General features: G+C 51.4%; 4 protein-coding genes, 1 non-coding gene and 2 pseudogenes across 13 annotated transcripts; all 7 read right to left on the bottom strand.

Annotated features, from left to right (window-relative positions):
- Window positions 1–13,908: 13,908 nt before the first annotated feature.
- On the bottom strand, window positions 13,909–21,672 carry MEX3D (mex-3 RNA binding family member D). Its single transcript, XM_036240601.1, has 2 exons — window positions 21,072–21,672; window positions 13,909–15,372 (listed from the first exon to the last, which is right to left on the bottom strand). Exons 1-2 carry the CDS (start codon window positions 21,670–21,672, stop codon window positions 13,979–13,981), a joined length of 1,995 nt encoding a protein of 664 aa, XP_036096494.1. The 3' UTR covers window positions 13,909–13,978.
- Window positions 21,673–26,123: 4,451 nt separating this feature from the next.
- MBD3 (methyl-CpG binding domain protein 3) lies at window positions 26,124–40,016 on the bottom strand. 3 transcript variants are annotated; one of them, XM_036240294.1, is made up of 6 exons: window positions 39,926–40,016; window positions 33,702–33,861; window positions 32,965–33,102; window positions 30,751–30,841; window positions 30,231–30,408; window positions 26,124–27,055 (listed from the first exon to the last, which is right to left on the bottom strand). In XM_036240294.1, the coding sequence occupies exons 1-6, from the start codon at window positions 39,937–39,939 to the stop codon at window positions 26,860–26,862; spliced, it is 777 nt and encodes a 258-aa protein (XP_036096187.1). In that variant the 5' UTR covers window positions 39,940–40,016; the 3' UTR covers window positions 26,124–26,859. The 3 variants fall into 3 exon arrangements, with proteins under 3 accessions (XP_036096187.1, XP_036096186.1, XP_036096188.1); XM_036240293.1 differs by having other exon boundaries at window positions 39,830–40,013; XM_036240295.1 differs by lacking the exon at window positions 39,926–40,016 and adding an exon at window positions 35,461–35,503.
- Window positions 40,017–43,457: 3,441 nt separating this feature from the next.
- Window positions 43,458–43,596, bottom strand: LOC118616676. Its single transcript, XR_004956658.1, has one exon. It is a non-coding gene; the product is annotated as a small nucleolar RNA SNORA8 (small nucleolar RNA).
- An 8,131-nt stretch (window positions 43,597–51,727) lies between these two features.
- Window positions 51,728–54,558, bottom strand: LOC118643913 (annotated as a pseudogene).
- Window positions 54,559–57,482: 2,924 nt separating this feature from the next.
- On the bottom strand, window positions 57,483–60,173 carry LOC118615755 (cytochrome b-c1 complex subunit 10). Its single transcript, XM_036240955.1, has 3 exons — window positions 60,013–60,173; window positions 58,580–58,728; window positions 57,483–57,644 (listed from the first exon to the last, which is right to left on the bottom strand). The coding sequence occupies exons 1-2, from the start codon at window positions 60,060–60,062 to the stop codon at window positions 58,608–58,610; spliced, it is 171 nt and encodes a 56-aa protein (XP_036096848.1). The 5' UTR covers window positions 60,063–60,173; the 3' UTR covers window positions 57,483–57,644; window positions 58,580–58,607.
- A 3,537-nt stretch (window positions 60,174–63,710) lies between these two features.
- LOC118643733 lies at window positions 63,711–64,309 on the bottom strand (annotated as a pseudogene).
- Window positions 64,310–67,367: 3,058 nt separating this feature from the next.
- On the bottom strand, window positions 67,368–106,314 carry TCF3 (transcription factor 3). 7 transcript variants are annotated; one of them, XM_036282140.1, is made up of 19 exons: window positions 106,266–106,314; window positions 103,996–104,128; window positions 100,472–100,544; window positions 85,689–85,762; window positions 85,366–85,444; window positions 82,629–82,696; window positions 81,368–81,500; window positions 79,234–79,283; window positions 77,933–78,035; window positions 77,679–77,848; window positions 77,449–77,578; window positions 76,683–76,741; window positions 76,479–76,557; window positions 75,575–75,648; window positions 75,030–75,191; window positions 74,825–74,948; window positions 71,110–71,245; window positions 68,425–68,651; window positions 67,368–68,084 (listed from the first exon to the last, which is right to left on the bottom strand). In XM_036282140.1, the coding sequence occupies exons 2-19, from the start codon at window positions 104,065–104,067 to the stop codon at window positions 67,942–67,944; spliced, it is 1,956 nt and encodes a 651-aa protein (XP_036138033.1). In that variant the 5' UTR covers window positions 104,068–104,128; window positions 106,266–106,314; the 3' UTR covers window positions 67,368–67,941. The 7 variants fall into 7 exon arrangements, with proteins under 7 accessions (XP_036138033.1, XP_036138034.1, XP_036138032.1 ...); XM_036282141.1 differs by having other exon boundaries at window positions 68,425–68,648; XM_036282139.1 differs by lacking the exon at window positions 68,425–68,651 and adding an exon at window positions 70,711–70,946 and having other exon boundaries at window positions 75,030–75,188.
- Window positions 106,315–140,387: the final 34,073 nt, after the last annotated feature.

Below are 140,387 nucleotides of genomic sequence, written 5' to 3'. Positions count from 1 at the left end.
ACCAAAAATCTAAAATATAGGACATTCGCTTAATGGATGTTGAGAAAATGGATGTTGGGAACTGGAAAGATGGTGACCCATATAATTCAGCGGCAAATGCTTGGCACAGCTGTTACCTGCAATAACTTGGGGTTGGGGGGAATGTGCTTCCTGGAGAGGTTCCTGTTTTTTTCTATACAATGACATACACTCATGTTCCTGTAGGAAATAATTAAACCAGCAGCACATTCTGACTTTTCCCCTCAACCATGTGCCTGGATGTATTTCTGCATTTGTGTGTAAAGAGCCACCTTACTGCCCTGGTCGGTTTGGCTCAGCGGTTAGCGTGTCGGCCTGTGGACCAGAGAGTCCCGGGTTCGGTTCCCACTAAGGGCACGTACCTCGGTTGCAGTTTGTCCCTCAGCCCCGGTTGGGGTCGTGTGGATGTCAGCCAGTTGATGTCTCTCTCACATCGATGTCTCTCTCTCTGTCTCTTCCTCTCTCTCTCCCTCCCACTCTATCTGAAGATAAATGCAAAAATGTCCTCGGGTGAGGATAAAAAAAAAAGAGCCACTTTCCTTTTTTTATCCTCACCCGAGGATATTTTTTTATTTTTATTTTTTCAGATAGAGTGGGAGGGAGAGAGAGGAAGAGAGAGAGAAACATCGATGTGAAAGGGACACATTGAGTGGTCGCCACCTGCACAACCCAACCAGGACCAGGGACAAACTGCAACTGAGGTACATGCCCTTAGCGGGAACCGAACCCGAGTCTCTCTGGACCGCAGGCTGACGTTCTAATCGCTGAGCCAAACCGGCCAGGGCCACCTTACTTCTTTTAATGGAAGGAGGGGATGAAGAAAATCTGGCATTTAGGGACTGGGGAGGAAATGGAGTGAGCTGGTGGGATCTATCAGAAGAGGTCAAATGCCTTTGTGTAGCCAGATGTGGGAGGAGAAATTGTTCTGCTTAAAAGAGGGGGTAGAAACTTGAAGATTCTCTGGAGAACCTGAGATGCACTGGCGTGGGTGGTAGAGGAGCTGGCAGGAGGGAGAGGCAACTCTAGGTGGGGCATCATGGGGAATCATGGTCTTTTTCTTTTTTATATTACTGTTAATGTGAAAATCACATAACATGCAGTTAATCATTTTATTTTATTGTTAATCCTCACCAGAGGATATTTTTTTCATTGATTTTTTTTTTTTTAGAAAGTGTGTGTGGGGGAGGGGGGAGAGAGAGAGAGAGAGAGAAACATTGATGTGAGAGAGACACATGGATTGATTGCCTACTGCACAATCCTGCAGGGCCAGGGATCAAACCTGCAACCCAGGTACATGGCCTTGACTGGGAATCGAACCCATGGCCCTTCGGTCCTTGGGCTGACATTCTAACCACTGAGCCAAACTGGCCAGGGCTGCAGTTAATTATTTTAAGGCATACAACTTGTCCTGGCTGGTTTGGCTTAGTGGTTAGAGCGTCGGCCCACGAACCAGAGAGTCCCGGGTTTGGTTCCCACTAAGGGCACATACCTTGCTTGCAGTTTGTCCCCGGCCCCAGCTGGGATCTTGTGGGTGGCAACCACTCGATGTGTCTCTCTCACATTGATGTTTCGCTCTCTCTCTTCCTCCCCCTCTCCCTCCAGCTCTATTTGAAGATGAATGCGAAAAAAAAAAAAAAGTATACAACTTGGTGACAATGTGTGCATTCACAATGTTGTGCAACCACCGTCTCTATCTAATTACAAAATACTTTTATCACCCCAGAATACCCATTCCCCTCCCCCAGCCCATGACTACCACTGATCTACTTCCTGTCTCTGGATTTGTCTGCTCTGGATGTTTCACATAAATGGAATCACACACTCTGTGGCCTTTTGTGTCTGGCTTCTCTCACTGAGCATCATGTGTTCAAGGCCCATCCACATTGTAGAGAGTGTCGGTGCTTCACTTCTTTTTATGGCCAAGTAATATTCCAGTGTCTGTTTTATTTCTTTGCTCATCTGATGATAGCATCATGTTACAAATGACAGAAGCCACCCTCATAATTGTTATGAACAATGTAATGGATTGACTTCTGTTGCTGAAATGTTCAGAAAAAGTGTTGGTTACAAGCAAGGCTGGATCATGGACTCAGATGAATCAAGACTTCCCCTTGCCTCTCTCTTCCTTTCCCTCACTCTTTCTCCATCTCTCACTCTACCATCCTTTGTTTTGGCTCTCGCAGCATAGTGACAAAGATGACCCCTGGCACAGGCTGACATGCTCCCCAGCAAACCCAGGGGAAAAGCAGCAGCCACATGTTTCCTGTTAGTACTAGTAAGAGTCCCAGGTTGAGGGTTATTGGCCAGGCCTTGGTCACATGACCTCCTCCAAGTCTCCTGGACCCACAATGAGTGCGGCAGGTCCAGAAGCAGGCAGAGTGGATGCTGACATCGCATTGTCATCTTGCTTTGCTGTGGTGTGTTCCTGATCACCAGGTAATCTTTTGTGTGAAAACACCATGGTGGGCAGCCTCCAAGGTGGTCCCGTCTCCTGGTATTCACCCCCTTGTGTAGCCCCCTCCACACTGAATAGGGCTGGCCTGTGGAACCAATAGGATATCAACAGTGACTGACTTCTGAGACTAGGGCATACAAGATGTCAGGCTCCCACCCCACTCTCAGGGACCACTTGCTCTCTTGGGAGCCAGCTGCCATGCTGTGAGGACTCTCAAGGAACTCTGTGGGAGGGCCCACATGGAGAGGAGCTGAGCCTGACACCACAGCAACACCAGAGAGCCATCTTGGAAGTGGCTCCTCCAGCCCCAGTCATGCCATCAGCTGAGGCAGCCCTGCCTGACATCTTGACTGCAGCTTCGTGAGAGACCCTCATCCAGAACCACTGAGCCAAATTACTTCTGAATTCCTGACCCACAGAAGCTATGAAATAATGTCTTGCTGTTTCAAGCCACTCTGTTTTGGGGCGACTTGTTACCCAGCAATAGTGGACTAATCCACTGGCCCAAACACGCAGAGGACCCAGCCCCATTTCTGCACAGCACATTGGTTTGAGGGGAGAAAATGACAAAACGTGTTCAGCAGTGTAACTGCCTATCTTGCAAAATGACCTACCTAGAGTGTTTGTTCCCATCTGTTCATGGGCGTGGGAACAGCAACAATCTGTGAGAATCGCCCACAATGGTGGTTTATAAACCAACTACAGAATACATTAATTTTGAAACCTCCCAGGCCGATTCTTATTTCTAGGTATAACAACGTCAAGAGATGGCAAAGTGCCCACGCCGCCCTCACACTGAACATTTCTGGAATTCTCTTTAGAGAGGGGAACAGTGCACCTCCAAATAAAGTTATTAGTTTTGGAGTGCTTACAAAGGTTGGAGCTTCAAGAAATGGCAATGAATCTACTCCAGGTCTGGCCAGAACCTCTCTCTCGCTCTCTCTCTTTTTTTTTTTTTGTAAGGAAACTACCGAGGGCATTTTTAACTCAAGAATGAGGAAAAACTTGCCTTAATTTAATTCTACCTTTTACCCCCGCCCTCCCTCTGAAGCTTCGGGGGAACCCTGCCTCTGGACCAGGCATTGGTCCATGGGAGCACGTGACACAGGTGCCTCCTTCAATCACTAGCAAGTAAGGCGGGGCCAAGGCGGCCACATCCCCGACCGCTGTTCTGCTGCTGCTATAGCAACCGGGTGTGAAGCCACAAAACCTTGCAGGGTCCAGGTCCTCCTGCCGACATCTGCTTCCCTAGCTAATCTAGTCTATGGAACTCGCCTGCGAGCTAGGGGCTTTCCTCTCCCACTTTAACAGATGAGGGACCTGACACACGTGCGTTGCCTCAATCTATAAACTGTTGGGAGAAAAGGTAAGTGGATGTAGGTGTCAACCTGGCCACCCCGGCTCCCGGAGGAATTTTTAAAATCCTGATGACTTCAGGAAATTATGCCAAGCGAAAGAAGTCCAAAGGTCACATAATGTAAGATTCCGTTTATGCAACGTTTTTGAAATGATAATAGATGAGTGGTTTAGAGATGGGAGGGGCTGAGGTTGTAACAGGGCAGCCGGAGGAGTCCTTGTGGTGAATGCATGAACCTACTCAGTTGATACAATTGTAGACAACACACAAACACTCACAGGCGCGCGCGCGCGCGTTCGCGCGCGAGCAAGTAAAACTGGGAAATCTGAAACCTGGATAAGATAGGCGATGGGATCCATGTGTCGACATCCAGGTTGAGATATTTATTTCATTTTGCAAAATGCAACTTTACTGGGGGACACTGAGCGAAGTGTACTACAGAATCTCTATTTCTTACAAACTGCAGAAGAATCCAGAATGATTTTAATAAAAATTTCAATAAAATTTTGTTTTCATCCAGCTGGTATGGCTCAGTGGTTAGGTGTTGACCCATGCACCAAGAGGTTGCCCAGGACACATGCCCAGGTTGTGGGCTCAATCCCCAGTGGGGGACATGCAGGAGGCAGCCAAATGATGTTCTCGCTCATCGATGTTTCTCTCTCTCCCTCTCATTTCCTCTCTAAAATCAATAAAGGGAAAAAAAATTTCTTTAATTTGTTTTCTGGTTCCTCAATAAAGCTAAACATAAATTATCATGTGACCCAGCAATTCCACTCCTAGGTATGTATCCAAGATAATTTAAAATGGTGTTTAAAAACATTTGTGTGCACTAATGTTCAGAGTAGCCCTGTTCAAATAGCCCAACGTGGAAACAACCCAAATGTGCAACAATGGGTGAGCAGATAAGCAAAATGTGCTTCATCCATGCAGTGGATTATTTATTCAGCCAAGAAAAGGAGTGAAGCACTGATATTCTCTACAACTTGGATTGTCCTTGAAAAACATGGTACTTGCCTTAGTTGTGTTGCTCAGTGGTTAGAGCATCGCCCTGCAGACTGAAGGGTCATGAGTTTGAAGGTCATGGGTTTGACTCCCAGTCAAGGGCATGTATCTGGGTTGCAGGTTTGATCCCTGGCCCCGTGTGGGAAGCTCACATCACGTGTCTCTCTCACATCAATGTTTCTCTCTCCCCTCCCTTCCTCCTTCCCTCCCCCCTGTCTAAAAGTGAATGGAAAAATGTCCTCGGGTGAGGATTAACAAAAAAAGAAAGAAAAGAAAAGAAAAGAAAAGAAAAGAGAAGAGAAGAGAAGAGAAGAGAAGAGAAGAAAAGAAAAGAAAAGAAAAGAAAAGAGGAGGAAGGAAGGAAGGAAGGAAGGAAGGAAGGAAGGAAGGAAGGAAGGAAGGAAATGTGACATTCAGTGAGAGAAGCCAGACACAAAAGGCCACATAGTGTGTGAGTCCATATATGTGAAATGGAGGAGGGGGTGGCTGCTAATGGGGACAGGGCTTCATTTTGAGGCGATGGGATGTTCTGGAATGAGATAAAAGTGATGGTTGCCTAACATTGTGAAAATACTTAATGCCACTGAATTACACTTTAAGATGATTAAAATAATAAATTTTACCACTTTTTTTTTTTTTTTGGTACGTGTCCCTATCAGGAACTGAACTCTGGACTCTCTGGTCTGCAGGCTAATGCACCAACCACTGAGCCAAACTGGCCGGGGTGAATTTTACCACAATTTTAAAAAAATCCCGCTTCCCGCCCTGGCCAGTTTGGCTCAGCGGTTAGAGCGTCAGCCTGCGGTCCGGAGAGACTCGGGTTCGGTTCCCGCTAAGGGCATGTACTTCGGTTGCAGTTTGTCCCCGGCCCTGGTTGGTCGTGCGGGCAGCAGCCACTCGATGTGTCCCTTCACGTCGATGTTTCTGTCTCTCTCTCCCTTCCTCTCTCTCCCTCCCATTCTATCTGTACAAAAAATGGAAAAATATCCTCGGATGAGGATTAAAAAAAAAAAATCCTGCTTCCCATGTCTCATCCCAGACCAATTATGGCAGAATCAGGGGCTCTGGCTTCAAGTGTTTCTAAAGTTCATTCACTCTGAGGAGCAGTCAAGATTGGGAACCACTGGGTTAGATCATACAAACGAGGATACGGGAACCAAATGATAAGGGGGCATGTGTTTAGATGGATTGTGAAACAAACCAGCTGTAAATAATAACACACTACAACCAAGGTCATCTGAATGCCAACCATATTCTTGCTATTAAGAAATTAATATTGCCCTGGCCAGTGTGATTCAGTTGGTTGGAGCATCCTCCCATACACCGAAAGGTGGTGGGTTCCATTCCCATTCAGGGCACATACCCAGGCTGTGGGTTGGATCCCTAGTTGGGGTGCATCCAGGAAGCAACCCATTGATGTTTCTCTTTCACATCTCTCTTCCTCTCCCTCTCTCTCTTCCTCTCTTTTTAAAATCTAAAATCAATAAAAACATATTCTCAGGTGAGAATTTAAGAAAAGAAATTAAGCCCTGGCCTGTTTGGCTCAGCAGTTAGAGCGTCGGCCCGCAGACCAGAGAGTCTCAGGTTCGGTTCCTGCTAAGGGCACATACCTCAGTTGCAGTTTGTCCCCAGCCCTGGTTGGGTGGCAACCACTCAATGTGTCTCTCTCACATCGATGTTTCTCTCTCTCTCTCCCTCCCTCTCTATCTGAAGATAAATGAAAAAATAAAAATGTCCTCGCGTGAGGATGAAAAGAAAGAAAAAAATAATGTTGTAAGTCAAATAATTATGCTGTACATCTTCAACTTATAAAGTGCTGAATGTCGATTGTATCTCAATAAAACAAGGAAAAAGAAATCAGAGTTTCAAGTCTGGTCTGACACTGTCGCTATGTGATTTACTAAGCGTCGTTGTAGAGAAATGCAGTTGCGGCGAAGCAATGGGGGGTTGGGGAAAACAGATGGAGGTGAACAGCTGAGACTTGTTGACACAAATGATGCCTAATGCCCGAGCTGTTCCGGCTCCAAGGCTGTGAGCAGGTTGTCATGTGCAGATCTTGCCACATGGTGGCGACAGAGTACGGGCTATTTTGGTAGTCCGTCTGGCCGTCGGTGGGGCTCACCTGGAATAGTGTCGGGGAGGGGTGCATAGTGGCAAATCTGCTGGGAGCTTTTGGTTTCTTTCTGGGCTGCTGCCCCATATTAAACCCACTTCTGCCTGTAGTAAAGATCCAGGTGCTCAATCCGTATCATTCAATATTTATGGAATTATTTCTGGTCCATGTTACCAACCCTCTTTCCCCCCAATTTTATTAGCTTTGTCCCCCTTTACCTGCCAGAGTGGAATTCAGGAACCACAGAGGGGAGCTCAGGCTTATAGTTCTCCTTAAAAATGAGTGGATTACTCTCTCCCCTTCCTCCAGTCCTCATAGTTATCAGACACCCTGTTCAATCTGAATTTTAAATAAATGACACATTGCTGTTGGGTACAAGGATGTCCCATGCAATATTTGAGATAAACTTGTACTAAAAAAAAAAAAAAGACTCATTTATCTAAAATTCAACCTAGCTGGGCGTCTTGTGTCTTCTAGGATAAATTGCTCCTTAGTTTGTGGCTCTTGTGCCCTTGGACATGTCCCCATCCTTGGAGCGGGGAGAGGGTTCAAGCATGTTTGTTCTGGGCAGGCCATAGTATCAGCCCTTTCTCCAAGAAGTTGGGGCAACTTTTTTGTTGTTGTTAATCCTCACCTGAGGATTTTTTCTTCCATTGATTTTTAGAGAGAGTTAAAGGGAGGGCGGGAGGGGAAGAGAGAGAGAGAGAAACCTCAATGTGAGAGAGACACATTGATTGCTTTGCCTCCCACTCCCCAACCAGGGCTGGGGATTGAACCTGCAACCCAGGTATGTGCCCTTAACTGGAAATCAAACTTGAGACCCTTTGATTCTCAGGCCAACATTCTAACCACTGCCCCACACTGGCCAGGGCTAAGAAGTTGGGGCAACTTTTAATACAGCTGTGTGTGTTTCACATGGTTACTGTAATAAATGACCACAAACTTAAGAGGTTTAAAACAATGCAAATTTATTCTGTGATAGTTCTGGAGGTCAGAAATACTAAATTCCAGGTGTGGGCAGGGCTGATCCTTCTGGAGGCTCAGGGAGAATTGTTTCTGGACTTTTCTAGCGTCTAGTGGCACCTCATCCCTGGCTCATGGCCCAGCCTCCATCCTCACAGCCAGTAGCACAGCCTCTTCCATCTCTGACTCTGACCCTCCCGCCTCCCTCTTATGATGACCCTGTGATGACACTGCCCTCCCCCTCAGGGAATCCAGGATCATCCCCATCTCAGGGTCCTTGACTTCATCACATCTATAAAGTCCCGTTACCACATGAGTCAATATGTCCACAGGTCCTAGGATCAGGATTGAGGAAGTTTTGGGGGCTGTTATGATGACCATAACAGCCCATAAATTTTTCCTCCTTTGTGGCCTTTGTTGCTTTGGGGTCACTGTGCTCAGGGCCTCTATGCACATACACTCTTTTGTTGTTATTGTTAATCTTCACCTGAGGATATTTTTTCATTGAGGGAGGGAGGGAAAGAGAGAGAAAGAGAGAAACATTGATGTGAGAGAGACACATCAATTGATTGCCTCCCGCAAGACGCTGACCCAGGGATCGAACCTGCAGCCCAGGTATGTGACCTTGACTGGGAATTGAACCTGAGACCCTTCAGTCTGAGGGCTGACTCTCTAAGACTCTCTAACTGCTGAGTCAAACCTGCCAGGGCCACGCACACTTTTCACAGTTTCAGGGCATGGTGGCTGTCCTGCTTTCCCGGCTCTAAAATATTTCAAGGTTGCTCTGGCTGGTTTGGCTCAACGGTCAGAGCGTCAGCCTGCAGACCAAAGAGTCTTGGGTTCAATTTTGGTCAAGGGCATGTACCTCAGTTTTGGTTCGGTCCGCGGCCCTGGTCGGGGTCATGTTGGATGTGTCTCTCTCTCCTTACCCCCTCTCTCATCCCTCCTCCCTCCCTCCCACTCTATCTGAAGATAAATGGAAGAATATCCTCAGATGAGGATTTTAAAAAAATGTGTATATGTGTGTGTGTATCAAGTTCTGTAGAGCAAGTTTCTTCACTAGATGTTTCCCTTTTGTGTTTGGGGCTATGTATATTTTTTTGTTTTGTTTTGTTTGTTTTTTATCCTCACCCTAGGACATTTTTCTATTTTTTTGTTCAGATAGAGTGGGAGGGAGAGAGAGAAAGAGAGAGAGAGAAATATCGATGTGAAAGGGACACATCGAGTGGTTGCCACCCGCACAACCGACCAGGGCTGGGGACAAACTGCAACCGAGGTACGCGCCCTTAGCGGGAACCGAACCCGGGTCTCTCAGGACCGCAGGCCGATGCTCTAACCGCTGAGCCAAACCGGCCAGGGCTGGGGCTATGTAAATTTACATTAAACTTCACCCTGGCCGGTTTGGCTCAGCAGTTAGAGTGTTGGCCTGTGGACCAAAGAGTCCCTGGTTCGATTCCAGCCAAGGGCAGGTACCTCAGTTATGGTTCATCCCTGACCACGACTGGGGTCATGTGGGTGGCAACCAATCGATGTGTCTCTCTCACATCGATGTTTCATTCTCTCTCCCTCCAACTCTGTCTGAAGATAAATGTAAAAATATCCTCGGGTGAGGATTAAATAAATAAATAAATAAATAAATAAATAAATAAATAAAATTTACAATAAACTTCAATTAAATAAAAAATTCAATATCTCAGTTGCACAAGCCACCTCTCATGCTCAGTCACCCATGTGGCTGGTGACTCCTGTGTTGGACAGTGTAGATCTAGAACCTTCTCATCATTGTACCAAGTTCTAGAGCAGCGGTTCTCAACCTGTGGGTTGGGACCCCTTTGGGGGTCGAACAACCCTTTCACAGGGGTCAACTAAGACCATCGGAAAACACATATTTCCAATGGTCTTAGGAACCAAGACACCGCTCCTCTATCCGTCTCCAGGTGGGTCCGCCCACATGCAGATGCGCCCCCTACAGCATGAGGAACTGTATTAAAGGGTCACGACATTAGGAAGGTTGAGAACCACTGTTCTAGAGAAATACTGTTCAGTACAGGAGCGACCAGCCACATGTGCTATTTAGATTTAAATTCTGTTGGCAGATAAAGTCCTGTGTGAGCCCGTGTGGCTTTCTTTTCCAGGAGTGAGGTAGGCTGTGCTGAGTTCATGAAACAACAGAAACAAGTGACAAGGGAGCGAGAGCTTGTATCCAGGGCACTAGCCGGGCCTTAGCTTCCAGCATCCCTACATCTGCCGAAGTGTGGAGAAGCTATATTCATAAGATACTTGTTTTTGCTGCAAAAAAACTCTTCCCAGCTCCCCGGCCAGGAATGTGGTCCCTGTAGGTGGTTATGAGTTTGAGTTACTCCGACTCTCAGTGGCTTAAACAAAGAAGGAGGGATTATTGGTGCTCAGAACTAAGAGGGTGAGATGGTCTGCCTTCAGACAGGGCTGAATCCAGAGCCTCAAACAGCAAGCTCCAGAATCTACCTCTGCCCACCTCTCGGCTCTCCCTGAGGGCCTCAACAGCTCTGGACTTCCTCTTATCAGCTTCACAAGCTCCAGGTAGAGAGTAAGCATAATCCTCAGATGTTTCTGGAAAGTCCTGGGACAGCACATCCTCAGAACACCAGGAATGAAAGCCCCACCCTCTGGTTTGTGGCTGCACTCCCATTTACTGTTGCCTCTTTCAAAAACCTCTCAAGAGCCTGGCCGGTGTGGCTCAGTGGTGAAGCATCGACCCTATGCACTAAGGAGTTGCTGGTTTGGTTCCAGGTCAGGGCACATGCCCAGGTTGTGGGCCAAATCCCCAGTGTGGGGCATGCAGGAGGCGGCCAATAGATGTTCTCTGTCATCGATGTTTCTCTCTCTCTCTCCCTTCCTCTCTCTCTAAAATCAATAAAGAAAAAAAATTTTAATTTTTAAATGTTAAAAACAAAAGAAAAACCTCTTGAGAGAGCTCTGGCCAGACTGGATTTGGGCCTAAGCCCTGGGCTTGCCCCTCCCATGGCCAGGTATTCAGCCACCTCATCATTCTCCATCCCCTGCTGAGCTCCTGGGCATCCTGAGCAGTTTTGAGGTGCTTCTCTCCTCAAATTATAGCAGCAAATTGACAAACTGACTCACCCATGGCTGTCAAGAGGCAAAGCTACCCAGCCGGCGTGGCTCAGTGGTTGAGTGTCGACCCATGCACCAAGAGGTTGCCAGTTTGCTTCTTGGTCAGGGCACATGCCTAGGTTTTGGGCCACGTCCCACTGGGGGGCATGTAGGAGGCAGCCATGATGTTCTCTGTCATCGATGTTTCTATCTCTCCCTCCCTCTCCCTTCCTCTCTCTGTAAAATCAATAATGAAAAATTTTTTTTTTAAAGAATTAAAAAATAGAGGCAAAGCTGACCTAAGACTCTCTTCAACTCCTTGCAGACCCCAGGCTCTCCCCCACCTCGCCATTGTGCCCACTCTTTTTGAGACCCTGACTTGGGATCCAGCCCCCACCTTCTTCCCAAGAACTCATTCAACTCCCCCAGCCCCTCATACCCTCAGGGCTGTCCTTTCTCTTTGTGGTCTCCATATCTCACCTCCCTGCCACCTCCACTGCCTCCTGCAGTCTGGCTCTGGACTGACCTCCCCCCAGGTCACCTGGGGCCACTGCAGCTGTGTCCAACTTTACTACTAAACTGTGGGTCAGGCCAGGTTAAGCATTGCCCACTACCTGTATTGGTTTCCCGTGACTCCTGGAGCAAATTACCACAAAGTGGGCAGCTTAAAACAATTGGCATTTTTTTCTCTCATGGTTCTGGAGGCCAAAAGCCCCAAATCAAGATGTGGCAGGGCTGTGCTCTCTCCCCAGGCTCCAGGGGAGGGTCCTTCCTGCCTCTTCTGGGGGCTGGAGGCTTCCCTTGGCTTGTGGTCTCATCACTCTAGTCTCTGTCTCATCATTGTCACACGGCCTTTTGCATGTCTGAGTTGGATATCTCCCTCTGCATGTCTGTCTCTTCTCTTCTGTCCCTTATAAGGACACTCATCATTGGATTTAGGACCACCCCAATCTAGGATGAGCTCATCTCAAGAGCCTTAATTATATATCTGCAAAGACCCTTTTCCAAATACGGTCCCAATCATAGGTTCTGGGGGAATATATCTTTTGGGGCCATGATTCAACCCACTTGACCCCCTTGAGCCTCACCAGAGTTGGGAGTGTGGAGCACCTTGTTTTACAGACAGGGAAATCCCAAACAGGGCTGGACTGAAAGCCCACGTGAGTGGCTCTTCTGGAGGCCCACCCCATGCCCTGAAGCCCTGGAAAAGATTCAGCTCTCCAGATGCTTCCACTCATCAACCAGAGGGTCTGATGTGGCTGACACTCACTGGGTTCACTGTCCTTGGGGTTCCCTGTCTGTCTGTGGCTTTCTGTCTGTCTCTTCCTGTTGTGCCTCCTGACCTGTTGTCCCAAGACTCTTGCCTCCTCTTGGAAGCCCTCCAGGCTGCTCCAGCATGCCTTCCCAGCTTTCCTAGTGGGCTGTGCCCTAGACCTTTCTCCTTAGGCCAGCAGCCAGTGGAGACCCTTGTCCCCGAGGCCCTTGTCACCACATTCCACATCCCACCCTCCCTTCACTCCAGAGCTTTTCCTTCCTTTGGAACTTTAGTGGTACCTGACTACTGATGGTCACCTCCATATCAACCCAGCCCTGAACTGTGTCTGATGGTCCAATGGGCCAGATCTCAACTAGACCTAAGGTGAGTGGGGGATGCTTGTGGCTCATCACTGACATCTTTTTGGGATGGGAGTGCTAGGACCCAGGAGGCAGATTCTCAGACCTCAGAATCCCCATCTGCAGTGATGGATGCTGGGGGAACCAGGGTTCCCCCCACACACCACAGAGCTGGGAGGGTGCCCCAAGAGACAGTCTGGTACTGCCACCTCCGCAGAAGCTATAACTGGCCCCATGGTTGGCCCACCCCAGGGGTGTGGAGAACCTGAGCCTCAGGAAAACGGGGGCCTGGCTGGACGCACCTCCCCAAGAGACCTGATGCCCTCATCTGGAACAGGGCACAGCACCTAGCTTGCAGTAGAGCCTGCAATGGGGTATCCTGAGCCAAATTCTTTTATCTGGAAGATGGAGGGTGAGGAGCTGGGTCTGAGGGTCCCTCCCCCAACCCAACATCTCCATGCCCACCGGCCCCACACCACGCCAAGGGCTCGCATGTCATAAAAAGACTTTATTAAGAAGGCTTTGGAGTCAAAAAATAAAACTCTTGATACAATTTTCTGAACCCTTAAGTCAGCTCAGCAAATATATAATCAGTAATTTAGCTGCGTAAGATTAAAGGTCCGTTACTTTAAAATAAAATATATTTTAGTTCTTAAAATTTATTCCATAAAGTACATACATATTTCCCTATAAATTTGCTACATATACACAAGAGGTAAAAAGTAAAAGTTTAAAAAAAACAATTAAAAAAATTTAAAAATGGACAACATAAACCACAGCAGAAAGGGATTAATAATTAAAAATAAAAAAGTTAGAAATTTCTGATTGGGATGCCCCTTAAGCCCCTCCCCCCACCTCCTCAGGCCTTCCTGGAGCTGATCTACAAAAGGATGACTAGTTAGCCCCAAAAAAGGAGTGAAAAGGGAGTAAAAATGTCACCATCCTCCTGGTGGAATTTTCTGCAGAGGCTAAGACTGCGCAAAAACAACACTGTCAAATCAGAAATCCACTTCATAGAAAAGAAGGACAACCAATTGTAAAAATTTTTCTTAAAAAGATCACCCTGGGTGTGTGTGTGTGAAATAAAAAGTGCAACAGACCTTTTCTCTCTGGTTTATTTTAACCTGTCAACTCAATACTGTTATTTGTTAAGAACTGAGGTGCCACTGGGCTGCCGGGTCACTGTCTCCATGCCTGGGACCAGGAGTTAAAGCTTGTCTGTAAACACTGGCCACAATGCCCCCTGCCCCACCCTCCCCCGGCCTGCCCCTCCACCCCCTGCCCTTTTGTCATCCCTCTTTTCCCCCACCCCAGCCCAGAGCACATCCCCACTCCAGGGCCGACAAATGGCCCTGGGTGCAGCTCCTTAGGAAAAGATATGAATGGCCTGGGTGGCGGGTGTGCGACAGGCGGGGCACTCAGGCTCGCTCTTGCCACAGATGCGCACAGCGCAGTCCATGCAAAAGAGGTTGTGGCCACAGGGCACTAGCGCAGCCATTACCTCTCCCTCGGCACACACCACGCACTCCCGCACCAGGACCGGGCCAGGGGTAGCAGAGGCTACAGGGGCCGCGGACCCGGAGGACACTGAGGCCGAGGGTTTGCGGCTGCTTTCGGAGGCGCTGGAGTCCAAGGGGGAACATGAAGAGGCTGAGGAGCTGCTGGGCAGCGAGGTGGCCGTGGAGAAACTGCTGCTACTTGAGAAAGATGACAGGGTGCCCTGTGGGGGCCGCCAGGGCAGGGCACCCACTGGGTCAGGGGGGCCGCGGCGAGCGAGTGGGAGCTCCAGGGCCAGGCCACCAGGTTCAGGTAGCGTGGGGGAGTGTCGCGGGGTACCAGCCCCGCTGCTGCGACGGACACCTGGGGCAGGTGGCGCAGGGGCCCCGTTGACAGCAGAACAGCTGCTAAAGGCTGGCACCGGTGCAGCGCGCTCAAAAGGGGCCCAGATGGTGGCTGCTGCAGGCACTGTCAAGTCCAGCGCCAGGAAGTCGAAGCCGAAGTCGCAGTCCTCAGGGGCAGGTGGCCCCGTGGGGGCACCAGGGCCATCACCTCCGAAGGTGAAGCCCCCGTTGCCTGAACCGCCATAGGGGCTGGCAGGGCCCGCGTCTGGCACTGGTGGTCCTCCGCGGCTGCTAGGGTAGAAAGCCTCAGGGCCTCCTGGGGCGCCCAGGGCACTGTCCCCACGGAGGCTGGCGGTAGGCAAGGGGGGCCGCCGCCCAGGGTTGGGGGCCTTGGCCCAGAGGCCTGCAGCTGCCCCGAGCAGGTCCAGGCATACATCGGTGCCGTTGGCGTGGAAGTCACTGTCAGGGCCGGCGTCAGTGAAGGCGCCAGTGCGCAGCGTGATGTGCGCCTCGATCTCCTCGCGGGCCCGGTCCACGTTCTCAGGCATTCCTGTCACTGCGAACACTGGCTCCTTGTCGCGCCCAGGCGTCACGATGTATGTATGCGTCCGCTGCTGGATGCGCTTTATGGTGGCACCCTTGGGCCCCACTACCAGACCCACCACGCGGTAGGGCACGCGCACCTGAATAGTGGTCTGTCCTGGCAGGTTGGGCGGGCCCTGCGGGGTGCCAGGCAGCCCACCTGCCTTGCTGCGGGTAGCACGGATCACAGAGAAGTGCTCGGCAGCAGACAGGATCTCACGCTTGGCCATCTCCACGTCTTCCTGTCGGCCAGTCACGATGAAGACAGGCTCTTCTCCACGCACTGGCGTCTTGATGTACGTGTTCGTCTTGGCGCGCAGAGCCTTGATTTTGCACCCTGGGAGAGGAAGGGGGTACAATATGGTGAGGACTGGGACTCCTCCCCAGGACAGGCCTTCCCCAGCAGCTGCTGAATGGGCCAGACAGTTCAGAGCCTCCACCTATGGACTGTACCCCTATGGGATTTAATCTCTAACCCTGGGACCTCAGTTTCCCCTCTGGTACAGGGCGCCCCTGGGGTTGCCAAAAAAGCAAGAAGGTAAGGACTCTGTTGTGGGTTGAATAGTGCCCCGCAAAATTAATGTTCACCCAGAACATCAGAATGAGCTCTTAATTTAGAAATAGGACCTCTACAGATGTGATTAGTTAAGATGAGGTCACACTGGGGTAGGGTGGGCCCTGAATACAAGAGGAGGGACACATAGAGGAGATGGCCATGTGACAAGAGAGGCAGGAGTTGCAGTGATGTGGCTACAAGCCAAGGGACACCAAGCACTGCTGGCAGCCACCAGAAGCTGGGAGAGAGAGCATGGGACAGACTGTCCCCTAGAGCCTCTGGAGGGAGCACAACCCTGCCAACACCTTGATTTCAGATTTCCAGCTTCCGGAACTGAGAATGTGTATTGTTTCAAGCTATTCACAGTTGATTGTGTCAGCCCGAGGACTCGAATGCAGACCCTCTAACACCAACTCCCCATTTGACAGATGTGAAAACAAAGGCTCAGATTGTGCAAGCTGCCTATGATTTTCTTCTGACCAAGTGACCCTCCCAGTCCAAGGGAAGCTGAGGTCTCACTCAGCCCAATGTAGGCTCCTGGGCCTGAATTCAGAACATCTCAGGCCTGGTGATGCCAGCCTGTGAGGGATGCTCAGGGATACTTGCAGACATGGCACTATGGCTTCATCCTGTCTGGGCTGGGGTCCCACCCTGTGGAGGGGTGGGGTCAGTTGTTCAGGGTCTGTGATAGGGGTGCCTACTCAGGTCTCTGATACCCCTCCCCAGGGCCTTTTGAGACATCTTGAGTCCAGGCTCTGGGGAGGCTAGAGGGACACAGGGATATTGTGTCAACACAGAGGTGGTATTGAGAGAGGAGTAACTGTGTTGCTAATTTAACAATAGCAAAAGATACAAAATTGGCAAGTTCAACATCTACCCAGGAAGAAATCAATGAGAGGCTGCCTAGGCCAGGGGACTGCTCATCCTGGAGGTGGCAGGGGGCGTCCAGGGGCAGCCTTACCCTGATCCCAAGGAATATATAATAGTTCCCCAACCAGGACTTTGAGCAAAAGCAGGGCATGTGAATCAAGGTCAGAAATCTCCAGGGGAGGGGCTTCCTTCTTACCATCTCCAAACCCCACCTCCTGGGTCTTTAGCCACTCTGTCCCCTCAGCTGTGTCGCCTCAATGCCAACCTCTAAACCAACCCGGGGCCCCCAAATCTACCCCACACTGACCTGTGGCTGCCTCCATGCCTGCCTCGATGGTCCCCTCCCTACCTGGCAAACTCCCCCTGCCCTGGCCATGCTGTCTTCTCCACATGACCTTTCCCACTCAAAACACTGTCCTCACCACTATCACCCCCAGTCCTTGCCCTTCTCTGCATCATATTGCAGCCTAGCACTCCCTCCTCTGGGAAGCCCACCCTGACTGGGCCAGGCCCCAGCACACACTTCCAGAGTTTATCCTGACACCACATTTGACTGTCTGAACTCCTTTTGGCCAGGGGACTGTTCTAAGGGCTAGTAAACTGCAGATTGCCCTGGGCCCCTGAGGAAACTGTCTTGTGCTTTAATTTCATTACCCATAAAAGGAGGGCTGAAACACCCAGCCTCACAGCTTTGGGGCCAGACCCAAAGGGCCAAAGCCCCAGACAGACAACATGCCCTGAAATATTTGCTTCTAGCAGAACCACGCAAGGAGAGGGAAGCAAGCAAGGCCTGAAGAAAGGGCAGGGGACTTGTCAAAGGAGGTGCAAACAACTGATGACCCCCTCCCCCCACTGATCCTTTGTACAGATGAAGTGGGCCTTGATCCCAAGCCCAATGAGCCCCTCAGGTGCGCCAGGGCAGGGGAGGGACCATGCAACGTCCCCTTGGGTGGCCCTGGGTGGAGCCCTTAGTGGCCAGGAGCCCAATTTACTGACTTCACTTCAGCTGTGACACCTGTTGGCCCCCAAACCCAACCCATGTCAAGACCCTGAGAGGGGTCAGAGCTTGGGAGGGTGGGATTGCCCAGTCCAGGAAATCGAGGATCCAGTGACCTAGGCCATATTTCCTGCCCCAGTGGTGATGATAGAGTGCAGCAAGAATGTGTGGTGATAAGGGGCTGAGCCCCATGGCTGGGGAACTCTAGGGGTCACCATTCATAGGTGGGCAAAGGCTGAAATGCAGATTCCTGGGCATTTCCCCCAGGATGCCAACACAGAGAGCAGGGTGTGCTTGGGAATGTCCTGCCTCAGGCCCTAGAAATCCCGACTGCACTACAGCCAGACTCTCCCCTCAAACTGGGGAGGCTGAGGGTCTCCAGGATAGTCTAGTAGATGAGGGCAGCCTTTTGCCTTCACTCATATGTCTCATTATGGGGTCCTGGCCATACCCATGTGCTGGGCACTCAGAGAACCAGGCCCCATGGGCGATTACAGGTTACACTTAACAAAACCTCAAGGCTGTGAGGGAAAGGAGGATGCAGGCAGAGGAGCGCTTCAGCAGAGGGAACAGCGGGGGCAGAGCTCTGGAAGCAGGACAGGGCTAGGACAATTTCCCACAATCAAGCAGGGGTAAAGAAGGCTATAGTCCTGAGTGGGCCATGTCACAGTAGGGTGGTCTGGGGGTAAGCTAGTTGGTCATAGGAACATGGAAAGCTCCCCACAGGCAGGGTAGGTCTACAACTGCCAATACAAGGAGCCCCCAACCCAAGCATGGGCACCTCTTTTTTTCTATGCCCCACAGTGGACAGGAACACCAAGCCATGTACCCCAATACCCCCGCAGTGTCCCTGGCTGCCAGAAAGAACACCTGATGCCTGCAGGGTTGGGGCCAGGCCCGGGGGCAGGGGGACAGAGAACAGACAATGGGGGAGGGTCCCAGGCCACCATCCTCAGCCTGATCTGAGATGGGAAACCTGGGGGGGGCTGCCAGTCCAAGCCTTGCCTTCAGCATCATTCATTTACTTGTTCCTGATGGTGAAGCAGGCAATGTGCTGTGCATGGTGCTAAAGACCCAACATGACCAAGCCCAGCCCTGGTAAAGACATGGACACAGACTTGCTCTGGGTACAGGGCATGGATGGCAGGGGAGAAGGCATGAGCCCAAGGTCTCCCCCACAGCCAATGTGAACCAGCTCTCCCAGTTGGCTTGCACTGACAGGATGGAGGGAGAGGTTCATTCCTTGTTCTTTTGGAGGCCCCACTTTTCCTCTCTGTAGAATGGCACTGCCTCCCACCACCCCTCTCCCAACCCTGCTCCCTACAGGGCAGGCAGAGCCAATGAGACCAGGGTTCAAATCCCAAACCTGCCTCATCGTCTCTTGAAGTCTCTTTCCTGTGCCTTCTTGGGGGAGGGGCAGCCCTAGACCTGAGATTTGACAGAAAAAAATGAGTAACTGAGGGCAGGCTATGCCCCCTGAACTGGGGAGAGCCTGAGCAGTAAGAAGGGGCAGGCTTGGTATCCAGGGACCCACAGGATGGGGAGTGGGGTGGGTGATGGGAAAAGGGAAAGGAGTGGGGCTGAGGTAGTCTTGCAGGGTATGCTTGAGAACTGGGTGGGAGAGGATGGGAGCCACAGATGGTCCTGGAACGGGGGCAATGTGACCCATCCTGGTATCCATGCTCTCCCCCCTGTACCCTATACCCTACTTGTGGGGTGGCTACTGGGTACCAGCCTGCGGTTAGAACCAGTGTTTTAAGAATCCACACAAAAACTCTGAGGGAGGTGCTGCCCCATCCCATTATAGAAGGGGCTCTCATGTGCTCAGGGTCACAGGACTACCCCAGTCTGCAGGGCATACCATACTGCTTCAAGTCTGTTTTGCTGTCCACAACCACCAAGAATAGAGGCTGGCACCCAACAACCAGGTGACAAATGCAAACCCAGGAGGTCGGGTGGAGCCTGAGGCCCCGTGGAGCCTGAGGCCCCAGGCTCACTCCTTCACACCATTCAGCCTGAGGCTACAGGTTCTTATGCCCTCTGCCTAACTCCCATCACCATTTGTAAGACATAAGACAAGGCCTCTCTGGAAGGTCCCTCAGGTGCCAGGACTCGCATATTCACACAGAACACACCCTCAATGCTCCACTGCACAACAGATCAGCCTAGTGATTTCAGGCAAATGGCCCCCCCAGGCATAGGTATCCACACTTGCCCACCTGCAGGCTTCTAAACACTCAATACATGAGAACTACTTCTTAGGTGTCCAGTGCAGTTATGGGGGACAGGGGTGGGGAAATGGGAGGCTTATATAGGAAGGTGGCAACAGGGTGGTAAAGCAGAACTGTCTGGCATGGGTCTAGTTATGCCTGCCCCTGGAGACAGCCAGCAGGGCTCAGAGAGCAACCTGTCCTCCTTCCTCACTCTCACTTCTGATGGTGGGTCCCAGGCATGATGCTGGGCCCTCCTTGTGTCCACATGGAGAAAGGACAAATGAATGACCAGAGGGCTTGCTGGCCAAGTCACCCCACCCACCCGGAACTAGCAGAGGACTGTGTCCAGAGCATCCCTATTGTCCTCTGCTTGTGGCAGTGGTAAGGATGACAGGTCACCTTATAATTCAGGCCACCCTACCCCCACCCCCACCCCAGGGCCCAGAGGCTGGGACCCCTCCCAGCCTGAGTGTTCTTTGGCTCTACCTGAAGCCCCACCCAGGCCCCACCCCAAGTTCTAGAATCTGGCTGACCACAGGAGGCCAGCAGGAGGGTGGGAGGGCAGGAGGGCAGGAGAAAGTTTAGACCAGTGGGCAGGCAGCTAACAGGGTGGGTGGGTATGTGGGCACTGCCCACCACCCTCTGCCCGCCCCACAGCTCCAGGGCCAATGAGCGGCGGCCAGCCTGATGTCACCCTGCAAATCTCAGCCTGGCTCTCTAACAAAGAGAACAATGGGGCGGCCACAGGGATGCTAGGCAATGCCACTAAAGAGACCCCTACGTCTCTGGCCTGTTGCCCACCTGCCTGCCAGGCTAGGGCCATGGGGTCGGACCCCAAGAGTCACTTTTAAAACTGGTCCTTCCACATGCCCCCAAATTACTGACCACACTGAGAATAGGGTGGGACCCTCTCTCAAGCTGTCCTATCCCTCCCCGGCCCCAGCAGGGTCCCCAGGCTGGCAAGTCATGATGTATCCTCTTTGTGTGGCCAAACTTCTCTCATCACCCTGCCTGAGTGCCCCCAACCCCCCAAACCGAGTTGGCCCGCCCCATGCCTGCTTTGAATGTGGGGTGCCCACCACCCGGCCGGGCCCCTGGTCCCCAGGATGGCACAGCCCAGAGCATGGTAGCGGCGCTGCACACAGGGGCCCTTCCGGGCTGGAGGCGCCTAGACAAAGGCAACGGCGGGGCCGAAGCGCGGTGGGGAGGAGCGCGGGCTGCGCCCAACTTTCTCTCGCGGCCGAAGGCAGGACAAAGGCACAGGCGGCCACTGAGGCCAAAGCCCACGCGGGGCGTGGCCTGGGACTGGCGTGCAGCCGCGGCCTGGGCTGGGGCGGCCCTGTCTCCGGAGCAGCGGCGCAGGGACCCCCGAGGCTGCGCCCCCGACGGCGGCCACTCACCCTGGCGACCCACGATCTCAGCGACGTGCTCCGAGCTGGGTACCGGCACGCACTCGGTCATGTTCACGCTCTTTTTGCGGCTGCCAATCACGCTCATCTGCTCGGCCAGCAGCGTCGGGGGGCCCAGGGCCGCGGGGTGGGGCGTGAAGCCCGCGAACACATCGGGCGGCGAAGGCCGGGGCGGCGGCGGCGGCGGGGGGCTCACGTCGGGATCCAGAAGCGGCAGAGGGCCCGGGGTCACGGCCACCACGGGCGCGCCCGCCTCGGGCCCGTCGGGGGGCGTAGGCTCCACTGCGGTCCCACCGTCCGCGCCCCGTGCAGTCGCCGCCACGCCATCCCCGCCGCCCGCGGCTGCTCCCTCGTCATCTTGGTTGCCCGCGCCCCCCAGCCCCAGCACCGAGAGCTGGTTCAGTGCCAGGCGCAGCGCGGTGGCCGCGTCGTCGGGCTCGGGCGGCGGCCGGGGCGCGGGAGCGGCCTCCTCGGCGGCCTCAGGCGCGGGCGGCGGCGGGGCACCCGGGCTGGGGTCCCCGCAGGCCGCCGCCCCGGGCCCGCTGCCGCCCGCGCCCCCGCTGCCGTCGGGCTGGCCGATGGAGCCGGACATGGCGCTAGCGCTCGGGCCCGCGCCCCTGTCTCTGGGCCGCCGGCCGCCCGCGCCGCCGCCGCCCGCGCCGCCGCCCTCCGCCTCTGAGAGCTCGGCCGCCGGCCGCCGGCATCCAGCGGCGGGGCGGGAGCGGCGGGGGCGCGGCGGCGCGGGGCTTCTCGGGGCCGCGGGAGGCGCGGCGGCGGCGCGACTCTGCTCGCTCTAGGCGGCGGCGGCGGCGGCTGGGCTCTCGGCGGCGGCGGCGGCGGCGGCGCGGACGCTCCTTCCCTCCCGCCGCCCTCCCTCCAGCCGCCCGCCCCGCCCCGGCCCCGCCCCCGTGACGCGTGCGCTGCCAACAATGGGGCGCGGGGTAAGGCGCACGCGCGGGGCGAGGCGGGGTGGGGCGGGGCGGGGCGCGATCACATGGACGCCGGACACCCTCGCCCGGGGCGCTCAGGCGGGTCCAGCGCTCTTGCAGGTGCTGGCGCTGCCCCAGGTAGGTGCCTGCGGCGCCCCGGGGCCGGAGAGTTCCCGCCTTCTCTTTGCCAGGGGCCCTTCTGTGCCCCAAGGCACTTTGCCCCTGTCCCCGCCCTAGGGCCGGGGTCACTACCCCTAAGACTTCTTGCGACCTGGCCGTTCTGGGACTCTAATCCCTGGTTCCTGTACGTACATAGTGCCCGTGGGCCCCTGAGGAGGTCAAGGGCACCAACATCGCCCAGCACAGAGCGTGCGAGAGCCCGACATTGCGCCACGTGGGCGGTGCTTCCGGGTTTGGGCTGGTTTCCACCCGCCAGAGCCCACGGAGGTGAAGATTCTCTCTTCTCTGGGGTGCCTCACCTTGCCCTGTGGGCACCCAGAGCAGCCCAGCGTACCCAGTTTCAAAGCCACCCTCTCCTCGCGGCCATTCCCCCAGCTTCCTTACACCTTTCGAATGAAGGAGCCCTCCGGTTTTCCAAGGGGGTTTCTCATAAGTGGGCAAGGAGCAGAATGGATACCATGGGGTCACCCGTCCAAGTCTTAAAAGGGACCTCTACTAGGTCCCTGGTTGGTTGTGGAACTTAAGGACAAATGCATGAGCTTTTCAGGTGAGAAAGGGGGTGACCTGACTCCTTTTGCCACGCACAGGCCCCTCCTCTCGTGTCCACCACTACCCTCACAGGTTTTAGGTCTTTCCCCAATCCCCACTATGTAGTTCCTCAGCCAAAGCGGTGCATGGCTGGACAGTTCACCTCCAGTCACTTCTCTGCACCTACTGTCTTCCCTGGCAGATATTCCTCTGCCAATTAATGCCATTACTCCTGTCCTGGCCAGTGTGGTTAGAGCTGTCCACTGCGCTAAAGGGTCAGGGGGTTCAATTCCAGTCAGGGCACATACCTAGGTTGTGGGTTCTATCCCAGGTCGGAGTATATACTGAGGCAACCCATTGACGTTTCTGTCTCTTGGTCTCCTTTCCTCTCTCTCTAAAATCAATAAAAACAGCCCAACCAGTGTGGCTCAGTGGTTGAGCATCAACCCATGCACCAAGAGGTTGCCAGTTCGATTCTGGGTCAGGACACATGCCCAGTTGTGGACCCGATCCCCAGTGGGGGGCATGCAGGAGGCAGCCAAACCGTGTTCTCATCGATGTTTCTGTCTCTCCCTCTCACCTCTCTAAAATCAATAAAAGAAAAAAATTTTAATAAATAAAGTAAAATCAGTAAAAACATATCCTCAGGTGAAGAGTTAAAAAAAAAAAAAGCTCTCACTCCCCTGCCTTGGTCCCTGTGCCTGACCCTTCCCCACCCTAAAATGTTTTTCCTGACTCCCAGGCCACATCTAGCCCACCCTCTTCTCTTGGGGCACCAGGTCTGAGCTGGCCCTGCTATAAATGCATGTTGAGTAAATGACCGAGGAAGTTGGAGATCCTTTACTCCCAGGGTTCAAACTGTTCCCTCAGACTCAGAGGCTATGATTGCTGTCCAGGTTCCAAGGTGGGACAGAGATGAAGGAGGTTGAATGGGGGGTGTATCTTCTGTGGTAGGCTGAAAAGTGGCCCCCCAAAGACAGTCATCCTCACTTGGTAAAGGGACTTTGCAGATGGGATTAAGTCAAGGCCCCTGAGATGGTGTGACCTTGGCTTTCTCCAGGGGGCCCAATGTCAGCACAGGGTCCTCAAAAGAGGGAGACAAGGAGGGTCAGAGTCAAAGATGGAAGGTGCTGTGCTTCTGGCTGTTTAGAGGAAGGGGCCATGGGCCAGGGATGTAGCACCTCTAGAAGCTGGAAAGGATGGGAAACATTTCTCCACTAGAGCCCCCAGATGGCCCAGCCCTGCCCACACTTGGGTTTAGCCCGGTGAAGCCCATGTCTGACTCCTGACCCCAGAATAAATGTGTGTGGTTCAAGCCACAAAATTTATGGTGATTTGTTCCAACAGCCACAAGAGGCTCACACAAGTAAGTAGGCATTTCAGGCAGGCTGACCAGTAGGGGTGCACGGTGGTTCAGAAAGCTCCTCTGCCTACCTTGGGCTGGAAGTAGCCAGGCACATAATAGAGACATAGGGGTGGCTTAGGTTCCATGGTACAGATCCCCTAAATTGTTGGCTTAGAAACCCTGACACCCATGCTTCTGGGGGTCTCACTTGGGAGAAAGGAATTCAGGAGGGACCCTTGAGCTTGGAAAGGTGGCTCAGTGACAGAGAGGGCTGTGGTGTGGGAGGCCCTATTGTGGGGCTGGGGCATTCCACTCTCATGCAGAACCACCGAGGCACTGGGACCCAGGCCCGTTCTACGTTCTGAAGTCTCGAGGTCAGTGGCTGCTTAGGGCTTCTCTCAGTGGCCAGAAACTGGGCATGGTCAACTACACGGTGCTGGAGACATGAAGACCCAAGTTTTTAGGCAGGCCCAACTCCTTTCTAAATGGTGCCCCTAGGCAAGTTGATAACCTGAGCCTGTTTTCCCTCTGAAGCTGGAGCCAGTTCTAGTGGTTGAGGAGGGCTGACTGCAGAGTAAGAGAAGGCATGTGGGGGGCTGCTGGGGTGAGAGATGAACAGAGACTCCATGTCTCTGTGTGGGGTTGGGGGGGGGGGCAGGACACCAAGCCCTGACTAGTGGGATGGGGAACAGAGCACCTGGGGGGCCGAACAGGTGAGGGATCAGGGTTCCCCCACCTCTCACATCAACCTTTAGGTTTGGAGAGAGGCTAGCAATGGCCACTTGACCTGTTAGTGCTAGTCTAGAGCTGCAGGATTCCCTTGGGAGCCTGCCAGGGGCAGAAGGACCAGTTCAGGTCCCTGTGTGCCCAACCCTGAAGAGCCCCCTCAATACACACCCACACTGGGAGCTTCAGGTGCTCCAAGCGAGTCTCAGGGATTCCACCCAGCAGGTACAGGAGCCCCAAATCTTTTGGAAGCCTCCACACCTGGTTTTATGCTAACATGCTGTGACCTGACTGTCACTGTCAGAAGGCCTGCACCTTGGGGTCCACAGGGAAATCTGCTATCCCCTGGAACAGGTCAGCCCATCCTGATTCTGTTATTACCTAGCCTAGGATGGATGATCCACAGGATGCAGGCCTGGGGGCCTAGGTGAGGCCCACATTGCTGACATTCTTCATATTGAACCCAGGCTCCAACCATGCTCACCCAAGATGGCTTTATTCAGCTGTTACTCACAGGGGCTAGTACTTGTCGACTCCCCCACCCCCACTTTAGGGAGGGCTTTCCCTCCCAGGAGGCTGTGGCCTTCCTGGCTCCTTCAGCCCTGGCACCAGGACTTATACAGAGCAAGGCCCATGGAACTCTCAGTCAGCCTTCATGGTTCTCAGGATTTGTGCTTCACCTTGACTTGGAAGGATGTGGTCAATTTTGTTGCACAAGCATCCTTGGAAGATGGAACTAGCAGCAACCCCACACAGCTCTGAGGGGCTCCCATGTCAGCCCTCACCCTTGACCTGCATGCCCACATGTAGCCTGGATTGCCCACGGTGTCTGGCTAAATGATTCAGCAATTAGGGTCCTTGCTGACCATCATAAGATGCTGGTTGGGGCAGAGTGGGCACAAGGTGGCACCCCTCTCCCTAGGCACTGGGGCTACAGAGGATGGGTGAAAATAACAGGATTCTGATGACCTCTGTCCTTAATGCTCCCTGGAGGCCACTGTCCTGGGGGTAGCACTTGGAAATGCTTGGCCATGAAATGCACCTCTGGATAGAACACATAGTACCTGGGCCTCAGTGGCAATTCCAGCCAGGCCACATGAAAACCCACAGACTAGAGTGCTGGCTATTAACTGTACCTGTTATGCAAGGGGAAACTGAGGCACATAGGTCATTGTACATAGGTGCTCCTGGCTGTGAGCAGTCCTCCTCAGTTGGTAGCTGACCCTTAGGCAGTGTCCACCAAGCAGCAGACAATAAGGTCTTCAGATTTGAAGTACAGATTTCACATCCACGTGCAGCAAACACAAAAGATAAAGCAATTATGGGACATCCAGCCTAGTTTGTACCACCAATTTATTGAAGAAAATGTCTAGGTTGTGCCGCTCTTTCAGACACGCTACGAGTGTCAAGGCTTTGCCCAGCTGGGTGGGCACTTAGGGAACCACCCTGCAACCCTTTCTGGGAGGGCTGACAGACTGGCCCAGAGGATTGTCCCTCACACTCAAGATCAGGAAGCAAGACTGTTTCAGGAACCTTTCTCTGACCCCATTAGAACCCCGCATGCTGCCCAGGAGCAGCTGTTCTGTCCAGAAGCTCAGGGCAGCAACAGTGAGTCCAGAGACAACTGCATCCAGAAGCCATGACCCAGAGAGACAGCCCCCTGCAGGTGGGGCCCAGGAACAACCAACACTTCCGGAAGCCTGGCCCTTCAAAGTACAAGTGTGGGGTTCACCAGGCAGGGGACCACTCTCCAGCCATGACCCCAGGTGTTCCAGTGGCCTAGGGAAGTAGACATGCCTGAGAAGGGATGGGGGAACCACCTTCCTCCCAAGCCTGGTCCCATCAAGGCAAGGGCTGAGTCTGTAGGTGCCCCACACAGGCAGGGCTTGGGCAGGGCCTCTGTAAAGACATGGAGAACCAGGCCACCCTGGGCTCCTCCAGGGAGATAGGTGCTCTCCCAGCACAGCTGACACCCAGTGTGGAACATGTCGCAAGGACCCTTGGATCGTCTCTCCACCCTGTGGTCACTTCCCAAGTGCAAGCTGTGGCCTGGGGTCCACCCACACCCGCGCTACACATGCTCCATTTCCTGGTCTTGGTCAGGCTCATCCTCCTCATCCTCTTCATCCTCCACCTCTTCTTCGGTGCCCGGCTTGTCCAGTGGTGCTTCACCATCTCGGGCCAGCTCTTCCACGTGGGCCAGCATGTCAGCCATCAGTGCCTCTTCCAGCCGCTTGCGGACCTGCTGTACCAGCTCCTCCTGCTTCCTGGGGACACACGGAGCGCTGGCAGGGCATGTCCCTGTCTCCAGGAAGACCAGGGTGCGAGGCCAGGGGGATGGATGCACAGACATATATGGGCTGGTGATTTGGGGGGCCCAAGGGTCCTCTAGCCCTGGCCTGTGGCTCACACTCCCTTCCTAAGTGGCTGTGACTCAGCTTTCCAGATGGAATACTCCACCTTCTGGGAGGCTGAGCCCTGGGGTTCCAAGTGCTCAGACAGACATTCGACTCCTGTTCCACTGGCCTCCTCACTCCCTCCTGTGACTACCTTCTCTCCCCACCACCTGGCAGACACTACTCCCACCATTTCTGGTCTGCCTAGTGGCTTTCCCCCTCCCAGGATGGGTGACCACCTGTCTGCTTGGCTCTTTCGGTCTAGTGCACATGTGTGAGCTCTTTTGCTATCACTTGAGTGGGGTTTGCAAAGGGGAAAAAAGACAAGAGCGTCCAGTCCACTGTCTAGCCAGCGTGTCACTTGTCTTGTGGATAACAAGGTTTGCCGAGAGAAAACTCTAAGTGGGGAATGGTGTTCTCTATCTTTTGGCTTCTGTTATCGTGGCAAAGTAGCAGCTGTACCCTGGTCTGCTTGCCCATCTGCCTCCCCTCACTGTGGCATTTAAGATACTCCTCTTGGCCCAGGCCAGTTTTCTCAGTGGTTTGAGCGTCAGCTCGCGGACCAAAGAGTATCACGATTGCGGTTCGTCCCCGGCCCCAGTTGGGGTCGTGCGGGTGGCAACCAATCGAAGCGTCTCTCTCACTGATGTTTCTCTCTCTCTCCCTCTCACTTTGTCTTCAGATAAATGTAAAAATATCCTTGGGTGAGGATTAAAAATAAATAAATAAATAAGATCTTCCCCTTGCCCGGCCGGTGTGGCTCAGTGTTTGAGCACTGACCCATGCTCCAAGAGGTCACCAGTTTGATTCCCAGTCAGGCATATGCCCAGTTTGTGAGCCAAATCCCCAGCAAGGGGGGGGGGGGGGAGCGTGCAGGAGGTGGCCAATTGATGCTCTCTCTCATTGATGTTTCTCCCCCCCTTCCTCTCTCTAAAATCAATAAAGAAGAAAAAGTTTAAGAAAAAAACAGTCCTGGCCGGTTTGGCTCAGGTTCGATTCTGGTCAAGGGCACATACCTCAGTTGCAGTTCAGTTCCCCACCCTGGTCAGGATCGTGTGGGAGGCAACTGATCAATGTCTCTCTCTCGAACTGATGTCTCTCTCTCTCTCTCTTACTCTGTCTGAAAATACATGGGAAAATATCCTCAGGGTGAGGATTAAAAAAAAAAAGAGTCCAGTCGGTGTGGCTGTGGTTCAACATCAACCCATGTACCAAGAGGTCGCCAGTTCGATTCGCGGTCAGGACACATGCCTAGCTTGTGGGCCTGATCCCCAGTGGGGGGCATGCAGGAGACAGCCAATCGATGTTCTCTCATCGATGTTTCTGTCTCTCCCTCTCACTTCCTCTCTCTCTAAAAATCAATAAAAGAAAAAAACAAACAACCCCTTGTCTCAAGTTCTGCATCTTATCTTCTCTGTAACATGAATTCAACATTAGTGTTTGTCAGCAGGTATGGTAAATGTTGGCCCTGTGTGTGTGGGGTCTTTTCTCCTTACACATCTTCTTCTCTGCACATCTCTTCTCCAGACAGGACCAAATCCACTGTCTAACCTGTGACTCAAGTTTTTCATTTTAGTGACTTCTAATTGTAGTTCTGCTTAGCTTTTTTTATCCTCACCCGACATTTTTTTTTTTTTTTTTTGGTTTGTTTAGATAGAGTGGGAGGGAGGGAGAGAGAGAGAGAGGGAGAGAGAGAAACATCGACGTGAAAGGGACACATCGAGTGGTTGCCACCTGCATGACTCAATCAGGGCTGGGAACAAACTGCAACCAAGGTACGTACCCTTAGTGGGAACCAAACCCAGGTCTCTGGCCCACAGGCCGACCGACGCTCTAACTGCTGAGCCAAACTGGCTAGGGCAAGTTCTGCTTAGTTTTAAAAATCCACCCTGGGGTTTTGCTCAATGGTTAGAGCCTTGGCCCTTGGACTGAATGATTGCAGGTTCAATTCTGGTCAAGGGCACGTGGCTGGGTTGCAGGTTTGATCCTTGGCCCCAGTCGGGGTCCTGCGGGAGGCAACCAACTGATGTCTCTCTCACATAGACACTTCTCTCCCTACTCCTCCACTCTATCTAAAAATTAATGGAAAATTATCTTCGGGTGAGGATTAACAACAACAAAAATAGTAATAAAATCCTTCTATTCTTTTTGGAGTTGTGTTCTTTTCTTATACTTCTAATTCCCTCTCTTGCCCTTTTCCTTGGACAGACTCTCTGGCGTGAGGGAGTTGGGGGTGGTAATGTAGTGTTTTAGTTCCGTGTCCTCACCTTACATGGAGCATAGGGGTTTCTCTCTCATACCCACGAAGTTTTGAAACCCCAATTCCTGAGACAGGAAGCCTACAAACCCACAATCCCACCTGATACACCACTCAGGCCATGCCTACTCTGGTTTCCAGTCCCTTCTTTGTCGGGGGCGGGGATCCTTAGAATTCTTAACTTCTTTTGACCTCAGCTGTGCACTGACATTTTAAAGGATGCATTTTATCCTTTCAGCACTTGTAGATGTTTTCTGCTCAATGCCAGTTCAAATCACCTCTTTACCAGGTCTTCCCAGAAGATTCCAGCAAATGGACACTTCTCAGAGTCCATGTGTACCTGAGCACTACCAACTCAGACCTCGCACTCAGGCCCCAGGACGTGTCTATCTTCACCTCTCACTCAGTACTTCCTGCCACACTGTAGAGCAGTGGTTCTCAACTTTTCCTAATGCCGTGACACTTCAATGCCTAATCCCTCATATTGTATGTGGGCGTATCTGCATGTGGGCCTATCTGCCTGGAGATGGATAGAAGAGCGGTGTCTCGGTTCTTAAGACCATTGGAAATACGTGTTTTCTGATGGTCTTAGGCGACCTGTGAAAAGGTCATTTGACCCCCAAAGGGGTCGCAAACCACAGGTTGAGAACTGTTGCTCTAGATCTTCCTTCTCTGTGCTACACACAGCCAGTACCCCACCCTTTAGTAGGTCCCTCAAAGGCCTCATACCCCTGACGGTTCGAAGACACACCAGCCACAAGCCAGAGGGCGGAATGGGAGGGTAGCTACCTGATGTCCTCGTCGGTTACCATGAAGGCCTTGCAGAGGGGCTGGGCTGTGTTGAGCCATACCCCAGGGTTCTTCTCCACGGCAGCTGAGAGCTGCCCAGTGATGGGCATGGTGCTGGTGTGCAGGGCGCTGGCGATGGCTGAGAGTAGGGTCTCGTCTGTGCAGCCGGGTCCCACTCCTGCAGGGGTGCAGGAGGGACAGTCACCACCAGGCACCAGCCTTTGTCCCTCAGCCTCAGATATTGTTCCCAAACCCCCTTATTCTACATGCTCAGGGATGGGTGGCTGTGTTTATAGTGTAGGAGCAAAATCACAACCCGAATACTTCCAGGACCCTCCAGGACAGATGCATCCTACTGGTACAGTGCCTTCCTCCAACCTGTGTTCTGCTCTGGGTAGCTGTCTTCAGGACCAGGAACCAGGTGACTGCCCCTCTGATCCAAGGCTGGAGGTTGAAGGGACCCGGCAGGCCTGGCCCCTCCTCCTAACTTCTCCCCACCTGTCCTGGGGCTTGGAGCTACCTTGCAGGCCCTTGGGGAGGTCCATGGTTTTCACAAGCTCCTCTGCAATATCAAAGGCGTTCAGGCCACTCAGCTTCTTCTCCCAGAAGAGCTACGACCAGAAAGACAGATGTGAGGCTGATAAGACAGCCAGGCACCCCCACATCCAGGTGAACCACAGCAATCTGGATGATGGCTGAAGCCTGTCCACATACAGTACAGTGGTCTCAGCATGACTCTAACCCCAACTCTGGCTGAGCTGCTGGTGTCCCAGCTTGAGAAATGAGGGTGCCATGGCCCGAGGGGCATGTTCCTGCCCTAGACCCAGTGGGATCCAAACCCAAGCTTGTCCTCCCAGAGCAGAGAAACACCAACTCCTATTTTTGGCAGGATGAAGACCCAGGATGTTAAATGTACCATCAATGTTGATGGGTTATTGGTCCCAAAGGACTATCCTGCACACCCCATTATGCATACAGTGTTTGGGAGTTTGTAAATTCGTATGAAAACACGGGTAATTCTCGGTTTTTGCAAAGCAGGTTATAAAGCCGTATATGTATGATCTTATTTAAAACAACCCCATACAAAACTTAACCACTTAGTCAAGAAAACATCGGCCAGAAAAAGCCCCAAGTGCCCCAGCAGCCCTCTGTGTGGTGGGCGGGGCCAGAGCGGGGCTTTGCTCCCCACAGAACTAAGTTCTGAGTTGACTGTTCCTGACTGGCACCTGGGCTAAGGAACCCATGAGTGTAGGCTCTGAAGAGTGGACTGAGGTTCTTCTCTGAGCAAAACTAAATGGCGGATGACGCCAGTGCCATGGGAGGGCCTGGGGGCCCTGGAATGGAAGGCCAAGGGGGCTTCTGTGAAGAATTTGGCAGTGGTATCTGTGGCCAAGGCCATGGAGCTCATGGAGACAAGGCCAAGGAAAAGGCATAGATCCCTGTCACCAAGCTGGGCTGCCAGGTCAAGAATATGAAAATCAAGTCCCTGGCCCTGGCCGGTTTGGCTCAGCGGTTAGAGCGTCCGCCTGCGGTCCGGAGAGACCCGGGTTCAGTTCCCGCTAAGGGCATGTACCTCGGTTGCAGTTTGTCCCCGGCCCTGGTTGGTTGTGCGGGTGGCAGCCACTCGATGTGTCCCTTTCACATCGATGTTTCCCTCTCTCTCTCTTCCTCTCTCTCCCTCCCACTCTGTACAAAAAATGGAAAAATGTCCTCGGATGAGGATAAAAAAAAAAAAAAAAAAGAAAATCAAGTCCCTGGAGGAGATCTATCTCTTCCCCCTGCCCATCAAGGAATCTGAGATCAATGACTTTTTCCTGGGGGCATCCCTCAAGGATGAGGTTTTGAAGATTATGCCCATGTAAAAGCAGACACATGCTGGCCAGAGGACCCAGTTCAAGGCATTTGTCACCACTGGGGACTATAATGGACATATCGATATGGGTATTAAGTGCTCAAAGAAAGTAGCTACTGCCATCCGTGGAGCCATCACCCTGGCCAAGTTCTATATTATCCCTGTGCAGCAAGGATACTGGGAGGAAAAGATCAGCAAGCCCCATACCATCCCTTGCAAGATGACTAGCTACTGTAAGATGACTAGCTACTGTAGCTCTGTGCTAGTGTGCCTCATCCCTGTCTCCAGGGTCACTGGCATAATCTCAGCCCCTGTACCAAAGAAGCTGTTGATGATGGCCAGTATCAATGACTACTATACCTTGGCAGGGGCTGCACTGCCACCTTAGGCAACTTTGCCAAGACTGTCTTTGATGCCACCTCTAAGACCTACAGCTATTTCACCCCTGGCCTCTGTAAAGAGACTGTGTTCACCAAGTCATATATCAGGAATTCACTGACCATCTTGTAAAAACCTACACCAGAGTTTCTGTGCAGAGGACCCAGGCTCCCAACTGTGACCACCACATAATTTTATGCAAGAAAAATAAATTGATGCCCTACGGGGTAGCTCAGTTGGTTAGAGCACTGTCCCGATAAGCCAAGGTTGTGGGTTCGATCCCTGGTCAGGACACATACAAGAATTAACCAATGAATGCATAAAATAAGTGGAACAACAAATTGATGTTTCTCTGTCTTTTTCTCTCTCTAGAAAGCCATCAAGAAAAAAAATTTAAAAATTAAGCATGTTTTAAATAACAAGAATGGACCCAGCTTGGAGGGAACTGAGAGTTTTGGGCTGGGCCTGACCTGTCCTGAGTGTGCATGTGGGATGTGTGCTCACCTGCCGGGGCTGCTCCACAGCCTTCTGGGGGTCACTCTTCACCTTGTTGCTGGGGTGGTTGGTGATCTTGGTCACTGGCTGCTTGAAGATGGATGCTGTCTGCCTGACAGGGAGGGCTGTGTTCAGGTCAGGTTTGCCCTGTGGAGACAGGCACACTGGCACCCAGACCCCCCAGGAGCCTGACTCCTGTGTCCCCCAGTTACTAGCACACCCCGTTGCACCTAGGAACCTGGAGGTGATGTTAAGCCCAAGCCCTGCCTACTTGCTGCCCTTAGTCGGGCTTTGGATGCACACTGACCCCATCTTTGCGTCCTGTGCCTCACTCTCTGTGAAGCATGAGCCTGGGGTCACCATGGCAAGCTGTCCTACAGTCAGGGCAGGGACAGGGGTTAAAGTCCCTCTGAACATGTGTCCATCAGAGACTGGAGGACACACAGTGTCATTGGGCACCCACGAGGACTGGCAGCTGTTGAAGATGCTGGGCAGGGAGGGAAAGTGCGACAGGTAACACAAGTAGCTGGGGACCTCTAAAGGGACAGAATGACAAGCAGTTTCTCCTTTCTCCTTTTCTGTGGCCTCCAAACTTCCCTCAGAGAATGTTTATGATTTCAACACCAAGAGAATTAAACTTGATTACAGAACCAGCTCTCGTTCCCCATCACAGTGGTTCTGAAATATTGTCCCCCCCCCACCACCAAATTCCAGTGTGACTGGGTGGAGCAGGCAGGGCAGCTCACCTTGACCTGGTTGGAGGAGTCATAGCGCACCCGCTGCCGGCTCTTGTTCATCTTGCTCATCAGCATCTTGCCTGTGCGGAAGTCGAAGGCCCCCAGGTCCATGGAGCCGCCCAAGTACCGTGCCAGCTGTGGCTTGCTGCGGAACTTCTTCCCACTTGGGCTGCGGACAGAGAGGAGTCAGGGGCCGAGGAACGCACTGGGAAGCCCTGCAACCCCAATGCCAGGCCCACAGCAGACAACAAGGCCAAAATTAGATGAACGTCATGACCTACAGAGGGATGGGGCATAGCCCTGGGAGCTTGGCTGCCATTTCCAAAACATTCCAGAAACAGAAGTAGGCTATATTCTTGAGAAAAGACCCAATGATAGCAGGTATTTGAGGGGCAAGCCCTAACAGCAGTCTCCTTCTAGTGGTTACAGCGATGGCCACTAGGGTCTCCTAGGGCACAGGGGTGTAAAATCTCATGTTAACGATCCGGGGCCATGCTTGGCTAGTGTGGCTCAGTGGTTGGGCATTGACCCACGCACCAAGAGGTAGCCGGTTCAATTCCTGGTCAGGGCACATGCGCAGGTTGTGGGCCAAATCCCCAGTGGGGGGCATGCAGGAGGGGCCAACTGATGTTCTCTCTCATCAATGTTTCTATCTCTCTAAAAATCAATAAAGAAAAAAAATTAAAATAAAAAAGATTCGGTACCAGGACCCCAAACAACTGCTTAGGCATGACCTGTTTGGAAAGCTAGAAAGCAGGAGTTGTGAGGACCTGGCTGTGAAATTCTGCATCCCGCTCAGCATCTAGGACACAACCAACCCCACCCACTGGGCTACTGTGCAGTGCAGTCAACACAACCTTGCTGGAAACGACCAGCGCAGGACCCAGCATGTAGTAACAGTACTGCCACGTAAACTTGTGCAGCCACTTTGGAAACAGTCTGGCAGCTCTTCAAAGGATCAAACAGCAATTCCACCCCCAGGTATTTCCCCCGAGAATGAAAACATACATCCATACAAAAACAACCCAAATATTCACAGCAGCAGGATTCACAATAGGCATAAGTGGAAACACCAGCTAATGAACAGATAAATACATGACCCCATCCACACAGTGGAATATTACTCAGCCACGAAAAGGAGAGAAGCACTGACACTCTCTACGATGTGGATGAACCTTGAAGACATGATGCTCAGTAGAAAAGCCAGATACAAAAGGCCAGTGTGTGATTTCATTTATGTGAAATGTCCAGAACAAGCAAATTCACAAGTAGAGGAAGTGGATTTGTGGGTCCAGGGGCTGGAGAAGGATGGAGGGGTAACTGCTGATGGGCATGAGGAAACCTCTGGGATAAGCCCCTAATTTGAGCAAATATATGCCAGCCCTCTCCAGTCCTGCTCCAGATGTCCTGGGATACAGCAGATGAAGGACAATACAGGGCAGGGAGGGACCTGTTATAGGCAGAAGGAAACCCACTTCTACAGTGACATGTGGTCAATGGCACATTCAGCTCAGGCAGCTCTACTAGGACCTCCTCCTGGGCAAGTTAATTACAAGAACCTGTGCTTCTTCCCTTGGCCCATCCACATCCACTTGTACAGGTACCTTAGCACACAGTCCCCGACTGCCTCACGTTCTAAAGGCTCTAAGGCCTCTTCTGGAAAGTCCACTTTTCTATTATAGTATGTGCTGGCTGATGTGAACACCCAGCCCACGTGCCCAGAGCAGCAGAAAGGCAAAGAGGAAAGGGACCCCAGAGAAATACTCACCAACATTTCTTTGCCTCCAGTCACCCCCACCCGTTGCTGTTGTCTTTAAAAATGAATGAGAATAGGGAGATAAAAACACAATGTACAGATTAGCAGTTGCTTAGGGCTGGGTGGGGCAGAGGGCAGTGATAGTTAAGAGTGTGGGTTTTTTTGGGGGGTGATCAGAATGTCCTAAAATTGACTGTGGCAATGGCTGTATCTAAATATGCCAAAAATTCAACTGTACACTTTATTGTTTGTTTTTTTATCCTCACCCGAGGACATTTTTCCATTTTCTGTTCAGACAGAGTGGGAGGGAGAGAGAAGAAGAGAGAGAGAGAGAAACATTGACATGAAAGGGACACATCGAGTGGCTGCCACCCGCACAACACACCCAGGGCCGGGGACAAACTGCAACTGAGGTATGTGCCCTTAGCTGGAACCGAACCCGGGTCTCTCCGGACCGCAGGCCAACACTCTAACCACTGAGCCATACTGGCCAGGGCCAACTGTACACTTTAAATGGGTGAATTGTGCCCTGATTGGTTTGGCTCAGCAGTTAAGAGGGTCCACTCATGGACCAAAGGGCATGGGTTCAATTCTGGTCAAGGACACATACCTAGGTTGCAGGTTCGATTCCCAGCCCCAGTTGGGGTAGTGTGAGAGGCAACCAATCAATGTGTCTCTCTCACATCTCACTTCAATGTTTCTCTCTTCCCCACTCTCTCTTAAAGAGAAAAAAAAAAAATCAAGCCCTGGCCCGTTTCGCTCAGTGGTCAGAGGGTCAGGCCGAAGACCAATGAGTCTGGGGTTTGATTCCCATTAAGGGCACGTACCTCGGTTGCAGTTCATCCTACCCCTGGTAGGGTCATGGGGGCGGCAGCCAGTAGATGTGTCTTTCGTATTGCCGTTTCTCTTTCTCTCTCTCTCTCCCTCTCCCTCCCTCTCTATCTGATGATAAATGGAAAAATGTCCTTGGGTGATGATTAAAAAGAGGAAAAAAAATCAATGGAAAAATATCCTCAAAGGAGGATTAACAACAACAAAAAAAGTGAGTTGTGTGGTATGTGTACCCTATCTCAATAAAGTGCCAGGGGCTTGAGGAGGGAATGGGGAGTGATGTTAATGGGTACAGAGCTTCATTCTGGGATGATGAGAATGTTCTGGAAGGAGAGTAGTGATGGTTGCACAATGTTGTGAAATGTACTAAAACTGCCAAATTGTAAACTTTTAAAAAGTGAATTGTATGAAATGTGAAATTGTATCTATTTTCAAAACAGGTTTTGCAGATCTGTACTGACACTGGAAGACATCCCTGATATTTAGTAAATAAGAAAACAAATGAGCACCACAGCCCTTCTATGGAGGTAGCCCCACCAGGAAGCATGGCTAGTTGTGGGGATGGGAGCCAGTGCCCAGCGTGGAGCCGGGGGCCCGAAGAGATGCAAAAGCACATACACTTGCCTCAGACCTGGTCTTTTCCTACACCTTTGCTTCTCACCAGAAGACAGGGTTGCTGTTCTGCTTTTCTTAAGTCTATTTCTACTTATAAAATGAGGTATTTTTGAAAAATTCTCTCTATGCTGCACATCCCAAAGAATTGTTAGGCTAGGGAACTAACTTTACCCAAGTCCTCAATTTCCTGCCTGAACAAAAAATGTCAACCAGGGAGACTGTTTTCACAAAGAAAACACATGGTTGTGGCAGATGCTCTACCTGCGCCCCCTGCCCAGTCTCAGTAGACTCTGGGACTGGAGCTCCAGCAAATCATAAAGATGGAAGGGTGAGTGGGTGAGTCCCCATGGGACAGTCTGTAGAGTTACTTCACCTCTCCTGCAATGCAATTCTTCAAAGAACACACTCGTTCACTCTCACTTTCTGGAGGAGAAAACCATGAACTCAAGGCCTGCATGTCCCTAGGGGCAGGGCTAGAACCCAGGGACAGGTTTATCTAACTCCTCAGTCTCACACTGCATTAAGAGAATCAGGAAAATCTATCCATGCTCCTGCCTAGTTGCCTGGTTTAGATAGGGGCTCCAGAGAGTGATGAGGCCAGGAACCCACATTCCAGGAAAATACCACAGTTCCACATCACATCCTTCTAGACCGCCCACCACTAGGAGAAAAGGGGGCACCTAGTAGGTATCTGATAAGTCACTCAGGCCAGAGACCTGGGAAAGAAGCTGGACCCCAAGCCCCCTCCTTTCGCATCTCAGGCCCTCACCTCTTCAGTGCAGCATCTGTCCATTGTCCTTTTGGAACTTTCCCCCACCTCCAGACCCTGATGTTTGGGGCTGGGGCCTCAGAATGGGGTCTCACTCAGCTAAGGCCCTGCCAGGCTGTCAGGCAGGAGACAAGAGGGTGCTCTAGCCATGAGGGCCTTGGTTCAGCTCCTGAGCTGCAGACTGCTCTCTGCTTTCCGGGCTCCTGCAGTTCCCAATGCCTGGACTGCTCTTCCAAGCTCCACTGTTAGGGCTCAGCTAGGTGTCACCTACTCAGAAAGCCCTCCCTGACCTGCCCCAGCCGTATTCAGGCACCCCACACCCCTATTACCCTCTCTCACAGATCCCTGCACTTCTCAGCATATGTCACCACCTGAAATCCAGGAGTAACGGTGAGGGATGGTGCCTCAACTGTCACCCAGGAAGGGCGGGCTAGTGTCTTACTCCCAGCTGAATGGCCAGGACCCAGTAGTGCCGGACACGAAGCAGATGTTGCGGAGATGTTTGTTAAATTAATAAAGAACTAGAAGCAGAGAAACCTGCCTCAGTCCTTGGATCTAAAACAAAGCAAGCACACAAACATACTTAGAATTAAATGTGGCATGCGGTTCCTAGTCTAAGGCCTCCCCACTGACCTAGGACAGAACTAAAAGGATTCACATTTTCTAAACAATCTGTGAGGGAGTGGATGGCAGCAAATAGGAATGCATGTGTCCCTAAGAAATACTGTTTGGCCCTGGCAGGTTTGGCTCAGCGGTTAGAGCATCGGCCTGTAACCAAAGAGTCTCGGATTCAATTCCAGTCAAGAATATGTACCTTGGTTGCAGTTCTATCCCAGGTCCTGGCTGGGATCAGGCAGGAGACAACCAATTGATGTGTCTCTCACATCCCTGTTCCTCTCTCTCTCTCTCCCTCCCTCCTCCCCTCCCACTCTATCTGAAAAAAATCAATGGAAAAATATCCTGGGTGAGAATTTAAAAAAAAAAGAAACACTGTTTGCAGTGCCACTATGTCAATGAGTAAGTTAAAGGGTCCAGCCAATTCCCATACACATTTAGAGGTTCACAGTTTCACTCCCATTGCTGCCCTGTACTTTTTGGAAACTGGAAACCAGAACCTGAGCTTGTCCTAGATCAGTCACTCTCTCTTCCCAGCTTACTTCCCCCTTCTCCCAAAACAGGGCTAGCACAGGCCTACCCCCCACCCCCATGGAGCATCGGTTCTGCTTTTCTTTGGCCTCAGCCGGTTTCTGGGCCCATAACCCCCTAGCACCTGCTGGCATTCAACACGAGGAAGGTGTCCTGCCGGCTTTCACAAGGGACCTGAAGCAAAGGGGAGGGAACCGTCAAAGCTGGGTCAGAAACAAAAGCACGTTCTACCAGTCATCGAAAGAAGGAGAGAAGGCGAACAGCAAGCGGTCCACTGTCTGGGCCTGGGTCTGGATTGCAAGTCTCCCACTAATTCTTTGTTCCACGGAGGGGGTTCGGGCAATTTTTCTGCCACTCTCCCAGGCCAAGGGCAGCCCCTCCTTCCAATTTGGGGGAGGGGAACTAGAAAAGCCTCAGGCCACCAATAACGTCAACACAGAGGCGGGGCACTGTGTGTGCGGGGTTCACAGCCTCAGGGCCCTTGTCTCTGCGGGCCCGGGGGGTTCACGACCAATGCGCGGGGTGGCGCTCTCGGAACATACCCAAAGATGGGAAAGAGCGGCCCTTCAAAAACACGCATCCCCGGGGCCCCGCCACCGAGGGAGGGGCCCAGGAACCTGCTTTCCTAGGTATGCCCTCCCGGGCCATCAGAGAAAACCTAGCCCAGCTCCCACCCCTGCCTCCCAGCGGCGTCTGGCCTGCACTGGCGTCCCTCGGCCCTCCGGCAGGTTTGCCATGGCCGCCGAAGAAAGGCAAGCGATCGACAGCCTGGTGTCGATCCAAGGGCCATGCGGTGGCGCTGGGGGCGCACGCGCACTGGACTGAGGATTAGTGTGAGCGAGGGGGAGTACCGCGCGCGGTGGCGCACGCGCACTGGGTCAGGCGCCCGCCGCGCGCCGGTACGCACGCAGGACGCACGCGCGGGGCCCAGGCCGCGGCCCGGGTCAGGGTGCCCAGGCCGCCGCAGAGGCCGCTGGGAGGCGCTCGTTGGGGCCCTGCCCTGCCAGCACGTTCATTCACCTATAGTAAAAGACATCCCTGTGGCCGGCCGACAGCCCCGACCTTCTGGGCACTTCTTCCCTCTCCCAGCCCTGCGGGAGCGCCGGGCACTCCCACCTCTTCCGCTCCATCGCGCCCGGCTCCTTGGCCCGCCGCCGCCGCCGCTGCCGCCGCCCGGACCCCCGGTCTCCGCCGCCTCAGCTGCCTCCGCCGCCGCCGCCACTTACCGTGGCTGTTCCGGCCCGCAGGCCCCCACCCTCCACCCCCAGCCGGGCGCGCGCCGGCTTTGCCGCCCTCTCAGCCCCCTCCCCGAGCTCGCCAGCCCCCGCTCGGGGGGCCGCTCCGCCCACCCGCCCGCGCGCGGGGCAGCGTGCTGCGCAGGCGCCACGCAAGCCCCGCCCCGCGGCGACAGCGCCAATCAGCACGCGGACAGGGAGCGGGGGGCCTGCGGCTGCACGAGGCTCGCGCGCTCCGCGCCTGCGTCCAATGTCTGTGCCACCGCCTGTCTCACAGGGGTCTCCCTCCTGCATCTGTAATCACATCCCCGTCTGGATTCCGGGTTGCCCGTCCAGTGCCAGGTCTCTGTGCTACTGCCCTCCGGTCTCATAGCGTCCAGCCTCTTCACCGGCGTCCACATCCTGAGCCATTGCCATTGACCAACACCTTGCATAACCCAGGTCCCACCCAACGCTTTTCTGAAGTCTCAGAAATCGGGAATACGTTTCCTCCCTGCCTCCATCTTAGCCCAGTCCACATCTGTCGCCTCGGGGGTCCAGGACCCTCCTATGGAACCTCTCGCTCTCCTTTTGTCTCTGTCCCTCTATAACCCCTTCCCCTCCCCAGCCACAGGGTCCAGGTGGCACTGCCCTCTCAGTACCTCCCCTGCCTTCATTGCTTCCCCAGAGTAGATCCTAACCGGCCCAGGGCAGGTGCTTGAGACTGCTGCATTAGTGAACAACTGTGGCCGGCGCCAGGATCAGGCTGGACCTCCTGACCGCCCGTCCTAGAGTCCGCTCTCTGGGTGAGTTGGGAGGATGTGGATGAGAAAGCCCCAGGCTCCACTCTGGGTGATTGAGGGGTGGTCCGCACACCTGGGTCTCCCCTGCAGGTGTCTTCTCTGCCCTGGGCCACGTGATTCATGCTCAGGTTGGAGGCAGGTCCTAGGCAGGGAAACCCAAGCCCACATCAGGTAGATGTTATTTATTAAAAGTCTTAAAGTGAATGCAACTTATCAAGATTTTTTATATCTCCTTCCCCTCCTGCACAGAATGCAGCAGCCTCAGGTGAGCAGGGCAAAGTGGTCAAGCGGGCGTCCTGAATGGGCAATCACCAGGTTACAAAGATGGTTTGAAGCCTTAGGTTCCAATGTAGAGTTCAGATCCAAACCCAGAACTCCCAAGACCCTGGTTTTAACCGGCTCTTAACTGCTAGGTGTGTTTTCCAGAATGTACAACTTTCTTTTTTTAAAAAAAAATCCTCACCTGAGAATATGTTTTTATGATTTTTAGAGAGAAGAAGGGGAAGGGAGAGAGAGATAGCAATGTGAGAGAAATATCTATCAGTTGTCTCCCTTACGTGCCCGACCAGGGATCTGGTTATGTGACCTGATTGGGAATCCAATCTGTAATCTCTGTGGTCTAAGGGTCAATGCTCCAATCAAATGAGCCACCTGGCCAGAGCACAACTTTATTTCTTAATATAAGAAATATAATTACAGCCCTGGCTGGATTGGCTCAGCGGTTAGAGCGTAGGCCTGCAGACCAGAGAAACCTGGGTTCAGTTCCCGCTAAGGGCATGTACCTCGGTTGCAGTTTGTCCCCATCCTGGTTGGGGTCATGTGGGTGACAACCAGTCGATGTTTCTCTCTCTCTTCCTTCCTATCTTCCTCCCCCGCAAAAAAAAAAAAAAAAAAAAGCAAAGAAATATAATTACAGAGACAGTCACGTTAATTGTATCAGTGAAGCCATGTGAACATGTATAAAGGAAAAGATATTAATACTCCCACCTCATGTCAGGGGTTCCCAGGATTACCCTCTCTGTCCTGATTTCAGTTTTGGGGGTATATAGAAATGGAATTCCAGAAGTGAAATTGATGAGTCAGATGGTAATTCCATGTCCATCATTCTATTTTCCAGAGCAGCTGCCCCATTTCACATTCCCACCAACAGTGCACGAGGGTTCCATTTTGTCCATATCCTCACCAGCACTAGTTTTCTGGGTTCTTTTTTTTTTAAATCCTCACCCAAGGATATTTTCCACTAATTTTCAGATAGAGTGGGAGGGAGGGAGAAAGAGAGAGAGAGAAACATCGATGTGAGAGAGACACATTGACTGGTTGCCTCCCCCACAATCCCAGCCAGGGGCGGGGATCAAATTTCAACCAAGGCACGTGCCCTTGACTGGGAATCGAACCCATGACTCTGGTCCGAGAGCTGAACCAAATTGGCGAAGGCTTATTTTTGTTTTTTTTAACAAAAGGATATTTTTCTATTTATCTTCAGATAGAGTTGAAGGGAGGGAGAGAGAGAAAAACATTGAAGTGAGACGGACACATAGACTGGCTGCCTTCTGCAGGACCCTGACCAGGGCCAGCGACAAACCACAACCCAGGTATGTGCCCTTGACCGGAATTGAACCTGCGACTCTTCAGTCTGTGAGCCAACACTAACTGCTGAGCCAAACCGGCCAGGGCTTTTTTTTTTTTTTTATAGTAACCATCCTGATGGGTGTGTGGTGTTGGGTCACAGGATTTTGACCTACTGTCAAAATATACAGCCTATGTGTCCAAGCTGAGCCCCTGGGATCATACCCCAAGCAATTGGTCCACAGGCCTTATGCAGACTCGATGGCCTGACTGGGAGGATGAACATGACCCTGGGAGGTAGGAATGGGGCTGTCTACTCCTCTCTCCTTCAGCTGGGCCTTACTTGCACTTTGCTTCTTTGCAGTAAACCTCCTTTTCCAGGCTGGCTGACTCAGTCCCCCCACACCCTCTCCTGCCCATCTCCACAAGGGAAAAAAGAGAAATTAAACCAGAAGGTTCCATATGAGGAACCTTTAAAAGACTTTATATGGCAGGGTCTCTCCCTTGGCACTGCTCACATCAGGGGCGCATTCTCTGTGTGTGTGTGTGGGTGCATCCTGGGCACTGTGGAGTATTGAGCAGTATCCCTGTTCCCCACCTACTTGAAGCCACAAGCATTCCCAGACGTGACAACCACAGATGTCCCCAGATACTGCCAAGGTCCCTGCAAGTTAATACGAGGCTAGGGAGACACTCTCCTGGGGCCCAAATTTAGTGGGGGGAGGGGTGACAAATACCTTGGTTGTCAAAATGAAAGGTATTAAAGGAATACTTTAACAATTCAAAATGAACACAAAAAATTCATTGTGAACAAAATGTCAAAAAAAGTTCTTATAGCCCTGGCCGGTTTGGCTCAGTGGTTAGAGCGTCGGCCTGCGGTCCTGAGAGACCCGGGTTCGGTTCCCGCTAAGGGCGCGTACCTCGGTTGCAGTTTGTCCCCGGCCCTGGTCGGTTGTGCGGGTGGCAGCCACTCGATGTGTCCCTTCACGTCGATGTTTCTCTCTCTCTCTCTGTTCCTCTCTCTCCCTCCCACTCTACCTGAACAACAACAACAAAAAGTTCTTATACTAATCAATAAAACTATCAGGTTTAATATGCATGAAACCAAGAAAACCAACGATATCAGATACTGAATTTATATTGCACTGTCCTTTAAACACCCAGAAAGCATAAACTGCTAAGAATATAGATTCCATACAGTGCATCAAAATGTCAAAATTTTAAGTAAATATAGGATTGAACAAACAGTGCTGTGTCAAGCCATTTTGGAGACCAAGAGAAAATGAGAAATGCCTTTTTTTAAAACATATTTTTATGTCTATTTATTTTTATTTTTTATCCTCACCAGAGGACATTTTTGCATTTATCTTCAGACAGCAGGAGAGAGACAGGGAGGAAGAGAGAGAAACATCGATGTGAGAGAGACACATTGAGTGATTGCCACCCACATGACCCCAACTGGGGCTGGGGGCAGACTGCAACCAAGGTATGTGCCCTTAGTGGGAACCGGACCCTGGACTCTGGTCCGCAGACCGACGCTTTAAATGCTGAGCCAAACCAGCTGGGACTATTTATTTTTATTTTATTTTTTTAATCTTCACCAGAGAATATTTATCTTCATATAGAGTGGGAGAGCAGGAGAGAGAAACATTGATGTGAGAAGGGCACATCAACTGGCTGCCTCCTACACGACCCCGACCAGGGCCAGGAATGAACTGCAACCGAGGTATGTGCCCTTGACCAGAATCGAACCCGTAAGTCATTGGTCCTCGGGCTGACGCTGAACTAAACTGGCCAGGGCTGTCCTTTTATTTTATTTATTTATTTATTTTTAAATGTTTTTTTATCCTCACCCGAGGACATTTTTCCATTTTTTGTTCAGATAGAGTGGGAGGGAAAGAGAGGGTGGGAGGGAGAGAGAGAGAGAAACATCGACGTGAAAGGGACACATCGAGTGGCTGCCACCCGCACAACCCAACCAGGGCTGGGGACAAACTGCAACCGAGGCATGTACCCTCAGCGGGAACCGAACCCGGGTCTCTCTGGACTACAGACCAACGCTCTAACCGCTGAGCCAAACCGACCAGGGCTGTCCTTTTATTTTTAATGATGAACGTTTCCCCTGGAACATTAAAGTTATTGAAAAAGTATTAAGATATTGAAAAGAGCCCAGCTGGTGTGGCACAGTGGTTGAGCATTGACCCATGCACCAAGAGGTTGCCGGTTCAATTCCTGGTCAGGGCACATGCCCAGGTTGTGGGCCAAACCCCCAGTGAGGGGCATGCAGGAGGCAGCCAGTTGATGTCTTCTCTCATCAATGTTTCTCTCTCTCCCTCTTCCTTCGTCTCTTTATTATTACTATTTTTTTTTTTTATCCTCACCCGAGGACATTTTTCCATTTTTTTTTGTTCAGATAGAGTGGGAGGGAGAGAGAGGAAGAGAGAGAGAGAAACATCGATGTGAAGGGACACATCGAGTGGCTGCCACCCTCACGACCAACCAGGGCCGGGGACAATCTGCAACCGAGGTACGTGCCCTTAGCGGGAACCGAACCCGGGTCTCTCTGGACCGCAGGCCGACGCTCTAACCGCTGAGCCAAACCGGCCACAGCCCTTCCTCTTTTTATAAAAATAAATAATAAAAAAAGAAAGAAAAAAGATATTGAAAACAAATTATATTAAAACTCACAATACTGACCTGTTTGGCTCAGTAGTTAGAACATCAGCCCAAGGACCAAAGGGTTGTGGGTTTGATTCTGGGTCAAGGGAAAGTACCTGGGTTGCAAGTTCGATGTCAGGAGGCAGCCAATCAATGTGTCATCTCATTGATGCCCCCCACCCCTTCCACTTTATCTTAAAATCAATGGAGCCTGGCTGGTGTGGCTCAGTGGTTCAGTATCGACCCATGCACCAAGAGGTCGCTGGTTCAATTCCTGGTCAGGGCACATGCCTGGGTTGCAGTCTTGCAGCTGATTGATGTTTCTGTCTCTCTCCCTCTCCTTTCCTCTCTCTCTCAAAATCAATAAAAATATAAATAAATACATAAATAAAATAAATCAATGGAAAAATATCCTCGGGTGAAGATTAACAACAACAACAAAAAAAAAACTCACAGTACTTTGAGCTTAAATATTCTATCTGTATCCAAACCTGGATTTACTAGAATTTCACTTTTCTGGCTTTCACAGAAGCAAACTCAGATATGTGTGTGTGTATTTTTATTTTATTAAAAAAAAAATTTTTTTGTTCTTTACTGAAGTTAGAGAGAGGGAGGGGCCCTGTCCAGTTTGGCTCTGCGGTTAGCGCATCAGCCTGGGGACCAATGACTCAGGTTTGATTCCAGTCAAGGGCATGTACCTCGGTTGTGGTTCGGTCCTGGCCCTGGTCAGGGTCCTGTAGGAGGCAACCAGTCAATGTGTCTCTCTCACATTGATGTTTCTTTCTCTTTCTCTCTTCTTCCCTCCCTCCCTTCCTTCCATTCTATCTGGAAATCAATGGAAAAATATCCTTGGGTGAGGATTAAAAAAACAAAAACAGAGAGAGGAAGGGAGAGGGAGAGAGAGACAGAGACATTGGTGAGAGAGAACATCGATTAACCACCTCCTGCATGCCGCCCGCCGGGGATTGGGCCCACAACCTGGGCCTATGCCCTGACCAGGAATCAAACCAATGACCTCTTGGTGCATGGGTCACTGCTCAACCACTGAGCCACACTGGTCGGACTGTGTGTGTATTTTTACATGTCTGTCTCCACCTCTAGATTTTTTTTCAATTAAATTTCTTGGGGTAACATTGATTAACAACAGTTTATGAATTTCAGGTGTACAACTTTATAATACAGCATATGTGTACTCCATTGTATGCTCACCACCTGAAGTATAGTCTCCTTCTATCACCTTGGATTTTACCCCTTTTACCTCTTTGAAGTCCCCTTACCTAATTCCCCTCTGGTAGTGACTAAACAGTTGTCTGTGTCTATGACCTTGTTTTGGTTTATATACCACATATGAGTGAAATCATACGGTTCTTGTCTTTTTCCATCTGACTTATTTCACTTAGCATGCCACTATCAAGATCCATATTGTTGTGAATAGCAATATTTCTCTCTTTTTTTTTTATGACTGAGTAGTACTACATTATACATATATAAACCACATCTTCTTCATCCAGTCATCCATAAAGGGACACTTAGGTTATTTATATATCGTGGCCACCATGAATAATTATGCAGTGAACATAGGGGTATCTTTATGAATATGTGTTTTCAAATTTTGGGGGTGATAGATACCCAGAAAAGGAATTCTGGGTCATATGGTAGCTTTATTCTTTTTTTTTTTTTTTTTAAGAGAGCAAGGAAGGGAGCGAGAGATAAACACCCATGTGAAAGAAACATCAATTGGCTGCTTCCTGCACACCCCCTACAGGGGATCCAGCCTGAAACCCAGGCATGTGCCTTGACCTGTAATCGAACTAGGACAACACTCAATTCACTGAGCCACACCAACTGAGCTCAACTTCATTAAAAAAAAGAATGGAGCTACTGCCTGGTCGGTGTGGCTCAGTGGACTGAGCATAGTTCCATGGACTGAGAGGTCTGGGTTCAATTTTGGGGTCACAGCTCAATCCCCAGTACAGGGCATGTGGGAGGCAGCTGATCCATGTTTCTCTCACTTTGGCCCTGGCCGGTTTGGCTCAGCGGTTAGAGCATTGGTCTGCGGTCTGGAGAGACCTGGGTTCGGTTCCCGCTAAGGGCACGTACCTTGGGTGCAGTTTGTTCCCAGCCCTGGTTGGGTCGTGTGGGTGGCAACCACTTGATGTGTCCCTTTCACATCAATGTTTCTCTCTCTCCCTCCCACTTTATCTGAACAAAATATCAAAAAATGTCCTTGGGTGAGGATTAAAAAAAAAAAAGAATTACATGTTTCTCTCACTTTGGTGTTTCTATCTCTTCCTCTCTAAAAAATCAATTAAAAAACACATTCAGGACCTCTGGTCAAGATGGCGGCGTAGGTAAACGCGGTATCGTGTCCTCCCACAACCACATCAAAGTTACAACTAAACTACAGAACAACCATCATTCAAAACCGCCTGAAATCAAGCTGAATGGAAGTCCTACAACTACGGAATTAAAGCAGCAGCCATATCCAGACTGGTAGGAAGGGCAGCGGCATGAGGGGTGGCGCCGCAGCGACAGGCTTGTCCCACACCCAAGTGTGGCGGATAAGAATCAGGAGGCTCCCGCGGTTGGGAAGGTCCTTCCTGAGGACTGAGGGGTCCCCATCCCACACCAGGTGCCCCGCTCAGGGTTCCAGTGCCAGGAAGAGAAGTCCCCATAACTTCTGGCTGGAAAAACCAGCAGGAACTGAGGCTCAGGGAGGCTGAGGCGGCTGGAGCCCCAGGCAGCTCCTTAAAGGGCCCACGCACGGACTTGTCGGACTCTCTCCCTCTAAGCTTGGAGGGGAGGCAGCTCGAGGGGCACCAGAGACACACAGGGAAGAACTGAGCTGTTTGGCACTGGAGCGAGGGCTGGAGAGGGGGCTTTCTCTGGGACAAACGTGCTGTCAGAGGCCTTTGTTCCTTTGGTGAGCCCTTCCCTGGGGCGGCAGACAGCTGCCATATCTGGGACTCCAGCAACCTGGCTCACACTGGTTGCCCCGCCCTGGTGACTCCCTGAGGCCCCGCCCCACCCCACCCAACTTTCAGGCCCACCCAAGCTGTTGCCACTTGCTTAACCATAGGATTGCCCTGTCTTGGATCCTGTTTCAGGTTTTTCCTAAATTCTTTCAAACGAGCAGCATCTGGTCTCAGCGAGCCCCATACCTCTCATTAAGTAATACACTGAAACAAACATAAGGAGGCAGCCAAAATGAGGAGACAAAGACACAGGTCCCAAATGAAAGAACAGAACAAAACCCCAAGAAAAGAACTAAGCAAAATGGAGATAAGCAACCTAATATGCTGAGTTCAAAATACTGCTTATAAGGATGCTCAATGAAGTTAGTGAGAACCTCAGTGAACTTAGTGAGGGCCTCAAGAGCATAAAAAAGGACCAGTCAGAAATCATAGATACACAGAATTGAAGGAGGCATTAACTGAAATAATAATTTACACAGCTTCAATAATAGAGTACGTAAATCCAAGGAACAAACCATAGATTTGGAATATAAGGAAGAAAAAAATGCCCAATCAGAACAGCAAAAAGAAAAAAGAATCCAAAAAAATGAGGATAGTGTATGGAACCTCTGGGACAACTTCAAGCGTGCCAACATTCGCATCTTGAGGGTGCCAGAGGGAGAAGAGCGAGAACAAGAAATTGAAAACCTGTTTGAAACAATAATGGAAGAAAACTTTCCTAACTTGGTGAAGGAAACAGACATACAAGTTCAGGAAGCACAGAGAGTCCCAAACAAGATGAACCCCAAGAGGCCCACACCAAGACACATCATCATCAAAATGCAAAAGGTTCAAGACAAGGAGAGAATCTTAAAAGCAGCAAGAGAAAGGCAGCTAGTTACCTACAAGGGAGTTCCCATTAGGCTGTCAGCTGATTTCTCAAAAGAAACTTTGCAGGCCAGAAGGGAGTGGCAAGAAATAATTCAGAGTGATGAAAAGCAAGAACCTACAACCAAGATTACTCTATCCTGCAAAGCTGTCATTTAGAATTGATGGCCATATAAAAACTTTCCCAGACAAGAAAGAGTTAAAGGAGTTCATCACCACCAAACAGTTATTATATGAAATGATGAAGGGTCTTTTTGAAGAAAAAGATAAAATATATGAACAAACAAAATGGCAATGAATACATATCTATCAACAATAGAATCTAGAAACAAAATGAACAGGTAGAACAGAAACATTCTCATAGATACAGAGAACATTTTGTTGGTTGCCAGTTGGGAGGGGGTTGGGGGAATGGATGAAAAAGGTCAAGAGATTAAGAAGTACAAATTCATTGCTAGACTGACAAACCTCAAAGGGAAAGGGGTTGGGGGGTGGAAAGAAATAAACCAAAGAACTTAAATGCATAATCAATGGACACAGACAATAGTGTGGAAAAGGTAGGAGGGTGGCGGGAGTGGGGAGGTGGGGGTCAATGGGGGAAAAATATGGAACATCTGTAATACATTTTACATCCAACAATAAAGATTTTAAAAAATAAATAAATAAAAATAAAAAATGAAAAAATAAATAAATAAAATGAAAAACAAACAAACCACATTCAGCCCTGGCCAGTTTGGCTCAGTGGTAAGAGCATTAGCCCGCAGACCAGAGAGTCCTGGGTTTGGTTCCTGCTAAGGGCACGTTCCTCAGTTGCAGTTCGTCCCCAGCCTCGATTGGGGTCTTGTGGGTGGCAACCAGTTGATGTGTCTCTCTCACATTGATGTTTCTCTCTCTCTTGTCCTCCCTTTCTCCCTCCTGATCTATCTGAACATAAATGCAAAAATGTCCTCAGGCGAGGATAAAAAAAAGCACATTTAAATGAAGAAGTTGAATGTTTTATTAAAATTTCTTGTTTTCCTGCAAGACAGCTGCTTCACGGTATAAAAATAGCACCAGCAAACTCAGTAGATTGAAAAATTAAGATAGTATTGTTGCCCTGGCCGGTTTGGCTCAGCGGTTAGAGCGTCGGCCTGCGGTCCTGAGAGACCTGGGTTCGGTCCCCGCTAAGGGCGCGTACCTCGGTTTCAGTTTGTCCCTGGCCCTGGTCGGTTGTGCGGGTGGCAGCCACTCGATGTGTTCCTTTCGCGTCGATGTTTCTCTCTCTCTCTCTCTTCCTCTCTCTCCCTCCCACTCTACCTGAACAAAAAATGGAAAAATGTCCTCGGGTGAGGATAAAAAAAAAAAAAAAAAAGATAGTATTGTTCATCATCTGACACTAACAACTAACAAAAACTTTCCTCCATTGCCAGTTATTTGCAATGGAAAGATCATTAAGTATTTTGACCCAAATGCTGAGACGGATGTAAGGAAGTTACAATATTATATAAGGCTTAAGATAACAATATTAGCCTTGAGTCAAATAATATATATATTTTTAAATATATATTTTTTTCTTTATTGATTTTAGAGAGAGAGGAAGGGAGAAGGAGAGAGAGATAGAAACATCGATGAGAGAGAACATCAATTGGCCGCCTCCTGCAGGCCCCCACTGGGGATCAGGCCCACAACCTGGGCATGTGCCCTGACTAGGAATTGAACCAGCAAGCTCTTGCTGCAGGGTCGACGTTCAACCACTGAACCACACCAGCCGGGCGTCAAATAATATTTTATTTATTTATTTATTTATTTATTTATTTATTTATTTATTTATTTATTTATTGTTATTATTGTTGTTGTTGTTAATCCTCACCAGAGAATAGTTTTTCCATTGATTTTCAGAGAGATTGAAAGGGAGAGAGATAAAGAATCAGAAACATCGATGTTAGAGACACATGAATTAGTTGCCTCCTGCATGCGCCAAGTAGAGTTGGAATCAAACCTGCAATCCAGGTATATGTCCTTGACCAGGAATCAAACCCTCAACTCTTTGATACGCAGGCTAACTCTCTAACCACTGAGCCACAAGGGGCAGGGCAAATGGCATACTTTTTTTTTTTTAATTCTCACCCAAGGATATTTTTACATTTATCTTCAGACGGGGGGGGCGTGGGGGAGAAAGAAACATTGATGTGAGAGAGACACATTGATTAGTTGCCACCTGCATGGCCCCAGAGGGGTGGGGGACGAACTGCAACCGAGGTACGTGTCCTTGGTCAGAATCGAACCTGGGACTCTGGTTGGCAGGCTGATGCTCTAACCGCTGAGCCAAACTGGCCAGGGCAAATGTATAATTTTTGTAACTAGATTTTGCCACAGATAATTTCAGGAATTCTGAATATTGTAACTGGAGCCTAGCCTGAAAATCATAGGATGTTGTGAAAAAGATGCATATTGTTTTTATCTGCAATCATTATAAAGTTAAGGGGTATTTTCTTCCAATAGCATTGTTGTAGTTTCTTTTTCCATTGATATTACTGAAAGTTGCTATTTAAAACAATTTTTTTAATTGAATCTAGAGAAGAAGGGAGAGGGAGAGAGAGATAGAAACATTGATGAGAGAAAACATTGATTGGCTGCCTCCTGCATGTCCCCCACTGGGGATTTGGCCCATAACCTGGGCATGTGCTCTGTCTGGGAATCTAACCGGCAACCTCTTGGTGCATGGGTCAATACTCAGCCACTGAGCCACACTGGCCAGATGAAAGTTGATATTTTAAATCTTCTATCCACCACTAATTTAAGACAACTATGCTAGATTAAGTTATTTCATTCTACTTTATTTAGGGGGTTCCATTTTCACTCAGTAGATATTATGTATTTCTCATATGCTTCTTCACTCATTGGTTTATCTACTTCAGAGTAGTTAGTGTCATCTTGATCAGCCAACCATCTTCATAGCACAGTTTGTTAACGAATCCTGGATTTTCTGCAAGAGCTTCATTAATTTCAGTTACTTCTCCTGACAGAGGAGAACAGAGTTCAGTAGCAGCTTTCACACTTTCCAAAACACCAAACCCATCTTGTATGTTCAGTTTTGTCCCAATTTCAGGCAGACTGCAGTAAACAAAATCTCCCAAAGCTTCCTGTGCAGAATTGCTTATTCCCACTATTCCAACAACCATTTCCTGTTGTTACCCATTCATGCTTCTCTTCTCAGAATTTATGTGTGGAGAGCAGATCGAGCTGGTGCACAGTGTCTGGAGAGCACTCACCCTTAGGCCTCAGAGTTGTGGCAGGCAGGGTGCAGTGGGTGAGGCAGCATGCATAATGCAGGCCACAGCCTGCACCCTCCACACTGCTCAGAGCACCATGTTTGCAGGAGTGCCCATTCATTTTTTGAGGAACCTCCATACTGTTTTCCACAGTGGCCGCACCAATCTGCATTCCTAACAGTGCATGAAGGTTCCCTTTTCTCCACATCCTTGCCAATACTTGTTTGCTAATTTATTGATGATAGCCATTCTAACAAGTGTGAGGTGATACTTAATTGTGGTTTTAATTTTCATTTCTCTGATTGGTGACATTGAGCATCTTTTCATGTTTATTGGCCATCTGTATGTCCTCTTTGGAGAAGTGTCTATTCAAGGCCCTCTGCCCATTTTTATTTATTTTTTTATAGATTTATTTTTTAATTTTTATTTTTAACACCCCCCTCCCCCGAGGATATTTTCCCATCAGATACAGTGGGAGGGAGGAAGGGAGGAAGAGAGAGAGAGAGAAACATTGATGTGAGAGACACATTGATTGGTTGCCTCCCACATGACCCCAACTGGGGCCAGGATAAACCACAACTGGGGTATGTGCCCTTGGTCAGAATTGAACCCAGGACTCTAGTCCTCAGGTCAATGCTCTAACCCCTGAGCCAAACTGGCCAGGGCACTCTGCTCTTTTTTTTTTTTTTTTCCATTTTTTGTTCAAATAGAGTTGCAGGGAGAGAGAGAGAAAAACATCGACCTGTAAGGGACACATAGAGTGGCTGCCTCCTGCACAACCCCAACCAGGGCCTGGGACAAACTGCAACCGAGATATGTGCCATTAGTGGGAACCAAACCCAGGTCTCTCTGGACCGTGGGCCAATGCTCTAACCGCTGAGCAAAACTGGCCAGTGCCCTCTGCCCATTTTTAAAGTGTGAGTATTTGTTTTCCTGTTGAGTTGTATGAGCTCTTTATGTATCGTGGCTATTAACCCCTTGTCGGAGGTATCATTTGTAAATGTCTTTTCCTATTCAGTTGGTTTTCTTTTTGTTTTTTGGTGGTTTCTTTGGCTGTGCAGCTTTATAGTTTGATGTAGTCCCATTTGCTTATTTTTTCTTTTCCTTCTCTTGCTTTTGAGATCAAATTCACAAAAAGCCTATGAGACCAAGGTCAATAAGTTTAGTGTCTAAGTTTTCTTCTATGTGTTTTGTTGTTTTAGGTCTTACATTTAAGACTTTAATCTGCTTTGAGTTCATTTTTGTGTATAGTGTCAGCAGTCTAGTGTCATTCTTTTGCATGTGGCTTTCCAGTCTTCCCAATGCCATTTATTGGAGACTTTCCTTTCTCCATTGTGTTTTTGGCTCTTTTGTCGAAAATGAGTTGCCCAGCCCTGGCGGGTTTGGCTCAGCAGTTGGAGTGTTGGCCCCGGACCAGAGAGCCCCATGTTCGGTTCCTGCTAAGGGCACATACCTCGGTTGCAGTTTGTCCCTGGCCCCAGTTGGGGTCATGTGGGTGGCAACCACTTGATGTGTCTCTCTCACACATCGATGTTTCTCTCTCTCTCTCCCCCCCCCCCTCTATCTGAAGATAAATGCAAAAAACAAAAACAAAAACAAAAAGTTGCCCAGAATTGAACCCGGGACTCTGGTCCTCGGGTCAATGCTCTAACTCCCGAGCCAAACTGGCCAGGGCACTCTGCCCTTTTTTTTCTTCTTCCATTTTTTGTTCAAATAGAGTTGCAGGGAGAGAGAGAGAGAGAGAGAGAGAAACATCGACGTGTAAGGGACACATGGAGTGGCTGCCTCCCGCACAACCCCAACCAGGGCCTGGGACAAACTGCAACCGAGGTATGTGCCCTTAGTGGGAATTTATTTCTGGACTCTCAATTCTGTCACATTGCTGTATGTCTGTTTTTCTGCCAATACTAGGCTGTTTATCGATTGTGACTTTGTAGTATAGTTTGGAGTTAGGAAATGTGATGCCCTTGGTTATTCATGGTACCTGATGGATTGTTTCTCCATGCATTTGGGCCAATGAATTCTTGTTTAGATACTCTTGCTCTTAGCAGTTCAGTAGATTGATAAGTAGAGGTCTTTTCTCATCCAATAGGAGGTGCTGTAGCACAAGTTTTTTTTCTCTTACTTCTTCTCAGTCTACTGGGTTCCACCTCTACGGGAATTGGATGCAGTGGGTGGGCGAGGGAAAATGCGTTCTCTAGTCTTCAGCTTTTCTGCCTTATTAGTAGTGGTGGACCTTAGTCCATAGCTGCCACACGACTGTGCCATGTCCCTGCCCGTCACTGGGTTTAGCTGCTCTAGGTGCTGGCTACTAAGGCCAGAATGTGGCTTCTGCCCTTCCTATCTGCCAGCTGCCATGTGGGGGCTACAGCCTGACTCTTCCACTGTAGGGTTGTGGTGGGCACTGGCCTTCATCTTGTGGCCCTATTTCTGCCCTTCCTTGTCCCGTCTCCCCTGCTTGTTTTGATATGCCACCTTCAGATATTCCCATATACAATCTCTCAGGCTATCTGTGTGCTGAGCAGGGTCCTTTGTGGAGTTATAGTCGTCTGACTTTAAGGGAGGGATAAAGGGGTCTTTTCACTCTGCCATGATGCTGATGTCACTCCTCAGATATATTTCTAGTAAAACCATTAACCATTACAAAAATACATAAAACATGGGAATTGGGGCATGTTTTCTTTTACTTCAGGCTGCAATATGGCTTGGAACAGCCGTGTCTACCCTGCATGTGTTAAATATTAGCAAAGATTTAAGAATACTCATTTATCTCACAATTCACCACATATTTAAGTGACAGACATGTTCATCTATGTCTGAAAAAACATCATGAATATTATAATGGCAAATGACAGGAAATGAATGTCCCTGGCTAACTGATTAGCTAACAAATGTTGGTACCAAGCAGCTGTTAAAAACTGAGCATGGCCCGGCCGGTGTGGCTCAGTGGTTGAGTGTCGACCCATGCACCAAGAGGTTGCTGGTTCAAGTCCCGGTCAGGGCACATGCCCAGGTTGTGGGCCTAATCCCTAGTGGGGGGCATGCAGGAGATGGCCAATTGATGTTCTCTCTCATCGATGTTTCTATCTCTCTCTCCTTCTCTAAAATCAATAAAGAAAAAAAATTAAACAAAAAAAATTGAGGATGCTGCACTGTCCCATGCACTGAAGGGTCTCATGTTCGATTCCTAGTCAGGACACATACCCAGGTTGTGGGTTGGATTCCTGGTTGAGGTATGTACAGGAGGCAACCAATCGATGTTTTGCACAATGATGTCTCTCTCCCTCCCTCCCTCTTTCTAAAAATCAATGAAAAACATGTCCTCCAGTGAGGATTTAAAAAAAACCAGGATGCCTAGCTGGTATGGCTCAGTGGTTGAATGTCAACCCATGCACCAAGAGGTTGCTGGTTTGATTCCAGGTCAGGGCACATGCCCAGGTTGTGGGCCTAATCCCCAGTGGGGGGCATGAAGGAGGCACCCAGTTGATGTTCTCTCTTTTTTTAATTCTCACCCGAGGATATTTTTGCATTTATCATCAGATAGAGTGGGAGGGAATGAGGGAGGGAGAGGAGAGAGAGAAACATCTATGTGATAGAGCTACATTGACTGGTTGCCTCCCACACAACCTGACCAGGGCTGGGGATGAACTGCAACCGAGGTATGTGCCCTTGACTGAAATCAAACCCACGACTCTTTGGTCCATGGGCGGACCCTCTAACTGCTGAGCCAAACTGACCAGGGCTCTCATCGATGTTTCAATCTCTCTCTCAAATCAATAAAGAAAAAAAAAAATGAGGATGCTGTGTTAAGTGGCCTGGGCTCCAGGAAATAAACCTTAGGTGTACAGAGTATATGCAGAAAGGTATGTAGCAAATGCCACTACAGGTGTTTAAAATATAAGGCTGTTACGGCCTTACTGGTGTGGCTCAGTGGATTAAGCGTAGTCCTATGGACTGAGAGGTCTCTTTGATTTCCACGTCAGGGCACATGCCTGGGTTGTGGGTTCAATCCCTGGGGTGGGGATTGGGAGGGTTGGGAGCCTGCAGGAGGGAGCCAATCCATGTTTCTCTCTCATATTGATGTTTCTATCTTTCTCTCAAAAAAATAAATTAAAAAATATTTTTAAAAAAAAGTAAAGTAAAATATAAGGCTGTTACGGACAGAATATGTGCCCCTGAACCTCAGTGTGGCTGTCTGGAGATGGATCCTCTAAGGATGTAATGAGGTTAAATGAGATCAGGAGGGTGGGTCCCTGGTCCCCTGGGTTTAGTATTGTTCTAAGAGACACCAGAGAGCCTACTTGCTCTCTCTTCCTCTGCTCAGGCATCAAGGTGAGGCTCTATGAGGACACAATGGCAAGACAGCTATCTGCCAGCCAGGAATTGGGTTCTTACAGAAACCAATCCTGTCAGAACCTTGATCTCAGACTTCCAGTCTCCACTACTGTGAGAAAATTTAAACTACTCTAGATATCTAAATTCTGTTGTTTAAGCCACCCAGTCTGTGGTGTTTTGTTGACAGCACAGATATTTCACAAATATGCTATATATCTGCATAGAATGTTTCTCGAATTTTTAAGAACTTGACAAGAGTTGGAGAGAACTGGGCAGGGGCACCAGGGAAGGAATGGATTATGCCATAATCCTTGTGTACCTGCTCGTTTTTGTATCCTTTATGTGATGTTTTAACACATCTGTAAGTTCTGATATTCCTCCTTTGAAAACAAGAGAGCCTAATTCTCCTCCCCTTGATTGTGGGCTGGACTCAGGGATGTGGTCCTAACGAATGGAATGCACAGTGAGAATAGAATAGAGGAAATGGAGTGAGACTTCTGAGGATAACTCATAAAAGACACGTGGCTTCTGCCTGTTCACTCTGGAACCACTTCCTGGGGAGAGTGGCAGGGGAGCTATCAGCCACATTGTGAGGATGCTCAAGCAGTGCTGTGGACAAGACACATGAAGAGGAGCTAAGGCTTGGTGACAAAAGCCACACTAGGGAGCCATCCTAGAAGTGGCTCCTCCAGCCTGTCTCGCCTTCAAATGAAGCAGCCCCTTGACTGCAGCCTCATGAGAGATTCCGAGCCAGGACAAACCAGCTAAATTACTCCCAAATTCTTGGCCCACAGAAACAGAAAATAATGTTTGTCATGGGGCAATTTCTTAAGGTAGCAGTAGATAAACACTTTGCAGGAATTAGTCATTAAATACCTTAAATAACCAATTTCTGCCAGCCACTGGGAAACTCCAGTATTTGCAAAATTTTGAAGCTGAGGGGACCCCTGGGTCACCAGAGCCACCAGATTACCAAGTCTCCAGCATCACCACATCCAGTCAGGGCAGGTTGCAGAGTAAGGTTTAATGCATTCATACATCAAAGTTACGTTCAGAAACATGGAAAGTCCAAAGTCACACTGTGGATCTCTTCAAGATCCATGCAGAGGGCTGGGGGTGTTCCAGACGCAGCAGGTACTGAGATGGAAGCTGTCGCCACCAATCACCTGGAGGGGGAGTAAGGAAGGGTGAGTAGAAGGCTCCTGGCTCCAGTTCTTTTTTTTTTTTTTTAATCCTTACCCGAGGGTATTTTACATTTATCTTCAGACAGAGTGGGAGGGAGAGACAGAGAAACATCGATGTGAGAGAAACATATCGATTGGTTGCCACCTGCATGACCCCAACCAGGGCCGGGGAAGAACTGCAACTGAGGTATGTGCCCTTGGCTGGAATCGAACTCTGTACTCTGGTCCTCAGGCCAACACTCTAACTGCTGAGCCAAACTGGCCAGGGCCTGGCTCCAGTTCTTACAGAAAAAGAGGCATTGAGCCACGAGGAGGAACACAGATGCTACAGTCAGGTTCCAAAACCAGATATAGCTGTGCCATCTAGGAGCTGCATGGCTAGGGCCTCAGGTACTCATCTGTGGTGTGGGGTAAAGCCATGCACACTCAGGACTGTCATGTGGGGCAGCAAGCTAACAACATGGGCAGCACAGTGATGGTCATGCTGGGGACTAATGGACAAATCTGAGGAGTCATTACTGCTCACAGCAGTCTATCCAGGGATGCCAGTGGCTGTGGGCTAACCTCCACTGTCCCCATCTGTAAAATGGCATCCCTTTGTCCTGCTCAGGGCTAGGCAGATTGAAATGGCAAGCAGGGTGCGTGATCAGTCTCCAAGATGGAGCACTGAGGAGCAGTGCCCATTCCTGTTCTACAAACTGGGGCTGCCAGCTGGCAGCTCTGTGCCAATGAGCAGGAGGTACCTGGAGAGCCTAACAAGAGCTCTGCCTACTGACAGGATTCTCTAGGGTGAACAGTCCAGGTGAGCCTCCCAGCCTCGGTGCCCCAGACCTGGAAGCGTGAGAACCCACTTTGTGGAAGCACACTCCGCCTTGCGGGAATCATGGGGTTTACCTGCCAGAAGCCGCTAAACTTACCAGAGGGCTCTGAGGAGGGTCAGTTTAATTAGTTGTCCTTCTTAAACTTGCCATTGATGTAGGGCACCCAGTCCAGAACCAGCCGCCAGTCAGTGGCCCACACTAGCCCGACGGTGCCCACAGTGCCCCACATGCCCACCGTGGGAATCCTGTGAGAGGACAATGGAGGTCAGGCCCTGTTGGGGTCTCGTCCTCCTGGTAGCACATGTGGGTCTCTCCCCCATCCCCAGCTACAGTAATATAAAGTATCCACCATGCACTGGCCCCTGCCCAGCGTGTGAACACATCCTGCTGATGATCCTGCAGGGTGGGCACAGGCAGAACACCCTGAATGGACTCCACTGCTATCTGCTTTCATATTGGGATCTGCCTAAGATTTTGAGGAATTTGCTACTAAACAAACAAACAAACAAACAAACACAAGCTTGTAACCCCAAAACAAACAAACCCAAGCCTGCAGGCACCATATTTACTGTTTACAGTTCTGCAATGGCCTAGAAGGAGGCAGGGTCTATGCTTTACAGATGAGAACAGGCACAGAGAGGGTGAGTCACTCCCTTGAGGACACACAATCTTATACTATAGATCTCGTTTACTTTCTCTTGTCCACTGACTAGAACACCAGCCACAAAGGTTTCCTTTATTGCTGTCTCTGGCACCCAACAGTGCTATGTGCTAGCACATAGTTGGGTGCTCAATAAGTGATTGCTAACTGAAAGTCTGGATGAGGTTGTCACTGCTCTGACCAAGCCCATGAGAATGGACCAGGTGAGCTGAGCTGGGGAAGTCGGACGGAGCCAACAGGTGGAGGGATTGCATGGGCGCTGATTGTTGTCACAGAATGCCCAGGGACAGCCTTCACCGTCCTGGGCTCAGGTCATCCCAGATGTCATCACCATCAGTGTCCACTTGAAGGTCCCTGCCAGAGGCACTGTCCAGAGGCAGCTCCCACTTCTCTCTCCCTGCCTGAGCTCAGGGACACGACTGCCAAATAAGTGTAGGCTCCTCTTAGCGTCTCACACTGTCACCCAATCCCAACCACCTCCCACAAGGGGGCAGGGGCGGGGGCGGCCGGGAGTCTCATACTCCCTGTTCAAGATCATTAAAAAAGTAAAAAGCAAAGCCGAGAATGTACAGGATCAGTTTTTAGGCCCGAAGAGCTGAACCGAGGGTGCTGGGTGGGGACAGGGTGAGCGCCTCCTGGGTGGGCACCGTGGCGACCTCCAGGTAGAGTTGGGGAAACAGGCTCAGAAGCGGTTCGGCTACGAGGCCGGGAACTCCGTCTGTGCCTCAGTTTCCTTATCTCTGTGGGCTAGCACGATTGGGGGTCTGGGGGTGACGGTGCGCGCAATGATGGGAGGCCGCACGGCGGTGGCTCGGGTCGGGGAGGGCGGCGCGGACCGGGGTGCGGAGGGTGGAGGCCACGACCTCACCAGTTCTTGGCCAGTTCGAGGTAGCGCGGGCCCAGGAACTTGCTCAGCATCGCGTCGCGGTCGGCAGCTCAGGGTGACCCGAGTTCTGCCCGGCCGGGACTTTTACGTAGGCGCGCAGAGACGCCCCGCCCCGGGTCAACAATTCACGCGATATCCGGAACCCTCGGCTACTGCGCGCGCAGACCCGGAATACAGTAACAGTAATTTCCGGGGCGGGGAGGGTGACGTTTAGACGCAGGTGAGAGTGGGCGGGCTTGCGGGCATGTGACCCAGGACCACCAGTTCAGTCTCAGTGCGGGCTGTTCCAGTGACTCTTAGCCCCGCGGCCTCCGGCAACGAATGGCGGCCTGTGGCATTTGGCCGGCGGCTTCGTGTTTTCACTACGTGCCAGACTTGATCTACAATTAACGAAACTGAGGCCAAGCGAGGAGGGGTTTTTCCCAGAGTCGCCAGGAGGGGCAGGGTGCGATATGAATCCACTTCTAGCGGAGTCGGGCTGTTACTGACCCGCTGTCCATAGGGCCTTGGCCAAAAGCCAGAGCTTACCCGAACCTGTTTGCTCCTCGCGATTGTCTGTTGGAAATTTTCTGCACGTTTCCGTTTGCAACTTTGGTACTTCCTTCACCTGGCGGCGGAGGGCAGCGAGATCCAGGTGCAGAGAACACCCGAGTCCCCGATAGATGCGCCGCCCGGCCAGGCCCTCCCCTTCTCGTCTGACCGCCGCCCAGGCTCGCTCGGGCCCAGCGTCGGAGGCAGGGGGCCTGGAGGTAAGCCCAGGACGCCGTGGGTGTGCTCCTAAACCCTGCCGTGGCCTCCTGGGATCTGCTCCCAGCGCCCTCAACCCTCCGCCCTCAGGGCCTGCAGGTTCCGACCTGATCCTGGCCCTGGCCTGGGAGCCGGCAATAATATGTAGTATATAGTACTATGGTCTGGTTTCTCATTCTTTTCAGTTGCTCCAGTTTTTGAGTTTAGTAGAGTGTAAGAGAGAACCTAAAAATGTCTCTGCCCTTGATGAAAACTTAAAAAGTGGGAAATAGAGGCCATTATAATTATTGTTGAGAGCGAGGAGGAGAAAGACAGATTACAGCTGCCTGAAAAGACACAAAGGCGCGGAGGACTGGGGCTACAGGTCCTGGATCCAGCAGTTCCTGAAGCCTCACCTCTAAGATTGCTCCTTTTCCATGACATATTACAATTCACAAGGCAGAATGCTTTTCCTTTTAAGTGATAACAACAACCAGTTTATGAGAAAAGTTTGATGGCATGTTGTAGAGCTTCAGGCATGGCTGGATTCAGGAGTCTAGCAATAACGTTATGAATCTCTTCTCAGCTCTTTCTTGTGTCACCCTCATTCTCTGGCAAATTCTTTCTGGGCAGCATGGCCTGCAAAGTCCGGGTTCATATTCCAGCAGCCCTTGCAAGAAGTTATCTCTTTCCCAATAACTGCAGAAAGTGTCCCAAAGTTGGTTCTTGTTAGCATGCTGTGGAAACAGGGCAGAGTCAGCTCTTCCCATATTGAGGACATGGCTGAAACAGGAAGAAGAGGATACCCAAAAGAGAATAACCAGGATTCTGTAACCAGAGGAGATAGTGGGTAGCAGGAACTGCCGACCTTCCTCCCACCCTGTTGATCCTTTGCTCAGGCCTCCTGGATTCCCTGTGGGTTCCTATTTGCCCCTTGGGGGAAGCCGAACTCCTTTCTTGTTTTTACTGATGAGAAATTCATGTAACATAATTAACCATTAAAATGTACAGTGCATTGGCATTTCGTGCATTCACAAGGTTGTGCAACTACCACCTCTCTTTAGTTCCAGAACATTTTCATCTCTCCTAAAAGAAGCCCTATTCCCATCAGCAGTCACTCCCCATCCCTTCCCAGCCCCTGACAATTATGAATCCACTTCCTGTCTCTGTGGGTTTGCCTGTTCTGGACATTTCACATAAATGGAATAACACTGTGTAGCTTAGTTTATCTGGCTTCTCACTGAGCATCACGTTTTCAAGTTTCATCCACGTTGTAGCATCAGTGCGTCACTCCTTTTATTTTCTTTATAGTTAACAGTCAATATTTTATATTAGTTTCAGGTGTACAGCATCGTCAAGACAATTTATGAAGTGATTCCCTCTCCCACAAAAGTCTAGTACCCACCTGGCACCATAAGTAGTTATTACAAGCACTTCACTTCTTTTCATGGCTAAGTAATATTCTAGTGTCTGGATGGACACATTGTGTTTGTCCATTCATCTGTGGATGCATTCTTTTTAAATATCTACTTTATTGACATATTTGACATACAAAAACACACATATTTAAAACATACAAGTTAGTATTTGGACATGTGCATATCTATGAAATCATCACCACCACTGCGACAATGAACACCTTCCCTGCTCCCCTTCCAGCCTCAGCCACTACTTATCTGCTCTCTGCTGCTATTAATTAGTCTGCATTTTCTAGACTTTCCTATTAAGGGAGTAATACAGTATGTTCTCTTTGGTGTCTGGCATAAGTATTCTGAGAGTCATCCAACTGTTGCATCTGTCAGCGGTTTCAGTTTGTTCCTTCTATTGCTGTGTCATATTCTGTGGTGTTCGTGGACCTACGTGTTCACTCACCTGGTGAAGGACATGTTGGTTTCCAGGTCTTTTCGGTTACAAATGAAGCTGCGACGCATGATTGTGTCCAGGTAGAACATGTGTCTCGGTTTCTTTTGGGTGGGTGTCTGGGAGTGGAGGGTCTGGCTCATAGGGAAGTATATATCTAACTGTCGAAGAAATTGCCAAACTCCTTAAAAAATTGTTGAATAGATGTATATAACATTATACTAGTTTCAGGTGTGCCATCACTGTTTTCTGAAGTAGCTGCAGCCATCCACCAGTCACCAGAGTCCTGTAGTGTTTGCATGTTTTACCATTTTATTTTATTTTATCCTCACCCATGGACTTTTTTTTTCCATTTATCTTCAGATAGAGTGGGAGGTAGAGAAGGGGGAAGAGAAAGAGAAACATCGATGCAATAGACACATAGAGTGGTTGCCACCCACACGACCCCACCTGGGCTGGGGACAAACTGCAACCGAGGCATGTGCCCTTAGTGGGAATGAACCTGGGACTCTCTGGTCTGAGGGCCGACGCTCTAACCACTGAGTGAAACTGGTCAGGGCTGTTTTACCATTTTGAAAAGGACCCTCACTATATTCGTTTCCCGTGGCTGCCATAACAACTGACCACTCACCAGCTGACTTGAAACAACAGGAATTTAACCTCCCCCAGTTCTGGGGCCAGAAGTCCAAGATCAAAGTGTCACAGGGCTGTGCTCCCTCAGGAGGCTCCAGGGGAGGGTCCTTCCTGCCTGTCCCCGCTTCTGGGGGTTCCAGTGTCCCTGAGCTTGTGGCCACATTACTGTAGTCTCTGCCTCGTTTGTTCCATGGCTTCTCTCTCCTGTTCTGTCTCTTATAGGGACATTGTAATTGATTTGAGGCCCACCATGATAATGTAAAGTGACTTCATCTCAGATGCTTCCTTTGATTACATCTGCAAAGCCTGTTTTCAAATGCAGGAAGTCACATTATTGTACTTAACAGATGTCATGGTTTTTGTTTGACCAGGGAACTCCTCAAATGATTAAATCATCTTCATTCTTTTTTTTAAATTTAATTTTGTTGACATTTATTTTGTTGAATTTACTCCTGGCCCCGTAAGTTTTTGTTTCTTCATTTCCTCTTGTAAGTCATCATTCTTCAGGAATTATTCATTCACAGAGCAGACCACTATTTCATATCTTAAATCCCAGGGCTCTCATGCATTCTTTGTGGGCCTTACTTAGGTGTCCACAGTGCTCTTTTCTCATGTTGCACACATCACATGCCTGCTTGGTCTCTGGGCATGAGAGCAGGGCTTCAGAGGCTTCTCCTGTGTCTCAGAAGGCACATGGGCCATCAGACCTGGCATTTTTTAGGTCCCAGTTGTCACATTTTTTACAAATTGAAGGCAAGGTCTCCCACAAGCAAAATGGTTACTGTTTATTTTGGTGGACTGGAACTGAACCCACCATATTTCTGAGGTCTGCCTGTAAGGCTTTGTTCATAGGTTCCAGGTGCCACCGTTGCCTGGGTCTTCCTGTCTTAGTCTGGCATGTCCCTTCCCTGGCCCTGTGTGTTTGCCTCCTGAGAGCCAGAAGGACTCCCCTGGGGCCTGGGCAAAGGCGTGCAACAGGCACCCGGTGAACCACACACTGACATAACCACTGTCAAGATGTGGATATACCCATCATTCCATTCTGTGCCCCATCCTCTGCCCATAGGATTTCTCTGAGCTGAGCCAAGCAGATTTTCCTTCCAGAAATTTCCATGGAGCCAGTTCTTGTTGGGAGAGGGGATACGTCACTCAGTGAGGATTTAGGCACCTTTAGATGTACTTTTAAACAGTTTTGTTGAGATATAAGTCACATACTATGGCGTTCACCCATTTAATGTGCACAATTTCATGGGTTTGGGTATACTGCATTATTAATTTTAAAAATTTAATACACAGCATCTCTGGAAGCAACTTTTCCACGAGCCAATCCCAGTCCCAAATTACCAGGAGCCCCTATTACAAGTGCAGGCTCTGGCCTCATGTGGAGCTTTGGTTCTAGGAGAAATCACAGTGGGCGTCTTTTCCTGGTCAGTGGCTTTGCTGGCCTCGCTCACCCAACCCTTCAGATCCCTGTTATGGCTGAATTGTGTGCCTCTTCCAAAATACATGTGAAGTCCTGACCCCAAGTACCAGTGAACAGGATCTTAAGTAGAAAGATGGTCCTTGCAAACGTCGTTAAGATGAGGTTGTATGCGCTGGCTGGTTTTACTCAGTGGTTAGAGCATCACCCCCGCGGACCAGAGAATCCCGGGTTCTGTTCCCACTAAGGGTATATAGCTCGGTTGCAGTTTGTCCTCAGCCCCGGTTGGGGTCGTGAGGGTGGCAACCACTCAATGTCTCTCTCACATAGATGTTTCTTTCTCTTCCTCCATCTCTCACTCCTGTCTATCTTAACATAACTCTCCCTCCAGCTCTATCTGAACATAAATGCAAAAATGTTCTCGGGTGAAGATAAAAAAAAACATGAGGTTGTACCAGAGCAGGGTGGCCCTGATGCAGTGACAGGTGTCTTTGTAAGAGGGACATTTGGACACAGACACACGGGAGAGAGAGAAGCCATGTGAAGATAGAGGCAGAGACTGGAGTGAGGGGGCAACAAACCCAGGAGTCTGAAGACTCTGGAGGGAGCGTAGCCCTGTGACACCACCACCACCACCACCACCACCACAGTGTGTGGCATTTTGTTAGGGCTGCCTTAGGACACTCACACCCCAGGAGCCTGGGCATCCTGAGGAGCCCCACAACCCCACTGCCATCTTTACAGGATGCAAACTCAGGCCATTCAATAAGCCGTTCCTTCACATTTGAGGCCAGGAGCCCTGAGTTCAGGGTGCTTTTTTTGTCTCTCCCTACCCTCTTCACTGCTAAGCACACAGCCGCTGAGAAATAGTGAGACAGCCGAGCATTGTCATATGTCACATTTATTGCTACAGTGCTGTTATGTACAGGACAGGTCTCCATACTGACTTTAAAGGGGCTCATTTAAAATTTCAAAAGAATCCACCCAGCTGTGTGGATACTTATATAAAATTACTTCTCTTAAAAAATTAAAAAACAAAACAAAAACCAGTTATCTTGAGGCACTCAGCACAATCCCCCTTAACTGCAGTTTTTTCCCCCTCCCCCAGTGCTACTTCTTCCTCTACTGGGTTAATCTCATTTTATATAATTTAAATTCTATATGTAAGACACAGTTCAAAAGTCTGCAAGCCTCCAGGGAACTAGGGTTCTCAGCCCCTGCCTGTCTGGACCAAAAGCAGAAGAGGGAAACAGGCAGGTTCCCCAAGAGAGACAGGACCCAAAAGACCAGGGGAGTCACCAAGCAGAGTCCCCATACAAGCTGATGACTCCTCACTGTCCTGATGGGCCTTGGAAGAAAGACCCCAGGGGAGGGGACTCAAGTGATGTCAGGGGTCAGGAGGTGGCCCTGGCCTCAAGCTTAGATGCCCTACTTGGTGCTGGTCACGGGGTTCTCTCAAGCTTCCGGCAGGGCACTTTGCTACCCAGCCTTGGGGAGTTACAGCCTTGAGGATCAGGTGGCCCTGAAATTTGGGGAGTGAGGATGGCGCCTTAGGGAGAGACATCAAGAAGTTGGTGGGGTGAATGCAGCCAGCCCGGGGGTCCTTAAGGCTTCTATGGGGTGGGGAAGAGGGAGTAAAGGTAAGGAAACCAAGACCTCAGCAGGCCTAAGCCTGGGTGACATGTAGGGTGACCAACCATCCTGATTTCCCTGGGAACTGCAGGGGATCCAGGGAAGCAGATGGTCAGTGTAAACAGGGGACAGTTGTGGGGAGCCCGAGATGAGTTGGTCCCCCTGGTGACATGTAAGACCAGAGGGGACTTGGGGAGGCCTGGGACATGAGGCCCACAGGCCCAAGAGTAACCCATCCTCCTGGTTTTGCAGCTGGGTCGTAATTTGGACAGGTGCATAGCCTTGGGGCTTTTCTGAGTACAGGGATACCCTGTACCTTCTTCCTGTTCTGTCCATGTCCAAGTTTGGCCCTTCCACACCAGGACAGCTATTTGGTGGGATGAGTGGGGGGTACAAGTTTTCTGGACTGGCCTTGAGCTACAGCCCCACTGCCAGAGTGCAGAGATGGGCTTAGGTCCCCAGGTCAAAGGAATGAAGGGGAAAGGGCATCTGGGGAGACCCCACAGCATCGTGCTCCAGAAGTGCGGTCCTTGTGCCCTGGAACGTGGGTTACAAGAAAACCCCCCACTTTGGAGGTCTGTGGGCTCCTGCAATCCATTGGGAGGTGCCTGGGGGACCAGGGTGACACTTGGAGGACCTTTGGCATTTTCACCTGGGAGGGTCGAGCCTCAGTTGCACCTCCACCCCGCCCGAGACCAGGGTGTCTCTCCTGGAGGGAGAGAGGATGGGTTGGGGTGGGGTGGAGAGGCTCCCATCAGGGAAAGGCCCACCCACCACTTTACCCCAAAACAATAAAACAAAACCCCAACATCTAAAAAAATGAGACCCTCCCATATCTGTTCTCCCAATGTCCCACGGCTGGGCTCCTGGGACAGGAGCAGGGGACCTCAGGTTTACAGTGGGGTCTTTTAAATACAACTTTTAATCTGGTTGCTCATGAAATGCAATGCTCAGTTCTAGAACCAGCAGCAGAAATAGCAAGAGACATAAAACTTTTACAAAAAACATTTGTTGCTTACAAAACATACGCAAAAAAAAAAAAAAAGCTAAAAAAAAAAAGACCAAAGGCAACCTCGCAACCTCCTAATTTTCTTCTACATAAAAAAAATTCTCATAACTAGCGTTTTTATTTTCCTTAAAAAAAATATCAGGCATAGGCACAAGTTGCTGGTGGCTTCTGAAGAACAAGCCAGTTTTTCACAGCGTCTCTCTCCAGCGAATGATATGTTTGTACTTTTCCATGTTTTATACTTAAGGCATTTTTTTTTTTGTGACAAAGTATATATTTCTTGTTTGCGTTCCAGTTTTTACCAAAAAACAAAAACCAAACAAACAAAAAAGAAAGCTCCTTCCAGCCAGGACTTGCGTAGCAAGGCCGAGATGCAGTTTCAGGATCCATCAGGTAAGTTCCAGGGCGTGGGGGCAGCTGAGGCCTGGGAGTAGGGACAGAAGGGTCCCTGGGAGGCTCCTAGACCCCATTGTCACCTCCAGGGCCCCCATCACTTGAAGCCTCCTTAGATTGGTGTTGGCTCAGTGACAACCACAGGCATGTTGTGAAGTGGACCCACCAGCACAACACCTTGTGTGACCATTCCAGGTTAGACTGAGGTCAGGTCACTTATCCCACGGTGGCGTACCTTTCACATATGCCCAGCAGGGTTGTGGGCCTCATTTAGGCCCGGGTGGGTGGCTGAAAGCACCATCTGGGGGTCTCCAACCACGCCTGACACCTTCTCTTCTTCTCGTCGCTTCAAGCAGGCTGCTTTGGGGTTCAGGTTACGTTCTGGTGGTAGAGGGAGAGCACTGTGGGAGATGGTCCCCAGAGAGGGAGAATGTGAGGTGGCAAGGGTGTGGGGAGCACGGCAGAGTGCCAAAGGGAAGAGGTAAAGGCTGCCACATATGTGGCTACCTCCATTTCTTGACTTGTCCTCCCGTTCCCTGAGAAGGCTGTGCAGGGCTGGGGGTTATGAATAGTAAAGAACAGGTTGGGTGTTCTGGGGGACATCAGAGTCTGAGACATGGACTCAGCCCAGGAGCTAGTGCACACCCGTCTCTAGTGAAGCACCATCGACATGCAGATGGGAAAGGGATGGGGGGTGGGGACTCCTGGCCTGGGTGCCTACCTCGCACCTGCTGCTCCAGGCCCAGGATGACCTGCACGGCCTGCTGCAGGATGAGCAGTTTGGTCTGTGCCTTGTCCGACTTGAGGTGCATCTGGCACATGCGCCCCAGCTCCCGGAAGGCCTCGTTAATGTCCCGCACACGCACCCGCTCCCGCGCGTTATTGGCCATACGCCTCTCCCGGTCCCTCAGGTCTTTCTCCTCCAGGGACAGCACCTCCTCCGTACTGCTGGGTCACAGCACCAGGGCCTCTGTTAGTTATGTGTTGGGGAAGGGGGACTGAACAGTGGGCAGGTGGGTGGACGGGGCCAGGGTCGTGGAGAGGGCGGCCATTGACTGTGTGTGGGTGCAGCAGTGCAGGGGCAGGTCTATGGCTTGTGTTTGTGGGTGGGCACCATAGCATGAGTACATGTGCCTAGTGTGTGCATACTCATGTCCATGAAAATGTATTTCTGGACCAGAAATCATGGGCATTGTGCCTATCTGTGAACAGTTCTAGGCAAGGTTATATGTTTGTGGTCATGTTCAAGCGACATGACCAAAGCCCAACTGTCCCCAGAACATTTCATTGGAATTGGGGTGGGCTATGATTTCCATCTATCCCTTTCCCATCCCACATGCCCCAGGACTGGCCAGGAAGGCAGGGGACTTGGTGCCCTTCCTGGAAGGACGACCTTCCCCATTCAGAGCAGTCACCTGCTGGGTTAGGGAGGGCTGGGCCTGCCTGGCTTGACCAGCTGGGTAGAGGGGCTGATAAGACTGCCTTAGCAGGCAAAGGCCTGGGGAGCCCTTTGGGGCCAGGGAATGGTCCAGGACACTCAGTCTTATAAGGAGCCAACTAGCTCACACCCTCCAAGACTCCCACACTGGACTCTGGCTGCCCTGACAGCTGGGCCTAGAATGCCCACTGTGTACCCTGTGCATAGGCCCCAACTCTTTGGTGGGAGCATTATTAGCTCCCATAGTGGTGGCTCTAATTTATGGAGCACCGTGTGTGTCAGACAGAGTGAGCCCATTGCCCACACAAGAATCTGGAATGGCAGCCTAGATACCTGCCCACCCGGTGTTCACATCCAGCCCAGGCCATAGTAGCTGCATGGCCATGTGGCTCTGGATAAGTGACCTCACTTTGTGCTCATTTCTTTCTGGGTAGGACAGGGCTAACTGAAATCAGGACACCTGCCACACTCAGTTGTGGCAGTAAAATGAAGACAAGTGAAGACCCAGCAAGTGGTGTATGCCTGAGACACAGGAACCTAGACCCCCGGTGCCCTGTCCTGCTCCTGTGCTGGGGGGGCTGTTGCCCTCACCCTGCCTGCTGGCCCCGGAGCCCAGGACAAGCGCGCAGACCAAACTGACAGCCAGGCCCAGAGGCTGGTGCTCCTCAGTCCCCTTTCATCCCTCAAGTCTCCATAGGGGGCTTTGGGGGAAGAAAGGACCTGAGGTCTCTGCCAGCCATCCGGTGCTCGGGCAGCAAGTGCGAGGTAAGGAGGGGCTGCCAGTGGAAGCAGAGACGGACAGGCCGGGTGGGGGAAGAGCGCAAGAGTCAGAGAGCAGAGAGGCGGACGCAGGGGACAGGGCATGACACAGCATGACGCCCACACCAAGTGCAGATGCAGAAACCTGAGAGCTGGGGGGACAGTGTGTGGTGGGCCAGAGCCCCAGCTCCAGTACAAGCGACAGTGCTGCAGGAGAAAAAGGGTTAATGGGTGCGCAGGAGGGGGAGGAGTTAAGGAAGCAGCTGGTGTTGGGGAAGGATTCTCCTGGGGCAGGGGGTGATTTCCAGATCCTCACCCAGCCCTGGGAAAGGGGGTTAAACCCCACCTGCAGATGAGGTTTGATGGGGTCCCGTGAGAGGTCTGCTCAGAGTGACAGTGACAGCCTCTGGGCCCCAGGGGACACTAGCCACTGCTGGCCAGGCTCTGGGCTTTTCTGAGATAGTAGGGCCACAGTGGCAGGGGTCCCTAGGGCCCAGGACACAGTTCTGAGCCAAAGGGCCCAGATCTGTAAGACTAAGGGTTCAAAGTCTCATCCTCCCTTTCCAGAGGGAACACTGGGGCCAGGCCAGGCAGAAGGCAGCTGGTTCGGGATGGGAGGATGGTCACTGTGTGGATTGGGGGTGGGTGAGGCATTGACTGGGAAGAGGATGGTCATTGCAGGGAGATGGTCACTATGAGAGGAGGCCAGTCACTGCAGGGGGGTGGTCACTGTAGGAGAGGCGGGCTCTAGGAGGGGGAAGGAGAGAGCGCGGGCAGAGGTGATGGGAGGGGAGCGGCGCCCCCACTGACCTCGCACCTGCTGCTCCAGGTTCAGGATGACCGACACGGCCTGGTGCAGGATGAGCAGTTTGGTCTGGGGCTTCTCACTGTTGAGGTGCAGCTGGCACATACGCCCCAGCTCCTTAAAGGCCTCATTGATGTCTCGGACCCGCAGCCGCTCCCGTGCGTTATTGGCCACCCGGCGCTCCTTCTCCCGCTCAGCCTTCTGCTCTGGGGGGAGAAGGTCGTCCTCGTCCTCCTCCGGGCTACGGGGGTAGGGGGGGCCCAGGGGCCAGAGGGAGACAGTGAGACGGAGAACGGGCGCAGGGCCCGCCGGATGCCTCGCGGTGTGAACGTCTCTGGTGTGAGCACTGTGTGCATATGCTTTCATCCTGATGGGTGGGGCAGGGGCCGAGGAGGGGCTGGCACCTGGTCCGGATCCGGGGGGTCTTCAGCTCCTTCTTCTCCTCCTCTGAGTTGTCGGCCACCGACACGTTCTCCTCATCCTCCTTCTCCTCCCGCTTGATCTCACTGGTACCTGAGGCAGTGCCCCTGTGACTGAGTCCTGCAAGAGGCTGGGGGTTAGGGTATGGCCACCTCCAGAGGCACTCAGCAAATTCCCCTTGATCCTCTTGTGAGGAGTGTGAGCTCTCCTGGCCTTCATTTGCAAAGAGGGGGACAAACCACCTACCTTACTCTACACACAGGCACCTATTACAAAGGTCCGAAATAGGAAAGGTGAAACTTTAGAAGGATCTGCATGGGAGTTTTAATGAGGCCTAGGGGCAGAGAACTAATTTGTGGAATACTAAAGAGCTGTTCTCAAAAGAAATCCATAAACTTGACTGTACCATAATTGAGAATTTCCGATCACTAGGATACCAAAGAAAACAACAAATGCCACAGGATATAAGATACTCATCAAGTATAAATCAACAAAGGCTGGGTCTCCACAATATGTAAAGGACTCCTACGAATCGTTAAAAGGACAGATGACTTAACAGGAAAACAGGCAAAACTCAGAGCAGGTGTTTCATAGACACGGAAATGGACGTGGCTATATGGAAATCTGAATTATCACATCAAGAAGTTAAGAAATTTCACCTGGTTGGTGTGGCTCAGTGGTTGAACATTGACCCATGCACCAAACGTTGCCGGTTTGATTACCGGTCAGAACACATGCCCAGGTTGTGGGCCTGATCCCCAGTGGGGGCATGCAGGAGGCAGCTGATCGATGTTCTCTCTCACTGATGTTTCTATCTCTCCCTCTCCCTTCCCCTCTCTCTAAAAACCAATAAAGAAAAAAAGCAATTCATTAAAAAAAAAAAAAAAAGTTAAATTTCGAGCGAGGCCCTGTTCAGGTTGCTCAGTTGGTTAGAACATTGTCCCAATATTCGAAGGCTGCAGGTTTGCAGGTTTGATCCCCGGTCAGGGCATATACAAGAATCAACCAATGAATGCATAAATAAGTGAAATAACAAATTGATGTTTCTCTTTCTCCCTTCTTCTCTCTCTCTAAAAATCATTAAAAATTTCAAATGAGGACTATGAGTTATATGTCATACCCACTAACTCAGCTGAATGGAGAGCTTGTGACACTGCACAAATGGTTGGTACAACCACTGTGGGAAACAACTGGATGTTATCCGAAATGGTGAACGAACACATGCATATTCTTGCACATGTGCACCAAGAGACATGTTTTGGAAATCATCTGATGCAAGTAGAGTGGGAAGTGACCAATTGTCTTAGGTAGGGTATGGGCCTGTCCTCAGCCACTTGCAGGGTGGCAAACCTCACACCGAACATGAGCAAGCAAAGAGATGCAGAGGAACATTTGCAAAGTATGTTGATTTCTGAAAGTCCAAAAACCATGTAAACAAAATACATGGTTTCAGGGGGAACAGTTACACTGAACACAACTACAACGAGGTGCAAATAGCAAAATGCTGACCATAGGAAATAGCCTAGGGTTCTTCAATGGATGACCCTTAGGGAATGGAAGGGAAGGAGGGTAGAATCTGCGGATAAAAGCTCTTAGGGTTCTCCCTCAGCACTGTGGACACCGGGGCTGGATCATTCTCTGTGAGGCAGTCCTGGGCACTGCAGGGGATGAGCAGTATCCTTGGCCTCCACCCACTCAATGCCAGAAGCACCCTCAGTTGTGAGAACCACAGATATTCCCAGACATTGCCCAGTGACCCGAGTAAAAATATGGGGATGGAATGACAAAATTAACATGAAAGTATTGGCTTTTGGGGATATAGTGGGGCAGGCTGGGGAGGGTTGCAGGCAGGCATGAGAGCCTGCTCTAATTTGGGTTGCATGGTAGATCCCAAGGTGCTTGGTACGTTAGGCAGCCTTGTCACATACCAGCATCACATTAGTGTCAACATCACGTGGTGTATTTTTCAGAAGTTGATACAAGGGTAGGGTAGGTAGAGGTCAGACTTGGCCACTGCCTGGTGGGGAGTCCCTGGACCCTTGCTGAGCCTTGATCTCTCCTGCTATAGCAGTATCAGTGTTAAATGATCCTGGGACTGCCCATTATGAAACACTGGCCGCTGATCCCTGGTAGGTGCTTGTGAGCCCTGCCACATTTCTCCCTCCTCCTGTGAAAACTTCCTACCAAGTGGACAGCTCTCCTGCTCACCAATGGCCTCCTCTAGCTGGCCCCAGCACCTCAAAGATGTCACCTCCTCAGTCTTGAAAGAAACCACCTAGACCTCATTCCCTTCCGCTTCTGTTCCCTGGACACTGACACCCTAGCACTCCACTGGTGCTGCCCCTGCTCAGGTCCTTCTGACCCTTATTCAGTGTATCCTGGGTTTTCACTTTGGCATCTGACATAGTCTACCCACCTTCAACTCCCCCAGCTGCCTATCCCCATCTGGCCTGATGCTCAGGCCTGGGCTCTGCTCTGTCCACATATTGCGAATCGACTGCCCCCTCTAGGCTTTTCCCTTTAAACTCCACCATGTGTGATGACACCCAGGCCTCACCCAACTCCAGACCCAAATCCCATCATTATCACCTCCACATCAGCAAGTCCTGAGGTCTCTGCCTTCAAAACATCCAAAATTTACCCACTGCACCCTGGCCAAACCCCCGCATCTGCCCCCTTCTATTCCTCCTTGACCAGAGCAGTACTTTCCAACCTGGTCCCTGGCTCCCACAGTTGTTCCTATACAACCTGTCCTCCCAGAAGCGGGCACCAGTGAACACCCCAGTGAGATCTTGCCTTAGCCTTTCCCCAGTCTGTCCTCTCCAAAGCCACCAGAGGGTACCCCAGTCTGGTCCTGTCCCTCCTCTGCCCATAGCCCTCCGGGGATTCAACCTCCTTCAGGGTAAAAGCTCAACACTGTGTGGCTTACAAAGTCCTCTGTCCCCTCCCTGCCCTCACCTTTCCCCTCACTCACTCTGCTCTAGACCTGATACTGTCACAGGACCTTTGCACCTCTCCCTTACCCCCATTTTTGCTCCTCCTTGGCTCCACTCACATGTCATAACCCTGCCACCCCCACTGTCTTTAAAACAATCCCCCTGCAACCCTAACCCTCCCCACTTTCTTGTACCTGTCTGTCGCTTTTCCCCTCAGGGTTAGCTTTCTCTGTTGGATTCCGTTTTTATTCCCCAGAGCCTAGAGAAACACCAGACACACACCTGGTACTGAACACATGCCTGTTGGGTGAACTCAGTTCACTACACTGTTGGATGAGTGAACAAAAAGGCAGGGGCCCTGATGGCGGCAGCAGCACCTGCGCCAATGCCAAGACCAGAGACTGCTGGGCTCCACCCTGCTTCTGGAAAGAAAGAACCACTGACTTTGCCCAGCCTTTCTAGGATTTCAGGTGCCTGTGACAGTAACTACTCCTGCCTGGCCTCCACTCATACTGATAGGATTTCCCCAGTTCCCACTGTGCCTGTTTCCTCAACTGGAAATGGAGGTGAGATAGTCCCAAGCCAAAGCCCAGCAGAGAGCACTCAGCCCAGCCTGGCTGTTCCAATCTGTCACAAGCTCTTTCTTGTCCCTGTTTTCTAGAACAGGAAGTGATGCTCAGTGACTGAGCTCCAGAGAAGGAGCCAGGGCACAGGTGACTCTCAGGTGCTGGCCACCCTGCCCAGGCATGATGCTGGGACTTACCACTGTAGGAGTCAGGCGGCCGAGAGAGGTCAGGGAGGGTGCTGGGCTGGCTGGGGAGAGCCACATGGTTGTGCATGAGGCTGCCACTGCCTGAGAGGCCATCATCTGAGTGGTTGCCTCCAACCTGTGGGCCAGGGGTGGATGAGTCAGGGCTGGCAAGCTCCCACAACCTGCCCACCTGGCCCCTCCCTTGCCCAGCACTCACCAAGCTGGTATGTCGCCCGCCCAGTGGCAAGACGGGGCCGACAAAGCCTGAGGCCAGTGTTCCGTGGCTGGGTAGTAGCCCATGCATGTCACCTGAGGTACCCACAGCATGGCTGCGCAGCACATGGATGGCCTCATCCAGGTGGTCTTCCAACTTGTTCTGCTGTGAGGATAGGGAGTGAGTGGCTTGGCTGCCAGTACCCCCACCCAGCCCTGTGTGGTCTGGCCTGAAATATGTGCCTGCACTGGCCATGGAGATAGTGCTAGACCTTATTCCCAACAAATTAACTACAAAGTTCATTCTTGTCAAAAGGGCATCAATGTCCTCATGCAGATTCTGCTGGTCACATGAGACCTATTGGCTCTCTTATGGGACTCAGTTTCAAAGTCACATGAAATGTGGCCACAGCAGATATGCTGACCTGCCCCCATGGACCCTGCTCCAGTAACAAGCATCTCCGTGCCTAATCACACACCCGTACTGCCCCCCCCTCCCCCAGGTGCTTTTACAAGGGTATATCCTCCCCAGCCACGCAGGAAGCTCACCAGGCTATGGAGACCCCCATCATAGTTGGGCGATAAGGCACCGGGGGCTCCTGCTCGGGGCCACTGTGATGTCCCTGGAAAAGGTAGAGACATGATTTGAGGGAATCTGAAGCACCAGGGTGTTGGTGCAGCCTGACCCACAGAGAGAGGGAGGAAGAAGGAATTTGGAAGGCAGGGGCGAGAAAACTGAGTGGCCTGTGGCATCCAGGCTGGCCACACAGGGGCACCCACATCCACAGAGCTGTTCTAGGCCCATGAATCCAGCCAGGTCCAGGCAGATTCACTTCTCCCAGCCTGTTCCTCCATATGCAGACACAACAACCCCTCCTTCCCCACAGGGAAGGTTGTTGGCTCAGAGGCATATAGTAGGTGCCCTTGAAGCTGTCTCCTCCCAGTCCTGCCCTACCATACTGGTCTTCCAGAAATCTGTTCTCACTCCTCCTTGCCCCCCACCCCGCTGCTCTTCAGGTATGTATGTCCTTGCAGGGAATGGGGAACAGGAAGACCTGACCTCTTTGGCAGACCAAACATGGGGTATACAGTTGGTTCCTAACTAATATCTGTTGGGTGGAAAACACCAATATGTGCACGTTTAGAGTCTAGGTGAGTCTTAGGTTGGCTGCTCTGGTTCTCAGCACCCCTGCCATGGACCTCGTTGACTCCTCTGTACCCCTCACACTCACAAGTGCAAACTGCTGGGTACTGCCCTCCTGGCCTTTGCCCTTGCTGTGACCTAAGAATCCTGGCTTAGAAGCCTCCTCCTAGAAGCCTTCCTGGATTCCCATAGGGACATAAACTCCAAGGCAGATGGTCCCTAACCCATGATGCAGCCTGATCCCTTCCCACCCACTCCAGACTAGAAGCAACAGACCCAGCCCCACCCCCACCAGCACCCTGTACAGACCTGCCAGGCCCTGTGGGGAACCCACGGGGGTTGAAGGGCTAGATGAGAAGTTATTGCTTGAGTGATCCGGAGAGTAGATCTACAGTGGGGATGAGGAGAGACAGGGCCACCAGGCAGCTGGTTAGGGGCTGGCCTCTTGCAGTCATGGCCCAGCCACCCTTGCTACCCCCACCCGTCCCACCCCACCCCTGCCCTGAGCCTCACCGAGGCCAGCGCCTTCCCAAGGGCGTCCCCAGAACTGCCAGCTGTGGTCCCTCGGGAGCCTGTGGGTGCACAGAGGTGAGACCCAACCTCAGGGATTTGGTGCCCCCAGTACCTGGGCTTGGCTTGCACGCCCCAGCTGACGAGAAGAGCCCTTCTATACTCAGCTGCTGGGCATGGATGCCCAAGCCCAGGACTGCACAGCCCCTGATTTTGGTCTGGTTTCTGCCTGATGTCTCGCCACCTGCTTCCATGGAGGCGCTGGGCCCTGGCAGACCACAGGCCCTGGAGTGAGAGATCCCTCAGTCTGAGCCAGTTCTCCCAAACATAAAGTAGGAGAATCAATTCCTCAAAGAGCCATTTTCTTTGTGTGTGTGTCTGTGTGTGTGTAGGGGGGTTTAAAATATATGTACCATTGCCCTGGCCAGTTTGGCTCAGCGGTTGAGCGTTGGCCTGCGGACCAGAGAGTCCTGGTTTCGGTTCCCGCTAGGGGCACGTACCCCCCCCCCCCACAATAAAAAATAAATAAATAAATAAATAAATAAACAAACAAACATACATACATACATATATATACACACACACCATTAAAAACATAGCAATAATAGCACAAGAGGCAGGAGGGGTTTAAATGGAAAGTGTTTCAAGGTAACGAGCCTTTTTAAAATATCGGAAATGGGGCCATGGGGCTGAGGAGCTTAAGCTGATCCCAGGAGGAGGAGGATGTTAATAACAAGGGCCACATCAGGGTGGGGTGAGGGGGCCATACCCATGAGGTTGTCGGCCCCACTGACGGGAGGCGTGTGGCTGGCAACACTGCCATAGGCGGCTGTGGGAGCTGAGAAAGTGGACACAGCAGGGAGCCCACCATTCACCTCCGCATTGTGCAGTTGGTAGCCCTGTGGTGGGATGGGGTTAAAGGGAGTGAGATGGGATCACAGAGGGATCAGAAAGGATGCTACCCAAATGCATGCCCCCACCCTATCCCGAGGGGCCTACCATGCGCTCGTGCTGGTGTAGGCCACCAAACCCACCGCCACTACCACTGCCCACAGAGCTGCTGCCACCAGGTGGGAGAGGCAGGGGGGACGAGCTCCCACTCAGCATGGGCCCGAAGCCTGCCTGGCCTGGGGGGCTCCAGAGCTCGGCTGAGGGGTGTAGGCTGCCATCTGCAGAGAGGACAAAGATAGTGAAATGGGCAGGCAAAGGGACCTGGGCCCTGTCCTAGCTGTCTTGGGTGAGCCCCCACATACCTGCCACGTAGAAGGGGGCCGGGTAGGTGCTGCTAGGAGTCTTAGCAGATGGGTAGGGGGTGGTGTCCCTCCCGTAGTCATCACCTGAGCTGGGTGGGTACACCTGTGGGCAGGTAGGTGGGCATGGTCAGACAGGAGGGGCAGGACTAACCTATCTCCCACCCCTTGGCTGGCCCCCTTCCCCAGTCCTGCCTTCCACCTAGACAGCAGTCTATTTCCCTGAGCTGGACCTCCTGCACAGAATTTCTTTTCCCTCCTTAATCCAGCCACCTGCTTTTGATCCATTAAAGCCTAACTTCCATGCCTCCAGCCCTTCCTTCCTTCCTTGTTCTGCCAGTGCTGGAATGTCCCTTGGCCTCAGCACTGAACATGCAAAACCCAAGGCCCTCAACTAACATTCCACCCAGGGTACCCAACAGCAGAAAGATAACAGAGGCCTCTTAGGATCAGTGCCAACTCTGGTGGGCACTGCCTGGAACTGAGGCAGGGCCCAGGAGAAAGTCCTGGGATGAACTAGTCTGCCCCAACACTGGAGTAGAACAAAGGGTACAGAGTGCTGGCAGGACAAGGGGGGCACAGGGGGCTCATATCTCCAGGAAATTGGGGTGGGGATTCAGGTGAGAAAAATGGGGAGTCGATGATATCATAAATGACACCAGGGTCAGGTCTTAAAACCATGTGAGCCTGACTGCACCTCCTAGCTATGGTATGTCGATCTCTGATACTAACCATGAGTCTATGGCCTGCACTGGGTTGGGTCAGCCTGTGGGGGTCTCTGCCTGACCCCTGGGACCAGGGGCTCCTGAAGGCGGGTGCAAAGACAAACTGAGGAAACAGGCAAATTGCCTTTTCTTCTCGTGATTAAATCATGAATGGCTCACTAATGGCCCAGCACCATCTGCTGGGCCGGGCACCCTGCCAACCTCCAGGCACTGGGGCAGGGATACAGGATGGCTTGAACCTGAGTGGACAGGGCAGGGTAGGGGTGGGTTTACAGGGGTAGGAAGAAACCTCCAAATTGGATGCCAGGGTGCCCCTGCCTGCTCCCACTCCCAGGACTACATCCACACCCTTTCTAAGGCATCACAGAATATGACCTCTTAAAGCAAGAAGGATCACGACTAGACCCCATGAAAAACTTCCCAAAATCCATAGGGGGTAGTATCTCTGGTCAGAGCTAAGGCCTTGAGGCAAAAGCTCAGCTTACTGGCCACTCTAGCTGGGGGCAGGGAAGGCCCCCAAGCCTGGAGGGTTGGAGAGGCATGTGATCTGTGGGGTCCCTGCTCCAACCCACAACTCACCGAGGATGGAAGACCTGGCGGCACCTTCCGGACTTTCTTGGGCTGTGTATCTGTTAGGAGTAAAATGAGTGAGCCACCCCCATCCAAGCTGGCTCCTGCTCCCCACAGCCAGAGTCCTTCAAGGCCCAGAAACATGCCTATCATTGGGGGGTGTCAGGAGACAGCCTACCCATGCACCTAGGAGAGGAGGCCCTTAAGCTTCCCTTTTATTTTTATTTTATCTCTGGTCCGCAGGCCGATGCTCCAACTGCTGAGCCAAACCGGCCAGGGCTCTTTATTGATTTTAGAGAGAAACATCAATAAAAGAGAACATCAATTGGCCGCCTCCTGTAAGCCCCTCACTGGGGATCAGGCCCACAACCTGGGCATGTGCTCTGACTGGGAATCAAACTGGCGACCTCTTGGTGCATGGGTCAACACTCCACCACTGAGCCATACTGGCTGGGCTTAAGCGTCCCCCTTTTTTCTTTTGGTACGTGCCCCTAGCGGGAACTGAACCTGGGACTCTCTGGTCCGCAGGCCGACACTCCAACTGCTGAGCCAAACCGGCCAAGGCAAGCTTCCCTTTTTTTTTTATCCTCGCCTGAGGACATTTTTCCATTTTTTGTTCAGATAGAGTGGGAGGGAGAGAGAGGAAGAGAGAGAGAAAAACACCGACGTGAAAGGGACACATCGAGTGGCTGCCACCCACGACCAACCAGGGCCGGGGACAAACTGCAACCAAGGTACGCGCCCTTTGCGAGAATCAAAGCCGGGTCTCTCTGGACCGCAGGCCGATGCTCTAACTGCTGAGCCAAACTGGTCAGGGCGCAAGCTTCCCTTTTAATAAAATTATTTATTTAAAAATTTATATGTTTGCCCTGGCCGGTTTAGCTTATCAGCTGGAGCATTGACCTGCAGATCAGAGTTGCAGATTCATTTCTGGTCAAGGGAACGTACCTTGGTTGCGGTTCGGTCCCCGGCCCTGGTCAGGGTTGTGCGGGAGGCAACCGGCCGATGTCTCTTTCACGTCTATGTTTCTCTCTATCTCTCCCTCCCACTCTGTCTGAAAATAAATGGAAAGGTATCCTCGGGTGAGGATTAAAAAAAGAAATAAATACAAATTTATGTTTTTTAATTGATTTGAGAGAGAGGGAGGGAGAAAGAAATATCAATGTTGACCAGTTGCCTCCCGTGTACAACCTGACGGGATCAAACCCATAACCTGGGTATGTGCCCTGACCAGGAATTGAACCTGCCGCCTTTAGTGTATGGGATGACGCTCCAACCAAGCCACACTGGCCAAAGCTAATTATTTAAATAAGGGTTTGGGTACATGTGGAGGGGACTGACAATGTGCAAGAATCATTTGGGGGGGGGGGTCGTCTCTACAGCAGGGAGTCTGGGAAGTGGGGAATCAAGAGGCACTTGAATCAGGGCCTTGCTCCAAAGCCCCCCATTCCACCCCTACCCCATATCCCATAGTCCATCCTCTTTATTCACAGATCCCACACTTGCAGATCTGCTGAAATCAGTTCCCCAAAATCATATGTGAAGGGTGTTAGGGTCACTCACAACTGTGTACAGAGTGGGGAAACCTGGGTGGTGCTCTGCCTCCCAGTTCCAGCTCAGACTACAAAAACCAGTGTCCTTTTCTCGATCTATTGAGAACCCTGATTTTCATGCTTTTTATGGGAGGTTTTGCTGCTTAAACACTCCCCATGCATGCATGGTGCCACGGTGCTGGCTAGTGTCTCTGAGTGCAAAAACTGGGACATGAAAAATGTGTGTTAGATCAGCTTTCTTCAGGTCTGAGTTATGGCACCACTGGCCAGTTCTACCAATGAACCAATGATTTATGTGAAATAAGGTGTCTTTAAATAGAAACATATGTGACACAAAGTTATATGTTGATTGGTTGACCAGAGGCTGGCAGGAACCTATCCTTGCATTTCCCCAGGAGAAGGAATCAGTATTCATGATGACTTGATAGCACAGAACCTCTACGAATAACAAGAATCCACCGTTTCTTTCTTGGCTCACTACCTATCTGATCTCCCAGTCTAGCCAGGGCCTGGGAGGTGCACAGTGGGGGCTAATCCCTCTCCCTGATCCCACTCCTGGGCCCAGCAGCCCTGCTGGCAGCCCCACTCACCTAGGCTGCTGTCCGCGGCTCTCCGCCGAGCATGGCCAGGGTAGGAAGAGTAATACTGGGATCCACTCTTGACTCCTGAGGGGGACAATGGCCCGGGGCTGCTGAGGGCCAGCTCACTGGGCAGGAAGCCAGCCTGGGAAAGGGGGTAGAGGTCATCACTAGGGGCTCAGCTGGTGTCCAGCACCCAGCCTGGCCATCTAAGGGGTCAGAGTGACCCCTGCTCGAGGCATTTCTCTCCTGACACCTGTCATGCATGGACGCAGCATTACTTTTAAGAAAAACACTTCCCAGCAAGCCTGAAAACGAACTGTGTTCTGGAATGCAGAACGTGCAAACATGTCTGGGCATTAGTAAAATCTGGCTGTTTTAGTTTGTGTACATCTTTTTTTTTTTAAAGGTAGATGGTTTAATTTTGCATAATTAGTTTAAAATGAACTTTCTTCCCCTGGGAGCATGAGTGACTGGTATTTGAGGCTCCATGTGATTGGCTGTTCTATGTCTCATCTTTCCCATCTGTAACATGGGCATGCCAGCTCAGGGGGGCATTGTGGGGACCAGTGGGGGCCTTATAAGCTCTGCCCTTGGCACAGGGCCTGGGACCCAGTAGGTGTCAATCTGGCTCCGACTTGGTGTGCACACAGGTGGTACCCCCTGGGACAAGGCCTGCCAATACTCTGAAATTAGGGAGGCACAATAGGGGACAAGACCCAGACAGGAGGTCACACGGGACCACTGAGGCTAGTCAGTGCTGTCAGCCTCACAGCTAGGGCAGGCATGAGTGAGTTCTGCCTAGGGTGGGGGACTGTGAGGAACAAGGTGCAGGGCCCCAAGGTTGCTGGGCTGATGTCTCTCTGAGGCCCTCCAGCTCTGTACGGTGGCCCCCAGGTTGAGGAGTCATGGGGCCATGGCCTCCCCTGCCTTCACTTTCCCTTATACACTCCTGGCCAGCTCAGCCTGCCCAGTCCTATTTTAGCTGCTGCTGGAAGAATGACCAGCACTTGGCTCAGCCAGGGATCGTTCTACAATCAATGGAAGAAACTGCTACCAATCTGTCTAAAATTTTAAAAGGTGTGTGGGACAGGGGCAGTGGAGCAGTGACTATAGGCTCCACTAGGTGCCCTCCACTCTCTGGCCAGTCCCCGCCCACCTGCGATACCTCTTCAGTCTAAAAATTGGGGTCCTATCCCTCATTCTCTGGGTTCTACTAATAGCTGGGTGCCAATGGGCTCTAGCAGCCCCCACCCTACAGATACAAGCTCACCTGAGTCAGGCCCCCAACACTGGCATCTCTCCCGAAGGCAGTATATGTGCTCCGCTCACCACCCTTGCCTGGAGGGGAGGAAACAGGGTCACTCAGAACCGACCCAGGGCGGCTGCAACCCAGACACCTGGCACATGCCTGCACACAGCAGGGCTCTACAAGTGCACAACACTGAGAGAACCAAGGCAGGATACTGATCTCTCCATTGGCCTGGCGAACAAGTGGAGGTCTGGTTGGATACTATGCCTTCCCTGATGCTTATGCAAGACCCCTGCACCCCTCCAGCCAGTCTCTGGGATGGGTGAGTGCCAAACTCAGAACCTCCTTGCCCTCTGAATCTTATCTCCTCCATTTAGTCATGAAATATTGACTCCCCAAGGTGCTAGGCTCCCAGGGAACAGGCTGGGTGGTGGTGGTGGTGGTGGTGTTTCAAGTCTGTAAAGTTTAGCACCCAGGCCCCTGCCAGGGGTTAGTTCACAACATCCCTGGGGACACTGACTGAAGTGACTCGGTGAGAAGGGGCCTTTCTCTTGTGCAGGCAGCTGACACCTTGGGCTGCAGGGACACTGCCTGCCTGACAGCCACCAGTGTGGATACCACGGCACAGTTACCTGGATCCAGCCTTACCTGAAGCAGGTCCTTGGATCAATCAATAGCTGAGACATTTAAGTCTGTTTCTGGCTTAAACTAGGCCCCAATCTCAACATGAATGAGGAATCAGAATGTTCAGCTAATTTAAATTATTCTCCAACTAGTAGGGGGGAATAAATCTTGTTTTTTAATTTTATTTTAAAAGTACAATTTGCCTAGACTCCTAGAGCAAAGGCTGCTGGGGCAAGAGAGGGGCCATACTCCCACCTACACACCAGTATTCCACCAAGACAGGTAACACTGGGTGCTTTTAGGGATGAGCAAACCGAGACCTGGAAGTTAGAGAAGGCCTGCTCTCAATACAGTGAGTGAATGGGGGGTGGGGGTGGGCGCGAGTACTTCCTTCCTCCCAGGGTGGGTGGCGGGTGTGGGAGCAAAGCTGGCAGGCCCAGCCAGGGCTTTGGGCTCTGGCTGAGGAAACAGCTTCACCTCCCAGACCCTTGGCTCTCCCTGCTAGATGGGGCTGCCATGGTTTAGGCCCTGCATACAGCAGGTGCCAAATATAGGTTTCCAAAGAAAAGGGGTGAGGAAGGCAAGGAGAAACTGAGGTTCTGGGAGAAGACCCTGCTGGGGCCATGAGCCCCATGGGCATACACTTGCATATCAGGGCATGAAGGTGGGAAGAGGACAGATAATAAAAACCACCAGGGTCTCATTGGGAGCCAGACGGGGCTGGGGAACCCATGAGAACAGACTGGACCCACTCCTTGGAGAGCAGGACCCTCACTCACCACTCACTACCCTGCCATGGCTGCCACCAGGCCTGTGAGCCCCACCAGCCCCATTCAGCCTGGCCCAGGGGTGAGAAACAGGCCCAGGGATGCCAAGGCTACATCCACCTCCCCGCTGGGCTTGGCCTAAGCTCTATGCTGCACTCAATGAGCCCCTTGACCACAGGACATGTGGCAGACCTGGGACACAGCTGGCTCTGGGCCCTACTGACTAGGTTTCAGCGTGGGAACTGCCTGCACCAGGAAGAGGCGGGAGGAAGGAACAACAGAGGGGAACAGCTGCAGGTGCAGAGGCTACCCTGGGCCACGTGGGTCAGGCCTTACTTCCTGGTCTGGGAAATGGGCACAAATTCTTGCTGTGGAAAGTATGTACGTGGATGCTGCCCCTGCCATGATTCCTCTCAGGCCATACGCAACCTGTTCAGCCTACTGTGCACCCAGTCCTGGCAGTCCTGGGCCCAGCAAGCAACATATGACCGGTGGGGTCTGGCAGGCACTGTCCCCTCAGGGTTCAGCACAAAGGCCTCTGGGCTCAGTTTCCCTACAGATTGGTCAGTCATGCCAAGGGTCCCACAGTCCACACATCCATTTCCCCAGCAGCCACCTTAGCTTTCGTGTGAAGGATGTTGTCTCAGGACCCCCAGGCAGTGAACTAAAAGCCCCACTTACTGCCCAGGCTCTGAGGTGGGAGCTGACCCAGAGCAACAGCACCGAATCCTCCCAGAGAAGCCAGCTTTACAGTCACCCCAAATCTCCCTCAGAACTGTAGAGAGGGGGCCAGGACTCAGCAGGGCACCTGCCATGGTCCCCTGGCAGGAGGGATGGCACACGAGACAACACTCAAAGCCAAAAGTCCCAGTGGACAGAGCCTTGGCCAGCCCATGACCAGCCACAGACCCCTGGAAAGGTCCCTTCAGTGGCCTTTGTTTGCTCATCTGCAAGATAAGGGGGTGGCAGGGGGCACTGTGGGACCTGGAGCGCTGGGCAAGGCCTCATTACCTGCTATGAGAAAGGTTCTATGAATATACCTATTCCACAAGTGAGGAAGCCAAGGATAGAGAGAGGACGGCCTCAACCAGGCCCAGTGAGTGAAACTTGAGCACAGACCTCCTGAATTCTGATTCCCATAGTCAGCAAGAGCAGGCTCAGATCGACTGAGTCATCAGATGCCCAAGTTCACTTCCTGGTGGGGACTTGGCCAGCCCCCACTGACAGGGATGAGGGGTCCAGGCCACCATATCCACCTACACCTTCTGTTCCAGGTAAACATCCCAAAAGGTATTTGAGTTCACTGACCAGGCCCCAGGGACTCCATGTAGGTATGGGGGAAGGGGCTGTGCTCCATGGACACTCACCTCCAAGCCCTGGTCCCAGGAATGTAGAGGAAGAGAGGCTGCCATGGGACTCACTGAAGTGGGTGCCTTCGCCATAGGTCTGTAGAGAGATGGGTAGAAATGAGGGGTGCTGGGGCACCCTGTTTTATAGATGGGTAAATTGGCTTGAGAGGCAGGCATGCTTGTAAGTACTCGAGTCACAACTTTAACCCATACATCTAAACTCAGTCATTTGCAGACTAGGTTGGCATATGATTTCCCCCTCTGAGCCTTAGTTTCCTGATATGCCCCTCTCCCCTGGAAAAGGGAAACCCAGGGTCTCAGGCTCGGCAGCAGCTCCTCACCCGGCTTGGGTCGAAGGAGGAGCTGTTCTGGTCGCCAGTGCCCCAGGAGCCTGAGCTGGGCCGGTCCTCCAGACCTGTAGGACAGAAAGAGAGAGAGGGTCAACCCTTACCCCTGCCCAGCTCTAAAGTCAGCTATAGCTTTTTTTCTCATCACCTCAGGAGAGAGCCCTCACTCGACTCAGCATGTCTTCTGGGCCCATCCCTATCCAGACTGGCCCTGGAGCCTATCGAGCCTCACCCAACTCTAGCTCTGCCAGTACTGACACCACTGTCAGTGGCAAGTACCCCAGACACCCTGGCACTTAGCATATTTCCATGTCTGCAGCTCAAACATTTCCACCAGCTATTGCTGTTGGCAAACTCCTACCCATTCACCAAAACCCTATCCACCAGGCCTACCCTGGGTAGAAATCACTTACACTGAGCATCCTTCCCCTAGTCCCAGGCCCCTCCCTCTGGCCCAGCTCTGACCACACCAGCTAGGGCTGTGTCAGGCTCAGTCTCTCTCGACCCTATGAGAAAGGCTCACAAAGGTATGAGCAAATGGATCATGAGTGATCAGCTTGGATCTTGCGAACGTACGAATCTTCCCTGCTCATCCCTGCCAATTCAGGAGGTGGGCCAAGCAGCAGCTGCCACTGACTACCCACTAGGCACAGGCTGGCAGCCTATCCTGGGAGGAACCCATCCCCGTTAGGGACAAACCAAGGCTCCTGTTGGGAGTCCAGAGGCCCAAGGTATAGTTGGGTTAACCAGCCTGGGGAAAGGACCTGGTCTCAAGGGGCAGGGCAGGGTGGGACCTTTCTCTCCCCAGACACTCTCCCAGGCACCAGGCACCAGTGCAGGGTTCAGAATCTTGCCTACAGGGTAGGAAGCCTAGGACTGCATCCTTCTGGGGCTGGAGCTCCTACCCCATCCATCAGGGACCACAAAGCACATGACCTAGACAAGTACAAAAGGAGCAGTCTCAGGTCCCTCCCTCTCTTTACCTCAGTTTCCTTCCTCTGTAATGGGGTTATGAATAGGCCCACTTGGCAGAACTGGGGAGGGGCTGACATGGGAAAAGAGGGCCACCTGTTCCAGCACAACCCCCCTCCCAATCCACCTCTGACCCCACATGCTGGAATTCCCATGCACCCCAATCCCAAATTCTGCATCCTACTTCCTGCCCTCCCCTGCTCGTCTGCACCAAAACTTCCTTCAAATTGTATATCCTTCTACATCAGTGGCATTATCTTAATCATTTTCCCCAGAGAACTGGTGTTTAATTGATATCTAATTTGCATGAGTATGCATATTAACCACAATCCTAATGAATATTCATGCAGCCAATTTAGATTTTGTTTTCTAATAAAAAATTTCTAAAGCATGATGGGGGGGGGGACTGAGGGGCTGTCTCAGCAGATGGGGGACCCAGCAAGGGGGCTCCTGTGGTCTCTAGGAATCCATTCTGTGGTTTGCCAGGTTTGAGGTATCTGTACCAAAAGGTCCTGGACACTCACTGGGGCTCTGGGAAGGAGAGCAGAGCAGCCAGTGAGGCAGGGGTGACCTTGGGAAAAGTGCCAACACCCTGGAGCCTCAGTTTCCTTCTACGTGAACTTGCCTGTTGTCCCCCTTACCTTCTGGAGCAGCCCCCACTCCCGGCAGTGGTGAAGGGCACTCCCGGGGCGCAGGAATTCCCCCACCACATGGGCCCCACAAGTACTTGGCAGAGGCAACCAGGTGCTGCTCTGCCCTTTCTTTCTGGAAAAAGTCCCTCTCCCAGCCCCCACATCCTCTTCTATAAATGACAAAAATAGAGACAGCCCCTCCCTCCCCCATTACTTCCATTAATAGTTATTAACCCCCCCACCGATTATGCATTTTAATAACCCATTCCTAATTTGTATTCTAATTAACATACCAATAAAATAAGACACTACTGTCAGAGTGTTATTTTTATTATTTCTCTTTCTTTAAAAAAAATGCTGGAGGTGACGTGCTGATGGCAGCACCAGGGAAAAAGGATCTATCCACTCATATCCAGCCCAGCTGCCTCAGGTAGAAGGAGACAGATGGAGCAGAGGGCATGTGGGACCCAAGGGTGCTGCCACACCTGGACCTTCAGTTCCAGTTCAAGTCAGCTGGGGATGATGAAGCTACCTACCCATCTAGGTTGCTTTGGGGATGACAAAGACTGCAATAGAACAAGTGGCACAGCTGGTGTCCTGGTGGAGTCACCACCCCACCATGTGAATGAGGGCTGGCCTTTGCCTGATAAACTGGGAGAGTAGCCTCTAAAAGACACTCAGTGAACACTGGCTGGGTCCAAGCGGCCCATGTCCTGTGCTAGATTCCTCAGAGGCTGGGTCAGCAAACCACAGCCCTAAAACTAAGTCTGGTCTCCAAATGCTTTTACAAAGTTTTATTGGCACATGGCCACATCCATTTGACCCCTACTGTCTATGGCGGCCTTTGCTACCAAGGCCAAGTAGATTTACAGCGACAGAGGCTTCCTAACTTCCACATATGCACTGCCTGGCCCTTTATGGAGAAGATCAACTGGCTCTGGTGAATGGGAAATTCTGGGAGCTGGAAGAACTCAGTACCAGGAGCAGGGTTACCGTGTGGGACAGACAAAACCCAGATGGTCATGGGGCCCTGAACACAGCCTCATCCACTGTCCCCACCCCAAACTCCTATGGGTACAACCAGGTGGTTGTCAGCATGGCCTGGGGGCTTCATCCTGCAGCCTAGCTCTGTAAGTATTCCCTCACCCAGGAGTTGTCCCCTCCTTCCCTCACTCTGGTCTCTGACCCAGTGGATGGGACCAGTTGCATCCCTGCAGCAGTGCCCTCCCAGGTTCCCCAACCACACTCCACCCCAGACAGTCCAACGGTGCTTTCAGAAGCAAAACTTGGTTTTCCTTCCTCCTTCTAACTCCTGTCACTGCTCCCCATTGTCCCCAGGGCAGAGACCAGGCTCCTCCCTAACAACCCTAATGCATGAACAGACAGCTCTGCCTTGATAGTCAGCATACCTGCTGGTTCTTCATCCCCTTCAGGGAAGTCACCTTTCAGGTCTTCTCCTAGCCCAGGGCCTTCTCTGTTGCCCTAGCATTCCCTATACAGGGCCGGTCCCCCAAACAGCCTCCACATTTTCCCCACATCTTCATTGCACCCACAAATAACTTAACCTGCCTCCAACAGGACTTTCCATCCAGACCACATCAGTCCCATCCAGTAGCCACATACAGCTGCTAAAGAATTCCAACTCTGTCCAGCTGGTGTGGCTCAGTGGTTGACCATTAACCCATGTACCAAGAGGTTGTCAGTTTGATTCCTAGTCAGGACACATGCCCAGGTGGGGGCCCGGTCCCCAGTGAGGGTGTGTGCTGGAGAGAGCCAGTCGATGTTCTCTCTCATCGATGTTTGTCTCTCCCTCTCCCTTTCTCTCCCTCTAAAATCAATAAAGGGGAAAAAAAAATTCCAACTCTGTGATTTTATTTATTTATTTTCAATCTTCACCTGAAGATATTTTTCTATTTATCTTCAGATAGAGTGGGAGGGAGAGAGAGGGAGAGAAAGAGAGAGAAACATCAATGTGAGAAAGATACATCCACTGATTGCCTCCTGCAACCAGGGCCAGGAACGAATGGCAAGTGAGGTATGTGCCCTTGGCCAGAATCGAACCCGCAAGTCATTGGTCCACAGGCTGATGCTCTATCGCTGAGCCAAACCGGCAGGGCCAACTCAGTGATTTTAATTGATGCAAATGTAGATGGCCCTATGTGACTAGTGGCTGCTACATGGGACACCATGGCCCCAAAAGATAGTCTAAAATAACCATACAATAAAAACCACCATGGACTGTGATCACATCTGAGAAAAATTAACAAGGCCTTAAGAGCAACTATTCGGCTGGCACTCAAGTAATTATTTTCTTCTTGGGTTTTATCAGGTGGTCAATGTGACCCTGAGCTCATTTGCTCTCCCTTTGGCTTTTCCCTAAAATTAAGATCCCAAGGAACCAAATGGTGGCCACTTGACCGCCCTACCTGGGTCTGGCACTATGATGCCTGGGGTCTCACAGGGATGGTGGTGGGCAGGAAGAGTGTAGTGGTGAGAGCAACATGTACTTGAATTTGGGGGCAGTCCTTCCTCTCAGGTGGGGCTGTGGGCTCTCACCACTAATGGGTGGAGTGTGGGGGGGTGTGGTGGCAGCTTATTATTTCATACTTGGAGGAAAGTTGCATAGAAAATGCCAGGATGTGCCCCAAATCCAAATTCACTCATTGTTTACATTTCACCCCTTTTATCATCTGCCCTGTTTAAGGCCTATGTGCCCCTTAAATGGGGGGGGGAGCAGGAAGCAAGAAGGTGGGGGCCCATGAAACCTAGACAAGCAGATCTGAGGCTGGAGAGATGAGTGGAAGTCACACTCCATCCTTTCTAAGAGAAGGGGCCCCCAACCCAAACTTTCCTGAACTATCCAAGGCAGCAACTCTGGGCTTCCCTAGTGGACAGAGTTGTTCTGATGAGGGGTCCCACAAATACAGACTAATTCACAGAGAAACAAGGTTCCCCAGCTGCACAATGTGGCCCATTCCCTCCCTCCTGTGAATTTCAGATCCATGACCAAAGTGTTAACAGAAAGACTCTCCCCTGCTCCAGTCTCAAGCAGAACCCATAAGGTATCCAAGGGTGGGGATGGGAGAATCTGTACCTCTCACCCTCAAATATTAACTCAGAGGCCGACCTACTACCTCCCTATAAGAAAGACACGAGAGAGAAACAAACATGAACACAAAATATGGCCCAAGCTCATGGATTCAGGATTTATCCCAGGAAACAGAAGCATATCTAAGATAGCAACCTCCACATACCTGCAAGGAAACTACGGAAACATCTTTCTCTGGAAGAAAGATGAGATTTCAGAGAGAAAGAGAGGAAGTGGGAAAAACTAAGAAAAGTTCATGCAAAAAACTCATAGATTAAAACAAAAATGTTTTTATTGATTTTTTTTGAGAGAGAGAGAGAAAGAAATATCAATGTGAGAGAGAAACATAAATCGGCTGCTTCTGCATGCCCCCTACTGGGAATGGAGCCTGTAACTCGGGTATGTGCCCTGACCGGGAATTGAACAGGGACCTCTCAGTCCATGGGACGATGCTAAATCCACAGAGCCACACTGGACAGGCTCACAGATTTTAAAAAGCAACATCAAAACCCTGGCCAGTGTGGTTCAGTTGGTTGGAGCATTGTCCTGTACACCAAAAAGTAGCAGGTTTGATTCCCAGTCCAGGAACATATCCATGTTGTGGGTTTGAACCAGAGTTGGGGGTATGTGCGGGAGACAACCGGTTGATGTCTCTCTCATATCGATGTCTCTTTCTGTTTCTTTCCCTTTCCTTCTCTAAAATTTTTTTAAAAAGCCCAGCCAGCGTGGCTCAGTGGTTGAGCATCAACCCATGCATCAAGAGGTCACCGGTTCGATTCCCAGTCAGGGCACAAGCCCAGGTTGTAGGCCCAATCCCCAGTGGGGGACAGGCAGAAGGTGGCCAATCGATGTTCTCTCCCATCGATGTTTCTACCTCTCTCTCCCTGTCCCTTCCTCTTTCTCTAAAAATCAATAAAGAAAAAAAAAATTTTTTTTTTAAATGCAGCATTGGAGGAAGAGAACACAGAACAGACGGTGTAGCAAAGGTGATCAATGAAGAGGAGGAAAAATTCTGGAAATGCTCCCAAACACATGGTTCTAGAAGGAAGAGATTCTGAGATGATGGACGTGAACATGAGACTTGACATTGGAGAGCTGGCATCCCCGAAGGGAACAGAAAAAATACCCCCAAACTAGAGTGAGAGATGTAGCTGACCAAGCATTTCTGGGCTGGAGACTGCAAGGGCTCAGTGGCAACCCCCCAAATGAATGAAAAAGCACAAAAGGTTAAGATAAACGTATGCGCATTCACTGACTGTCATGAGTAGATAAAAGCATACAACCTGCACAGGTTGAGGTGAAGGTGGGAAACACGTGGGTAAGGAATTCTACTCCCCGTGCAAGGCAAACATCACTATGTTCCCTTGCTGGAAAGCATCCCTAAGGCACACCCTGAGGAATCAAACACAAACCTCTGAATCAGGAGGATGTGATGGGTGGCCCTGGGAAGGGTAATCCCATCCAGGTAGCCCTGAAGTGAAGACACAATTTCATCAAGAACCAGACCAGGAGCCTGTAGGTGCCACGCTGCTCTGGACATTTCTCATGGCTTATTCCACTGGATCCTTGCAGTGGCTGCTAACATCCCAATTTGACAGATGAAAAACTGAGGAATGAAGAAGCTTAATCATTTGCTTAATGTCTCATAATAAGCAGAAGAGTTGATACAAAGACATGTTTTTTCTGAGGACACAAATATATATATATATTACTCATCAATGAGAAGAAACAATGTTTTTAAAAAGTGGTGATTTATTTATACTAAATACCAAGGTGGGGAAGAGATGTAGAGGCTCATTCCTCTACTTTTCTGTAAGAGGGACACGTGACTTCACTTATGGGGTTGAAAAAATCAGAAATGGGTTTCAGCATCTTCTTTAAAGCAATGAAAATAACCACCAGTACGCTGCGAACCAGCACAGATCTTTCAAAACCAATTCCAGAAAACACACGCCAGACATATGCGACTGCAGGAGGTAGAAAGACAGGAAAACCAAACCTGAGAGTATGGAGAAAGTGCTGGAAATATAAGCCTCACGATTAATTTCTTGAAAACTATAGCCATAGCACCTACAGAAGACATTCTGAAACAAACAGATTCGAAGACTAGAGAGAATCAGCTGCACAAAGATAGACCAAAGCATGAAACCAAAAGGTGGAGTTGTAATATTCATCTGTAAGTTTGACTTAAGAGGCAAGGACCTGCTAGAATAGAGACAGTGGCTTTAAGCAGGTGACAGGCTGGACCCACAAAGAAAGCCCCACTGACCTGAGTTTCATGTGCCGATAACCCAGCATGCAAACAAATAAGGAGCCCAGGAAACACTCAGAGACCAACAAACAAGAGGGGAGATGAGCTGCTCTCTCTCTCTTTTTTTTATTTTTACTTCGTTTTGGTTAATCATCACCCAAAGATATTTTTTCCCATTGATTTTTAGAGAGAGGGTGGGGGTAGGGGTAGGGGGAAAGGGTAGGGATTGAACCTGCAACCAAGATATGTGCCCTTGACTGGGAGGCGAACCCGAGGCCCTTTGGAGCTTGGGCTGATGCTCTAAACACTGAGCAACACCAGCCAGGGCACACGTTGCTCTCTTGATGTCAAATTAAAATCCTATATGTGGTCAGGTGGGAACAAAAAACCTCATGGCTCCACATCCAACTGTTCCCCAAGTAGCTCCATTTCAGCAAGAGCAGAAATGTTCTGTACTGTCTGGACAGGTGCAGCAGCTCATGCTGCATCAATTTCTGCATTGGTGACCTAGAATAGAAATTTGCCAATCCAGGGACAGATACTCCACATCCAAACAGGAAATCAAAAATCTCCAAAATAAAGACTCAAAGAGTTCCCTGGCCGGTGTGGTTCAGTTGGCTGGGCACTGTCCAGTGCACCAAAAGGTTGTTGGTTTAATTCCCGGTGGAAGCACATGCCCGGGTTTCAGGCTTGATCCCCAGTAGGGGTTGTGTTCGGGAGGCAGCTGATTGATGCTTTCCTCTCACATCAATGTTTCTCTCTCTAAAAATCAGTAACATTAAAAAAAAAAAAAGAGAAAAGACTCAAAGAGAAAAAAAATTTAAATGATAAAGTATCTCTAAAACATGAGGAAAATATACATTATTGAAACCAATGGGATACAGCTGAAGTGGTCATCAGAAGGAAATGCATAATCCTGGACTCTGATTACTAAACAAGAGAGAACAGAAGTAAACAAACTCAGCCTTTGACTAAAAAATCAATAAAATAAGAACTTGAAAAACAGGAGGAATCAAGGAAGAGAAAGAGAAAAAGCAGTCAATTGATAAATACTGATTCAACAATGAAGCATATTGGAGGAAAAATCAATAACAGATAAAAGATGAGGGAGCAGAATTAAGGACAAAAGAACAGGAAAAAAAAACATGTACATTTAGGACAGACACAGACCCTTCTTCCTGACACTACAAAGACAAGTGACTTTATGTGATTTAAAAAAATGCAACGTTAGACATTTTTAAATGTGCGTGCAGTGAATGATTTTTTTAACTAAGAAAATGGACAAGAGGAGTGAACAAAATCTCGACAAGCTGATTTTTAGCAATGGGTGTCAAACAGGGCAGGGCCGTTTTCCCAAGCACAGAAGAACAAGGTACCACTTGTTGGAGACTGGCTCGGAAACGCAGCAATGTCTAAAGTCACAGGCCAATACAATTTAGAAACATAGGCAAAATGCAAAATAGATCTAGATAACAAAGAATGCAGGCCACGCACAAAATTCAAGGAGTGTCCAGGGTTACAACAACCATTCACTAGTGGACAATATCACAACCCCATGAAGGAGGAAAACAGGCAGCCATTCTGAGATATTTGTTGTGGATGGTCATATTGGACAGGAAGGAAACAACCTTAACTAGATAAACTCAGACAGAAAGATCAATCTCTTATCAACAGCCAGTGTCATGCTTGGTCCTGTTGACAACAAGCAAAGAGCACCTGTTGTATGGTTCTAGAAACACAGCCAATGCAAAAAGGGACATGGCATCTGCACTGGGACAGGGATGGTGTCTGAGAATGAGTGACCTGGAAAACGGAACCAAGGGAAAAATGAAAATAACTAAGGGATAGCAGGAAGTGGGTAAAAAACATGATGAAAAAGATCCCCAAAACCACAGCACAGAAATTAATGGAATACTTGGAAATAACCCTCACCAGAACAGTACATAACTAAATTTTTAATAAACTACATAATGCCCGGCCGGTGTAGCTCAGTGGATTGAGCATCGTTCCATGGACTGAGAATCGTTCCATGGACTGAGAGGTCCCAGTTCAATTCCCGGTCAGGGCACATGCCCAGGTTTTGGGCTCAACCCCAGTAGGGGGTGTGCAGGAGGCAGCCAATAGATGTTTCTCTCTCCCTTCCTAAAAAAAAATCAATAAAACATAATTAGCCCTGGCCGGTTTGGCTCAGCGGTTAGAGCGTCGGCCTGCGGTCCAGATAGACCTGGGTTTGTTTCCCGCTAAGGGCACGTACCTCGGTTGCAATTTGTCCCTGGCCCTGGTTGGTCGTGCGAGTGGCAGCCACTCGATGTGTCCCTTTCACATCGATGTTTCTCTCTCTCTCTCTTCCTCTCTCTCCCTCCCACTCTACCTGAACAAAAAATGGAAAAATGTCCTTGGGTGAGGATAAAAATAAATAAATAAATAAAAAATAAAAACATAAAAACATAATTAAAAATAAAAAATTCATGGGGGGACGGGGAGGAGGGTGTCAATGGGGGAAAAGAGGAAATGTATGTAACAAAAATAAATTAATAAAAAACAAACACAGTGCTTTATAAAAAACTACTAAGTGCTTTATACTTCAATCTTCAAACCTTATCATAAAAACTAAGGATCAAAAAAGAAAAATAAATGGAGAAGATACCAGGTTCTTAACAATGGAAAGACAAATGGTTCTTCCCCAACTTATCTATATATTTAACATTTCAAAATTCCAACAGGTTTTTGGGGGTGGGAGGAGAGAGAGACATGACATAATTATTCTAAAGATCATAGAAAAGAAACAGCGACTCTGAAAATATGGGGGAAAATAACTTGAAAAAGAACTGAGGTAGGACTACAAAACACCATAAAACTACAGTATTAACACTGTACTGTAGTAGTAATAGACAGAAGTACTGTGGTAGTAACAGACAGAAGAAATAAAAAGATGAAAAAAAAAAACCTCATGGGAAATTGGAATTTCCTTAAGGCATTTCAAACCAAAAAAAATGTTTCCTTGAATTTATCCTGTTGTTCTAGAACTTCCTAATTTAAACACTTAATGCATTTCTTTTCACTCTATCTGCTCTTATGAGAACACCAAAGGCTATATTCTTCCCCAAGTATAGCATGGCTGCACCTCAATGTGTTTCCATTACTGCTGATTCTGTCTATCAAGCTTATTTCCTTCTACTTTTTAATGTTTTATTTCTAAACTTACTGCATTATTTTCAAAAACCATGGTTTATACTTTGGTCTCTCTCTCTCTTTTTAATGTTAGAGGTTTTCATTGTGCCCACTATGTGGTTGATATTTATAAAAAGAGTGCACATTCTAATTACAGGGTATGGCTTTAAAGGCTAAGTGCTTCTAACCAGAGGTGCCCTCGTAACCGATTGAAACCTCTTACAGGCCCCATCCCAGGCTTTTCATTAGTGGCTCTGGGTCCAGGGCACAGGGGTGTGTGTTCTGAGCAGCCCCATGGGTGAGCCCGATGTGTGCACTTAGCCAGAGATGGTTAGCTCAGCCTCAATCTCTGTTAAGGTTCCTCTCTCCTACTAATTTTTCATGTATTTGCTCTGCCAAGGACTATGAAAGCATGCTTTCCTGCATATTTTTCAACGTGATGTAACGAGGAGCAGGCACATTCATGACTGCTACATCTGTATTGCAGAATGGACGAACATCTAGTTCTTAAGGATCAATTTTTCAGAAATGGCACCAAGTCCAGAACACATTATAAATAAAAAAGACTTGATAACATAAAAATTAAACCAGCCCTGGCCAGGTGGCTCAGTTGATTGAAGTCTTGTCTCATATACCAAAAAGGTTTTGGGTTCCATTCCCAATCAGGGCACGTACCTAGGGTGTAGGTTCCATCCTGGCTGGGGCTCATAAGAGAGCACTCATCAATGTTTCTCTCTCTTTCTCTCTCTCCCTCCCTCTCCCCCTAAAATCAATAAATACATATCCTCAGATTAGGATAAAAATAAATAAATATACACACAAACCAGTAAACCTCTAAGACAAATGAAAAACCTCCATTATTAACAGTTGATAAGTTGGGGAAAAACAGCTGCAACATAGATCACAAAAGTTCTGTGAAATCTGTCCCACATTTAGTGCCATTAAGTCACCACCACAATCAAGACAGAATTGCTCCACCACCACCCCCTTCCCCTGCTGCCCCTTCATAGTCACTTGCACCTACATAAAAGCTCTTGCAAATCAAAAAGATCAGTATAGCATGGGGCTGTGGGACACTATGGAGAGGCAGCATTGAGTGGTTAGCTGGAATGGTTACTAAACTCAAGTTTCAGCTTCTCCATAAGTAAAACGGAGATAATAGCACTTATTTCACTGATCTATGAGGATGGAGGACTACAATCAATGACCCAGTTTGGGTACCTGCATACAGTGCTTAAGAAACAGTGACATAAGTCATTTTTGTGTTATGATTCCTTTTGTTAAAAAGCTTACCAAGCAGCAAAAAAGGAACCAACCACTGAAACTGCCAACAACTGGGATAGATCTCCAGGAAATTACGCTGAATGGACAAAGCCAACTTAGGAAGATGACAAGCTGTGTGGTTCTATGTATATAACACTTTCAACAAGACAAAAATGTGGAGATGGAGAAGAGTAAATTAATGGTCGCTGGGTACAAGTGACTATGAAGGGGCAGCAGGGGAAAAGAGGTGGGTGATGGAATAGCTCTGTGTCTTAATTGTGGTGGTAGCTTAATGGCACTAAACGTGGGACAAATTGCATAAAACCATACACACACATGCACTGGTGAGCCCTGAATAAACTGTGTACTGTACCGAGGTCATCTTCCCAATTTCCTATTACATTACAGACATGCAGGATGTCTGGGGGACCAAGGGAGAACATAGGACCTCTCTATACATTTCTTTGCAATGTCTTATGAATCCATGGTGATTTCAAAATAAAAAGTTAGCTAAAACTAAGAACTTGATCAACTCCCCCCAAAAACGAAAGAAAAAGGGAACTCTCAAGACTGTAAATGAGAAATTCATAAAAAAAAAACTTGTATGGCCCATCAGCTTTTGAAAAGATAATCATCTGTAATTAAGCAAATAAGGGCCCACTCAAATAAAATGTTCCTTCTCACTTATTTAAATGGGAAGAGATTTTAAAAGATTCAGTGTTGGTTAAGGGGTGAGGACATTTTTAGTGAATACATATCCACAGCAGCCTAGTCGCTTCCCCTGAAGACAATTACATACACCTATGTCCTTACAAAGATGCAACATGGAAGCCGCCTCTCCTGTTAGATTTTCACCCAACTGTGTGTTAGATTTACAAAAACCAAGAAAACTGTGGAGAAATTAAAAACAGAGATGCTTTTTTTGGTCGGACAAGAAGCATTACCTGATCCTCTACAGGCCTTGAACCCTGTAATCTTTGGCAGAAGACGCACTGTCACTTAGAGATTTATGCCTCAGGTTTTCCCAAAAGGGAAAGACTGGAAAATTATTCTTGTTTTAAATGTTTTTCAATCCAGCCTGGTAGTTGTGGCTCAGTGGTTAAGCGTCGACCCATGTACCAAGAGGTCACTGGTTCAATTCCTGGTTAGGGCACATGCCCAGGTTGTGGGCTCAATCCCCAATGGGGGGGCCTGCAGGAGGTGGCCAGCTGATGTTCTCGTTCATCGATGTTTCTATCTTTCTCTCCCTCTCCCTTCCTCCCTCTCTAAAATCAATAAAGAAAGAAAAAATGTCTTCCAATCCAGAGAACAACTAGAAACCTTTGGCCTGGCAATGGTTGGTCAATGCCTCTCTGACACCATTTTCAAAAAGCAGAGATGGCCCAGACAGCCATGGGCAAGGCTGCTTACAGACCCCCAACATGCCATTCAGCTACTGTTTCAGTTACTTTCAGAGACACCTCCTACTTAGGTCCAGGCTGCTGATTTACTGATAGGAAGTGACCTTTTGGAATGAATTTAAGAGAAGCAAGTTGACTTAAAGTCAACACTAGGAAAATGCCAGACCAGGACGTAGAAGGAGGAATGAGGGGGATTGTGACTGGGGGACCCACTAACATTTGGAAACTTGATAAATGGTGGTGTTCCCCTTAAGCTGACATGGTCTGTCTGGAAGGAGAGTGACCCATTTACTGATAAAAGGGGGGTGAAAAACAAGACCCTGCTTGTCCAAAGTGGTCAGGGCAGAGCCAGAGGGATGGCAGGGGCTGTCGAAACCACGGAAAAGCCGGGGTTGCAGAAACTATGGAAAATTGATCTGCAAATATTTATAGGGGTTCCTGGAGGGGACCCTTACCCTAGGCCATGGCTTTGGCTACTTAAGGCTGCTGGCCTTATGAGTGGACACCAAATTAGGGAAGACAGCTCAGGGCAGAGGCCTAGGGGGAGATGAAGGCACATCTGGGCCAACTACTCCAGGAAGCCCCCAGGGCCTGACCCTCTGCCTGAGGCAGGGAAGTGGCAGCACCCTAACTCCTGGGGGCTATTTCAGAGGGGAGGGATGTGGGGATTTCCACACCTCAAGGAGGACTCTGGCTGGCCCTGCTGTCACTTCCTCAGGCAGAGAGGAAGGCCAGTTCAGGGCAATGGGGGGCGGCAACACAATGTTCCTCCCTTTGGGGTGGCAGCATGAACATAAACCACCCCCGTCCTCCAGCCAGAGCTCACTGGATACCCCAGTAGAATTCAGAAATGACTCTAAGACAAAACCTTCTGTCCTGGATCCCAGAAATGTAGAATGGCACAGCACCAATTATGGGATCACAGAAAGATGCCAAAGTCCACACAGTGATGGAGGTGCTAGAGACTGAAAACAGCCAGCTTCCCCAAAGACTCCCCCCAAATCCTACTGACAGCCAGAGTGGACTCCACAACGTGCACATGGCAACTCACAGCCCTCCAGGGCTCCCACCTTCCTCAAGGGTGAAAGCCCAAGTCCTCACCACAGCACACAAGGCCCTGCACGACCTGCCTCACCCCCTCCCTCTCTCCCAGTTATGCTCACTCTGCTCCAGCCACATGAGTCCCCTCCGTTTCTCCAACATGCTAGATGCCGAACAAGGTCCTGCCCAGGGCCTTTGCACATGCGGTGCTCCCTGCCTTGAACCCCTCGACCCTGTCTCTGCTCAAACGTCTCCTTTGGAGACTATCTCAACTGGCCTGGTTTTGTGGAAGCCCCCTCCTTGCTGCCCTGCTTCCTGACCCCTATAATAGGTTCCTTTATACTATACTATCCACCATCCCACAGCCATGTCATCAGCATTCAGTGTCAGGTAGAGTGACTGACTCATACGGGTTTGCCTGGATGTACCCAGTTTGAATGCTCCAAGTCCCAGTAATCCCCTGAATCCTTGTATACGGTAAGTGCCAGGAGCTGGGCCTCTCCCAGGGCTTGCGGGATGGGCAAGATTTGTCAAGGGCTGAGGTTCCACATCATGCTCCTTCTGGACCTCAGAGGCTCAAGTCCCTGCCTCACACGGGACTCCCTTGTGAGTGACACCGATGGCTTTCCATCCCCAGACAAGGAGCTCAGCTTCCAAGTGCAGGACAGAGGATGCTATGCTGACTTCCAGGCTCCCTTCGTTACACACTCACCGCAGGTTGTGTGACCAGGACAGCAGCTGGTTCTCAGCCTCCAACCCCCAATCCAGCTGCTGGACCTGGGTGCTGCCCTCCGACACCTCCTCCTTTGGCACCTTGTCCACAAGCCAGCATGCAGTCTCAGCCCCACTCCACCTTCCAGATCTGGTGCTATACCCTGTTCCTGCTCTGCTCCAGCCCACCATCTACACACGCTCATCTTTTTGTGCAAACTCACAACCCGAAGGCAGCAGGGTCCTACCTGAGCCTCCAAACTGGGCACCAGCCAGGGAGGTGGGCCGGCCTTTCCCATTGGCCACCGGCAGGGGAAACATCTGTGGGGAGTGAAAGAGAAGTGAGTGGGGTGGAGGGCACATTCAGGGACACAGCTCTGCCTGGGGGTCCTGTCCCATCAGAGGGCCCAAGCAGGAAAAGGCAGCCAGGGGTTCCCTCACTGCATATTGCCTGAGCGGACAAAGGCTCTTCTGGCCAAACCCTCAACTAAGGTCCGTCTGACAACACAGCCCACCACTGGCAACAATATCCAGTGGAAGTTAAAACTGACTGTTTACACCAGGTTCATATTTTCCCAGGTTTGCATTTTTTTTTGCGGTGGAATAACCTATTTAAGTGCTTGATACAATTTATCTGCTCTCAGACATGATATAAAGTCTTTAAGTTTCAACTTAAAAAAGTGAGACAATTTATACTAATTGGCAGACCAGGCCTAGCCACTCTGGTCCCGCCTGCCACCAAGTTCACTGACCTTTCCTGACAAATCTGGAGTGACCTCTTGTATGCATCCCTGACTTGAGTGGCAGGGACATGGGGAGGACAGCCAGGATCCGCCGCTGGGGCAGAGAGCATGACCTAGGTGGAGTGTCTCCCACACACGCTGGGCTCTGTGCTCAGCAGCTGCCCGGGTAGCCCTCACTGCACACTGACTGTTGATGCCTGCCCTTAAGAAGGGGAACTTGAGGCTCAGAGAGGTGGGAAGCTGGAGGCACTAGGGAAAGGCTATACTCCCATGGTTGGGTGGTTCCCTGGGTGCCACCCTCCCCGCCCAAACCCTCACTGTTAAGTCCCTATAGATTAAACAGCTTAGCAGTATTAACGGGAAAACCCAACACCGACAAAACCTTTGCCACAAAAAACAAAACATGCCTCTGCCATGCCCCATGGATCTGGGTTTACAGATTCTGTTTGGGATTCAAGTGATTAAAAGTAGTGGAATCGAGGCCAGTGGCTCATTGGGGAGAGTGGCTGACAACTCCCCCAAACCTTCCCAGACCAGCCAGAATGTGGGGGATGCAGCTTTCACCTGGGTATGCCTCTCATGGAAGGGGCCCAGGAAATGAGGTCCTGTCTCCTATGCTCCATCTATAAGAGAAGAACTAAGGTCACATGCTCAACTGGCCCTGGCAGGAGTTAAGAGCACAGGCTCATGGGAGGGATGACAATGGGTTCTCATAAGTTCTGTGCCCCTCTTGTGGAGGGGGATGTGTATGTGTGGCTGTACTCCCTCAACTGGGCCAGCCTCCCAGGGCCCTATTCTCTAAGATGGGCCCCTCTTCCATTGAGGAACTGAGGCCTACAATGGGGGAGGGCCTGGCCTGAGCCAGGACCAGAACCAACAGGACCCCATGCCTGGAAGTCAACAGCCAAGCCCCTCAGGCTTGTCTTTGTTTTGTTCCCTAGAGCACTAGGGGCTCTGACATGACACTTGCTGCAGGGGGCAACAGGCTGTTATCCTTTGGGTGGTGTAGGCCTCATCATCAGCCCAGATAGACCCTACACTCCCAGAGCCTCAGTCTTCTCTTTTGTGAAATGAGGCTCTGACCACATGGGATGTTGTGAAACCCCAAAGTACAAGGGTGTCTTGGGCACATCGGGGCCTCCATACACAAGCCCGGCTCAGATGGGCACCCAGTCAGGTCACAGGAAAAGTGCTACCAGATCCCCTCATCTTCCCAGCCCCTCATCAGGCAGAAAGAGACCATCTCAGGCCCACACAGGGTACATCACTCAGGGCTGAAGTGCCTTCCACACCTTTCCTTTTCTAATCCAGGAAGCTCAGGGCCCACTTAACTTTGGTTTCCTTTGTTTCTTCGTATTTAATTTTGATGGTTGCCTTTTCTACTTTTGAGAACCCAGACCAAAGCAGCACTGCTTCCCTTTAAGTTTCTTTGTTTCGGTCTAAAACAAGGTGGCTCAAAGAAACAAATGAACTGTTTCTCTGGGGCAGGTGAGAGGAGGCACTATGGAGGCACAGAAAGAGGGATGTGAGCTAAAATGGGAGGCTGCCTCTGCGCCCCATGACTTGGCCAGGCCGCTCTCCTGTAATGGGGGAGGATGAAAATAAAGCTCTGCATTTCTCTGAGAGGAGACACTGGGTACCTCACCCTCTCGGTCTGTTTCCACATTTGTGAAATGGGTTACTGGTTTTTAGCTGGGGGGGGAGACATTCAGACCCTCTGGAGGGAAAAAGGCGGCGGATCAGTGGTTCAGGGCTCTGATGGTAGAGGTAAAAGGACCATTTCTAACCGTGTGCTCCCCCATTCCCCAAGTGGGTCTGTTCTGGCCCAGTAGTCTGTGACTTGTCGGTTTAACAAAAAAAAACAAGTGAGCTGTACCTGATTACTCAGCCAGGGAGGCAAAAATAAAACGGGGCTTAAAAATATAAGCCTGGCCCTTCCTGAGCCGTGGCCCTCTGTTTCAAGGGCTGTTTTTCTGAAGGATGGCTGATGTTTCAGTTTGGGGACTTACTTTTGACAGACCTCAGTGGCTCTGGCCTTGTACTGGTGGAGGGTTAAATTCAGACCGAAAGCATCCTCCCCCAACCTGCTTCAAACCAAAATGGTGCCTGGGTGGGGGGAAGGGCAGGACTTAGGCAACTGTCCACACTAGGTTCCTGGATTTGTGAGGAAATGCTGATCACCCAACACCTGCAACAGGTGGCCCACTGCACAGAGAAGCAAGCTGAGGCCCCTGGTCCAAGGTGCACTCTAGCTCCCAGCACCCAAGGGAGCTCTGCTCTGATTTCTGGTCTCACTAGGCCTGTCTGAGCTACGTGACCTCTGGAAGACAGCACCCTCTCTGAACTTCCTCCACCTGCCTGGTAGGGAAACGGGCTGTTCGGGGTGGATCATACCACCCAAACTTAAGGAACCCCACCTTCCCCTATGGGGCCCACCTCTCCCCAAGAATAACAATGGCAGTTATAGTAGTGGTGGCTGAACACTGCCCACAGACTTCCACACTCCTTGTGAGGTCTCCCCCTGTCACCTGACTGCACTAGTCACCATGTGGCTAAATAGTTAGACCATGGACACATACATACCCTTTTAAAAATCCATAATGTAGCAAATAACCCTGACCACACCCATTTTACAGATCAGAAGGCAAGGCCACTGTGTGCCCACAGCCAAGCAGAGGCCTCAGGGCTGAGCCACCCCTTGGAGACATTGGAGGCTATGGGTAGCCCCTCCTACTCTCTGGGCCTCAGTATCCACCCCTGTAGAATGGTAGACTGGACCCACTCTGTGCCTGAGCAAATGCCTGGGTGACAGGTGCCTGTGGAAGCTGACAAGGGCCCTGATTATGTACACTGCCATGGGGTGTCAGCCTGCCCATCAGAGGGACACCCCAAATCCCCCAGCCCCACCTAGGAGCCCCTCTATCCAAACAAGTGTAAGGCCTGGCTGTTGGGTGTTTCAGTTGGTGCTTCTTTCCCAGGAATCCTGGGGATGCACAGGGTGTCTGAGAGATGGGCGGAGCCTGGCTTACCATGCTGAAGTCCAGGAGGTCACTGAGCTCCTTGTCTGTACCCACAGGCGCCATCCTCTGCGGCTGGTTCATTCTCCAGCTGCAATGGTGGGCTCAGGGGCCAAGGTGGGAACCCTCGATCCTAGAGACAGCCCTGCATGGTAGCCCACGGTGGTGGACGCAGGGAGGGGCAGGAACAGACGTATAACAGGGAAGGAAGGAAAAAAATGTAAGTGACTATAGCCTAAGTAAAGAGATGGGGAGTGGAGGAGCTGTTTCAAAAGCCCCTCTAACCAACCTGAAGGTCTGGGTCCCTCTAGACCAGCGGTTCTCAACCTGGGGGACCCCTTTGGGGGGTCTAACGACCCTTCCCAGGGGTCGTCTAAGACATAACAGTAGCAAAATTACAGTTATGAAGTAGCAACAAAATTAATTTTATGGTTGGGGGTCACCACAACATGAGAGACTGTATTAAATGGTCACGGCATTAGGAAGGTTGAGACCACTGCTCTAGACTGAGTCCTTTCCTGACCTAGGGGATTGAGGTACCTGGAAAGACAGCTGCCCAGAGTTTGAAGAAGGGAGAGGGGGAATGAGCAAATGTAGATTTCCTAATTCCCTCTGCGACCACCAGGGACTCAAGTAGAGGGGGACTAGTCCCTTCTCCACTTTCTGGGCCCCTCTTCCGCCCCATCTCCCTTTTCCAACCACCCACAAGTTTACCCTGGCCCCGCCCTCTGGGAAGGGGGAGGGGCGACTCAGCTACCACCCAGAGGAAATTTGCTGACCCCCCCCCCCACAAGCAGCTGTCACAGTACGTTGAAGCCTAGGTCGCCCCCAAATTCAGAGAGAAAGAAATCTTCAAGAAGGCGAAGCCTCCTGCATGCTTCATGCCTGAATGGGGGGAGCGGTCAAAAAGGGGACCTATCCTCAAAGCTCCCTACACCTCCTCCCCTACAAAAAACAACCTTAGGTTGTTTTATTGTCATAATATATCGGGAATTAATTTTAAGCAACTTTGAAAACATCCCCTGACTCCCGCCCCTGGGGGAAGCGGGTTCCTAGAGCAGGGTCCTCCGCAAAGTCCCAAGGGCTTCATTCTAGAACAGGGGTGGGAGAATCCACCTGCCAGACCCCATTCCTCTCCCACCCCACCCCCAGAGAAGGGCGCAGAGCAAGTTTTCGTTGTCCTGTCTACAACAAAATCCCTCTGGTTTCCTCCTCGAGTGCCCGGGTGGAGGTTGGGGGTGGCCATGGGGACACCGCGGAAGCTGCGGGAAGAAGGGGGCTCGGCCCAGGGAGATCCCGGAGATCCAACTTCAGTGGTGGAGAACCCCACCCCCCCACCGCTTTGTCAACTAAAGACAGGGTGCGAAACGGCTGTCCCTGCGCACCCCCTCCCCCGCAAACTTTTTTCTTTTTGGGAGGCAGTGTGAAACTGACTTTTTTGAGTACGAAACCGCAATTTTTTGTAGGATAGTTGAAACCGATTTTAAGACAAACTCGCGGGGGGTGGAGGGTTTGAAACGGGCTTTTATAGGGAGCTAAGACTTTTGGGTGTCACAAGGACTTTTGGGGACTTGGAAAGTGTTTGGAACCACTTCAAAAAAAGAGGGGCGCGGAATGTCTTCCTTTGAGGGGGAGGCCGGGGAAACCAACCGCCCACCCCCAGCAGCCGGTGCAGGCGGCGCGGCCCAGGAGCCCTTTGAAGCTGGGGCGCCACCGCCCCTGTTCGCAAACCCGAGCCGCCGCTGCCGCCTCTCCCCGCATTAACTCGGAGCAGATGTTCCCTCCGCAGCCTCCCCCCAGCCCCTGGCGCTCAACCTGAGCCTCAGTTCGCGCGGCCGCACCTTCCACACTCAGACAAAAGGACTCTCCCTCCCTCCCGCGCTCCCTCTCCAAACTCCAGCGCCCCGTCGTGTCCCTCCCGGAGAAGGGGGCGTCCCCGCCACAAAGTTGGGCGGCCCATCGGGTACTCCGTGCGCCCCCTCCCTAGGATTCGCAAAGTTTCCCGAAGTGGCCGGCCTGGCCGAAGAGGGAGTGCGCGCGAGCTTCGCGTGCGCCGGACCCTCCACGTCGCCCGCCCCAACCACCCGGCGCGCAAAGTTGGAGAACAATGACTCCCGGCCGCCGCCCAGAGCCTGGCCCGCAAGGGGACGAGGGGGGCGCACCCCCAGGCATCGCTCCCGCCCCAACTTCCCGGCCCCCGCGGCGCGGGGAGGCCCGGAGCAACTTTGCACAAAGACGCGGGGCCCCCACCGCGACGCGGCCCCGGATCCCTGTGCGGTTACCTGCTCAGTGCGGCCTGGCCCGCAGCTCACAGGGAGCGGCGCACGTACGCCCCCCCCCGACAAAGGGGCGCCCGCCAGCCCCAAGGGTCGCGCGTGGGCGGCGCGTGGCCTGGGCCCCTCCCTGCGTGCCAGTGCGCGGTCGGGGCACTGACGGAGGCGGCGTGCGTGGAGTACGCGGTGCCCGCCGCCACGTCCGGTCGGCTCTGTTCGGCCCGCTACGTCCGCGGGCGCCGCCGCTGCCTCATCTTCCTGCGGCGGGAGACATGTTCCGTCCCCCGCCCGCGCGCCGGCCACGCCCACTCCAGGGCCCGCCCACGGACCGCCCCGACCGGATACGCCGCGAATCCCTCCGCCACCGACGCCGGAGCGGGCCTCCTCCTTCGGCTCGCCCTCCCGGGCGCTCGCAGGAGGCAGCTGCGGCGTCGCGGAGCCTGGAGCCTGGGAGTGGGGACGTTCCGGGGACCCGTCAGCAAACGGCGCGGGGTGCAGACAAGGACTATCTTCCAGCGCGGAGGCGCACGTAGTCTTTACTGCATAGCATCCACGACGCAAGAGGGAAAGGACCGTGAGATGGAAAGATAAGGCAGAGCGATGGTGGCCAATCGGAGGGCGCGAAAGCCTGGTTGGCGGCGCCACTGGCCATTCGTGAAGAGGCCACGCCCTCTCTGCGGACAGCGAAGAGAGAGGCGGGACTCTCCAAGCGAGAGGCCGCGAGAAACAGCGAGGGTGGGCTTTGCAGTTTTATTCTCAGGTTTGCGTGGGCGCCCGCTCGGCCCCTCGGGCGTCCTTGTGTCTCCGTTCTTAGGGCTGGTCCGGGTGCTGGGTGTTGCGAGCGGGCATTCTAGTCCCAGCGCGAACGAATCAGACCCATTTCACGGGCGGGGAAACCAAGGCCAGCTCTGTTTCAGGGTCAGAGACCCCTGCGTGGGACCTGCGCTGTGCTTGTGATTCGCTGGGTCTGTTTCCCCATCTGTAACATGAAATTTGGACCTGAGTTTGGACAGGACTAAGGCCAGACCAGGTCTTCTGATTCTCAGTAATCTTTTTGTAGGTCCAAAGTACTCCCCCGCCACACACACACACACACACACACACACACACACACACACACACAGCCAGGGACTCCTCAGCTTTTGAAGACCACAGACCCCAGAATAGAAATAACTACTATAAATTAAACGAGACACTCTTTCATGGCTCCCTGTGCCCCTAGAGAGAAAGTTACACTGCTTCTAGGCCTGGGAAGAGTCCACCATCCCCCTGGCCTACGGAGCTATGGGCACTGGGCCTCCTCGCTGTTCTGGAACCTGCCAGGCTCATTCTCACCTCTGGGCTTTTGTCCTTGCTGTACCCTCTGCCTGCAATGCTCTTCCACTGCCACCTGAAGGCCCTGAATCAACCATAGTTCACAAAGCCCAGAGAGCTGGGATGAAAGGAAGAAAAGTGGGGTTAGGGGGGTAGAGAAGACCTCAGAGAGGCAGGGGCTCCTAATAAAGTCACAAACCACTCCTAATACACCTGAAGTAGGCTGACCTCACCCTGACAAAATGCCCCATATACCCCATATGCCCCAGGCCTGGGAAGGGGAGTTTTGGGGTCTGGGTTTGAATCCCTCATCCCTCTCAACTCACTGTGACCTTGGGTGAATTCTTGCCACACCCTGGGCCTCAGTTTCCCTATCAGGAAAACAGGAGGGTGCAGTGATGAGCAACAGGGTAGGCGCCCACCACTCCTGCCTGCATCCCTAGGCCTCTTCCCACTTAATGGACCTAGGACTCTTTTTTTTTTTTTTTTCTCACCCGAGAACATTTTTCCATTTTTTGTACAGATAGAGTGGGAGGGAGAGAGAGGAAGAGACAGAGAGAGAGAAACATCGATGTGAAAGGGACACATCGAGTGGCTGCCACCACACGACCAACCAGGGCCGGGGACAAACTGCAACCGAAGTACGTGCCCTTAGCGGGAACCGAACGCGGGTCTCTCCGGACCGCAGGCCGATGCTCTAACTGCTGAGCCAAACCGGCCAGGGCAGACCTAGGACTCTTGAGTGAGGGCCCCGCAGCCCCCAGCCCTTCCTGGTGGCCCGACCCTGACCCCACTGGCCTGTGGCCTGCTGTGGCTTCCCCAGCCTGGGGGGTTTCTGGAAGTCTAGGTTGGGGCTGAAACCCCTGGGGTCCCCAGCCTCACTCAGGGTGGGCCACAGCTCCCAAGGCTATGAGTATAAACCACAGAGTCTAGCCAGTGTTACTGGGGTGGCCCTGGACATACCCCCGGAAGTGGGTGAATGATCCATCCGTGGACCATACAATTACTGAGCACTGACTATGTGCCACGCTTGGTGTTGGGCATTGAGACACCTTAGTATCTTTGATCTGTCCAGTCCTTGTCATCCAAGGCAAGCTGAGCCATCAGAGCTCCCCCTTTAGTCCCAACTGTGTTACTTTCCCTCTACACATTTGACTGTCAGGTCCCTCATACATACATGGGTGGTTAAACTCATTGTCCAGATGAGGAAACTGAAGCTCAGAGAGCTCCTCCCCGAGGGCCAGGCCAGTCCATCTTGGGGCTCACACCTGCCAAGAGGCCTTCCTGGCACCCACAAGCCACCATTGTCCTCCCTGGGGAGGCCTAGTATGGGGCTGAGTCACTGGGTGGAGCAGCCTATGGGGGCCCCCAATAGGCGGCCACCTCTGCCCAGCCTCAAGGCCCAGGCACACTCGACACGGCCCTGGCACAGAGACAGGCAGTCAGCAGCTGGTGCCAGCGGCCCTCGAGGGAGGCCCACAGCCCACCCTCACCCACTTGACTTTGGCCTTTGTTCTCTGGGTGCCTCAGGCTGGAGCCAGAACTGCCTCTCCCACCTGCTGCCTCCTTCCACCTCAGCTACACCTACTGTGCTTGCCCCAGACTGAGGACCCTGGGGTGAGAGAGGTCACCCCATTTCTGGTTGGTAAAACTAATGCCATGGATGGATTCCCACCAGTGTGTGTGTGTGTGTGTGTGTGGGGGGGGGGGTGTCAGGATGTGGCAGGGTGGTAGGAGCTGCCAGAAAACAGTCCCAGTATGTGTTTGGGCCACAGTTGTTCACGGGGAGAATGTAATTGGACATGGGACTTCAGGGCCATCCTCCCAACATCTGTTTTCATTTGTCTCCAAAGTGGGTACCTTCTCCTGGGATGTGAATAGATCCCCTCACTCTCCTACCCCATCCAACTCCTCTCTGCATTTCAGATGTAGCAGGAGGGAGAAGCACTTATCGCTCAAGCCAGACCCCTCGCACACACCGCACTTCCTCATCCCAGCATTTGTTCTTGAAGGGGTGATGGCTGCCTCTGGAGCTGAGGGCTTTTTGGTCCATTCAGCTCCCATAGAAGGGCCTGACCCTGACAAGTCCATGTTCACCATGATCCACCCCCAACCAGAGGCCTGAATCAGGGTTCAGTCATTCATTCTCCCCAGGAGTTCCTCCTAGCCCTGCTGGTTGGGCCTGAGGTGGGGGTGGGGGTGGGGGTGGGGGTGTCTCCCTGGAGATGAGATGGGGAAATTATTACCTTCTCCAGATGTAGGAGGGGATGCTGGCCATGGGGCTGTTCAGTGGTTGGTGAAGCAGTAGTTACACCAGCTGCTCCCCAGGCCTGACTTCTCTGGCACTCCCGGGTTTGAATATAAGGAAAGGAGGGGACCTAGGGATGCTTTGACTCCTGCCTCTCACCTAGGACTTGTACTAGGGAGCAGTGGCCCATGAGAGCTGGGCAGGGGGCTCTGAGGGTGACTGGAGCCCCAGCTTCATGCCTTCTATTTTTGAATGTCAGATAAAGATCTAGAAGGTTCTCTGAACATGTTCCACAGGACCACCCTGGGGTGGATCCTCTGACCCAGAGACGCTGGGTGTGACCAGAAGGAAGAATGAAGTTGATGGACAAAGAGTGAGGAGCACTCTAGGCAAGGGAAGAGCACAGGCAAAGGGGGAGAGGTAGGAATGCACAGGGTATATTTAAGGAAGCTGTGAGGTGGGAGCCCCCAGAATAGAGGCAGAGGAGCTAAGATGAAAGGACAGAGACTGATACCACAGGTAGAGGTCAAATGTTAATGGTGAGGGTATTAGGGAGCTATGGTGGAGATTTCAGCAGGAGAGGGACATGATCCCAGTGGCTGCATGTAGAGGAGGGCTCAAGGGGGAGGAGGAGGGATGGTCACTGGGGAAGAGAAGGGTAGGCCTTGGGCAGATGAGTCAGATGAATTTGGGATAGATTTGAGGGGGAACTGAAGGATCACCCTTGGAGTGGGGATGAGGAAACAGCCACCAATCAGTGTTGAGTGTGGGGCTGGGGACCTGCGTGAATTAATAGTGGTGCCCTTTTCTGAGCAAGGATGTTTTAGGGCCAGTGACTATAATGAAACGGGCTGGCCAGGAGGGACTGTGTGCCAGAAGGTGGTTAGTGAGTGAGTGAATGAATGAATGAACACTGACCTGGACTGAACCCAAACCCAGGCTGGGTCACCTCACCCTCACAGAGCCTGACCATGGCACTGCCTCTTTTTTTTTTCTTTATTGCTTTTAGAGAGAGAGAAAGGGAGAGGGAGAGAGAGATAGAAACATCAATGAGAGCGAACATCGATTGGCCGCCTCCTGCATGTCCCCCACTGGCGATCGGGCCCACAAACTGGGCATGTGCCCTGGCTGGGAATCGAACTGGTGACCTCTTGGTGCATGGGTCGATGCTCAACCACTGAGCAACCCCGCTCGGGCAGCACTGCTTCTTTCCACTGGACCCCCACCTGCCGTGTGCCCATCCATCTTCAGGGCCCAAGCCACTTGCTGAGGGCAGACCCTCCCCATCCTGGTCTGGTGGCCCATAGCTCCTGACTCAGGGGCCCCAGGGCCTGTCCCACCACATTCTGGGACAGACTGTGCAAACAAGGGGCCAGTTCTCCACCTTCCCCCATGGGCACTGTCTGGCCCAGTTTCCTGGGGTGGTAGGAGGTGTGGGAGGGGTAGGCAACAGGGAGCTAGACTGGATTCCTGCTGCCCACACACCTGCCCACAGAGTAGCCTTGCTGACCTCTGCTCATGGTGACATGGAAGATGCTCCTATGCCCCCTGGGAGAGACCCCCTTCTCCTGTGATTTCTCCAGATGCCCTGAGTTCCTCCCAGGAGGAAGCAGGAGTCACCCTACTGCTCAGATAGGGAAACTGAGATGCAGGCCCCTACCTGAGGCTGGCTAGGCTCCCACACTGGATTCACCTGGCTTCCCAAGCTCCTCACCTGCTCCCTGGTGCCTTCCAGAAATGGGGGAAGGGCATTCGGGACTGCCAGCACCTGCTAGGATAAGGAGTGTGGGTGGGTCTTACTCAAGGGCCCTGGGAAAAAGCCAGGATAGTGACGTGGTCTCACTGGGGGCACAGGAGCTGAGCCTGAGGTGTCCCTAGTCCGGTGAGGGTGATCAGAAAGAGGGACAGCTTGGGTAAAGGCTGGGAGGTGGCATGGCAAGCCATCCCCTGGATATGCTGAGGGCCATGGATAGCCCTGCAGTTAGTGGTACTGACCCCAGTCCTGGCCACCCTGTCTGGACCCCAACCCCTCCTCTGCCCCAGTTCAGCCCACCCCCTCACCTCAAAGCCTTATCAGCCCTCCAGATTCCCCTCCTTATTGTTCCCCCAAACACCTGTGAGTTTCCAGGCCTTTGTCCTGGCTGTGCTCTCCTCCCAGGCCGCCCTTCCTCTGGTTTTACCTGGCTATCTCCTCCTCATACTTCAGCCTTCAGATTGGGTGCTGCCTCCTCCATGTCTTGGCTGTATCACCCTAAGCAGAGGCTGCCCCTCTTGGGCTTCAGTTTCCCTTTCTGAAAATCAGGGGCTGGGCCCCAAGAGATGCCACGTTGTGCTTTTTTCTTTGTGTATCATCTCATTGAGTCTCACCCCGGCCTTGTGAGGTGGTAACCATTATGGCATCTGTTTTGTAAATGGGGAAATGGATGCACAAAGGAGTGCAGTCACTTAACCAAAGCCATACAACTGGATGGTAAATCCAGGGAGGGTGCTGTGCCAGGACCACCTGAGGGCATGGTCCCTGGGTTCGGTGTTTAGGCCAGTTTTATAGAAGGGGCAGGTCCATGGGGTCACCTAGATGCTGGCTTTGTGCCTGGCACTATGATGCAATTTTTATGCCCAGCATCTTATGTGATCTTCCTGCTAGCCCAGTGAGTTTGGGGCTGTGGTTGGCCCCATTTCACAGCAGAGGAAACTGAGGCCCAAAGAGGTTCAACCAATCCCATGTGCTCCTTCCTGGCTGGGGCTTGACATGGCCCAGCTGCGTGTTTGCAGAGAAAACAAGTACGTTGCACAAATAGGACATCAACAGGCCCAAGGAAGAAGGCAGATCTAAAGGACTGTGGACAATGTATGTGAGGCAGAATCAGAGGACAGGGGATGCCTGGACTCAACTGAGCTCCCTGTCTCCTAATATTGGAGGGGAATATGCAAAGGCTGGCCTTATCCCCCACTCCCATCCCACTTCACCTCCTTGCCCTCTCTGGGGTGAAAAAGACAAAAAGCCCAGAGCTATAAAAGGAGAAAATTCTTCAAATTTGACTACATAAAAGCAGAACCCTTTTGAATTGTAATAGACCCACAGATGAGGTTAGAGGTGGTATGACAACTGGGGAGAAAATATTTGCAATATCATAACAGAAGACAGATTTGTATCCTTTCTATGCAAAGAGTTCCCACAAATCAGTAAGAAAAACAAACTAATAAAAAACCAGGCAAAGAAACAGACAATTAGATCATACACGAAGAAATACAAATGGCCAGTGGAAAGACAGAGAAAACAAAGCATGAAGTCATTCATGACAAAAAAAAAATGCAAACAGCTATGGAAACAAGAAATCACCTTTTGTCTTTATAGTTGGTAAAATAGTAAAAGATTGGTCACATCCTGCAATGGTGAAGGTAGATGTAGGGACCACTGTGGGGTGCTTATTAGAATTAAAAAACTCTACATCCCTTTGAATACCCCTTCCAATTCCAGTGCTAACACTCACAGATGTAATAAACGTGGTAGCACAAGCAGGGATGTTCATTAGAACGTGGTTTATGGCAGCATATTTGGAAAAAAACACACAACAATGTCTAGCAAAGGGGACACATAAGAAGACATGGCTGTGAGCAGAACACTGTTCACTTACAGCAATGTGTGCTCTGGGCAAGAAAGATGTCTGAGGCAGACTCTACAGCTATGGCATCATTTGGGGGTAGTGTTTTTTTTTTTGTAAAGGAAAAAAAGCATGTATTGAAAACGTGCAGGAGGAAATGCCCAAGGTTTCAGCGGTTACTCTGGGTGGGGGGACTTTCAGTTCTTACTTTATATTTATATTTAAGAGGTGGGATTAACAGAGGGTGGGCTTTATTTTCTCTGGGGGGGGGGGGAGGGGAGTATTTTTTTAATTAAAAGAAAGTTTAGTTTTTCAACTCTATGCTGAAGCTATGTAACCCTGCAGAGGTACAGAATGGGGGGCTGGATTTCCACTGGGGGGATCCCCAACCACTTCGGTGACAATGCTCACTGGGTGTTCCCTGGATGGGGCAGGCTTCTAGCTGCCCTGGGGTCTTCCAGGAGAAACCACTGGTGGCCAAGGAAGACCCCCAGGATGATCCTGAGAGTGAGTAGGGTACATGGAGCACTGCCAAGAGAGCCCAGTATGATCACACCCCCACTCAGGGCTGGAGTTCTCATAAATTGAAGGGGATTAGTGACAACACCCATGAGGGTCAAGGCTGGGTCTTCTGGTCTCCAGGCAGGTGCTGAGAGAACAAGGAGGGGGGCCCCCTTCCTGGGGGTCAGGGATGGCCCCAAGCACTACCTGGGAGGAACTGGGTTACAGATCCTCCCCTCTGAAGATTGCTGGTCTGTGTCCCCATTTGTGTTAAGGGCCTGGCTCCAATCCCTCTGGTTTCCTAGGCCTGGTCTCCCCATCACCACACTGTCTGGTGGGGGGAGGGGGAGATCTGGCTCACTCTCTGCTTCTCTATTTTCTCCTACCCAAGTTGGCCCTGGGGCAGGGCACGGCAGAATGCTGCGTCCCAGTGCAGCCTGTGACCTCTCTGTGCCTCACTTAAGAGAGTTGCAGAGCCCTGGTCGGTTTGGCTCAGCGGTTAGAGCGTCGGCCTGCGGTCCCGAGAGACCCAGGTTTGGTTCCCGCTAAGGGCACGTACCTCGGTTGCAGTTTGTCCCCAACCCTGGTTGGGTTGTGCTGGTGGCAACCACTTGATGTGTCCCTTTCACATAGATGTTTCTCTCTCTCTCTTTCTCTCTCTCCCTCCCACTCTATCTGAACAAAAAACAAAAAAATGTCCTCGGGTGAGGATTAAAAAAAAGAGGGCTGCAGAGGGGGCACAAAGAAGAACAAGAAAATTCACCCACCAGTTCTGAATTCCTTTCCTGCCTGTAGGTTGGCTATGTCAGCAATGCAGGGGTCCAGGAGGTTCCCAGAGCTGGGCAGAAACCCCCGGCCAGGGATGGGATCTAGGCAGGCCCAGAGGAAAAGGAATAATACAAGGAGAGAAGGAAACGGGGGAGAGGGGTCATGAAGCACATACATGTGCTCTCCAGCCTGGCCTTCCTGAAGCCCCCTTACCTATCCACTCCAGCCACACTGGCTCCTCCTCACTGCTCCTTGGACACCATGCCTCATTCTGACCTCAGGGCCTTTGCACGACTGGTCCCTCTCCCAGGAACACCCTTTCTCCTCATTCTCCAGCCTATCAGTCTTGATTATTACTTTTCCCTCTTGTACCTGTCAATATCCACAACCATCTGATTGGCTTGTTCAGTGTCCCCCACCTCCAGTTCCATAAGGACAGCCCCTGGTCCTAACCTGGCCACCCCTGCATCCCCGGCACCCCATCTGGGCCTGGCACACAGTGGGCACTCAATAGATTGAGAGCATGAACTGGACAGCGGTTTTCATTTTATAGGTGAGGCTCAGAGGCTTGTCCTACAGCTAGTGGTACCTGGAAGCCCCCCCATAGGAGGGGGAACTTTCTCCAGTCCAGGGACTGTGGGGTCCCAGGGCAGCTGGAAGGGCCACCAAACAAACCTGTGGGCCTGTGTGTGGCAGAAGCAGCTGGGGCTCCTCTGGGGCCCCAGCCCCCACAGGGAGTGCAGGAGGAAGGGCAGAGAGGGGAGGAGGGGAGACAGCAGCTGGCAGCTGGCCCTGGGCCAACTCAGCCTCTGCTGGGAGGGGCATTGCTGGGCTGTTTCTGTATCTCTCTTTCTGTCTCTCTGTTTCTCTGCCTTTCTCTGTTTCTCTCTGTCTCTGCGTCTCTCTGTTTCTGTCCGTCCCAGTCTCTCTTTCTCTTTCTGTTTCTCTGTCTCCCTCTCTTTCTCTCTCGGTCTCACTGCCTGACTGTCTCTCTCTATCACTGTCTATCTCTGTCTCTGTCTCTCTCTCTCTCTCTCTGTCTCTGCAGAGTGCTTGTGGGAACCCTCTTTGGGCCCAGAAGTGCTGGGCACAGGCACCTGGTAGGACCACAGGCTGGCAATATGTACCTTGGGTGGGTGAGGGGTGGCAAGGAAGGCATCCTGAAGGAGGAAACAGTCCTGAAGGAGCCACTGCAGGTTTCTGAAACTGTTGTGGGGTCAGAGCTGGGTGGCCAGAGGATAACTGGGAGGGGGTATGAAGGCCAGGAGTGATACTAATTGGAACACTACCAGTGCAAAGGCACTGAGGCCCAGGGCCACTTTCAGCCAAGTTCCAGTCTCCACCCCCAGGTTACCTGGCAAGCTGGTCTGACGGGAACCTGCCCACTGCTCCCCCATTCAGGCCCCAAGGCCAGACCCCCAAGAAAGGTGGGTGGGAGGGGTTTGCGAGCATCAAAGTAGAGTACTGGTTGGGTCCCAGAGCTGAGTATGCCCTCAGAACCCTCACCCCCCCAGATCTACATCTCCCTTCCCCCTCCAGCACATCAATCCACCAAACCTCATAGATAATAGAATCCATCATTGCAGAAATATCCTCTGGGGGCTGTGGCTTAATCACCTCCTGATTTACATTTCTGCATATTAATGATGGTAGAGCTGCTAATTTAGCTGCATTGTTTTAAAGGCATAGTAGCTCTGGAACTACCGAGAGGGTGAGGATGGGCCTTCCTCACTGTATCTGTGGGTATAGGATCCTTGTTCCTCAGTATCACCCCTACCCCTTGGATCATAGGGACTGTGCAGACATCATTCTTGGCATCAGCCAGGGGGAACAGGGCTCCGGAAGTTTCTGCAAGTGGCGCCATTCTGAGCATCCGATAGTGGGAAAGTTGAGAATTTAGGATCAGAATCTATCTTCAAACCTTTGAATTCTGTCGTAGACCCTGAATGATGCTATCAACCCAACCTCCTGAGTTCAGTCCAGAACCCGGGGCCCCTCCACAGCCCCAGCGGTGGGCTCCTCCTCCAAAGCTCCTGTCTCCACATTTGGCCTCTGGCTTGCTCAGCCTCGCTCAGCCGCTCCCACTTGTTCAGATGGCCTACCTCTAGGCCTTTGCACATGCTATTCCCCTGTCTATGAGCTGGTCCTTTTCCTACACGGTCACCTCTCCCCAGAAGCCTTCGGTGCCACTCTGTACCATGTACGTGCCAGTCCTGTCACCTTCACGTCCCCATCGCGAAGCTGGGAAACAGGCAAAGCGCAGCGAGGAAGGGTGCTCCAGGTCACGCAGGCTCCTTCCAGAGCCCTCCCCTCCCAGTGTTCCGAGGTACCCACCTGGGAACGTGCTGCCACCTGGCGGCGCCCGAGCGAGGTCCTCGGAGCCCCCACCCCATTGAGCCCGTCCAGTACGCGGGGATCCACAGGAAGCCCCCCAGGTGGAGGGAATGCCGGATTCCCTCAGACCCGGGGCGCGGGCGCCAACGGGCAGGCGGGACGAGAGGGGCTGAAAGGTGAGGAAGGAAATCGGCTGCCCATTCTGACCCCTGGGGACCTTCCCGACCCATTTTCACCCTAATATAATCATTTGACTCCCACATCGACCCCCGGCCTGACCTGGTTGGAGAAGGGACCGCAGGGACCAGGACCCTCCACTGCGCTCGCAGGGACAAATGTGCAGCGGGGCTTGCGCCGCGGCTGTTGTCCATCAGAGGGCGCTCTGCGCCCAGAAATGCGGGGGCGCCCATAGAGCGCGACTGCGACCTAAGCAGGCGCGAGTCAGTGCTCTACTTGGGTTCCTGAGCGTGCGCGTGTGCTGGCTGGCTTGAGCATATGCACGGCGCACCTGGGTTAGGGCACGTGCGTACGCAAGTCCACGAGTGCCCCAACGTGCTCTTGCATGTACGCAGCTCAGCCGTGTTCGCCCATGCACACTTGTACTCACACGCTCAGTCTTGCTGACACGTACGCGTGATTTCGCGTGCACGCTGGCGGGCTCGTGCATGCTGTAAACTGCTCGTGTATATTCTAGCATGTTCCTGTGCTCACGCGTGTTAACGTTTACATGTGTGTTCTGGCATGTTTCTGGGGAAGCACACACACACTGTGACAGTTTTGGATACTGTGTACTCAGGTCTCTACACGTATATATGTGCCCTAGTGTGTCCATACACACGTGCGTGTTGTGAATCATGTTGTTTGTTCACAAATGTGCACACGTGTCAGACACACCCACAGGCTATGTCTTCTTGTGCTTTGATCTGGTCACCTGCCCTCCCTCAGGCACAGTCATAGGTGCATGTTCTCCTGTGTGGCTCAGCATATTTGCACGTGGAAAACGTGTCCACATGCTCTGGCATATTTATTTGTGTTCATACATATGACATATCTAGGCTCAGTGTTACCTCTGGTTAGTGCTTTCCCGGGTTTGATCCTCTCCCCTACCCGATTTCTTTCCCTTGTTGTCCTGATCTGAGTCTGGGCTGCTGCCTGCGGGCTCATGATGACCCATGCTCTGGCACCCAGCTCAGAGGCTAAGCTGGCTGAAGGACAAGCCCAATGCTCTCTGGGATAATAGGGACCCATGCCCAGCCCCGACAACACAGCCACAGTCAGCCCCAAATAGAGTTTTCTGCATTATAGAGAGCCATTAGCCAATCAGGGACCCTCTCTGTAATTCTACCCACTCACCCCTTCCTCTCCACTCCCAGGACTGGATGAGGACTTACCGCTGTTCTTCTTTTTTTTTTTTTGGTATGAGCCCCTAGCGGGAACCGAACCCGGGACTCTCTGGTCTGCAGGCCGATGCTCCAACCGCTGAGCCAAACCGGCCAGGGCCCGCCCTCCTTCTTACTGTCCCTCACCACCCACAAACTCCTATTCATCCTGCAATGCCCTGTACTACTGGCCCCTCTTCTAGGACACATTTCCTAGTCTCTGGGCATGAATAGATAAGATATCACCATAGAGAGCAGCAGGGTGACAGCTCCCCTGGCTCCCAGCCCTGCTGGGTGACCTCAGGTGGTCCAGCCCAAGTCTACAGACAAGAGCCTGTCATCAGAGGTTCCTCAAAGGTGGACTTCCAGGGATTGGTGAATGCTGGTTCCTGGGCCCCACCCATGGCTGTTAACATAGCTGACAAGCTCCTCAGGAGGCTCTGATGTGACAACTGTGCCCCTTTGCTGTAGCTCCCTTCTTCTGTTTCTCTGTACTTCCCTCTGTCCATCTCTACCCTCCCTTTATCCCCCCTCCCTCCCCTTCCTCTCTCTTTCCTCTTTCAGCTTCTCTGTCACCCTCTAGTCCTGGCAGCTTTCCCCACCCAGCCCTCATGGGCCATCTCCTTGGCAACGGTGGCCACAGGGTCAGCCACTCAATCAATCTTCTCTCACCCCTGCAGGCCAGATCCTGGTCCCAGAAGGTGACAAGGAAGTGGGGTCAGGCTTGGGTGTTTGGGGTGGGGGGAACTCGGTGGGGTTAGGACAAGGCTCCCTCAGCCAGAGCAAGGGTGGTGACATTCAGAGAGGGTGAGTGGGTCCCTGGGGGTAGGGTCAGCAGAATCAGAGGTCAAGTGGGCCCTGGGCACACAGGGATGGTATGAGCCTCCTGAGCCTCAGTTTCTCCCAAGGCATGTCCAGACTCCAAGTCCAAGCCAGGCCAGTTCTTTAGGGCACTATGTGTGAGGTACAGTTCCTCAGCCCACTAGGATAAAGGCTCAGTCCTTGTCACAGTTTACAGCCGATGACAAGGCCACTAACCAGGCACTGGTCTGGGCAGGCACTAGAAACCAGGGTTGCATCCACAGAACACGGAGTTCACATTCTAGCTCTGGAGCTGGCTGCTACTACTGTTTCTGGAAGAGTCCACCATTACTGCTTCTAGACTATTCTTCTATCACTGCTTCTGGAAGAGTCCACAATTCCACCTCTGAGCAGCTTACCATTCCAGGTTCCTACGGAGGCAGTCAGGGGCCATCAGGTTTATCCCTTGTAGGACTGTGCAGGGAAGGTCCCCAAATACCCCAGGAGGAATAGGCTTTTTCCCTTGTTGGCAGACTGATGGGGACAAACTCAGCAAGGCAACATGGAGAGGTAGGGGCCAGAGGGGGCCCATCTACAGGTTAGTGAGCCAGGTCCTGCACGGACATTGATCGCTGAGTCCGTTTGTATAGTACTTCTGTGTAGATCCGGGACAGGTAGCCCGGGCCCACGGAGAGGGCATGCAAAAGGACCTTGGGGAGGGGAACTGAGCAGGGATGTTAGCAGGGTGGTGGGGTGTTGAGGGAGAGCAGAATACAAAAGACAGACATGTTTTGTGTCTCAGTTTTCCCATCAAGGCAATCTGGACAGAAGAAGATGTGGAGGAGTTTGCAGTGGGTGTCCTGGGACCCTTGAGAGGAGGCATCTCAGAGAGGTCAGGCTGCCAGTCCAGGGTCACATAGCCTGGGGGTGGGGGCTGCCATGAGCCATGCTGATGAAGGGAGCCCATCTTTTCGCAGCATTGAACTGGGGTCCAGGCCTGACTATGGGGCTCCCCCTCCCTGCTGGCCAGGGCTGGCTGCCAGCCCTTTAAGAGCTTCGTTTTGGCGCCGCCTGGGGGTTATTGATCGCAGTCTTGGAAACACGATTAGATTACTGGGGCTGGTTACCTCGGCTAGGCAGGGGCCTCAGGAGAAGCGCAAGGCTTCTTGTAAATGGCTCCCCAAGGGCAGGGGCCAGGGGAGGGGGTTGGGGGTGGGGTGATGGTCTCTGCTTGGGGGCTCCTTGGTGCTGCAGGTCCAGTGCCACCTGGAGGAAGGGGAGTGCTTCATTGGGGCCCCCGTTCTGTGGGTTTAGAGATGGAGGCTCAGAGAGGGGTTGCCATAGCTAGGAAGACCCATTTATCCAGCTGCTTTTGTAGAGTGCCTCATGTGTGCAGGCATGTGTGGGGCACATTCATCCAATAGTCACTATTATTATTGTTGTTGTCATTATTAATAATAATTGTGACTCATAATTGACCCTCTTGTCCTTTAGGCATCTATCTCTGATCACTGTAACATGTGGGGTAGGGGAGTCTATGATCCCATTATGCAGGTGGAGGAACTGAGGCCCTTAGCTCTCACATGCCAGAGGGCTGAGCCAAAACACTCAGGCCCTCTGGTTCATTCCTGGGGAGCCTCCCTTGGTGAGGTCACTTGGAGAGGTAAGGAAAGGGGACTGGTTTTGGGGAACCCAGCCCTTTCACCAACCCTACCCTCTTCTGCACTGCAAAGGACTCTGGGAGGTGATTGACCTTGGAGGGCAAGGCTGAAGGCAGGTTTAGCCTCCAGTGGGGGCTGAGGAGCTGGTTCCAGTGGCCACCCATACTCACCCCAGATATGCCCTCAGATGCCCAATTCCAAATGCTCCCACAGCTAGTTTGTTGATTGACTAAACAATAGTACATAGCAATAATGGTGGTGGTAGTAAATTAAATTGTAACCACTCAGACTGGACTACTGCTCTTGATAACCTTCTCAGTCTCGTTGTCTCCACAAACCTTTATTGTTTGATAATTCCCAACATTTATGGAGTGCTGACTGTATACCCCAGCTACCCACTTCATCCCCTCAGGCAGAAAACATAACTGGCTTGATCCACAAAAGGGGAAACCGAGGTTTAGGGAGGTTGGCAGAACTTGTTCAGAGCCCAGAAGATGAGATTCTAAACCCAGATTTGTTTGTGTCTGATCCTGGGGTTGTCTTTGAGAAAAGGGGCTTGAGCATAAATTTCTAAGGCTCTGAATGTAGGGAAACCGAGGCACAGAGCCAGGGAGGGGTTGAGGGTTTCACGGAGCTCCCAGGAGGAGCCAAGAGGCAGTTCCAGGCAAAAGCTGGATATTAGCCAGGTTTGGGCCACAGCCACACAGTATGACCTTGAGTGATTTACCACAGGCCAGCTACAGGGAAGGGGCCTGCCCATTGCAGGGGGACAGGGGCGAGGAGGAAAGGGGTCTCAGCAGAGGGAGGTCCAGAGGGGAGCAAGTCTCTGGCCTCCCACAGGGGGTTCTAGACCAACCAGACAGAAGGGCCCTTCACAGCAGGAGCTTAAGAGATGAAGAGTGAGGGCTCAACAATGACAATGGGAGGGACTACTTGGGGGCTGGTCCAATGGTCAGGGACAAGCCCAGAGCGCCTGGGCCTTGGGCATGGCCAGAGGAAGGTTGGGGAGGAGGGCCCCATTGTCCTGTCAGAGTCTCTCCTGCACACCCCTAGCTTGGGGCTCCCAGAGGGCTCCACCTGCCACTCCCTCTCATAACTCTCCTCTCTCCCTGTTTCTCTGTTTCCCTCTGCCCTTCTCTGTCCATCTTGGTCTCTCTCTGTCTTTCTCTCCATCTCTGTCTTCCCCTCCCCCCTCCTATCTCTCTCCCTGTGTCCTTAGCCACATGTCTCCCCAATTCTCAGCTCTGCTCAAACCCTCCCCAGTCCCTGTCAACGGCCATTAGCTGTGGTGTCCCCAGGTGCCCCTCTGGACAGCTGTGAAGAGCCTCCTGGCAGGGGATGGGGTGGGTCACTGCCATCGCCCCTGACACAAAGGCCACAAAGACCGGATATCTGTGGACATCCCCTGCCCCTCCCAGAGCAAGCTCCGCAGTCGCCAGGTTGTGTGGGCTTGGTTGGGCCCCTGCCCTCTTTGAACAATGTTGATAGTCAAGTTGGGGTGGGGCAGAATCCCCAATGGACTGATAATTGGGTATCTGAGAGGGGACAGGCAGTGCCCCATCCTTCCCTCTAGACCACCCCTGACCTGCATGCAGGCTGGGTGGGTCTGTTCAGCTCTGTCCCACCAACCTGGGTTTCCCTGAGGCCAGATGCCCATGATGGGTGGACACCAAGGGTGGGAGGAGAGAAGAGAATAAATGAACCAACTGCCCATCCCTCAGGTCTCACCTTCCTTCTGCCAAATCCTCCATCGGGGCTGGAGCCCTCAGGGGTCTCCCCTCACATTCTGCTAGGGAAAGGGAGACACAGACAAGGCAGAGGTGTCAAAGGAAGGGCCTAGGTGTTCCCCTTACTGCTGATTCTGTGGGTGGTGGAGACTCCTCAGGCCAGGGGCTTGAGCCTGGACCATCCCCACATAGTAGGTCCCTCAGGTGCCCTTCAGGTGCCCCCCTCTTTCCCCCTCAAGTCACCCCTAGTTTTCCCACCAATTCCCCTCTGGTCCTCCCCAGAGGGCCTCTCCAGGTTGCCCCCAGGAACACCCTCTAGGTTCTCTCCTAAGTTCTCCCCTAAGTTTCCCCCACTGGTTCCTCAGCTGCAGGCTGAGAGGTGAACAGGAATGCTGGGGCCCAGAGGGGAAAGGTATTCCTGGCAGAGGGAACAGAAGCTGCAAAGGCCCTCAGGCAGCAATCAGGATGTGAGGTGAAGAGAGAGGAGGCTCTGAAGCTGGCCAGACTTCATGATGCGGGGGTGGGGTGGGGGGTGGGGGGTGGCTTGTGAACTATGTGAGGATTCAGGTCTTTTTCTGGTGTTCATTAGGGAACCACAGGAGGCTTTAGAGTAATGAAGGGATGAGAAAGGAGTCACTTTAAACCAGGCCTTTGTGTTCCTTGGGAGGGTAGGGATCAGGTGGGGAGGCAGGCAGTCTGGGATGAGGCTGAGCTAAGAGCACACACATCAGGCGGGCCTGAGCTAGGTCAGAGATGGAGAGAGGGGAAAGACAGGCCAGGTTTGCCTTCCTGCTCACCTCCTAAGACCCGGTGGGGAGCTGGGTGGCCAGGAAGGGGTCTAGGTTCAGGAAGGGATTTAGGGCAGCAGCCATGGCCCTGCTGGCCCCTCTGAAGCAGTAATTAAGGTCTGCGGCGTCCCCGCGGCGTGATGTATGTGCGCCTTAACTAATCATTTATTAGGGCACTGATGGTTCGTCAATATTAATTCATTTATTTAAACAACTCGGCTCCGTAATGAAGATGTTGCCTGAGAGGGGAAGCCGGCAGGTGGCGGGGCCAGGAATCAGGGAGGGGCCTCAGACCAGGGTCTGGGGGTCTATAGGGTTTAGGTGAAATGTCCCCACAGGTTAGGCTTAAGCCAACACCTTGCTGGGCCCATGGGGAGATTGAGGCCAGAGCAGGAGGTGACCTACCTGAAGAACTCATATCAATCACAGAGGGTGGGGGAACTCAGAGTGACCACCCTGGATACTCCACCACTACTCACAGGGCCCCCTTCCTGCTGCCCTGCTCCTGGAGGCCAAACACCAGCTAAGAGGACTACAGGCTAAAATGCTTAAAGGTGGGCTTTCTCTTTCCAGTGTTGTGCCCTCTGACTGGTGCCATCCTCCCCAGTCTCCCTGCTTGCCTGGTCAATTGATCCAGGGTGACATTTAAGAACAAAAATCAGATCACATTCCTCCTCTGCTCAAGAGCCATTCATGGCTCCCCAGTGCCCTGTGGAGAACATCCAAACACATCTGACTCCACTGACCTCCCTGATCCCCCTCCAATCCAAGTGACCCCCATTACACCTCTATCATCTGTGACCCTGTTATTTCCCCCACCAGCCCTACCTGGGTAAGGAAAGGGCCCTGGCCGGTTTGGCTCAGCGGTTAGAGCATCAGCCTGCGGTCTGGAGAGACCTGGGTTCGGTTCCCGCTAAGGGCATATACCTTGGTTGCAGTTTGTCCTCAGCCCTGGTTGGGTCGTGTGGGTAGCGACCACTCGATGTGTTCCTTTCACGTCGATGTTTCTCTCTCTCTCTCTCTCTCTCTCTCTCTCTCTCTCTCTCCTCTCCCTCCCTTCCTCCCTCCCTCCCTCCCTCCTACTTTATCTGAACAAAATATCGAAAAATGTCCTTGGGTGAGGATAAAAAAAAAAGGAAAGGGACCCTGCCTATTCCAGAGCGTGGGTGGTACTCAGACTACCACACCCCCTCAGCAGACACTTGGAGCCTGGTTATTAGCCCATTGACACCTCATTTCAGCACAGCTGCAACTGTACATGCCCTCCAAGTGCTCCCTCCGAGTCTCTGCTTCTGGAGGCCCTGGAGGTGAGGGACCAATGTCCCTCCATGACCTGATGGACAAATGTCCACCCTAGACCTGTGGCAGGGATCACTCTGGGGCATGTTCCCTCGGAATCCCTGGGAATTTCTGGCAGAGGGACCAGCACATGCAAAGGCTCAGAGGTGTGGAAGGGCAACCTTAGAAATTCCACCCAACTGGAGAGAGCAAAAGAGGCTCAGGGCCTGTTAAGGACTCTGCACTCTCGTGGGAGGGCACTGGGGAGCCATGGAGTGTCTCAAGCAGGGGAGGGATGAGCCTGATTTGCCCTCCAGATTTACAACTCCACTTTGAGTTATAAGAGCTCCACTGGGAATCTATGACATAGCAAGCATTAACTGAGCACCTATTGTGTACCCGCTAACTTTTGTCTTCTCTCTCAGACAAGCTGAACTGGCACTCAGTGCAAGTAACTGTCTTTCCACTTGCATCGTGTCTGCACACAGCAGTGTGGCCTCACAGGCCAGCCTAGGTTCCTCCTGTGCCTTTCTGCACAGCAGGAAGCTGTTGAAGCTCACAGGAGCCAGACTCAGTGGCCAGGCGGTATGTGGCCAACCTGACCTCGCACCAGATGGCCCATGGGTGAAGCACCCACATGTTTGGGGTCTCCCGGCCACCCGTGGAATCTTCCAGCCACTCTGATAGTGTGGTAGGCAGGCGGCCAGGGCATTAAAGTTAACTTCCTCTTAAACAGACTTAATTAGTGTTCTCCAGTCCCACATAAATTAATCGTGGCCGGCCACGGAGGCTGGGATGCCCGATCGATGGGCAGCTGGATGACTGCGAGGAATTCTCTGGCTCATCCATCACGTCGGTCTGGCTGATAAAGGCTCATGGCTTTATCTTCTCCAACCAGGCCCTGGTGGCCGGAGGGGGTCTAGGCAGGCAGCGACCCAGCTCTCAGTTCCAGTTTCCACATCTGTGAAATGGGGGATGCTCAGATGAGGTGAGACTGCCATGAGCCCGGAGAGGAAGAAGAACAGGCTGGTGCTAAGTACCACCTCATTTAATTCTGCCAAGGGGCCACATACATGTAACCCTTAGTCCTTCTCCAAGTGTGTCAGCTGAAGATGGAAGAGTTCGAGGGATCCCAGGTGTTCAGCCCCAGAATTTAGTTTAACCATGTTCCTAGGTGTCTCTGGCTCCAAAGGCTGGGGTTTTGTGGATGGTCACCTGTCATTGGATTGTGCCCTTGCAGTATTAAGGGAGAAAATAGGAGGGGCTTAAAATCCCCCAGAAGGCTCTCTACCCTAAAATCTGCTGAGGGAAGAGGGTGCCCCAAGTCTTTAGGACTCAGAGGGCTTGAATGGTTGGGGGATCCCAGGAGGCAAAGGGTACAGGCAGCTCCAGGCCACCCCTCTGGAGAAGCCTAGTCTGGCACTTGCCTTTCTAAGGCCAAGGGACCAGGCAGGGGTCCCCAAGTGCCCCACATCCCCACATGTCTACACAAAAGTTTTGTGAGCCCTGACCACTGAGCAGTGGTTAGAGCATCAGCCCACATACTAGAGGGTCTCAGGTTTGATTCCTGGTCAAGGGCACATATTCCCCCACAAGGGAATCTTTTAATCAAATTGAGATCCGTGAGACCTCTGTCTAAGGTCCTGGAGGTTGGTGACAGATAAAAGTGAACATGACTGCCTCCAGGCCTGGAGGTCCAAGTGGTATCCAAAAGAAGAACCCAGGGCTGGGGGAGGAGCCTTTAGGGGCATTGGAGTGTCTGCTTGGAGGACAGGGAGGGATCCCCAAGGAGGAGGCTTTGAAGAAGGAGGAGCTGGCTGGGTGAGAGAAGACAGAGGAAATTGCAAAGGCCCTGAGGCAGGAACCATATGGGGTTTGTTTGCTGCAGGTAGAGTGAGAGTGGGAGAGCCTCAAAGACCAGGTAGAAAAGTTCGGGGTTTACTGAGAAGGAAGGGAGCCATGGGGGCTCCCAACACGTGGGTAGGGGCAACAAAGCAATCTTCCTTTGGAAAAGTCCCTTCTGGTAACATTTGGTGGACAGGGAGTCTAAGGCAAGAGGGAAGGAAGGAGGAAGTGGGGGACAAAGTTCCAGGCAGAAAGCAGGAGCACCCTGGACTGTGGGAGTGCAGAAGTGGGGAGAAGTAGCCAGATTAGAGATTATTTTAAAGGGGGGCTGGAAGAACTAGGGGACCCTCTGCTGGGTGTGGGGGAAACACAGATGGTGGTCTGTCCTTGCCTCTACCCCACCCCCACTCTGTGATGTCCTGAGCCTGCCAGGCCTCTTCAGTCATGGTGGCCCAGACCTCCTGGAATTCTTATCCATAAAAATATTTCAAGCCCAGCCACTGAGCTGGGATCCCAGCCCTGCACTCTGCCTGCCATGTCTGTTGTCTTCAGGGAGCTCTGCCAGGCCTGGAAGCAAACTGGTCCTGGCCCAGCAGCAAACAGTCAGCCCAGGCTGGACAGTTTACCCGACAGGCCTCAATTTACCCATCTGTGCAGTGGGCCTCATGCAGACCATGCCAGAAGAAGGGTTGCCAGTGGGTGCCCTGCAGGCAGCTGGGTGTGAACTGCCCTTGGGGACGCCCAAGCTGAGGGTAACTGCACACAGACTCCCAGTCTCAGAGATCAAGGCAGGGGACAGGGGAGGCACTTCTGAGGGGGAGCACAGGGGTCTCCCTCTTGGGGCCTCAGTTTCCCCATGTGGGTGTGCTTGACTGCCAGGCAAACAATAACAACAACAATAATAATGATGATGATATCTTTCCAGGGTGCCCAAGAGGGGCCTCCCACGATCCCCCTTACTTGGGCCAACTGACCTTTTTTCCCTCTGGACCTGACAGGCATGGGGCTGGTGGTTTGAGAAAAATGTATTTGTTTGAAAAGTGATAGTTGGGGCGCAGCTGAGCAGGGTCCCCTGCAAATGTTCCTGAATCTATGTCCTGTCTCCACAGACTGGGGGCCACTGTGCCAAGCCCCTGGGTTTATTTGGGCCTCAGTTGATTTTTAGAGGGATAGGAAGGGAGAGGGAGAGAGAGAGGAACATCAATGTGAGAGCAAAACATTGATCAGCAGCCTCTTGCACAGCCCCCCAACTGGAGATCAAGGCAGAAACCTGGGCATGTGGCCTTACCGGGAATCAAACCAGCAACCCTTTGGTGCGTGGGACGATGCCCAACCAACTGAGCCACACCAGCCAGGGCATGAGACACAGTTCTGAACCATCAAGCCCCAAACTGGGTGCCAGGAATGAGATTTTTGTGGGTAAAATGAGGTCTTATACCTCAGTTTCTCCAACTTTGAAATGGCCACAACTGACTGGTGTGCCCCTGTCTGAGACAGGAACAAACCTCACCTCCTCTGAGGAGCCTTCCTCCCCAGCTCAGCCCCCTCTCTGGGCTGGCTTACATCCCTGGAGAGAGAAGGCACTCACCTCCTCCACAGGGCCTGTGGGTAGAGGTTTGATGTGTGTCAGGCTGAGGCCTGGGGATGGGTCTGGGGGAGGTAGTTCTGAGAAGAGGTGGAGACAGTTCTCAGAAACCTCGAGACCCTGAGGGATGCCTTTCCCTTCTCAGAAATGCTCCTCTACCGACTCGGGAAGACACCTGAGCAAGAAATGTGGGCAGCTGCAGGCAGGGGGCTAGGATCGGCAGCAGATGCCCAGCCCAGGCTGCTCTGAATTTTCCCCTCTCCAGCACGCACTCCTCTACCCAAGGCCCACGTCTCTTACCTCCTGCCAGACCCCAGGGGCCTTCATCCTTCTCCCCAATGCTCAGACGTACCCCACCCCTCCCCAATATCCCTTATGGTTCTGAGCTAAGGGCATTCCCACCCCCTGCCCCTCATCATCTCGTCCCCCCCTAGGTAACTCCTTTCCCTCTGGGCTGACAACCCATGAATCCAGGATTCACACCACTTAGAACAAAATTGGGGAATGCTTCAACTGTCCCCCATCCACTGTCCAGGTATGGTCCCCTCCCCACACAGGGAAGGAGATGACACCAGGACCTGAGCGCTCTCCTCCCCAGTGTCTCTCCAGCTGTTTGGACCCAAGGGTCATGTTGGATACAAGCAGCCCCTTCAAAGTGGGACATTTCTGGGTCCCCTCCTCCAGGAAACTGACTCAGCCTGGGGAACAACCCCCAGGTGTCTCCATGGGCAGCCCTGAGGTGCCGGGGTCAGGCTGACCAGCTGCTTCTTTCTTCCGGCTGGGGTCTCACCCAGGGCCCTCAGGAGGGAACCGCTTACTTATCACAGGTCATCCCAGGTGTCCACAGAACGAAGGTAGGTCTGTGGACACCTTGTAGGCAATAATGGGGGTTTGAGACACAGGGGGAGCCCCTGCTTCAGTTTGGGATGGAAGCATTGAAAATAAAAGAAGAAACATCACCTTGCCTTGCTGCTCCCAGAACAGACCCCACACACGCCTGGGAGTCCAGGTGGTCCCTCTAGAAGGAGCCAGAGCCTGGTGGGTACAGTGGGGTGAGGGGCATTCAGTTAGACTCAGCTCACAGCCTGGCAACAGGGTGCCCCTGTGTTTCAGTTATGGCGGTGCCTCACTGGTGAGGTCTTCCATGAGGGGAACACCCTTCATGAATGCTCTGCCACTCTCTCCCCTCCTCCCACAGCGCCCCCACCAAGAAGCAGTATGTCCTTAATTTCCAGGCATGTCAGCCCTCCCTCAGAAATCACTAATAGGTTGCCTATCATAGCTTGAAACTTCCCAGCATCCAATTTCTGGAGATAAATGTTAGATTTCACACCCATTAGAATGGCCTTTTTTTTTCTTATTTTTAAAATCCTCACCCGAGGACATTTTTGCATGTATCTTCAGAGAGAGTGGGAGGGAGAGTGGGGGAAGAGAGAGAGAGAAACATTAATGTGAGAGAGACACATCGAGTGGTTGCCACCCACCCGACCCCAACTGGGGCCAGGGATAAACTGCAACTGAGGTAGGTGCCTGTAGCGGGAACCGAACCTGGGACTCTCTGGTCCATGGGCCAATGCTCTAACCGCTGAGTCAAACTGGCCAGGGCTAGAATGGCTTTTTTATTTTTTTTTTTTTTTTTTTTTTTTTTTTTTTTCCTCACCCGAGGACATTTTTTCCATTTTTTGTACAGATAGAGCGGGAGGGAGAGAGAGGAAGGGAGAGAGAGAGAAACATCGACGTGAAGGGACACATCGAGTGGCTGCCACCCGCATGACCAACCAGGGCCGGGGACAAACTGCAACCGAAGTACGTGCCCTTAGCGGGAACCGAACCCGGGTCTCTGCGGACCGCAGGCTGACGCTCTAACCGCTGAGTCAAACTGGCCAGGGCTAGAATGGCTTTTTTAAATGGTCAGTTTAGCCCTGGCTGCTACAGCTCAGCAGTTAGAGTGTCGGCCCATAGACCCAAGGGTCTCAGGTTTGATTCCTGGTCAAGGGCATGTACCTGGGTTGCAGGTCAGGGTCATGCAGGAGGCAACCAATTGATGTGTCTCTCTCATATGGATGTTTCTCTCTCTCTCTCTCCCCCCACCCCTTAAAAAAAAAAAAACAGGAAATACCAAGTGTTGGCGAGGAGGTGGAGAAACTGGGACCCTCGCTCATCGCTGGTGGGAAGTAAGATGGAGCAGCCATCATGGAGGGCAGCCTGGGATTTCCTTGAAAAGTTAGATGGAGCCCTGGCCGGTTTTGCTCAGTGGAGCCACGGGTTCGATTCCAGTCAAGGGCATGTACCTTAGTTGCGATTCGTCCCTGGCGCTGGTTGGGGTCATGAGGGAGGCAGACACTCGATGTGTTCCTTTTACGTAGATGTTTCTCTCTCTCCTCCTCTCTCTCCTTCCCACTCTTTCTGAACAAAAATGAAAAAATGTCCTCGGATGATGATAAAAAAATTTTAAAGATATTAAATATATATTAAATTATAAAAAAAGAAAAGTTAGATGGAGTAGTATGGCTACAACCCAGCAGTGTGGGCAGCTGTAGCCTCTGCTGCAACCCTGGAGTTTTCAAAAATTGAGGTAAAATTGACATAACATAAAGCTAATCATTTTATTTTATTTTATTTTATTTTATTTTATTTTATTGTTCTTTTAATCTTTATTGTTGAATGTATTACAGATGTTCCTCATTTTTCCTCCATTGACCCCTCCTCCACACTCCTGCCCCCCTCCCACCTTTTCCCACACTATTGTCTGTGTCCACTGGTTATGCATATAAGTTCTTTGGTTTATTTCTTCCCACTCCTCAACCCCCTTACCTTTGAGGTTTGTCAGTCTAGCAACCAATTTGTACTTCTTAATCACTTCAAGTTTTTCACCCATTCCCCCAGCCCCCCTTCCATCTGGCAACCAACAAAATGTTCTCTGTATCTATGAGAATGTTTCTGTTCTGCCTGCTCATTTTGATTGTAGATTCAATTGTCGATAGATATGTATTCATTGCCATTTTGTTTGTTCATATATTTTATCTTTTTCTTCAAAAAGACCCTTCATCATTTTATATAATAATGGTTTGGTGGTGATAGCCCTGGCCAGTTTGGCTTAGCGGTTAGAGCGTCGGCCTGTGGTCCAGAGAGACCCAGGTTCGGTTCTCGCTAGGGGCGCGTACCTCGGTTGCAGTTTGTGCTCGGCCCTGGTTGGTCATGCAGGTGGCAGCCACTCGATGTTTCCCTTTCACGTCGATGTTTCTCTCTCTCTCTTTCTCTTTCTCTCTCTCTCTCTCTCTCTCTCTCTCTCTCTCTCTCTCTCTCTCTCTCTCTCTCTTCCTCTCTCTCCCTCCCGCTCTATCTGAACAAAAAATGGAAAAATGTTTTCAGGTGAGGATAAAAAAATAAAAAATAAAAAAATAAGTTTGGTGGAGATGAACTCCTTTAACTTTTTCTTGTCTGGGAAACTATATGGCCATCAATTCTAAATGACAGCTTTGCAGGATAGAGTAACCTTGGTTGTAGGCTCTTGCTTTTCATCATTCTGAATATTTCTCACCACTCCCTTCTGGCCTGCAAAGTTTCTTTTGAGAAATCAGCTGACAGCCTAATGGGAACGCCCTTGTAGGTAACTAGCTGCCTTCCTCTTGCTGCTTTTAAGATTCTCTCCTTGTCTTGAACCTTTTGCATTTTGATGATGATGTGTCTTGGTGTGGGCCTCTTGGGGTTCATCTTGTTTGGGACTCTCTGTGCTTCCTGGACTTGTATGTCTGTTTCCTTCACCAAGTTAGGAAAGTTTTCTGCCATTATTGTTTCAAACAGGTTTTCGATTTCTTGTTGTCTCTCTTTTCCTTCTGGCACCCCCAAGATGTGAATGTTGGCACACTTGAAGTTGTCCCAGAGGCTCCTTACACTACCCTCATTTTTTTGGATTCTTTTTTCTTTTTGCTGTTCTGATTGGGTGTTTTTTGCTTCCTTATATTCCAAACCAATGGTTTGCTTCTTGGATTTACGTACTCTACTATTGAATCTGTGTAACTTATTCTTTATTTTAGTTAGTGTCTCCTTTATTTCTGACTGCATTCTTCATTTCTGACTGGTCCCTTTTTATGCTCTTGAGGCCCTCACTAAGTTCACTGAGGTTCTCACTAAGTTCATTGAGCATCCTTATAAGCAGTGTTTTGAACTCAGCATCTGTTAGGTTGCTTATCTCCATTTTGCTTAGTTCTTTTCTTGGGGTTTTGTTCTGTTCTTTTATTTGGGACCTGTTTCTTTGTCTCCTCATTTTTGCTGCCTCTCTGTGTTTGTTTATGTGTATTACTTAACGAGAGGTATGGGGCTATCTGAGACCAGATGCTGCTTGTTTGAAACAATTTAGGAAAACCTGAAGCAGGATCCAAGACAAGGTAATCCTATGGTTAAGCAAGTGGCAACAGCTTGGGTGGGCCTGAAAGTTGGGTGGGGCGGGGCCTCAGGGAGTCACCAGGGCGGGGCAACCAGTGTGAGCCGAGTTGCTGGAGTCCCAGATGTGGCAGCTGTCTGCCGCCCCAGGGAAGGGCTCACCAAAGGAACAAAGGCTTCTAACAGCACGTTTGTCCCAGAGAAAGCCCCCTCTCCAGCCTTCGCTCCCATGCCAAACAGCTCAGTTCTTCCCTGTATGTCTCTGGTGCCCCTCGAGCTGCCTCCCCTCCACGTCTAGAGGGAAAGAGTCCGATAAGTCCGTGCGCGGGCCCTTTAAGAGGAGCTGCCTGGGGCTCCAGCTGCCTCAGCCTCCCTGAGCCTTAGTTCCCACTGGTTTTTCCAGCCAGAAGTTATGGGGACTTCTCTTCCTGGCACTGGAACCCTAAACGGGGTGCCTGGTGTGGGACAGGGACCCCTCAGTCCTCAGGAAGGACCTTCCCAGCCGAGGTTCCTCCTGATTTTTATCCGCCACATGTGGATGTGGGTCCAGCCCGTCTGCCTCCGCCCCTCCTACCAGTCTGGATGTGGCTGCTGCTTTAATTCCGTAGTTGTAAGACTTCCATTCAGCTCGATTTCAGGCGGTTTTGAATGATGGTTGTTCTGTAGTTTAGTTGTAACTTTGATGTGGTTGTGGGAGGACTCGATACCCCGTTTACCTACGCCGCCATCTTGACCGGAAGTCAAGCTAATCATTTCAAAGTGAACAATTCAGTGGTTTTTACACAATGCTGTATAACCAGCACCTCCATCTAGTTCCAGGATATCCCATCACCCCAAAATAAACCCCATCCCCATCAGCAGTTACCTCCATTCCCTCCTGAAGCCCCTGACAACCTCAAATCTACTCTGTCTCTGTGGATTTGCCTGTTCTGGACATTTCACATACATGGAATAACACACTGTGTGGTCCTTTGTGTCTGGCTTCTCTCACTGAGCATCATGTGTTCAAGGTCCATGCATGTTGTAGCAAGTGTCAGTACTTTGCTCCTTTTCTTTTTTTTTTAATCCTCACCCAAGGACATTTTTGCATTTACCTTCAGATATAGCCCGAAGGGAAAGAGAGAGAGAAATATCAATGTGAGAGAAACACATCGAGTGATTGCCACCCACACAACCCCAACCAGGGCCAGGGACAAACTGCAACGGAGGTATGTGCCCTTAGTGGGAACCAAACCTAGGACTCTCTGGTCTGAGGGCCAATGCTCTAACCGCTCAGCCAAACAGGCCAGGGCACTTTGCTCCTTTTCATGGCTGAATAATATTCCAACGCACTGATGGACACATTGTGTTTATCTCTTCATCTGATGATGGACAGATGGATTGTTTTTACCTTTTGGCTGTTGTGGATCCTGCTGCTCTGGAAATTGGTGTACAAATGCCTGTTTAAGCCCTTGTTTTCAATTCTTTGTGGTATATACCTGGGAGTGGAATTACTAGGTCATAGATAATTCAATGTTTAGCTTTTTGAGGAAACTCCAGGCTGTTTTCCACAGCAGCTGCCCTGTTATAGCCCTGAATTCATCTTCACCCTCTGGGGAAATATATTCGTCTGAGAAAATGGGATGTGAAACCAAGAGGCTTGATGAGGGAGGCTCTCATCTCAGCCCAGTCAAACCATCACTGAGACCTCCACTAAGCCATGTTCAGTCTTTGCCTCAGTTTTCCCAACTGACAAAATGGGCAGATAGGTCAGACCAGGATTTCAAATCTTTGCATGTAGTGGCAGAATCCTTTTTTCAAAGGATTAGTTTGGAGAAGGCCAGTGGTTCAGGTGGATGAAACGGGTCCTCTCCTCCAGGTGGGGGTGCAGGTTGAGGAGCTTATGAATTTTCTGTTGAGCCTATAACAACTCACCACAAATCAGGGCTTAAACTACAAACATTTATTCTCTGACAGTTCATTTATTCTCAACCCCCATCACCCCAGCCCCACCTTAGAGCTAGGACACCATTCATAGGGAATAATTTGAGCCCCTGGAATTAGATAATCTCTAGTCACTCATTTACTGAACAAATATTTATGGAGCACACGCTGTGTACCAGACCTCTGTGGCAAGTCTGGATTAGTGAGCATTGTCCACAGCTCCATGTGTGGTTCAGTGCTCTGCTGTCACCATCTTGAAATTCTTAATTCTTAAATTGATAATTTAATCTCTGAACTTGTATTTTGTAAGTGGAGTCTGATGGGACAATGTAGATGAACAGGACACATGCACAATACATGTGTCTCCCTCTGTTCCTGGTGGCTCCATTTGCACCCAGCGGCTTCCATAGTGTTAGCAGAACATTTGAATGACCAGAAGTGAAACAAAAAACAGCTTGGTTTGGGGCTGTGTTTCAGTGGGCCCGATGAGAACAAGATACATACACATGTATCTACAATCTACGAAGTACAAATGGTGCAATTTCAGTGATTCTGCCCATGCGCATTCCGTGCTCTAATATGAATTTATTTGTATTTAAAACTGACATTGCAAATAGAAACTGTCATATTTCTGCTGCTCCTTCTATGAGGTAATTTTTTCCATTGATTTTTAGAGAGAGTGGAAAGGAGGAAGAGGGGGGAGAAAGAAAGAAACATCAATGAGAGAGAAACATTGATTGGTTGCCTCCCTCACGCACCCCAACCGGGGCTTGGGATTGAACCTCTAACCCAGGTATATGCCCTTGACCAGAAATCAAACCTGAGACTTTTCAGTGAGTGGGCCGATGCTCTAACCATTGATGCCAGGGCTTGTTTAAATTTTTAATTTTCTTCATGTAAAATGACAGGGACTAGCAAATGGAAAAAACAAACCATGACAAGTGGAGAGAGACACCATGAAAGGATGAAAAAAGCTTTACTTCTTAGCACCTTGAATGACACCTTGTTTCTTGCATTTGGAACAAGTGGCCCTGCATTGTTATTTTTCAGTAAGCCCTGCAAAGTACAGAGCCAGTCCCGTATGTACACTGGGTGCTGCAGGCAGTGTGAACAGAGAGACAAAAATCTCTACTTTCACAAACCAGACATTCTAGTGGGCAGACAGACAAGAAATAATTGGATGTTACACATGTAAGGTGATGTGAGCTGTGGAGAAAAATTAAGTGATAGGGAGACTGGGGAGGCTGAGGGAGTTGTGGTTATTTATTTGTTACATGTATCAAATATCCACTATGTGCTGGAGGTGATGGTAACTCAATTTCAAGTTATTTGCCGTTAAAAGGGAGACTAAAAAAATCTCAGGGAAGGACTTTGATTGGCCAATGTGGGTCATGCACCCATTCCTAGACCAGTCATCACAGCCATGGGGAGGAGATACTACACTGATGGCTTGCTTGGGTAAGGTTTCCACTCCCATGGACAACACACGGTTCCTCCCCAGTTTGGGAGGAGACAAGTCTGGACACATAGTTCCAGGCCCAGGTGTTCAGGACTGGGGTGAAGGATGGGGTGTAGTTATAGCCGAAGGGTATGCTTTGGGCTCAGATGAGGATTCACAAAGGAGGGGCATTGGAGCTGGGGCTTTGAGGGATGAGTAGAAGTTGCCTGGGGATGAAGATGGAGGGCAGAGGACACAGCATTAGTGAAAGAGCATGGCTATCAAAGGGGATAGTGATGGAGGCCAAATCCTGAAGAGCCTTCCACACCAAGCCAGGAGAATGGGACCTTTGTTCCAAGGCAAAGAAGAGGCATAGAAAAGGTTTAGGGCAGGGGATATGTGTACCAGGTTTGAGAGTGAGAAGGTGTCTGCTGAGGTCAGTGTTGGGGATGGCTTAGATGAAGAGTCAGCAAACTATGACCTAAAAGCTAAATGTGGTTCTTGGCCTGTTTTTATAAATAAAGTTTTATTGGCACACAATTATTTCTGTAACATCTATGTTTTCACTACAAGGGCAGAGTCGGGGAGTCCTGAGACCACCTGGCTCATAAACCTGAAATTATTTATGCTCTGGCCCTTTGCAGCCTGGTCTAGAGTGAGGACAGAGGAGGGTAGGAGAGCCAAGAGGAGGCAAGGCCATGGACCTGCTGCAGAGGGGGCCTGTTGCAGAGGGACTTGTTCCAGGGATACTCAGGAGGCAAGACAAAGGATGTTGGGAGACCTGAATGTGGGGCCAGGGAAAGGAGAGGGGGCAGCGTTTCTAGCTGGAAGATGGGTGGACAGTGTGGCCATCACTGAAAGGGATACAGGAAGACCCTGAGGCCAATTAAACTGGCTGAGTTTGGGATGTGGGGCAGTGGGGAGGGACTCTCAGGAGAGGGATAGATGGAATCTTCTGTGGGCCCTGGAGGGCTGGGGCCAAGGCCTCCAAGGGGCCTGGGGGACTCTCCTCACTATCTTTAGAATGGCCTTGCATTGCTGGAACTCACCCAGCAACATTCAGATACAGCTTAGAAGGCCCCACAACTCAATATTTCTGAGGGTCCTGCATTGCCCAGAAGGCAGACATCAGGTATTGAAGTTCTCCTGGAAGGCTGCCTGGCTGATCCAGCGGGAGCTGCAGAGTCAGGAAGGGCCTGAGTTGTTGGAGGACATTCTGTGCCAGGAACCCCACAAGCCGTTGTCTGCAGGGCGTTTGGAGTATGTGGGGTCACTGTAAATGACTGGGCTGAGGTGCCCGTGCCATGGGGCAAAGCTGGCATGGGGCTTGGGGTCAGTTTGGGCAGAGCTTCAGATGACCACCAGAGGCCCAGGCTTCATCCACTCACAATAGGGACCCTTGAGCCTGCACAAAGTGCCCCAACAACACTGACTGTGCCCTGTAAATGCCCCATAGCAGAGCTGCTGGACTTTTCCCAATGGCCTCTGTTGACCCAGCATCCCAGCACCCTGCCTGGGCCCCTGCAGCCTTCCTCTGGCACCCTGGGCCCCACCTGGCACAGAGCTGGTGTTCAAGGATGCCCGGAAGGATGGGCCAAGGGGAGGGCCCACGATCGATAGCTCCACCAGCCACCGGGGCAGACGGAAGCCAGGCCTGAGCGGCCGCTTGTTGTCCCCCATCCCACCCTCTAGGAAGGCGGATAAGACTCCAGGACCCTCTTGAGCGAAGCCCGGCACCCGCCTGCCGCCCAGCACCCCTATCTGCCGTGGAAGGACCCAGTTCCTGAATTGCTCGGATGGGCTGCACCGCAGGCCTCCACCGAAGCCTTTAATAGCCGGGGCCTAATGTTTTATTGTTGGTTTTAAAAGTGTAATTAGTTCAAGTGTAAACAGAAAAAACCTGCTTAATTAAGAATTTTAAAACAGGGGCATAAAGCTTGAGCGGAAACATTGGCGAACCCCTAGAGCTGCTTTCATAAAATCGATCAGAAGAGGCTCCGAGTGGAGGGCCTGGGCAGGGAGGGGGGGCTGGGGGGGCCTTCTGATGGAGGATATTCGCCTGCCAGGGCAGGGGCCCTAGGGACCTGCTGTTTTATGATCAGGGTCTTGGGACCAGTGCCTAATGATTTTTACGCATTAATGGAGATGAGAGTTGGCCAAGACAGACTGTTTAAGAAGCCTTTATGGGTGGCTTAGAGCTGAGTCATGTGACCCTGAGACAGGCTGGGTGGTGAGAACCCCAGCCTCAGCCAGGGAGGCTCCAATGCTGCCCCTTCTCTTTGGGCCAGTTGGCTGGGCACCCTTTTGGTATAGGCCACACACACACAAGCCATTGCTGGACAGAGGCTTGGTGGTCATTGGGATACCTCCTGGGCGATCATGCCTGATCCCTGCATGTGTCAAAGCCCTCCCTCCCTCAATGTGAAGGGCTTAAACTTCCCACTCAATTTAGGCAGCGCCTGCCTTCTGCCAGGGACGAGGCAGTGTCCATAGTGGTACTGGAAGTCTTGGTACAAACCAGAGCCTGAGGTGAGATCAGCGGGACCTGGCCACTGGGGAGGGACTGGTGGGACTGTCACCCACCACCAGGAAGTCCAGGAGGCCCCAGATCGGGCCCGACCACTCACTGAGTCCCAGAGTTTGGCTATTCCAAGTGTCATGAGCTTGAGAAGCAGGAGAAAAGTTACAGAAAGCAGAGTAGTTGATGACACTGCATCTGTGCTGCCTGGAACCTGGGGGCTAATGGTTCTGGGGTCTGGGCACCAGCCAGGCAGGGTGTGGAGCAAGGGCTCTGTCCCAGCTTCAGCGCCCTCATCTGTAAAGGGGTCTGTCTATTCCTTATCCCTCTCCAACCCCCACAACATCTTTCTGAAAAAATAAATAAACAAATAAATAAATAAATACTGAGGTGTGTTTTGAAAGCAGTTGGCTGGTGGGTAGGGTCCCCCTCCTAGCCTTGGAGCCTCTCAGTTGGAGAGGGGTTAATGGCCTCCGTCACCTCCATGCCTGAGACCCTCTCAGGTCCACTCAGCTCTACTCCTGTGGAGACAGGGGAGAAGAGCTGGCCTGGACTGTGTTCCTTGCACTCCAGGAGCCGCACAGATTCTGCTGTTACTGTCGCTGAATCCCACATGACCAGCATGCAGCCCCACGGCACAGGCATGGACACCTGGGCTTTCCCAGTCTCCGTGGTGGCCCAGGTGTCTAATTCAGTGGCATCTGGCTCCAAAACCTGAGCTTGGAACCACTGAGCCTGCTGGAGACTGCCAGGAGCATCCAGGGTGGAGGCCCCAGAGGGAGAAGACCCTCCATTTCCAAAACAAAGGGGCCACCTGCAGAAAGTCCAGTGTGTGTGTGTGTGTGTGTGTGTGTGTGTGTGTGTGTGGCACAGTCCCTGGAATCTTGGCAGGAAGGGACTCAATGGACACCTTTCCAATGATCAGTGATGCTGAGACGGCCTGAGGAAGCCCCACTGGCCAGGACAGGGGAATCCTGGATCTTGACCTCCCACTACCTAAGGGGCAGAGGTGTGTCTCTAGTGGCCTGTCTTTCTGGTGTGGGAGTTCTCTGGGATGGCCCCCAAGGGTGGTGGGTGCTCCCTACGAATCATACAATAAAAATACATGAAAGTGGCCAGCATGAAGGCCATTGCTTGGAGCCCCGCCTGTTTCCAGCCACAGCCACAAAGGCTGGCAAAGTGGCCGTATGGGGGATTTCTCTCCTCCAACTGTGAGGCAAATGCTGAACACTGTTATGGGGAGAGTGCAGGCTGGGTGTGCCGAGAGCCAGGCCTGGGCCAGATGTGCAGATATAGGCAGCCAGGCACATCTGCTCCAGTGGTCAGGGCTCCAGTCTCACTTTGCCACTCTCCTGGTTGTGGTCACTCTCTGTGTCTATATCTCTCTATGTCCCCATGTTCTGTCTTTCTGTGTCTTTGTATCTCTTTACCTCTCCTTTCTTATTAGTCTCTTATTATCAGGGTCTGTTGCCATCTCTCTCTGCCTATTCTGCCTATGTCTCTCCTTCTGTCCCTGTCCCTCCCTGTCTGTCTCTTTCTCCCTCTCAGAATCCAAACTATGACCTGAGATCTCCCCCAGAAAATGCTCCCTCAGGAGACCACATGCCCAACACTGAAGGGGAGCCCCCAGTCCAGGACAAGGCTGAGTCAGGGTCACCTCCCTGTGGCCCCCAGACTCCTACACTAGCCCAGGTTGAATATCATCTTGTCTACAAAGTTTTTGTTCAAGTTTGAACAAGTTCCTATCATGGAAAAGCCACAAGATTTCCATAGGAAGATCTGAGTTTGGTCACTTGGCTGCTGTGGCCATCCTGGTGTGCATTCCCGATGGGGTCCCAACCCCCCTGGACCCACCAGCCACAGGCCTGGCTTCCTGTCCATGGTCTGTTTAGACCCTCACCATCTGCAAAGTGGGCTCTGCACTACAGATGAGCAAACCCAGCAGCCTCCCCTTCTTTCCCCACCCCGGGTTCAAATCTTCCTCCAAGTGGGACCTTAGCGGAGTTCTCAACCCCTTAGAGCGCTCATCTGCAAAGTA

This window comes from Molossus molossus, unplaced genomic scaffold (assembly GCF_014108415.1).
Source record: "Molossus molossus isolate mMolMol1 unplaced genomic scaffold, mMolMol1.p scaffold_m16_p_4, whole genome shotgun sequence".
NCBI lineage: Eukaryota > Metazoa > Chordata > Mammalia > Chiroptera > Molossidae > Molossus > Molossus molossus.
Note: the sequence above shows the minus strand (reverse complement) of the source record. Positions and strands in the feature narration are given on the sequence as shown.

Bases quoted from the DNA above. Each gene is read 5' to 3' on its own strand.
- MEX3D (XM_036240601.1), bottom strand. From the start codon at position 21,672: ATGTCCGGCTCCATCGGCCAGCCCGACGGCAGCGGGGGCGCGGGCGGC. The intron at 15,373-21,071 runs GTGAGTGGCCGC...TTCCTCTCCCAG, and splicing joins TGAGATCGTGGGTCGCCAGG to GGTGCAAAATCAAGGCTCTG.
- MBD3 (XM_036240293.1), bottom strand. From the start codon at position 39,939: ATGGAGCGGAAGAGGTGGGAGTGCCCGGCGCTCCCGCAGGGCTGGGAG. The intron at 33,862-39,829 runs GTGAATGAACGT...CTCTGTCCGCAG, and splicing joins AGGGATGTCTTTTACTATAG to CCCAAGTGGGAAGAAGTTCC. The intron at 30,842-32,964 runs GTGAGCACACAT...TTCTGGTCGTAG, and splicing joins CTGTGGAGCAGCCCCGGCAG to CTCTTCTGGGAGAAGAAGCT.
- LOC118615755 (XM_036240955.1), bottom strand. From the start codon at position 60,062: ATGCTGAGCAAGTTCCTGGGCCCGCGCTACCTCGAACTGGCCAAGAAC. The intron at 58,729-60,012 runs GTGAGGTCGTGG...GTCCTCTCACAG, and splicing joins CTCGAACTGGCCAAGAACTG to GATTCCCACGGTGGGCATGT.
- TCF3 (XM_036282137.1), bottom strand. From the start codon at position 104,067: ATGAACCAGCCGCAGAGGATGGCGCCTGTGGGTACAGACAAGGAGCTC. The intron at 81,501-82,628 runs GTGAGCTTGTAT...CCCCTTTCCCAG, and splicing joins GTGTTGGGGGCCTGACTCAG to GCTGGCTTCCTGCCCAGTGA. The intron at 75,192-75,574 runs GTGAGCTTCCTG...CTATCCTCACAG, and splicing joins ATGGGGGTCTCCATAGCCTG to CAGAACAAGTTGGAAGACCA.